We start from the raw sequence: 102,455 nt of genomic DNA on the forward strand, positions 1-102,455 counted from the left end.
AGGCGGCGCAGGCCTGCCGAGCAGACGCGGGTGGCGCGGACCTTGAGCGCGGAGCTTCGCGGCGGGACTCCGCCGGGCGCGGGTAGCGGTGCCGGGCGTGCTGCAGTTCGCTGCCCCTCTCCGCAGGGGCGCCGCCGCGCGCAGCCTGCGCCTCTCCCCACCTGCAGCTCCTCCTCCCGCCGCTGCCAGGCGGAGAGAACGCGCCTCCTTGCCCTTCCCCGGCCTCCTTGGGTCCTGCCGTCCCCAGGCCCCCAGCTCCCGTCCCCTCTCCCTCCTCCACCTCTTCCCCCTCGGCCTCCGCGCCTCTCCTCCCCCGACTCTCTGACCCCCCATTCATTCCGTCCGTTCCCTCCCATTTCCTCCTTTCTGCTTGGGCCCTCTCCCCAGAGCCTCCCCGCGCGGACCCCGCTGCAGTCTCGGGGTTCTTAACACATTTATGGAAGTTTAGGGCCTGGACAGTGGCCCCGAATCCGGCCTGAGAGCGCAGCCTGGGCTGCTGGCCGGGAAGAGGAAGATGTCTGTGCTCAGGCGGATGATGCGGGTTTCCAATCGCTCCCTCCTCGCCTTCATCTTCTTCTTCTCCCTCTCTTCGTCCTGTCTGTACTTCATCTATGTGGCCCCGGGCATCGGTAAGCACCGAGACACACCCTCGCTTCCCCTGGTCACACCACAGACAGCGCAGGCTGTTAAGGATGTTACTTCTGGGATTTGGAAGCTGTTTAAACAGGGGCCCGCAGGAAAGCGTTTTAAATATTGTTTCAGAAGTGTCAAACTGCTGCGGGGCACGGCTTTGGTATGTGAGTTTTGTTAATTCATGCATTTTGTTGATGCGTGTTTGTTAATAAAGTAAAAGACTGCATTAAATAGACATAGCAAAATTAGTGTGATGGCCCGGGATGCCCTGGTCGCTTTCTTGAGTGTTCATGACAGCTTTATCCATTTAATGTTAAGTCTTTAAGCCTAAACTCAGTGCTTAATCATGGTTTTATTCAAACACTCTCGGGTATAAGAACTGGTTGTAAAAATATGGAGGAGCCAACAGCAGGGAATGTGATTGAGTCCAACGATGTGTGTATTCTAGGGTCCTAGGTCGCTTTTTAGAAAGGGGTCAGTGGACATTTGTGCCATACTTGGGGAATTTTAAGGCGATGAGTTGTCTGTAAAAACAATGCTCCTTTATTTTAGTCTGCTTGGGTCTGATTTTCAAGGGTAGGTTGCCTTTGCTACCTGTTAGGATGACTTCTGAGAAAATAGTGATTAAAATAACCATTATCTAAGGGAACTTGTAGTTTAAAATGTTAACCTGCTTATCATTTTTTGGCCTTTGGTGCAAAATACACTTTTGTAAAACTACTTGAATTAACTGTATTACATATCCTAATTCCTTGTCCCCCTTTTGTTAAAAAGGAGCCAATGCAGCGTTAATTCTAGTGAATGAAAAATAGGAACTTCACATGCATATTAAAATAAGTCATATTTCCAAAATAAGTCATATTTCCATATTTCTGAGTTTTTCCTGGCTATTATGTATTTAATGTTCAATTACTTAGTAGCAGTGACCGTCTCCTCTCATTTCTCCTTACACACTGTGGTCGTTTGAGCCAGCGAGTTATCTAAAAATAAAATGCCCCTTACAGAGTGAAAACACCTGCAGAATTTTGAGATGGAATGATCAGGGTATTGTCTTGAGTGTAGTAGATTATTGTAATGAATTGCAGCCGGGAAGGAAGATGGAAACCTCACCCAGACTGCTTCATTTCTTAAAATTACTATGAGACTTTTCCTTTAATACATTTTTGGATTCAGTGAGATGTATAAAACTCAGATGATGATGTTTGAGAAGAAATGGATTGTGAAACGATGTATCCCAAAAGATAAGTTTTAGGGTAAAGTTTGAAGAATATTTTAACATTATTGCAGTTTTCCTTTAGGCCAGAAAAAAAAAACCTCACAAAAACCTACCCCTTGAAGCCTATGGTACAAATGACAGTGGTAACTTAGTGGCTTTGATAGTATCTAGATATTCAACAAGGGCTTGCTTTATTTTTTGCCCTTTTGGAGTCTTATAAATTAACTCTTCATTCTATAGCAATTTTTACTTTCTCATGTAACTCTTCAAAAGTTCGGACATCTTTGGGGTATGTTATTGTACTAGGGATTTAACTTTGAAAGATTTTGGAGAAAAAGTTTTTTTTCACAGTTACATAACAATTTTCCCACTTTCTTAGTATTATGAGTAACATGTTAAAGTTACATTACTCAAAAAGCTAACCAAAGGAAATCAAAATTCTAGTCATCCCTTTTTTTAAAGTTAGTGCACCAGCATATTATTTGTAGGTTCTTAATTCAATTTGTGTGAAATACTAATAAATTTTTCTTATTTGAATGTTTAATGTTTGCCATAGAACAGTCACTGATATAATGTAAAAATTTTGGCAGATGTCTTGTAGGCAATTAGATTGACATGGCTTAATCTACTCTGTTTTTGTAGGTCTTATAAATGATAATAAGTTATTAAAACCAGTTAGAAGAGTGTAAACCAAAAACTTATAAAATGCTGTGAACTTGTCAAGCTGAATCTGTTTCCAAAACCCTGAACCATTTAGCTAAAAAAAAGCCTCCTTTTTAATCTTTTGTATCTTTAAGTATTGGGAAGCAGTTTTCCAAAATTCAAAATTTTGCTTGAAAGTGTGAATTTTATAATTGGTAACAAATACCGTCAGTTTTTCTTGAAGTGTCCGGCTCACTTTGCTCATTTTCGAGAAAATGTAGGTCAGATACACAAGTTTAACCATAGTTTTTCAGTTGTTCTTTCAAGGAAAAATGATGTTCCATGAAAAATGTGGCTTGTTGAATTCATACTGCAGCAGTCAATCAATTGCACAAGTGCTTCAGATTTCTTATTTATGAGACATATCCGGAAGTAATTAGGTTCTTATAACTAGTTTTTATTCGATGTATGTAGATTTTTCTTGAAATAACAACTTCAAGAAAACAATTCGTATTTTAGCCTGAATTACATCTTGGGGCAAAATGTGTTTATGACTAAAATATGTGTTGTATGAGTACTTTTTATGTGCCCTAAGTAAATGTTTCAAATCTCCTCTGTTAAGAAATTACTATTAATCCTACCATATCAACCTGTTTGGTAGACTTTAATTCTATTTCCCTACTTCTTCTCTGTCCTGAGCCCTGTGTGTGTCATGGGCCTTCTTCCCAGGTACATCTTCTGTCATTTTAGTTCCTCCTCTTTGCCATTGTGAGCAGATACATCACAGTTGTAGACAGCATAATCTGTTTAGTTTCCAGTGTTTTCAGATGCTCCTCAGCATTTCTGGACTATTTGGGTTGTCAACTACAGTGAGTTCCGTGGAACTCAAAGCTCATTATTTTCAAGGAAACATTTTTCTTGAAGTGTCTGATGCATACAGGAAACACAGGGATTGTCGTTGTCATTGTATTATAAACCTTACTACTCAGGGAAACTGGATGGCAGACACCTGCCCCATCACCACACCATAGGACGTCCATGGACAAACTGCTCTAGTCCACCCAGTAGAGGCCAGAGCCATAAACTGTTTCTTATTCTGTGTCTACCTTTGTGCATGACTGCAAAGATGAGTGCAGTTTCTCTCCAAGGTTTTGACTTGGCTGGATTGAGAATAGAATTGCATTTAATAGGCAACCTTTATTAATATAACTTCCAATATAACATAGTCATTTTCTTGCTGTCATATCAAAGATGAGCTGACGTGTAAGTTCATTCAACAATAGGAGTGGTGCACCCAAGAGAGGCTGGACATTGTTTGAGGTATGGAAGATAGATGACTAAGACTTAGTTTCTTCCCTGAAGTACAATGGGATGAGCCCCGTAAAATGGCTGTAGTAAATCCTTGGAAGGCATGTGGTGGGGAGTGAGGGCTGGTTAAGGATTTCCAGAGGAGAAAGTGGTTGAAATGGAATGGATATGATTTATCTGGACTGAGCAAAGGGATCCTAGTCAGAGGGAACAGCATGAGCCAAGCTTCTAGAAGATGGGAGTAGCTCTATCCAGCTACTGCTTAGGGCTTGGAGTGGCACATGGGCCAGGTTATGAAAGGTCTCTAGGGCTCCAGTGCCCAGCCCTGGTGTTCAGATGCATGAGGTCTTTAAAATTCCTGGCAGAGAGAGACTGGTCTTTGTTCATACAACTTTATCAAAGCTGTCTGTGATTACAAAAACATTGATAGTGCCTGTAATCAGTGGGGCAATATAATGGGAGGAGATTACATAACTTCCCTGGGAGTGGGGATTTCACTGTCCATTTGACTCACCAGAAGCCCTGACCTTTCCTGGACACACTGATGGGCTGTTTTGCTCTCTGGGTAGAGTGAAATCTGGTGGGGCCACTTTGGTCTGACTTCTCTGGACCCTTGGAGGAATTATCTGGCTGAGTGCTTTGTTATTTGGGCCTCCCTGGGGTGTGTGCCCTGCTGGGAATGGTGGAGGTGATGACGACGGGTAGTCAAAGTGTGGGGTGTATGTGCAAGCATGTGTGTTGTGGGGGAGCTATCTTAGGTCCTTTGCTCAGAGTCCCGCTGGCATTGTGGCTGGGGTTCTTCCTGGGCTAGCACAGAAGGTAGCTAGTTACCTTGCAGCTTTGTTATAGCCCTTCAGCCTCTTGGCCTTGGCAAGTGGGCCTGGCTGTGTTCTTTGGAGCTGTTATAGTCTGCTTTGTTTCAAAGGTCTTTCAGTTTTATTCACCCAGTGCTCTGATCTGCATGACCCATTTCAGGAGTTCAGATTTGGGCCATGGTACTGGGCATGTCTTTTCTCTGGGCCTCCCTTATTGGCCACATGTCCCATGCTTTTTTGTCTTGTGAGTAGCGGGAAATGTCACAAGTTTTGAAAACGATGCAGTCTATTGGTTTAGAGTGACCTTTCTAGCATGAAGGATAGGTTATAGGGGGAAATGGACAATAGAAGATTAGAACCATTGAGGTTGGTAGTTCATCAGGGCAGAATTGAATGGATGGGAATAGTGGGTTTGAAGAAACAGGAATAGCTTTAAGATGAGGCTTGGATTCTAGCTTAGACATTCAGGTAGCTATTAGTAGGGAGTAAAGAAACGCACGTCTTCGGGGGGCTATTTTGATTGTAGAGAAAATGAGTTGGGATCCCTGTGTGATATCCAGGAAGAATTAGTAGGTAGGCAGATGGAAGTAAGGGCTTGCAGCCCAGGAGAGAGATTTAGTTGTCTTCCTCATGTAGGTGAATGGTATTTATCTATTTATCCTCCAACACACCTGAGTAATAAAACTCACTTCTGCAACTGGAAGTGACTCACTGTGTTACTTCCTCTGAAACATGGAATCACAGGGGTTAAATTGAAATACAGAGGAAGGCCAAGTATAGTCTCAGAGTGTCCGATGAGATTTGCTACCCTCCTTCTCACTCCCTAGCTTTGTTACAAGAGTCAGCGGGTCCATTTCACACTCAAGAGATGTGCTGGCTTTCTTAGAGATTGTTTGCGCAGTCAGATTGCCATTCCTGAGTAGCATATGTAACTCAGCTATATCTCTTCAGTGTAAACTAATCCAAATCTCATGGCCTTGTGGGAAATGAGGCAATATTGAATGAAAACTTGATTCATTGAAATCTGGCAATGCTAACTGCTATTTTCCACCTTAGCCTTTCTTTTACAAATACATTTGGTAGGTCTGTTAAACAATGTGGCAGAGTAAGGCAGTGATGTGTTTTTTTCTGCAGCAGTGCTTATCATTACTGCCTTTAATGTTTATTAGAGATAAAAATAGCCATGTCTGTGATTACTTTTAGAAGAGAAACTTCTAACCTAGGTTTGTAGTGTCTGTATGTAATAGGTATTCCAAATACTATTTGAATTTGCTTGGGAATAGAATGCATTTTCCTTTTGAGGCAGTGTGGTACACAGTAGTTAATTTGGTAACCCATCCTGTGGAAAGCCTGTTTCTTACAGGTTGTCCTGCAGGGCTTCTCAGGGCACTTGTCCTTCTGGGCCTCATCTCTGATGGTTCTAGCTGTGGCTTTTCCTCTCACCCTCAGAGCCCTTGCGTTTGCCCCTCTCTCCAAGGGCCCAAGGCCAGGGGAAACTTGGGCACAGAAGCATTGGTTTCTGGAGCCAGAGCTATGGGCAGAGCAGCCCCAGGAGTAAAATCCCAAAGATAGCCCACCGCCTTGTCCATATTTGGAGATCCACGTCTTCTCCGCCACACCCCGACCCCTTGCCAGTAGGGCTAGCCTTGTTTGTGAAATGAGAGAAGGAAGGACAGGCTCTGGAAGATGGCCACTTGCCTAGAGTGTCACACATCGTTGTTGGAAGAGCTGAAGTGTACACTTTAGGATTCCTGACTCATTCTACCGTGCCCTAGTTGAAGGAACTAATCATTTTTGCCCTGGAAAATGGAAGATTTTGGGGAAATACAAGCTCTTTCTTCTTCAGTTTGAAGGAATACTGTATAGACAAGTGATGAAATTTTTTGGATAGCCTAAGCAGTGAGGGTAATTACAATGAGGCAGAGTTGAGGCTTATTGAAAAGAGAGAGAAAAAAAGACCAACCTTCTAACTGACCTGCAATCAGTGAAATAAGTGGCCTTATAAGTGCTCCTTTCCTTACACATTATCAGGTGAGGGTAGATGACCGCCTCTTAAGGCTGTGATTACTCTGGAGAGGGGTGCTTTGTTTGGGAGACTGTACAGACCTCTAGGATTCCCTTAAACACTGGTGCTCAGTGCTGTGTTTATACTGTGTGCTTAGACTCTGCAGCACCCTCGCTTACCCTGCAAAAGGGCAGACCTCCTCCACCTGTCTCCCACCCACATTGTCTTTTGTGACTCCTTTTCCCTTTCAAGCCTGCCTTTCATGTTTGTCTTAGGTAGAAATGTGGAGGTGGGAGGGGAGGCTGAGGTGAGACATGTGGGAGGAGTGATTTTTCTAGAGCTTGGGTTTCCTGGGTCGCCCTTGGGAGTTCCTCAGGCCTGTGTGTTTGCAACATTCTTTTTCTAGTCCATTTTCTTGGCCGCCTTGGACCAAGCTGGCTTTTGTCACAACTGCCTGAGTCTGCGATTTGCCAGCCTAAGCAGAGCAGGTTGTCTCCACCTCTTTGCCTTTCTCTTTTCTCCTTTCCCCCTTGTCCCTCTGAATCTGTTTCGCGTTTTCTTAATTCCTGGAGGACACGGTGATTTAATATTTAAAAGGCGTTTTCATTCAAATTCTGCCTTTTATCAGGATAATAACAAAGAGAGTAATATACAAGTAATATAGTGATTCAAGTTGAAGATCGATTCAAGTGAAGATTCAGAGTAGGTTTTCTGAGGATACCCATAATGCTTTTAACATGCCTTTGGAAAATTAAGCATTTACTCCAGTTATAATGAGATATTTTTACCTTATATCTTGGGCCCACTGGAGACTTCCAGGTAGCACCCCGATTCTGTTTTTCTTGAGCATGTACATCCTGTATTGGGCCAGTTTGATTTGCTATGTTTCATGGTCAGACTGCCTGTGGACATAACTGTTTTTAGTCTTAGCAGAATTTAGCTGAGTTTGGTTTAAGATACAGCAATACCCCTCCTCAGTTGAAATAGGAGAGTTAGTGTAAAGGATGTTTATGTCAGTAATTATATTTTTGGCTGTATAGCACAGCAAAATGTTTAGGAAAATATACTTGGTAATTTCAATTCTTAATTTTTAATTTTTTTCCTCCAGAAATGTAGTATGACTTTTTGCTTGCGCCTTTGTTTTTATGTTTGATTACTTGAATTAGTGAAAATCTTTGGCTTCACCAAATTGTTGTGTTATATATTCATTGAGGATGAAACAGATACTCCTATGTCCAAATGAATTGTGGTATATTCAAAAGCTTTGTAAAAGAAGATACATTTAAGGCCGGGCACAGTGGCTCAAGCCTGTAATCCCAGCACTTTGGGAGGCCGAGACGAGCGGATCATGAGGTCAGGAGATCGAGACCATCCTGGCTAACACGGTGAAACCCTGTCTCTACTAAAAAATACAAAAAACTAGCCGGGCGAGGTGGCGGGCGCCTGTAGTTCCAGCTACTCGGGAGGCTGAGGCAGGAGAATGGCGTAAACCCGGGAGGCGGAACTTGCAGTGAGCTGAGATCCGGCCACTGCACTCCAGCTTGGGCCACAGAGTGAGACTCTGTCTCAAAAAAAAAAGAAGATACATTTAATATAAGTTAAACTGATTTGGAAGGAAGGGTCTACTGTTTTACTTGTTACAAATGTTATGTTTAGAGAATTACTACAAGAAATAGTTTTCAAATATGAATGTGCTTAAGGCTTATTTAAGGTGATATGCTTTAATAAGCTTATTTCCCAGGTCTTGAAGATTCTGATTCTGATTCATTTTTAACACATACCCAGATGATTCTGCACACTGGGAATGATATTTCTGAAAAATACCCCAAATGGTGGGGAAAAAATAGTGCTACCTACTTTTCTAAATTGATTACTTACATCATTTGATATTTCTTTTTTTTGTCATCTTTGGAGACGAGTCTCGCTCTGTTGCCCCAGGCTGGAGTGCAGTGGCTTGATCTCTGCTCACTGCAAGCTCCGCCTCCCGGGTTCATGCCATTCTCCTGCCTCAGCCTCCTGAGTAGCTGGGACTACAGGCGCCCACCACCACTCCTGGCTAAGTTTTTGTATTTTTAGTAGAGACGGAGTTTCACCATGTTAGCCAGGATGGTCTCGATCTCCTGACCTCGTGATCTGCCCACCTCGGCCTCCCAGAGTGCTGGGATTACAGGCGTGAGCCACCGCACCTGGCCGATTTGGTATTTCATAGGACTAATCTTACCTGTTGAATACCTAATAAACTTGTTTATAACATCGTGTTTTACTGGCAATAGAGATGGCTATCATGGTGAAGAATCTTTTCCTTCAGAAGAGGAATGGACAGATACATTATTTATGCCTGCCAGGATCATGTGTTCCTTTATGAGTCTGCAGTGACTAGGTGATTGGGTCCTGGGTTATCCTAAATTTGTTTAGTGTTTTTAATTGTTAGAAAGAGACATCGTAATTCACTTAAGAGCAATAAAACTTATTAAACTGTATAGCATTATAGGTTGTTCAGTGGAAGTAATTTCAAAACGTTTCCTAGCATTTGGCTAGAAAAGTCATTTTTATAATATCTTTACAGTAGTATATTTAGCTATATGAAGTTTGTTACTGTAACATGATATCTTGATTGAATACTATGGCCTGTTTTTATATATTTGAGGCAAATGTTAATATGATTTTACTGAAATCTTGTTACGTATATTGCCTTCCTGATAATTAAGTTAATTGCTCAGAAATTATGACTTCTAATTATAGTGCAATTTTCAGTTTGACTCATAGGAAGAGAAATTGGACATTATTTTCATTTGAATCAAGAGACCAAAGGTAGAGAATTAAAAGGTGCCTTGTTTACTGATTTGAAAATATGCTTTGAAAGTCTTTGAAATTCATTTCCTACCCAGTTCCCTTCCCTGATTCTTGTTTTAGGCTCATTTTCCTTTCATGAATACTAAGTTGGAATTCTGAAAGGTATTTTAATTGTGAAAACACAAGTAAATTGGAGATGATTATAAAACATATTCAAATAGTTCACATTTTACTTCATTTTGATAGACTTCTTATATATTCTACACTTACATATTCTGACATCACTAATTTTCAACAATTTTATAATGTTTCCTGGGCCTGCTTATTTATGGCTTGGTCTTTTAGTCTGTAATGTCATTAAGTGAGTTTCCTGATTAGATTTTTAAGATTTGTTTAATTGCCTGCATTCTTCCTTCCCTGATTTCCTCATTTCCTCCTGATTCCACTTTCCGCAGTGTGGTTCATAACTCTTAGGGTTCCTGTCATGCTTTAAAAAAGCTATATAGTTATTTTAAGTGAATTATACAGTGTGTTAGCAAATGACAGGGCTGATAGTTAGTTATCTTTTGTTAGATAGTGTTTTCATATCACTAGGTTCAGAGTCTACTTTTTGAATTATCAACTAGGGTTAAAGTAGGCTGAACTAATGATATGGTTGTTGCAAAAGTCCTTCTGATGTTTTAGACAGTTTGTGCCTTTGCAGGATCTTGGTTCTTTACAGAGGAAGCCAAATGGCCCCTTAATTTTTGGCATTGCTTGGTAAACGGTAGGCACTCAATAAACATGTGGATAAACATGTTTCCATCCTGAACATTTTTAGTAAGATCATTGGAAAAGTCAGTTTTTATTACAAATGTTTAACCTTGATCAGTATTCCAACACAAAGAATCTCCAGAAATAACTTAAGATTGTTAAACTGCAGAGTGGAAGTTGTAAAGACACCTGTTACAAAGATTTCTTGTCAGTTTTTATGTTTGCATCTGCAAAATCTACAAAGCTTGAGTTGTTAGCTAAGATCTGAAATAGATCTCCTGTATGTGATCATTGTATTTGTTGTTTGATAAAGTGGGGCTCGGAACACAGAATTCTTGCAGACTTTGTCAGCTCATAACTTGAAAAGTAGAGGTAAGGATATTATATGTTAGTAATAATTTGCACTGCAGATTTCCTTGAGTCCACACCTGGTTTTAAATTATTGTCACCATGGTCAGACAAATAGTACTTTGACATAAAAGTTTTTTTTTTTTTTTAAAAAAGCCTGGCACATCCTTGATGTTTGTTATTTTTTTCTTTTTAATCCAAGTAGTACCTACCTTCCTTAGTCCTAGCTGTAGTATGAATAATATTTCATGTATAGTCTGGCCTAACCTTGGGGTTTACACCATGGTTATTGAAGATAACATATTTTTCCTTTACCCACATGGATGAGTAATTCTTGGGGATTTATTGAATAAGAGGCTAGATGTGGAAAGAAGAAAATTTTTCAGCATCAGACACAGATATTTAGAAGATTATCGTAAATTGTTAGAAATTCTTAGAGATACCTGATTCACATATCTGTAGTTAATATTGAGTGGTGCATTCAGATTTTTACTTTTGTCTATGTTATCTCCTGTGTTCTGTAGATAATACGGGAAATCATTTTCTCTTCTGTAACTTTTAAGGATCCCTTCTGGCTTTCTCCTCCTCTTTGTATTAAAGGAAATCTGGTTAATCTCTCATATGTTCACTTCCCTTGTAACTTTTTACAATGAAGATTTCTTTTTCCTTATTTCTCCCTCTCCTCTGTGGCCTTGAACCAAGGTTTCTTCCAAATCCCTTCCCCTCAGAGTCACTCAGGCTTGTGCTTGAATCCTGAGTTGTTAATTCTACCTGTGTTAACTTTCTTTTGAGTTTGTTTTCTCATCTTCTAATGGACAAAGTTGTCCCTGTCGTGGGGTGGTGTGTTATTTTCCTAGGGCCACCGTAACACATTACCACATGTCGGCTTGAAACACCACGTTTATTTTCTCAGAATGATGGAGGCCAGAAGTCTGAAATTAAGGTCTTAGCAAGACAGTCCCTCTGGAGGCTCTGGAGAAAATCCTCCTTGCGATTTCCAGCTTCAGGTGCCTGGTGGCCACATCACTGCCTCTGTCTTCACATTGCCTGTGTGTGTGTGTGTGGTGTGTGTGTGTGTGAAATCTCTCTCTACCTTTCTCTTAGAAGAGTGCTTGCCATTAGATTTAGGGTCCACCTGGGTAATCCAGGATGATCTCGTCTCAAAATCCTTAGCTTAATTACATCTGGAAAGACCTCTTTCCAAGTGTCACATTCACAGGTCCTGGGAATTAGGGTGTGGGCATATCTTTTTGGGGATTTCCATTCAACAAACTCCAGGTGGTTGTAAGAATGAAAGGAAATATAATTGTGTATGTGTACTTAGGTATATTTATATGTGGACTTCAATTCAGTGCCTGACCAAACTCAGCACTTAGTAAATTCATCTACTGCTCTTCAGAAACCTGTGCCCGTCAAGCTTCTATATCCCTGGAAGATTTCAGCAGTCAGTGCTCAGTTCTGAATGTTCCTTTCCACTTTGTCCCCCACCTCCGTCCTCGTTGGTGAGCACCAGGATGTCTAGCTCTTGTCTTCTGCCCTCACTCCGCCTGGCCGTGCCCTGGGTGTCAGCATGGCTGTGGCTTGCTCTCCTTTGCACCTCTCCAGACTGCAGCCTTCTTAACCTTCCGCTTCTAGAGGTTTCTCACCTTTTTAAACAGTTATGTCTCATCCTCACAATGACTTCTTGTCCTCTCACTCTCCTTTGCTTTTTTTTTAAGCTCTCTATTCCACTTGGCCCTTCCTAACTTCCGTTACTACCCATCTCCACTCAAGGCAGATTGTCATTCCCGGGGTGTGCCCTGCTGCTGTGCACCTCAGAGCCTCTGCTTCAACTTTCCCACCGACAGAATGGTTTCCTCTCCTTCCTCTTGCTTCCTTTAGTGCCTGACATTATTCACCCTCTCTTCTAGTTTTTTCCACTCAGGCTGCAGACATGCTCAGGGCCCTCCTCTTGCAGAAAACCTTCCCTTGACCTTGCTAATCACTTGTGTGCCTTTTCTGAAACTTGCTTTCACTTTGTCAGTATGCACTGAAGTCTTTACTATTTTCCTTTTGTTTCCACTGCTTCCTGAAGCTGCTGTCTTGAAGGCTTACAGTGATCTCCTGTAGGGTTTTCACAGAGGCTAAATGGTATGATGGTCAAGGGCTAACTTGCTGGAGCCAGACTGCTGGGATTTGAATTCTGGCTCCACCACTTCCTAACAACGGTGTGACCTGTGGCAAGTCATTCAACTCCATGCTTCAATTTCTTTATCTGTAAAATGGAAATAATAATAGTACTTGCCCTCTAGAGTTGCTTGTGGGATTAAATAGGTTAGTGTATGTAAAGTATGCTTGACAAAGAGAGTATGCTGAATTTTTTTAAGCTGTTGTTTTTAAGTCCTCCTTAGCATCTGTAGCATTTGACATGGTTGACCTCACCCTCTTCTTTAGTCCATTAGCTTTTTCACTGTGTTCAAGCTGAGATTAATTCACTTTGGGATCTTTTATCTTTGTGCTGCCTATTTGTGGTCTGTCTTCACCTTTTTATCTCCCTTTTGGATAATTTTTCTTCTGGGAATTTATCATGATAGTTCCAGCTTTTACATTTATTGAATGTCTCTCCAAATGTTATTTCTAGCCCTCTTTTAGCTTCAGTCCTACATTTATAACTGCATCGCAGATTGCCTAACAAGCATCATCATCTCCCTCTCAAAATCATTTATTCACCTGACTTTTGTTAAGAGACCTGGGAACTGTGGCAGCATGTCATAGCAGCTAGGAACAGAGGTATCAGGATCACAGGGATGCTGCATTGGTGTCCTGCAAAGCCCAGGAAACAGTTCTGGATCCCTGCAGGCAGGCATGTTCTTTTTGTCTTGAATCCTTGCAGCACTGTTAGTGAGCAAAACTGGATGTGGAACGGGGCTGGGAGGCAGTTTTATAGCAGATGTGTCCCTTAATTTCCTTAAAGTGAAGAATTAGACAAGTTCATAAATCTCTTGCCTTGCAAACTCGGGATAGAATGCCTGGCCTAGAAGCTTTCATAAACTGTTGAAAATAGGTTTTATTATTTTTATTTTTTAAATTTTTTGAGATGTTGTTATCCCCTGGGAAGCAGAACTGGTAAATAAGTTAGATTTATATCTCACAATGCAGAGCCAAATAGAAAATGAATGAAATTAGAGAACAAACAGCATGGTTTTAATTAAGCAGTGGTAGGTTTCCTTGTTTGTTTTCCGAGATAAGGGTTCTTATAAATTGGAATAGAAATTTTAGACAAGGATTTTCTCTACCTAAAGACTTGCCAATATGACCTTACATTTTATTTTTTGCAATCTATCCATCGGACAAAGGGCTAATATCCAGAATCTACGAAGAACTTGAATTTACAGGAAAAAAACAACCCCATCAAAAAATGGGCAAAGGATATGAACAGACACTTCTCAAAAGAAGATATTTATGCAGGCAACAGACATGAAAAAATGCTCATCATCACTGGTCATTAGAGAAATGCAAATCAAAATCACAATGAGATACCATCTCACACTAGTTACAATGGTGATCATTAAAAAGTCAGGAAACAACAGAGGCTGGAGAGGTTGTGGAAAAATAGGAACGCTTTTACACTGTTGGTGGGACAGTAAATTAGTTCAACCATTGTGGAAGACAATGTGGTGACTCCTTGAGGATCTAGAATTGGAAATACCATGTGATCCAGCAATCCCATTATTGGGCATATACCCAAAGAATTATAAATAATACTGTGATAAAGACACATGCACACATATGTTTATTGTGACACTGTTCACAATAGCGAAGACTTGGAACCAACCCAAATGTCTATCAGTGATAGACTAGATAAAGAAAATGTGGCACATATACACCATGGAACTATGCAGTCGTAAAAAAGGATGAGTTCATGTCCTTTGCAGGGACATGGATGAAGCTGGAAACCATCATTCTCAGCAGAAAACTATCACAAGATCAGAAAACCAAACACTGCATATTCTCACTCTTAAGTGGGAGTTGAACAAGGAGAACACATGGACACAGGGACGGGAACATCACACACTGGGGCCTCTCGGGGGTGTGGGGGCTAGGGGAGGGATAACATTAGGAGAAATACCTAATGTAGGTGACGGGTTGATGGGTGCAGCAAACCACCATGGCATGTGTAAACCTATGTAACAAACCTGCACGTTCTGCACATGTACCCCAGAACTTACAATAAAAAAAAGACATTACATTTTATACTACTACTGATAAGCAAGTTTTGGGTTTGGGTTAACATAGTTTTATGTTTGGAAAGCGGACAATTGGAACCATTCTCATACTGGTTTAGTGTGTCTTGCAACCCTTTGACATAGCACTTTCTTCCTGTTAACGACCACTCTGTATTTAAACACAGCTTCATTCCCTAATGGGTTTTGATCTGTAGGGATTAAACCCATGAGGACCATTAACCTGAGGAATGTAACTCAGCTGTAAATGATTTGGAATAAATAAATAGATTTTCCATTTGGAGAAATTGATGTCTAGCTTAATTTTGGTCTTCATTTGTCTAATGAATAGTAAATGCACTGTTTTTCACCTTTGTTAGAGGTACCATAAAAAAATCATTTTTAAGGCCAGGTGCGGTGGCTCACGCCTGTAATCCCACCACTTTGAGAGGCTGAGGCGGGCGGATTGCCTGAGCTCAGGAGTTCAAGACCGGGCTGGGCAACATGGAGAAACCCTGTTTCTACAAAAAATTAAGTGGGTGTAATGGCAGGTAGCTGTAGTTCCAGCTACTTGCGACTGAGGTGGGGGGATCGCTTAAGCCCGGGAGGTGGAGGTTGCGAAGAGCTAAGGTCAAGCTACTGCACTCCAACCTGGATGACAGGGTGAGACCCTGTCTTAAAAAAAAAAAAAGAAACCATTTTTTTTAACGGTTTTGTTACCTACAAGTTAGATAATTTAAAAAGTTGTTTCCAGGAAACAATAATGCATATAATGCTCCTACTTAGCATCTCATTTCTTAGGCCAGGATCAGTCCTGGAAGTAGAACTTTTTTGCCTTAGGCTGAGTTCTAGTACTTTGTAGCAGGTTTTCTTTTCACAGTTTGGTGTAGCACAAATATAAGATGTTTATATTACTGACAACAAATTTCATATGTAACTTTAGGATTAAATAATCCAAGGTGTTGGAAACCAGGTGTCGTTAGTAATCTATGTGATGCTGCCCCAGCCACATCATTTCAGTTGAACTTTGGGTCTTCATTTAGGCCGAGTTGTTAATGTTAGCTTGTCTTTTATTGAACATTTTCCTGCATTTTTGTTGGCCATTCTTTTAGTTTTCTTTTTTCTCTTCGTGTCTTTTCTTCCAGTTTTTCATAGTTATCAAAGATGAATTTATTGTTGTAGATACTTCCATTATTAAAAATTAATGTGGTTAATTAAGAAATTAGAAAAAGTCTAAATATACAAGAATGAGATCAGGAACGAATACATTTAAAAATAGAGGAAAAGGCCGGGCGCGGTGGCTCAAGCCTGTAATCCCAGCACTTTGGGAGGCCGAGACGGGCGGATCACGAGGTCAGGAGATCGAGACCATCCTGGCTAACACGGTGAAACCCCGTCTCTACTAAAAAATACAAAAAAAACTAGCCGGGCGACATGGCGGCGCCTGTAGTCCCAGCTGCTCGGGAGGCTGAGGCAGGAGAATGGCGTAAACCCGGGAGGCGGAGCTTGCAGTGAGCTGAGACCGGCCACTGCACTCCAGCCTGGGCGGCAGAGCGAGACTCCGTCTCAAAAAAAAAAAAAAAAAAAAAAAAAAATAGAGGAAAATAGAATTGAGATAGTCAAGACAGATTATTTAAATATAAGCAATGGAATACAGAAATATGACAAGTCTTATAAAAGGGAGTGCTTGCTCTGGCAGCAAATATACAAAAATGGGAACAATACAGAGAATATTAGCATGGTCCCTGCATAAGGATGACATGTTTATTTTCAAATTTTACATAGAAAAGAAAAGGGAGAAAATAAGTAAAAATCAAAAGTAGAGATTCAAAAATTATATAAGATTATAGCTTTACCTAATTTGAATATCTCAATGAAATTGTTGAATCTCTGGGACGAAATACTCCAAATTGAATCAAGAATAAGTAGAAACTGAAATACATCTAATACAGTTTCTGGCAGAGGGCAGGCATTCAACAAATCTACAAATTGAATACATGAACAGACAGGAATTGGAACAGGTGTCTGATTACAGCTTTTTTTTTTTTTTGACAGAGAGTCTCGCTTTGTCACCCAGGCTGGAGTGCAGTGGCGCAATCCCGGCTCTGCTCACTGTAACCTCCGCGTCCTGGATTGAAGTGATTCTCCTGCCTCAGCCTCCCAAGTAGCTGGAGCTACAGGCATGTACCACCATGCCTGACTAGGTCTTTTTTTTTTTTTTTTTTTGGTATTTTTTTAGTAGAGATAGCATTTCACCATGTTGGCCAGGCTGGTCTCATACTCCTGACCTCAAGAGATCACCTGTGTTGGCCTTCCAAAATGCTGGGATTACAGGCATGAGCCACCACGCCTGGCCAGATGACATCTTCCTTTTATGAGAAGTCAGTTCAGACTTTTAAGGGCTTAATATCTGCCACACTGTATCAATTGTTTCAGAGTTCAGAAAATGACAGCAATGTGTACAGTCTATTTTATGAAACTAACATTAAGAACAAAGCATAGATGGCAAAAAACCCAAAAACCTTACTTATGAATATATATTTAAATTGTTATTAATAAGTTTTTCCCCCGTATGGTCTATTTATTTTAATTAATTTCAACTTTTATTTTAGATTCAGGGCATACATGCGCAGCTTTGCTACACGGGTATATTGCATGATGCAGAGGTTTGGAGTATGATTGATCCCTAGGTAGTGAGCATGGTACCCAATAAGTAGTTTTAAACTTCTGCCTTGCTTTGTCCCTCCCTCTTCTAGTAATCCCTCGTATCTGTTGTTATTATCTTTATGTTCATAAGTACCCAGTGTCTGGCTCCCACTTAGAAGTGAGAACATGTGGTATTTGGTTTTCTGTGCCTGTGTTAATTCGCTAGGATAATGGCCTCCAGCTGCATCCATGTTTCTGCAAAGCACATGATTTTATTCTTTTTTATGACTGTGTTCTTCATTCTTTTAAAGTCCACTTAAGTACAAAAATGTAGTCAAAATGTGCTGTATTTGTAAACTAGTATAGTAAATTCAGGTGTAAGCAAGTTAAATCTAATTACAGGACTACTCTCTAGAAAGCCTATAGACATGCTCTCAAAAACGGTATCTGTAAAGCTTATGTGAAACCTGGATTTCTGTTTCTCTCTTTTTTCTGGAGGTGAAAGAAAAGTTTCATTTTACTCTGCTTTTCTAGTAGTTTTATTTATGCTCTGCTCGTATGTACTTTGAGCAAGTTCACATTTACATAAAAAGTGGGAAAGACGGTAGTAAACATTAAATTTCTCTCATCCCTCTATTCGGTCTTGAGAAACTAGAGCAGGACTCAGAAAATTAATCAGCATTCTTAATTTTTTTCATTCAGCATTCATCTTTTGAGAGTGTCATTACTGTATTCAGAGACAGCTTATGTTAAAATTGAGTCATTAACTGAGACTTGCAGTTTCTTGGTTTTTGCCATGATAGTGAGCCTCTGCCTCTCATCTGAATGGAGTTTATGATTTTTAGCTTTGTGTTTAGAGACTTTAAAGAAGAATGCACCATTTGCACGAGTGCCTTGTGGAAACGAGGAAACTGAGATCCAAGGAGCTGTACAAAGTTATGCACAGCACTAACAGAATTGGGACCAGGAAAGGAGTTTCTCACTTAGTCCTGTGCCTCTGGGGAGTCTGGACATCTCAAAAGTTAGAGATTTTTGTGATGAAGCTTTATCAATTTACCAGTTTCTCCCAGCAGAAGAAATTTGGAGCCTATTTTTGAAGCACTTATTGTGAAGAATTAAATTGACCCGCTTTAAAAATACACATTGATTTTGATTTTACTTGCTTTTACCCTGCTGGTAGATAGATTTGTGATTGAAAGGGAGTGTAAAAGTTTAATTAACTCTTAGAAGTGACCCAGAGAGACACTTATCCTAGATCACCCCTCCCTACAAACACGTCAAGAATTTTCAGGACCGTTGCAAGATCTTTATTCATACATTATGGGATTTATAAGGAATCCTAGCTTTTGTGAAGTTTTTGGTAGGAGGAAATTAATATTATAATTAGAGAAACTGAATTATAACCAAGATTGAGTACTTGTAATAAAATGCCTTTTTGAAATTTCTAAGTCTATTTTATAGTAGAAAATCACTTATGGATGTGGGAGTTCATTATGATATTTTAGTTCAGTTAGTTTCATTTTATTTGATAGGTGGATATTTCAACTTTTTTTGTTTTTATTGTTTTTAAAAAATCAGTTTGTTTTGGTCAGTTTTTATAGTAGGCAATATTTTGTATTTCTCTTTTCCCTTTGGACGTGCTGATTGAGTCAGTTTATGTTTATTGGGCACTTCACCAATTCTGAATATTATTTTATTAAATAATAAAAGCTTACTGAGTTATGACATTTTTTCTCTATTTTTCTTTTATAGCCAACACATACCTCTTTATGGTACAAGCTCGAGGTATAATGTTGAGAGAAAATGTGAAAACAATAGGTCATATGATCAGGCTGTACACAAATAAAAACAGTACGCTCAACGGTACAGGTAAGACTACCTCCTGCTTAACCCCTTGTAGTCACAAAGCAGTAAATCAAATCTTCTACAGTCTGTTTTGCCTTCAGGTAACTTCCTGTTAAAGATGAAGGTATCTTCCCCTAAGCATCCTGGCAGATTATTTTACTGTGCAAATCAAGACTGTTACCTATTTTAGGACATATGAAGGTGTGGTCACAAAAGTGATGAGATTTTGTACAAACACTTAAGTTAATTCTTGCAAACAAAATATAGAAAGCAGCTTCTACTTTTTCAATTCACATATTGTATTAAAGAGAAATTAACCAGAGAATAATTTATTCATCTTAGTAAGCCATACTACCATCTCTCTTTATGTTCATTCTAGTTCCTAAGTTGTTCTCCCAACTAGGTCTAGAAAATAGTTGTTTTTAATTATAGAAGATTGTTAGTAGTTTTATGGCCTTTTTAAGGAGCTAAAGGAGAAATTTTATAAAATTGGAAATTGGTAACTACTCTTGTCTTTTTATTTTATTTATTTATTTTTTTGAGACGGAGTCTCACACTGTCGCCCAGGCTGGAGTGCGGTGGCGCAATCTCGACTCACTGCAAGCTCTGCCTCCCGGGTTCACACCATTCTCCTGCCTCAGCCTCCCGAGTAGCTGGGATTACAGGCACCTGCCACCATGTCTGGCTAATTTTTTTCATTTTTGATAGAGATGGGGTTTCACTGTGTTAGCCAAGATGGTCTCGATCTCCTGACCTCGTGATCTGTCCACTTCAGCCTCCTAAAGTGCTGGGATTACAGGTGTGAGCCACCGTGCCCGGCCTACGCTTGTCTTTAAAATGTCACCTGGAAGTAGAAGCTGCATTAGAATCCCAGGAGGTTAAAATCTAATAGGCCGAACCAGTGATATAATGATGGTAGAATTGATGTAAATAGATCTCACTATTGTGGAAGAATGTTAATGCTCTTTTATGGCAGCGTTGCCACAGTGTCTCCCAAAGTTATTAGGTGTTACTTTAAAGGATTCAGTGGGGTTGTCAGTTGTTGCACCCTTTATGGTCTTCATTTTGAAGAGTTAAAAATAAAGATTTAATTTGTGTTAGTAATTCTTCCTTATGTCACTGTAAACCTACACATTGTACTAAGAGAAAGTCTGTCTTCCAGCTGTAGGTGTTCTTTCTTAAATGTATGTCAAGGTGGGTGATAGTTTTAGACCCTTCTAAAAATTCAAGATTGTGACATATTGATCTCAATTTAATATCACATGTGCTTTTATAAAATCCAGTTTAGTCATTTGCCTAATATGTTTATGATGTCACAAATCAAAATACTCGTTTTAATTTTTTAACCTTGAAGGATTTTTTTTTTAGAAGGACTGTCTCAACATAGTTGATGTTTTAATACTACAGTAAAAGTCTCATTAACTGTTCTTTAGCATGAATGAGTCTTCTGAATAGTAGGTCAGTTTTAGAAATTGAAACATTTTAAAAGCTTCTGTAGGATTTGTGCTGGTTGAATAAGTTGATTGTAAAAATGTTCACTGAAAGTTTGTTCACCTGAAAGGAAATAGACATCTTTAAGTTGGTATATTTGTGGGAATGCTAAAAATGTGTGCATATCAGGTTGTTTTCCCTGGGGTATGAATAAGGTATATGTGTGGATGTTGAGCATGATTAGGAGGAATGATTACATGGACAAGACAATCTTTCCCCATAGTACCCTGCAACTGAAAAAAAAAACTTTGAAAACTTTTCATAGAGTTCCTTTACTGATGGTAAAACTGTTCTCAGGAAACAGTCATTGTATACATTAGGGATTATGTTTGGATGTAACAGAGACCTGTCTGTGTTGGTTTAAACACATGAGGCTTTCTGTTCTTATGTGAAAGAACTCTGCAAGTTGGATATCTGTGGCTGGTTGTAGAGTCTCCTTAAAGTAAGTCATCACACTTCATTTTCTGCTATCTGTCATGTAGCTCCATGGTTAACTCATAGTCTAAGATGGCTACTTGGGTGCCATCTTGGTGTTTGAACTTGGGTCAGTAGGAAGGAGGAAAGGGAGAACAAAGAAGAACAAATAAGGTACCCCTTTTTCTGGAGCCTTCCCAGAGGTCCCATACAGTATTTTTTCATACATTTAATTGGCTAGAACTTAATTGCCTGGCCACATGCGATAACACTGGGAAATATAGTCTTTGACCAGAGTGTGCTGGAACTCTAGTGAAACTGGCATTCTATTACCTAAGGGGAAAGGGAAAAATGGAGTTTGAGTCAGCAGTGAGGCTCTGCCATGTTCATTTAACCAACATTTACTGAATATAGTTAGTATATTTAACCAGATATTGGAAACACAGTATTAAGAAAAACAGTCTCCTTTAATATGAGGATCTCTAGGCCTCTGGGAGAGATGGAAACATAAATAATTATTTATAACGCAACTGGTTATTTCTGCATAGACTTCTATAGATATAATATCCAGAAAAGAAGATAATGGCTTATAAGGTATACAGAAAGCTAACTGAGCTTTAGAGGAGAATTGATTAATATACAGTGGCTCATTTACAGTTTAACGCTAAATAGTAAATAGATTGTGATGGTTATAAGCACATTTGATTTCCAAAAGGGGTTTTTAATCCTGTACCTGCCTTTCTGTGGCATCAAAATATAAATGTATACTATTTTTGTAAAGAAATTATATACTCTCATAATCAGATGGTGCCGTGTAGCCCACAGAGCCAGTCAAATTATGAAAACAAGATGTATTCAGTGAATTCATCTGATTACTGAAGAAGATAAGGGCCATGCAATGTTAGAGTGGATAGGTTTGTTGGAAATAACCCAGCATGCCTCCTCATTTGATGGATATATGAATTGAGGCCTCCAGACACTGCCAGACTGACAAGACAAGTTAGTGGGAAACAGACTAGAACTCTCATGGGTTTCTAACACCTGTTTTAAGCTGCTGTTTAGCAGGAAAATAAAGCCATTAAAAGGTGTTCTTGGGTCCTGTTCTCCTTTTCCTTTAGGTGATAAGGTCCAGTGAGAATTAATAGGGGATCCATCTGGCAGTTTTCATTCTTTGTTTCCCTTTTCTTTGGTTGTATTTCTGGAAGGGAGGAAGAAAGCAGGGGGCCCAGAGCTCATCTTATTTTTATCCATTCATTAAATGAAATAATGTCTATCTTTTATAGTAGTTGTGGTGGATCCCAAATGCATCTGTCATGCATAACCTTTTAAAATGGTTCCTGACTTTGAAAGCAGTGGTTATACATGATGGACATTGTTCACCTAACCACTTTTGTAGGAATAATGATTCTGTGGGTTTATTACAGTGCAATCTCTAGAAGCTTAAATCATTTGGCTGTATTATTATTTGTGAGGTGTTTATTTACGGTATGTTGCTACTGTGTTGTAGGTACTTTTATTAGGTGCTAGAAATCAAAGAATTTGATTTTAATTAAAAGAGATATTTAGAATAATAGATGGGTTGGTAGATAGACTATATACACATAATACATTGAGAAGACACAAATACCACTGAACAGAGTACTCCAGGAGTGTGGAGGTGTCTCTCTAAGTCTGGCAGTGAGTTGAGCTCCTTACGATGTGGCCAAGAATAGCACATGTTTAGTTCTAAAACTTTGTATTCAGTGAAGTGAATATAATGATATTGCGTAACTTGAAGGCACTTAAATGTGGTTCTTTAAAAACTAATAAAAGTGATAGAATGTTTACTTTGTGATTCAGTCATTCTAGCACTAAAATAAAAAGTAGAACAATTCTTTCTGGCCCTCCTGTTGCCATTTGACTTCCCAGAAGGAGTTAACAGTTTGTTTTGTGGAAATGTCTAGAGAGCAGAGCACTTCTGTGAATTAGATGCGGGTTTAGAGAATCATAGCATGTGGCTAAGAGAAGGAGCCCAAGCATTAATGATAAAATTAATAAATCCTGCAGAATAAGAAAATACTCTTAAAGTTAGTGTATGATATTAACAAAAGGATTGAATGAAAATGTAGATATTTTTCTGCCTCAGTTTTATAAGAAAATGGGCCTTGTAACATCTCAAGGCAGATGACCCCCAGGGACAAACTTACTCTTTTGTTTTTTTTTTGTAATTTTAAAATCTTGTTATATCATAGTTGTACATCCAAGGACAACCTTATTTATTGTCTCATTCTTGTGAATGTGTAGTCTATAGTATATCCTTAATAAAAATTGAAGAGATTCAGAAAAATTATCATCTCTCTATTGCTAGCCCATCTTTTCTTTCTGGTGGTATGTGCAACAAAAGCTATAATATGAACTCTGTGTGTGTGTGTCTGTGTGTGAGAGAGAGAGAGAGAGACAGAGAGAAAGTGAGCACACGCTAGCTAATTAGTGAAGAACTTGCCATTCACTATTTATTGTTTTAACTGCTCACTTATTCATATTGAAAAGCACACTAACTTTCTTGCATTTTTATTTTAAGTAGAACTTTTTATATTTTAAAAGTAGAAAAGGGTATAATAACAACAGTCTCCTAGCTTACTCCTCCCTGAGTCCCAATCCTCAGAGAACTAACAATTTATTCTTTATTTATCTTTATGTTTCTATCCTGCTGTCTCTTGATTTATCAATTTTAACTACTCCTGTTATGGAAGAAAGACATTTAGTATTATAGTCTCACCCCAATTTTACGTATCCTTATCCCCAATATAATTACATCACAATTTAAGTTCAATCGTATTGTTGATGTTGTTAAGAGAATGTAGATAATGGTTTGTTTTCCTGAGTCTAGTTGTAATTATGTTTGTTTTGTAGATCTGTTTATTTTTGTTGATGTTACTTGTTAACTCTTTTTTCCCTCCAGAAGTTCTTAATCTGTTACTGATTTTCCCTTAGGCACATGAGTTGACCACTCTAAGGGGGGTTTCCAAAATTCCTATGCCATTGTCTTCACTCTTCCAGTGCTGCTTTTGAGAAGTCTGTTGACTATCCTGATTGCAGTTACTGTTCATGGATCAGTTTTTTCTTTCTGGAGACTTTTGGGATCTTTTTGTATTGTTAAATTTCACAAAGAGCATCTTGGAGCTTTGTTTTTCTTCTCTTACTGGGAGCAGTCCTATCAATATGGAATATCTTACCCTTCAATTCCCCAAAATATTTTTGTATTATTTCTTTGATAATTTGTCTTCCTGCTATTTTCCTTTCTTTTTGGAAATCCTATTATGTATTATCATTTCTCTCGTTTTTCAATTATTTTTCTTTCTATCTTTCTGGGAGATTGCTCTGACTTTATTACAATGCTTTGATTTGATTTTTTAAATTTTGGCAAACTTATTTTTAAGAATTCTTTTTGTGTATTTTTCTTTTCTTACTGTCTCCCTCAAATAAGAATGCCTTATCTTCCTTTTCAGGAATATTGAAGATAAATAAATAACTCTAAGGTATAAATCAATGAACTTGACTAGACACTGTCACAAAACTCATAACAATAGTGATCTTAAGCAGTTTTGGTGGGAGTGACAGAAACCCAGTTCATGCTTATTGCACTCGCTCCTACCACTAGCAAAGTAGGAGTCCCCATGAAAAGAGAAGCCCTTTAAAAAAAAAACCTGAATTTTGGTGTATATCTATCTACATATATATATTTAAAGTATCTTAAGTAAAGAATCAGGCCAGGCATGGTGGCTCACACCTGTAATCCCATCACTTTAGGAGGTTGAGGCAGGAGGATTGCTAGAGCCGAGGAGCTGGAGACCAGCCTGGGCAACATGGCAAGACCCTGTCTCTGCAAAAAATACAAAATTATCTGGGTATGGTGGTGCGTGACTGTAGTTCCAGCTATTAGTAGTTGGGAGGCTGAGCTGGGAGGATCACTTGAGCCGAAGAAGTCAATGCTGCAGTGAGCTGTTATCATTCCACTGTACTCCAGCCTGTGTGACACAGCAAGATCCTGTCTCAAAAAAACAAAAGAATCAGAACTTTATTGGACTTCCTTCCACTTGCTTTTGCTTGGTATCTTTAAATCTTTCAGACACATGGGGAATACATTGAGCATGGGCTACCAGAGTAGTGTCTGTGGTCTTGGTGTGTCACTGGGCATACAAAACGATTAATATTCACTGAATTTCTCCTCCCCTTGTGATTTGAAAGATTTTCCTTGTCAGATGCTTGCCAGCACTCCTACAGGGAGAGACAGTGAGGAGGATTGTCTCATTGGGGCTTTCCCACTTCCTGGTAGAATAGGCCTTAGCAGTTGTACCATCATTGATCTCCCTCATGTTGAGGTTTTCTGGGAGTGCATTTACCTTAGCACCTTACTGATGCCCTGTGAAATTTGTAACTGAGGTTTCCATGCAGTTCTTTGGAATTGGACCTTCTCTTGTGGCTTCTGTTTCTTCCTTGGTGCCCGACCTGGAACCTTTGTCCATCCCACCACCCTCTGTTTAGCAGCTGTGGCAGGGCCTCTTTCATTCGACAGCCTTGCAGGTGGCGTGAGGCTCTGCCCTGAAGTACTGTCCTGACTCCCACGCTGCATCCTCACCAACTCCATTGTGACAATGACTGAATACTGATGTTAGGGAAAGGTGTACAGGGGAGGTGCTTAGTTTTCTTTGGCTCATCTCACATACTTCCTATCTAATTTGCAGGATTCTGTCATTAGCCTACGGTCAGAGGGTTTAGCTCCTACAGTGTCTCTCATTGGAGCAGATTACTCAAGATTCAAAGAATATCTTCACATTTTCGTAAAGTGTCTGCTTGAGTTTCACTTTCTGTGGTACATCGTTTGTGATCCAGGAGACAGACAATAGTTTAATGAGCTGTTTTCATCTCTCATTTCTTACTCATTGCACGTTGATGTCATTCTCTTAGACCAGCTTCCCTACATAGGAGGAAACCTGCGTGTCATGGTTTCTAGAGTTGCGTCTCAGAACTTTGCTCCAGAAAGTTACTGAAATGTGATCTCTCTGGTTCCACATTCAAAAATTCTAAGCCTGTGACTGTCTCATGGGTCAGGTGCTCATCGCTAATCGCTCATAGCTACAGTTACTATTTCTGTGGGCCAGGGATTGTTCTCAGCACCTTACACATTTTATCTTATTGAAGTTTAAAAATGACAGTATGAAGTAGGCATAGATGGTAAACTACATCATGTCCTGCCCTGTATCACACAGCTACAGTGTGTTGGAGCGAGGATTTGAACTCAGGCATTTGACTTTGGTGCCCTGTATGCAGTTTAACTTGCTAACTCTAAAGATAATGGATCTAATGTAATAATAGCTCCAGGACTCCCGCGAGGCTGCAGCCCACAGGCTGGGAATGACTAACTTAAACGTTTAGAATGAGCTGTATTACAAAAGTAAGTTGAGTGGGTAAATCTCAGTTTCTACAGTGTGAGGTGGTAAGAAAACATTACTCTCACCCCTCTGCTCTGTGGATGCTAGTAGCAAGCACGCAGCAGTTTGGAACACCCGTGGCTGTGCCATAGTGGAGGGGATTCCCTGTTACACTTTCACACTCCCTTTAGATCGGGCTCAGCCAGAGGAGGGATGGGAGCAGGTGTTCTCACAAGGTTGCAAATGGGACTGCTATGTCTGTGTGCAAGGATAAGGGTGTGCTGCTCTCTAAATGTCTCTTGGGAAATCATGCGGAAAGTTAGGTTCCCAGCAGCAGTGTGCTGTTCTCTAGTTCTTTAAAGATAATTGATTTTAAGTACTTCTGTAGATTGTGTACTGTAGTTTTCTCACAGTGACAGTGACGTATTTCATTCCAGGGACAAAGCAAAAGGCCTTTTTGTTTTTGTAACTCTTTTCTCTCTCTCCAAGATTATCCTGAAGGCAATAATTCAAGTGATTATCTTGTTCAAACAACAACGTATCTTCCGGAAAACTTCACATACTCACCATACCTCCCCTGTCCAGAAAAACTGCCTTATATGCGTAAGTCGTCATCTAATTTTGACTTAACTGTTTACTTGTGTTACAGTACGGTCATAAAAACCACATGATTTGAGTGCAGCAGGATCAGGTCATGTGCACCTGGGTGCACATGTTTATATTATGCAGCATGTTATTTGAACTTTTTTTTTTTTTTTTTTTGGCAAAGTGCTTTTTGAAGGGGGATGATTGAAAAACTGAAGAAAAATACAAAGGGAGAAAATGACAAATACCCATCTTGCTCCCACCCAGCTTTAAAAACGAATACTTTGGCTAACCTATGTCCAAGTTCTTTTAAAACGGTGTTTAAGAGAGTAATTAATGTGTAGTCTACTTTTGAATATGTTAAAATGTTCCTGGTTAAGCAATCCTTTTTGACCACCATCCCCAGCGCCGGCTCTGCATTCCTTCCTCAGCAGTAACCTTACCTCTACTGGGAGTTTGCTGAGTATTCTCACCGGTTATGAAAATTGTTTTTTACGTAGATAGATGTCTATATAGAAAATAGATATTGTTTCAAAGGAGAATTTATGTAAATTGGTCTTAAAAAGTGCATTTCAGTCTTATAACTTGCTTTTTTACATACTTTTTTGAGGACTACCCATGTTGTTACATATAGATCTAATTTTTTTCTCTTAACTATTACTGTGTAGTACGTCTTTGTATAAATGTATCACATCTCATTTATCTGTTTTCCCACTGATGGACATTTAGGTTGTTTCAACTTTTTTGCTATCACAAAATAGCAAAAAAAACAAATATATATGTATATATATATATATGTATGTATAAAGAATAACAGAGTGTGGGTTTTCCTGTGCACATATGCATCTGTACTTGAGGGTTGATGGCTAGTGGTGGACTTGCTGGGTAGATTGGCTCAGTTTTTCCAGGTTTTGTCAGTTGCTCTCAAAAGCAGCTATCCCAATTTATATCCATAACAGCAAAGCATGAATGTACCACTTTGATACAGATGGACTTTTAAATTCTTGCTAATCTGAAAGATTAACAAATGGTTTCTTATTGTTTCAATTTTCACTTCCCTTATTCCTGGTGGGTTTGAGTAGGTTTTCCCATGTTTGTGTTTTTAAATTTTCTCTCCTGTGACTTGCTGCATCATGGGCTTTATCAGTTCCTGGTTGGTTATTGTGTGTTGGTATTGATCTGTAAAAATTATTTATGTTCTCGCATGGCCTGTTATCTGCTATGTGTTTTGTAAGTATCTTTTCACATTCCCGGGCTTCTCATTTTATTTTGTCTTTTATTTTATGGAAGTTTAAAATTATAACATTTTCAAATGTTTTTTTATCACTTTACCTAGGGGTTTTGCTTTTTTTTTGGTCTTAAAGCTTTTCTTACCCTGAGGCCATACAAATAAATACCTTTATTTCCTTCTAATGATTTTACTATTTTGTTTTTAACCTTTGTGTGTAATACGTCATAGTGAGAAAGCTACTGTACTTTAAATATATATTTTTAAAATTATGAAGATAATACATTATCATTATTTTAAAAACACTATACTGTACTCTCAACATTCAGAAGCTACACAGCTATTATTTTGGCTTTTTTTTTTTTTTTTCCCTATGTCTTCTACCCCTGCCCCATGATTTTTAAGCATACTTTGTACGTGTAGGTTTATATCTTGGATTTGATATAATTAAAGATTTATATGAACATCTTTTTGAATTGTTATTTATCCATATTCTGATGTATTTGGTTTTTTATTCTTTACATGAGCATTTTAAATTGAGGAAATCAGCCTTTGCCTATCATATTTGTAGGATTTGTTTTAGTTTATTGTTGATAGATATTATATATCGATAATAAAAAGAAAGATTGACCTAATACCATCTAAGGCCATGGCTTTTAGTCTTGAGGGTACATCAGAATCACCCCGATCATCTTGTCAAGCCCTGTTGCTGGTTCTTGCCCTCAAGAGTTTCAGACTCAGCAGGTGTGGAGCGGGCCTGAGAATCTGCATTTCTAACAAGTCCTGCAAGGTGATGATGCTGTTGCCGCTGAGCCTTGGGCCACGTATTGAGACCCACTGATCTAGAGCAGTGGGCCTGGTCCCTGGTATTTAAGAAAAAAAAATTCTCAGGTGATTCTAATCTTGCTCTCTCTTTGCTATACCATAATAAAGAATGGAACTCAGTGATTTTTGTGGTTGTCATTACTTTGTTATCGCAGCCATGTTTTCCTAAAAATGAATACTTTTGTCTGTGTAATACTGAAACCGCTGGGTAATGCTCTGTTGAAATATTGATTACAATAATTTCATCTTCATAATTTTCATATTCAAGGTTTATAGTTTCAGGAAATCTTTCTGTTCTTGATTTAGTTGCCATTTTCTTTAATTAGTGCTTTATGAGTACTAATTAAACTCTATTTCAAAGCAACTGTCTGCCACTTCCTCATTCTGGTACTCCTCTCCTCCCGCCCCACAGCCCATTGTACCGTCTGTGTCATGGTGACTGAGAGATTGCGTCGTGCGTGGCTGCTGTGCACTACCTTTACACTGGGGGTGGGGAGGGGCCTCAGCACTGCTGCCCCTTCTCTCTGCTTCCCTGAGATCCTTGCATTCTTTTGTAAGAGAGGATCACACTGGTGTGGCCAGCCATCTTTCCACAGCAGGCCCTCTCATGGGCTGCCAACTTTGGGTCCTGTCCCAATTTTGTGCCCAGTTAGTGGTGACCGTGGTGGCCATGATGACAGGGTGATTTGGTAGAAAATACAGCCAGATACAGGTAAAGCTTTAGAAAGGAGCCATGGGTACAGCCAACATGACGAGGCTTCTGCCAAGAGAGCCTTGCACGAGCTGCCCAACAGAGCGCTTCACCAGTCCTGTGACCTCCGCAAAGTGGAAGCTTAGTTTACGTACCTGTAAAACCTGGGATTCTGATACCACCTGCAGAGTGTGGTAAGGATAGAATGAAGCACAGTGCCTGAAGTTTGATAGGCGTTCATTTGATTCTCCCTTTCTTCTCCCTCCTTCTTTGAATAATAGAGCCAGACTTTACAATGGTCAAGGGAATGAGACACTAGGAGAAATGTGTGGAGTTTAGAAATTTTATTCTTAGCTATGTATCCTTACATTTTTTTACTTAGAAAGATAGTTTTCATTGATAATAGAGAACAATGCAATAAAATACATAAGTATAAAATCTTACAATAGTCACACAAAATAATTGAATATGATTCTTTCCCAAATAATAGAAGGGATTTGTGTAAGAATTAGATCTACTTGGGTGAAAACCATTCAAGTACAAGTGATATTTACTTCTAGTCACTAAAAGTGAAGTTAAGGCTTAACATTGGTGTATTTGATTATCCTGTTGTAAACTTTGATTTTTACCTAGTATAGCAATGGAAACACTGGCACTGGATTTCTGTAAAGATAAAGTGAATTTTTCAAACTAGAATGCAGATAAAATGTGTTTCATACATTTCAGCAGTGTTTCATATTCAATAGTGGCCGATTACACTGTAAAATCTATTTTAATGTGTATTTTTATATGAAGAATATGAGTGAATACTTCTTTCTTGTTAGTATTTATAGATTCTCCAAACGGCAAATCCACATTCAGCTTTATTGCATTTATGTAAGATTCTTTGTGCTAACAAAGTAAAATAGAAGTTTCACCTTGTCTGAGGCTAAAAATTAATAAGTGCTTAGTGTGGATGTTTTGATTTTAATTTTTATGGGTGAGGTAGAAATGGAAAATGTCAATTGCATACTCTGCATTAGAGTGAAAATAGACTTACCTTTAGTTTTCCTATCTTTTAATTCTTATTCAAATAGAATACGTTTGCAGTGACCTTTATATATTCTGTTCTTACTGTTTGTGGAATAGTTCCCTTTATGGTTTAACCCTGATAGTTTCTGTAGTTGCTAACCTTATGAATGTAACAAAAGCTCCAAGGACTTTTTGAGATGAATTTAAATAATTCAAATGAAAATCAGCAAAGAAGGAAAAGATAAGCAAACTTCAGCAAAGCTCAAATAATGCTCATGTAACAAACCGTCATGCATATGTTTATTGTAAAAAAAAAAAATTGAGATGGGAGCCATTTGCCATTTTAGAGTCAACCAGTCATTGATGAACAGCTGCTGTACAGCGGTCCCTGTGTTGTTCATAGAAGCAGGCATGGGAGAGACAAAGCTGAACATGGTCATGTGTGTGGCAGCCCGGAGCAGGTAACACACTTGGAGAAAGGCATGCTATGAAAAGCTTATCAGGTTGGGCGTGGTGGCTCACGCCTGTTTCCTAGCACTTTGGGAGGCCGAGGCGGGTGCGTTACCTGAGGTCAGGAGTTCAAGACCAGCCTGGTCAACATGGTGAAACCCATCTCTACCAAAACACACACACACACAAATTAGCTGGGTGCAGTGGTGCGCGCCTGTAGTCCCAGCTACTTGGGAGGCTGAGGCAGAGAATTGCTTGGAACCTGGTAGGCGGAGGTTGCAGTGAGCTGAAGTCGCACCACTGCACTCCAGCCGGGCGACAGAGCGAGACTTTGTCTCAAAAAAAAAAAAAGTAAAAAGGTTATGAATGTGACAAAAGGGAGACAGCAGTTTATTCTGCAAGGGAAAGGACGATGTCAGAGAGAGGTGTCATTAGAACCGGGTCTTGCAAGATAACAGAGAGAACAGCATCACTATGAGGAGGCTCTGTGTATTCCGGGACTGGAGAGTGGTCGGCTTTGCCCAGAGAGGGTGTGTAAGTGGCGTGTATGGGAAAGGAAGCTGGCCAGAAGGGTCTTGTGTAAAGGACTGAGGAATCTGAGGGCCTTGTGGGTTCCATCATTCCTAGGCATCCATGAGGTGAGCTTCAGAGGGAGAAAAGCCTGTTAGCTTATATGCAGATGGTTGATTTATGAGCCTGTGTGCATTTCTCTCAGGCGAGAGTGCATGATTTTCAAAGGGTCTAGGGGCAAAACAAAAACAAACAAAAAACAAAACAAAAAACCAAAAGCAAAAATAAAAAACCCCACTGCTTTAGGGAAATGGAGAACCATCAAAGGCTTTAGGCAGATGAATGATGGACTAGGATTGTCTTTTAGGAAGATTATTCAGATGAGAAGCTGAAAAATGGGTGAGAATGGAGAAATACTGGGATCACCAGGAGACCAAAGAGGAGCTTGCTGCAGGGAGCCCACAGGCAACAACAAGGGCATGTGCCAAGGCTCTGGCGTTGGAGAGAGGAAGAGGCACAAAAAAGAACCTACAGGGTACCGTTGGCCAGATGTGGTGACCAATTGAGAGGTGAGGATTAATTTCTAGGTTTCAGACTTGGTGACCATGAACTGAAGTGATACAGAGTAACCATCACATTTGGAGGATGGGGAAGTTAGTGGTTTCTGTTTGGGCTGTTTTGTTTGAAGTTCAGGAGGTTAACTTGGGGTCTGACTTTCATAAGAGATCTGGACTGAAGATTAGAGGAAGTGAGGTGGGAAGAAGGCTGAGAGTGGGTCCCTGAGAAGATCCGTACTTGTGAGGTGAGTGGCAGTTAACAGAAGAAGGGGAGACAGGAACCTAGAGAAGCCAGAGGATGGTGTCTGGGGGGCCAGGGAGGAACACATCCCGGAAAGAGACTGCTGTGTCTTGTCACATACCTGCAGACAGCAGGGAGAATGAGGAACCGTGAAAGGGCCACTGAATTTGGTGCAAAAATGGATGGAGAATACAGCAAGCACGATTTCAGTAAAGTGGTTGGGAAAGAAGCAAAGTAGACTGTCTTGAGAAGTGAGTCAGATGTGTGTGAAGACTGTAGGTGAAATGAGAGAAATTTGGTGGCAAAGGGAAGGAGAATGGGGTAAAGGATCTAGAGGAGGTGGGGTTAAGGGAAGAGCTCTTTAGGAAGAGATGGACTTGAGCGTGTTGTAGGCATCATGGAAAGAAAGGATGGAGAGAAGAGGCCGGGCGCAGTGGCTCATGCCTGTAATCCCAGCACTTTGGTGGGCAGATAACCAGGTCAGGAGATCGAAACCATCCTGGCTAACACGGTGAAACCCTGTCACTACTAAAAATGCAAAAATTTAGGTGGGTGTGGTGGCAGATGCCTGTAGTCCCAGCCATTCGGGAGGCTGAGGTAGGAGAATGGTGTGAACCCGGGAGGTGGAGCTGGCAGTGAGCCGAGATCATGCCACTGCACTCCAGCCTGGGCAACAGAGGGAGACTCTGTCTCAGGGAAAAAAAAAAAAAAAGGAAGGATGGAGAGAAGAGAGCTGGGAAGGATGAGGGAGAAGCACAAGGGAGGTGTCCATAGAGCCAGGTTAGAAAGTGAAGGGAGATAATGCCTCAGGTTGAAAAGTGAGCATGGAAAGCCTCAGGAATGCCTCCTCCCCTGAGGAAGCCTGAGGTTTATTTGGAGATGAGGTGGAGAGCTAGGGTGCTCGTGCCTGCTGTGCCTGCTGTGTCGTTTTCCTGGTAAAGCAGGAGGCCACGTGTCCCTGAGGGCATGGCCAGGAAGGACTGAGCAGCTTGAAAGGGAGGAGTAAGTATTTAAAAAGTTATTGTAGGGAATGAAAAGTGGAGTCAACTAATCATAAATTAAAAGGTGACAGGTTAGCCTAGAGAGCCCTCCACCCCATCCTGGTGGGGTCACAATGCAAAAAGAAGTGACACTTGTTTTTGCTGAAAACTTACTATGCTTAAGGCAATATGTTAGGTATTGCCACCCAAATGATGGGATTAAGCCATATGCTTATGTGCTTTCTTTAGTTATGTTTGTTAGGTAGAGAATTGGAGCATGGATAAATTGTCGCCACAAGGATGGGACCTGTAGCCCAGGTGTGGCAGGTTGGGGCGGTTGTAGATAAGGTGTTTGTCAGTGTGTAGGTGCTGTGATCGGGTGAAGGTCATAGAGCTGCATTTCTCTAAGTGTGATTCAGATGACATACACTTGTTAAAAATGCAGCTGGGGGCCGGGCGCGGTGGCTCACGCCTGTAATCCCAGCACTTTGGGAGGCCGAGGTGGGTGGATCATGAGGTCAGGAGATCGAGACCATCCTGGCTAACATGGTGAAACCCCGTCTCTACTAAAAATATAGACAATTAGCCAGGCGTGGTGGCAGGCGCCTGTAGTCCCAGCTACTCAGGAGGCTGAGGCAGGAGAATCGCGTGAATCCGGGAGGTGGAGCTTGTAGTGAGCCGAGATGGCGCCACTGCATTCCAGCCTGGGTGACAGAGCAAGACTCCGTCTCAAAAAAAAAAAAAAAAGTTGTGACTGGGATACTTGTTAAAAATGCAGCGTCTGAGCTAAACCCTAGACTGTGAAAGTCAGGGCTCTTGGTTGCAAACCACAGAATATACTTTATCTGATTTAAGAGAAAAAAGAATTCATGAAAATATATTAAGAGAGCCCAGAGACAACCTGGGTGGCTAGAGAATTAGGTTGAGAAATTGAGCAGCCAGAACAAGGCTCAGACCACTTTGAAACATCCCCTGCTGCCACTTGTCAGGGCTTACACCTCCTACCAGCATTGCTCAGGTCTGGAGACCAGAAGTGCCACTTCTTGGTTCCTGTAAAGCTAGAAGCTTTTGCCACCACTTTTACTTGAAAGATAGTTTTGCAGAGTACCCTTGTCCTTATATTGTTTAATACTGCTTCCATTCTCCTGTGGGTGCATTTGGTCACAGGACCACTCCTACCTGCTAGAGGGGTTTGGAGAGTGGGTTCTAGCTTTTTCCTTTGAAAGGCAGGACTCAGTGGTGGGTAGTTCAAGCTGTTGAAATGTATTCAGTTAAAGCCAGTGGACAAAACCATGACCCATGAGCTTCAACTGACACAGAAACTTTGACAGGGTGGCTAGTCACCTGCATTTTAAACAAGCACAGCTGGTAATTCTTAGGCACACATCAAAATTAGCAAACCACTTTATACAGAGGCCAGATAGAGGAAAATGTGGATATAGCATAGAGAGGACTTCAAGTCTTCATGAAGTTGAAGAGGGACTTCATGGGAGGGGAGTGGTAGAAGGTGAAAGGGAAAGAGGCTTTAATGAGAGGGTGCAGTGTCAGAGGTGAAAGCCAGTCATTTCTAGGTGACTGTGATTCAGGGTCTGGACACAGAGTGTCCAGGGTGTCACTGTGAATTCACTATCGTGAATATTGCTGCAATGAACATAATAGTGCATGTGCCTTTTTGGTAGAATGATTTATTTTCTTTTGGATATTTACGCAGTAATAGGATTGCTGGATCAAATGGTAATTCTGTGTTTTTTGAGAAATTTCCAAACTGCTTTCCACAGTGGCTGAACTAACTTACATTCTCACCAACAGTGTATAAGCATCTCCTTTTCTTCCCAAGCCTAGCCAGCATCTGTTGTTTTTTGACATTTCAATAACGGCTTTTCCTATTGGTATTTGATGGTGTCTTATTGTGGTTTTAGTATGCATTTCTCTGATGATTAGTGGTTTGGAGCATTTTTTCATATGTTTGTTGGTACTTGAATGTTTCCTTTTAAGAAATTTGTATCTTTTGCTCATTTTTTAATGGGGTTATTTGTTTTTTGCTTGTTTAAATTCCTTATAGATTCTGGATATTAGGCCTTTGTTGGATGCACAGTTTTGCATAAATGTCTTAAAGAAATATTTTAGCACCTGATGGAGCCAGGGAGTAGAAATGCAGGTAGGTGGAAGCAGGGATGAGACAGAAATCTTCCTACTTATTCATTCATTCATTCATTCTGTGTCCAGGCATTGCCCTTGGCAGTGGGGATGTGTGACTAATGCTCTGTCTTATGTTTAGAATGCTCAGGTTTGGTTGCTTCAAGAAAACTTGAGTAAGAAATCATTTGTTAAGCAGCGGTTGTAAAATTTTAGAAGTCGAGAAGCTTAAGTAAAGCATTTGAAATAGGCAGTGTCTAGTGTTGGCTTCAGAAAGGACAGGAGATGACCGATGGCTGGGTGCCTCATAACCGTTCAGTCTCAGAGCTATGCTCAGGAGGCAGCACAGAGGCTGGGGGAGGGAATGTCCCATCTTATCATAAAAATGCTTTTCTAGCTTTGGAGAGGAATTTACCCTAAGGGACATTTCTAGGGGAAATTTAGGTCCTTCTCTGACACTGTCATCAGCTCTTTGAGCTGTGCACATTTAAAACCCTGAGGGTAAAAAAGATAAAACCAACATATCCAGAATTAGGTTTTAGAGACCAGAAAATAGATATAGGCTCCAAACAAAATGAAACAGTCATTTAAAACTATTGATTTATAGAGCAAACAACCCTCTGGAGATTATATGCCTTAAATTTTACTTGAAATGGTAGAAAAATATAAATGTAGGTAATTCATAGGTTTTGAATATTTGTTATTTTAAGAATTATATTTTAATAGAAAAATAAAATCCTAAATCATGTCATGTGATACATTATCATCCACAGCACAATAAGCCTGTTGTTTTGGCCCATGCACGCCTGGCTTTCCCAGATGGGCAGCATTGCTGCGTGTCTTGCAAACTCAGCATTAGGAAATTATAGTAAATGTCCTACATAACCAATGGTGCAACTAAGTTACCCTCACACATGACAGAAGCAGTTTGGCACACATGACTGGAAGGTAGCTTCCAGCTGACTTGAGTTCCCTGTCCTTGGCCTTGACCCTCTAGGTGCTTGGCAGCCCTCCACTCTTCAGACACTCAGTTCTCCTGGTCTTTCCTTTCTAACCCCAGCGCCACCTTCAAAATAGTGAAATTCAGTATTTGGTAAATTATATTATTGACATTTGCTGATTGTGATTACACTACTGGGTAAATGGATTTCAGTCAATGTATTTATTTTCTGATCTTTAAATCTCTAACTGGGAAAGAAACCACTTGTGCTAGTTAAAAATCTCAGATTTATATGATCACATCTGGGATTAAGAACAACAACAACAAATCTCAGATTCACCACAGAGGAGAGTGAAGATTGGCTGTCCATGGAGTTCAGTGGATCTCTTCAGTTGCTCTTGAAATCTCAGCAAGTGAAATAAAGGGGACTGGCCCAGTTGCTGGCGTCCTTTACAAGAAGGGACATTCCCTCTCTGGCTTCATTCATAGCAGTTGGTTTTCTGAAGCCTTTTGTTTTGTTTTTAAAGCAGTGGAAGGCTTTCTTGAGTGAAACCTAAAGGGGACAAAAGAGTACATGAAAGAGATGAAAGTGGCCGTGTTGGGGGAGCCTGAGTCCTTCCTCCTCCTACCACAGGATCCCCGAGAGAAGTCCTTCCTGAGGACGGTTTGGAAACCACACCATCATTAGTTTATCTGCAGTGTACTTCTTCCCGGCCACTCTTTTTATAACATGCCCTCTTCCCTTCCCTTCCTATGTACAGGATCTTCTCCCTAATACCACTCCCCACAGTGATGCGTGTTTGTTGTTCCTCTCTCTCTGATCATACTTTTGCTGTTCCCAGTGGTGGCAATACCTGTCCTGGGAGGCCTGCCCGGCACACTCCCCAGTATAGCGATGTTGCTGTTATCATGGGTAGCATGCCACCGGGTCAATCTTTAGCCTTCCATCAGCACATTATTAGGATTTCAGTGCAAAGGGCAACAAGCACATAGGAAAGCTCCTGGTGGACTCTGAGGGGTGTGGATGGGGTTGGGGTGGAGGGCGGCGCACAACCCCGAGGAGTATGAACTTCGGATACGTCAGGCATGGGGATAGTGATGGACAGAAAAAGCGCTCTCTATTGAGGGAAAGAAATAAAGCCTGTCTCTTGCCAGCACATATGCGTTGGAGATGGAAATTAAACTGCAAATGATGCTGGAGAAAACTGCTGACAATAATGATGATTACAGCTGTTGAAGCAATAAAGCTGGAAAAAAGACAAAAAATTTGGTTTAACGGTGCAGAAAGAATACCAGCTTCAGTTACTTATATGAACTGCTTATTATTTAGCCTAATTACTATCATTTTAGCAATCATGCATACTATTAAATGTATCAGATTTATTTGTGTAAATTTTATTTGATTACAGTGTTAGATTCCGTTCTTTGTCAGCTGAGTCATGATAGTCAATACTTATGTTGACCGATCAATCTTACATTTTACTTACTCTTTCTCTGTAAGTTCATAGGTTTCTCTTTCTTTTAGATGAATCTGACCTTTCTAAGATTAGCTCGTTTGCGCTTGTTGTCACACTGAAGGCTGAGTGTTTCGTTATAAAAGACTGCTTATGTTGTCAGTAGAACAGGCAGGCATTAGAAGATAGCAATTCTTTTTCTGACTTATTCTGGGAAACAGGTATTCCGATGTAAAATATTCTAGCATGCCTGCATGGAGGCTACTGACAGTGCTGCCTGGTTAGGATGAAGTGGGGACAGGAAGAGAGGCTATTGTGAAAACTCATAAAATATAGCAGGAGCAAAGAGGCTCTCTGGAGAGGAACTGAGTGTTTTTTATGTGAAATTGTGGCTACATGAAACTCAGAAGACTCGAAATGGGAAACCTCAACATTTGTTGGTTTGTATTTTATGAGATGAGGTCAGAAAGAAGAATTTGGCTGGAGGGCGCTCCAGAGCAATTTGTACCTATTTGGAAGTTAACAGATGACTTTAAAACTGCTAGAAGATGATCTGTAGTTTTGCTCCAATAGCCTTTTACATCCTGTTCTCTCTAACAGTGAAATCATTGAATATAGCATTGCTTTGAAGGGATGTTAGTGATCATGCAGCTATTTTAATTCAGGGGGAGATACAGAGACTTCCTGATTCTTAGTTCTGTTTTAGGGTTAATGCAAGTGGTTTTCTATTCAAGATTCGTTCCTGTTTCAATGGTATACATTAGAAAAGCTGCTAGTAAGAACACCTCCAGTAATGTCATATATTTGTTAATTTGGAGAATGAGTGTCTATTAGACCAGGAATATCTCAGAAGTAGTTTTTCAGTTTTGTATACCAAGGGGCCTGATATATGGTAAGTGCTCAGAATCAATGCTTTGAATTGTGTTTGTAAATTCCCTCTTAAGAAATGTCAGCAGGTAACAGTAATAGTAGCTAACATTTGTTGGTTGTATCTAATGCCTGACACTGCATATGATCCTTCACACAGGTGATTTCTTGGAATGGATACAACCACCTTGGGAGGCAGGCATTACTGTCCTTTTTACAGAGGTGGAAGCTTAGGCACAGAGAGGTTAAATAATTTTCCCAATAGACAGAAGCTAGGAATCAGTTCCCAGTCAATCTGTTTATTTCATTAAGCACTGTGCTATTGTGTCCCCTATGTTGAAAATGTTAAAATTAAAAATGATATTAAAATATTTGAATAGTTGTTAAATTGCAGTGTTAAGTTATAATGACATGCAAACATTTTCCAAAGCATATTAAATTATTCGATATGTTACCCAAAAGCAAAAAGGTTTTTAAAAATAATTTGATTTTCTTTGGCTGATTTACCAAACATAGTAGGGTGACCATATATATTATCATTGAGACTAAAAGTGAAAGGGGGCGCTATTCATCATTTTGTGGTGGTAATAGGAATAAACTGTTTTTTCCTGGCAACTAAGTTATGCCATCACCCTGCTGATTATTATTTGTTCTACTAGATCTTTGAGGCAAAAAATATTAAAACAATTCTTCACATTTTTAATTTGCAGGAGGATTCCTCAGTGTCAATGTAAGCGAAGTCAGTTTTGATGAAATTCATCAACTCTTCTCCAAGGATTTAGATATTGAGCCAGGGGGTCACTGGAGGCCAAAAGACTGTAAACCCAGGTGGAAGGTGAGGTAAATTCTTTTCATAAGCAATTTGACTGTTACTATGTGCTTGATTCAAAATACAGAGACAAATGTCTTTAAGTCTTGATAAATTTAAAACATCAGTATTTTTGTCTTTAATGTTTACTATTTATAATTCAAATGTGATTTAAGTGTTAACGTGTGAAGACTGTAAATGCACCTGTATAGATAAAAAATAGATGCTCGGTTCATTCTCTTTGAGTCCCTGGTAATAAATACGTGACTTGAGTTTGGCTTGGAAAATAGATTTTTTTCTGTTGTTCTGTTCTGTTTGGAAGAGAGGCTGTGAGTTCCCTGCCTCCTGCAGCTGTCCCTAATGATTACTGACACCTGCAAGCATAGCCTCACCAATTTCTGGAATCGTGAGAACTCACTTGGAGGATATTAATATCCTGATTTTCAGTTTGGTCTGGCGTTGGGGTCTTCAAGCTGTGTTTCTCAGAATCCAAGATTATAAAGAGGCTGCTCAGAGATCACTGTGGGACTTGAAAAGTTAGACTTTGGGCTCTTCTTGGCTTCAGAAGGCACAGCCCAAGCTTTCAGTCTTTTTGGTATGTCAGAATTCTATTCAATGTTTTGTTTGAAAAACTGTAAGGGGGTGGGTTTGCCTCTGCTGCTTTTGAAAAATTGAAAGCCATAATTTAAACCAGACTTGCCCTCAAAGCTGTGAAATTGGTTAATAAGTGCATATTCATCTAATGTTACTACGTTTGAGTAAGAAATAACATTTATGTAATTCCAATGAAAACTACAACTGATTAAATCAAATGTTATTTCCTAAAGAATTGTGATATAATCTTGATCTGGAGACAGTTTCAGTTTTCTCTTTTAAAACATTAGTATACTTCTAGAATATTTGTATGTTCACTTCCCCCTGACAAAAAAACCCCCACTAGTAGGAAGGAAAATCATATGCTGTTAAACTCATGAAAAAGACCCTCTGACTTCATCTACCATGAACTCTTTGTGTTTGAAGATGTGTATTATTTGTGTCTGTATTCCCAACACAGAGCACATTGTCTTGTGTGAGTTAAGCACTAAACACAGTTTTGTTGAATTAACTCTATAAGGCAAATAAAAGCCTTTTTGGCCTTGTTACAAATGATTCAATAAATGGTCAGCTTTCTTATGGCCTTGAACAAGTTGTGAAGCTGCTTAAATGGATTCTAGTACCAATTTTAGCAAAACATTTTATTTTATAATTACCTTACACTATTTCTCAGATCAGATTCATTTAACAAATGAATCTCTTCATATTTCTTGATTTTCCTCACATTTGTATCTATGTGAAATGCGGCCCAATTTATGTACATTCCATCGTTTAAAAATATCCTGGGCACGTAAATTATTTTTAACATTTGGGTATTGAGAGTGTATATTGAATGCTAATAGAAAAAGAAGCACACTCAGTCACCGAGGCTGTGGGATAGCACGGAGGTTGATACTCAGATAGTTGTTTGTACAGGATATGGCACACCCCTCAGGTGTGCTCTACTAGTAGCATGCTAGTAGAACAGTTTGGGATAGGAAAAATGAAGTATTCTTGTCCCGTTTCCAGTGATCTATACCAGATGGATTTTAGATTTTTTTGTTTTCTTCTCATTTTCCAGGAGACTGGTGTATCACACGAGTAGTTCCTACTTAGAGATATTAGTAGACTATAAACTACATATGACTCAGTAGGTAACAGTATTGAAAAGAGTTCCTGGAAAGAAACTAATTCAGGGATCTAAGGTTCATACCTGTAATCCCAGCACTTTGGGAGGCTGAGGTGGGCAGATCACTTGAGGCCAGGAGTTTGAGACCAGCCTGGCCAACATGGTGAAACCTCATCCCTACTAAAAATACAATGGTGGCACATCCCAGCTACTCAGGAGGCTGAGGTGTGAGATTTGCTTGAACCTGGAATGTGGAGGCTGCAGTGAGCCGAGATTGCACCACTGCGCTCTAGCCTGGGTGAAAGAGCAAGACTGTCTCAAAATAAATTAACTTATTTTATTTAGGAACTTTATGATAATGCTGCTTTTATTTCAACTTTTAGCAAACCCTTCTCAGAATATAGTCTGTAGTTCAGAATTACACAACTAAAGGTATGAAAGGAATTTTGGAGATTATTCAGAAGTGAGCTATATTCACATAAATATTATATAACTATCATCTCACTAAATATTTAGTTACACAGTTTCTCCCCCTACCCGTCCCTACCTGCTTACTGATAATGTTCCATTCTCATATTGGAACAGTGGAGAGAGAGGGAAGTAAGAAATGACTAGATTTATGTTAAACATCTGTCATCAACTTGATTCTTAGTATTTGAGGCCCCTTTTTTAAATGAGAAAAATACCAGTGCAGTTAGTTGATGGCAAATTAAATAGAATTGAGATCTTTCAAAACTAGTAATTTCAGCTGGCCAACCTGGTGAGACCCCCGTCTCTACTAAAAATACAAAAAATTATCTGGGCATGGTGGTGCAGGCCTGTAATCCCAGCTATTTGGGAGGCTGAGGCAGGAGAATTACTTGAACCCATGAGGCAGAGGTTGCAGTGAGCCGAGATTGTGCCACTGCACTCCAGCCTGGGCAACAGAGTGAGACTCCGTCTCAAAAAACAAACAAACAAACAAAACCAGTAGTAATTTCAGCAATTCCTAGATATTCCTGAATGCTGCGGGTTTGAGAAGAAGATTTCTGCACAGGTTGGACACCTTATGGGGCAAGCTTATATCTAAAGAACATGAGGATGCTTTGCAGGTCATTAAAAGTGAAGTGTTTACCTGTAACATTGACTTCCCATTCAGATTTCAGATGGAGGGCTTGATGAACAACTTTGGTCTGTAACTTCCAGGCTTAAAGAACCAGGCAGCTGCTTGATGCTCTTGTCTACCCAGAGGCCTGGAGTTTCGTTTGTAGTCCAGTGTACCTCAAAGATGGCTCTTGGCCTCCCTGTTTCAGAACTACTTAAGGCATATGGTAAAAATGCTGATTTTTGGCCAGGTGTGGTAGTTCAAACCTGTAATCCCAGTGCTTTGGGAGACTGAGGCAGAAGGATCATTTGAGCCCAGGAGTTTGGTGCAGCTGTGATCACACCACTGTACTCCAGCCTGGGCTATGGAATGAAACCCCATCTCTAAAAGAAAAAAAAAATGCAGATTCCTGAACTCAGTCCTCAAACATACTGTTTCTATTGGTGGGAAGGAACAAGAACTTGCATGTTTGACCAAGGGCTTCCAGTTTGAGAATTACTCCTGTAGGTACTGGAAATTGGGAGGAATAGGAAGATGGAACTAAAAACACTGAAGGAGAATGAGGTTTACCAGCTTCTGCTTACTCAGTGGCAGATAGCTAGATTTACCTTAAGGTTACCAAGCCTAAAGCTATGTCATTTAGGGACACCGTAGCTGGTGGTGTGCTGAAAATTTGGAAGTAGGACAGAAACTTGGTGGGAGAAATTGATGTGATACACATTTTTCTTGATGATCTCCTCATGGCGTATATAGGAGAAAATAAGCAAGAGAAAAAATGGTGCATATGTTCAGCAAGATTTGTGATTTTAAAGTAGGAGCAAAATGAATGGAATAATTTTACTTGATCAAGAGGTGGTGAGGAGAGATTCAGGAGGATGAAGTGTTGTTTTATCAGAAGATAATGACCAGATGTTCTCGGTCTCCACTGGAGGTGTATCAACAAGAGAGTGGCTCAAACAGCAAATTACGGCACATAGAAGAAAGAATGTCCCGAAACAGGCTATTAAGCCTTAAAATAAATGAGCACAGAACACTGAGATATTTTCTAGACAAAAAATTGTAAACTATGCAGGACATTCTTCCACAAACACAAGAACTGAAGTGCCAGATGAATTTTTAAGATTTTGTTTAGCTTTACTTCAATAAAAGCTTTGCTTTAGACTTCTCACATATTCACAATCTTTAATAACTCTCTCATTAAAATTTGGACATCTGTTTACTGTTAGCACATTAGATTAGCTTATTTGAATTTACCAAGACACTGGTTAATTTATTATTTTCATTACTGTCTCACTTTCCTTATAAGATTAAAAAGAAAAAACTCTTGATATTTAAATACTTCATTGAAGAGGTTATTGTATTGGGAACTAGAACTTTACCTTTTATTTATCCTTGTATGTTCAGCTCATCACTCAGTCTAATTGTCTTTAATTAATATTCACTGTCTTTAGTCGGGCCTCTGTAGCCATTTAATAATTTCTTCCCTCAAATATCTATAATTGGCGTTAACTGCTTTTATAGCTCATTGACATTATGTCATAGGTGGCCAACTCGTGGCCAACTTCCAAATCAAGAAGGGCAGGCTTGACTTACTAAGCTACATGTTATCACATGGATATGCTTTAGATAAGGTCAGTAGTGGGATATGTACTCACCATCTAACCCCTTTTATTCCTTTTACTTTTCATAGCACTTTCCTATCCTAAAAGCAAATCCCTGAGCTGGGTTGGCAGTTGTTTTGATTTGGGAATTCCTTGAATGTGCCAGCCATGGGCACTGAAGCCCAGCAGTAAGTCCCACCTCAGTATATAGTTCCAGTACAGTTGGCAGCCATTGTGCAGGGGCAGAAAGGAGGTCTTGGGTGTTGGGCGGGTGTTGCTGGGGTAGCCTCGTGGTCCTCAGGCTCCTGGGCCAAGAGAGACCTTTAAACGGGAGTGGAACCCAAAGTTGGGCTGGCAAGGGCACCAGACCTCTTTTGTTCATACCATTTGCCAGACAGATATGCCGTAATTAATATAATCATGAAAACGTCAGCCTCATAGCAGCCATTGTCTCTCTCTTTTTTTTTTTTTTTTGCTATCCCATCAGCGTTAGGGGAAAATGAATGGTGGAGTTTGTAGTTTAGACATCTTCAATTTTACTAAATCATTTTTTGTTCTCTTTATAAATGAAAATGTTTGAATAATTTAAGATGTCTGCCATCTATGATCCTGGTAATAATATAAAATATATGGTTAAGTATTATTTTTGTTTGACGATGTCTAATATCAGGTCCTGATTTTAAAAGGATTAGGTGCACAACGTATGCATTCTCAATTATTTGCATTTATTCATTTATTAATAAACTATTTGGTATAGATAAAATTTTAGTAAATCATAGATTTAATGTTCTTTCACAATATTCTGTTACAACCAGTTTAGATTGTATATTTTAAAAATCCAGATTATAGAGTAACACAGAGGTATTTTGGTTAGATATACTTTCACTGTTGTCTTTTTTTGAAAATCTAATGATTTGGAATTTATGATCTGTGGAAAACTTGCTTTAATTTCAGTTTTATTAGAAAATCCACAATAATAATAAAGCTAGCTCAGCTAGGAAGTTGCTGAGAAAAGTAATTTAGAAAACACTTTAGGTTTTTCAAAGGCAAAATCTAAATTGTAAGGAGATATAGATTGTATGACAAAGTTTGGATCCAAGAAATGGAGGATTTGAATTAGTGGTGATTGATGATTATTCCTTTATTCCTGTATTACATTAAAACATTTTATATAGATGGTGTTTTTAAGTGTTGGGTTTGAGAATTACATTAGGTTTTTTATTTCATATTAGAAGAAAGATTAACATACTAAAACTATTTTCATTTCTATGTACGTGTTTTTTCTTTTGCTTTTTGGATGAGAACAAATTTCTTTGATTGATAAAGGACAAATTTCTGTGCTGCTTACGTCTTTTCTTGTTATGGATTGTTGCCAACCTCATTTTAAACTGAATATTATCCTACCACTGAAATAACATTTTAAAAATGTATCAAAAAATTAATTCTGCATTTTGATTAAATGAAAAATATTATATTATCAAACTTCATGTGTATTTTGGGGCAATATCATGTATGAGTGAGGTTTTCTTGTATGCTATGGCTGGAACCCCATGTTTGAAGATTTTGGTTTCTATTATATTTCTGAAAATATCTCTAGGACAGAGAAACCATGTGTAAGATAGTAGATATTCAAGTGAAATGCCTTTTTAATTCAATTCAAAATCCAGAAAGTTATTATTTAGGATCTACTCTAAAACCAAGAAGTTACTCTTATGATACATTCCCCTCCCTTACTTTTCATGCCCAGTTGATACCCAAATCCTGCTAGCTTACCTCTTAGATGGGCTGAAAACCCATGTGCTTCTCTTCTCCTTTATCCTCCTCTTAGTTTAAGCTACCATGACCTCTTTTCTCAACAGCTGTATTAATTGCCTAACCAACTTTTTGGTCTTCTCCAATCTGCTCTCCGTACTGCCACCAAAGTAGTCTTTGCAGTCACCACATCTGATTTATCACTCTTTCAAAATCCTTGAACAATTTCTCGTGGTGTTCACAGGTTAAGGACCACAATCCTTAGAAAACCCTTCAGAGCCTCGTCTACCTCTCAGCTTTATAAGACGCATGCAGCAAGGGCTTTTTCCGTGTTTGCTTAATGCTGTAACTCTGATGAGAAAATTTATAAGGGCATGGCTTTAAAACCATGAGAAGTTTTCAAGGATTAATTTTTATACTGACCTCTAGGATGTGCTACTGTATTTATTTACTTACATGACTATTTTGTTTTAAAGGTGGCAGTTCTTATTCCGTTCCGTAATCGCCATGAACATCTTCCAATCTTTTTCTTACATTTGATTCCAATGCTCCAGAAGCAGCGGCTGGAATTTGCCTTTTATGTCATTGAACAGGTGAGAATACTTTTCACCGTGGTCACTAAGTATACTAGAATCTAAACTCTTAGATTTGGTTAGATTAAACATGTTAGTAGTTTAGGATTAATAAGGTAAGTCAAATTCTTTGTTTTCTACTTGGGTGAAATTACATTTTGGATTGGGCCTATATATTTCTTATATAGTAATTTGGTCAAATGAGTTAACTAGCAATCATGTTTCACTTTAGTATGATAGCCTCGTTATATTTTAATGACATTCTAAATATTGGATTGTCGATCTCTGGTTTTTAAAATAGCTATACAGCTGATACTTACCTTACAGGATTAAATGTGTCTCTGACGTGTAGTATTATTCCTTTTTATGTTTTCATTAGGCTTATGATCTTTGTTTAGTTTTGAAAACCTGTGTAAAGTTTCATTTAACTGAGAAACTGCTTATTTTCTAATTTAGGCTACTTGGCAGCATTTAGACTCATGTACAGACATCTGGACTCATAACTGGTGCGACTCAAAGTTCTTTTCTAAATTATACCAAAGCACCCCACAGTTACCTCAGCTATATTCGCAGTGTTTGATTTGAAAAAACATTTCAGTTTATGACCCATGAATTTACAGAAAAGGAAGGAAAGTTTTTTTTCTTTTTTTAACTCAATAGCAAAGCATAGGTTATTCTCGATTGAGGATATCTTTGTACTGTGGGGTAGTTGCTGGCTATCCCTGAAAATCAATATTGGATTAACTTTGTTAGGTAATCAGAGACACCTAAATGAGAGCCAGTTATTAAACCTAAAAACAAAAAGTAGTATACATTAAACATTTTCTGTCCTGTTTTCAGTTTTTCATTTTCAAAGTCATCTTTCTTGGTAAAGGAACCTTGACTGTTTCTGTTGTAGGATATAGACCCAACTCTACAGTTGGTAAGTAAATATGCATCCAGTGAGCTGACAGGTCAAAAAACAAACAAAAAAAAGCGTACATTACATGGAAGACTAAATGATGTGATGCCCAAGATCCCTTCCAAATTTGAGATTCTATGATTCTTTAAAAGAGATAACCAGGTAGAGAATGGAATTTTAAAATATTGTCAAAAAAAGCTGATTTCTTTTGTTTCTGAACAGAGGCTCTCAAAGCTGAATACATCATAATTATTTAACATAGTTAATTCAAATAGAATTGAAATGACCCTGACTTACTTTTTGTAGTCTTTGTTTAAAGGCTATAAAGTGCATATATAAAGAAAGAATTTGGCCTGGCATGGTGGCTTATGCCTATAATCCCAGCACTTTGGGAGGCCGAGGCAGGTGGATCACAAAGTCAGGAGTTCAAGAACAGCCTGGCCAAGATGGTGAAACCTCATCTCTACTAAAACTACGAAAATTAGCCAGGCATGATGACGGGCGCCTGTAATCTCAGCTACTTGGGAGACTGAGGCAGGAAATTGCTTGAACTGAGGAGGTGGAGGTGGCAGTGAGCCAAGATTGCACCACTGCACTTCAGCCTGGGCGGCAGAGCAAGACTCCGTCTCAAAAAATTAACAAAGAAAGAAAAAAAGGAAGAATGTAATTGTCTACATTATTTCTAAACATGGATAGAGTGGTGTTTTGGAAACCTAAAAAAGATCTGATAACACCTGAAGACCAGTTCTCCATGCCGGCTTGTATCACTTTGGTATTGTCACCTCATATTTCACATTTAACTGTATGTGATAGATGGTAATTTTCTGTTAATGTATACTGACCTTTCCAATTGCTTTACATCATTGCCAGCACTTGGTATGGTCAGTCTTTTTAATCGTAGCCATTTTAGTGGGTCTGTGGTAGTATCTTATTTCCCTGATTACTAATGTTGATCATCTCTTCATGTACTTATTTGCTACCCATAGGCCTTCTTCGGTGAAGTTTCTGTTCAGATCTTTTGCTCATTTTTCAATTGAGTTGTCTTTGTTTTACTGAGTTGTAAGAATTCTTTATATATTTTAAATACAAGTCTTTTGTAAGACATACGTTTTGCAAATATCTTATAGTCTATGGCTTGCCTTTTTATTTTTTTGACTTTTTTGGAAAGCAAGTTTTAAATTTTGATGAAGTCCAATTTATTGATTTTTGTTTTTATAGCTTGTGCTTTTTGTATTATATTTAAGAAATTGTTCTCTATGATTTTCTCATTCTTCCAGAAGCTTAATAGTTTTAGCTCTTACACTTAGGCTAATCATTGAGTTAATCTTTTTTTTTTTTGTTTTTTGAGACAGAGTCTCGCTCTGTTGCCCAGGCTGGATGCAGTGGCCGGATCTCAGCTCACTGCAAGCTCCGCCTCCCGGGTTTACGCCATTCTCCTGCCTCAGCCTCCCGAGTAGCTGGGACTACAGGCGCCCGCCACCTCGCCTGGCTAGTTTTTTTTTGTATTTTTTAGTAGAGACGGGGTTTCACCTTGTTAGCCAGGATGGTCTCGATCTCCTGACCTCGTGATCCGCCTGTCTCGACCTCCCAAAGTGCTGGGATTACAGGCTTGAGCCACCGCGCCCGGCCCATTGAGTTAATCTTTAGATATGATATGAGCTAAGAGTGAAGTTTCATTTAGTTGTTTCATCACCACTTGTTGAAAAGACTTTTTACCATTGAATTGCTTTAGCACCTTTGTTGAAAATCACTTAACATATACATGTCATATGTATGCAGGTCTGTTTCTGGTGTCTGCTTTCCAGTGACTCTGCTTGTCAGTTTCTACTAAAACGTCCGCTAGGCTTTATTTCCTTAGTTTTCAATAGATAAGTAACAGTATAAATGATAGACAAAGTTACCTGGCTTGTATTGTTAGATACTTTTATCTTCTCTTTTGGTAGAAAATACTCAGAAAAATTTTTGTTTTTAAGATGGAGTCTCTGTCTGTCACCCAGGCTGGAGTGCAATAGCACAGTCTGGGCTCACTGCAACCTCTGCCTCCCAGGTTCAAGCGATTCTCCTGCCTTAGCCTCCCGAGTAGCTGGGATTACAGGATCATGTTCGGCTAATTTTTGGAAAATACTCAAATTTTTATTCCTAAGATGGTTATAGTTTCTCCAGTTCCTTTATTCTAAATCTGCCTTTTTTTTTTTTTTTTTAAAGTTTCTCACTCTTAGCTTTTTACCTCTGCTTTTTCTCCATGGAAATGCTTGGTATTTAGTATAACATACCATACTTCTGTGTGTGTAAATTATCCTTTAAGTTTTGTGCCTTACGTACTTTTTAATGTAATAGTCCATATTGTGAAATGTGACTTTTTTTACCTAACAAGTAAAAATTTTTATCTGCTTTCATGGTAGCTGTAGTTGTAGATTTGTAGATCAGTAGGAAAGTGCTGGTTTCCTTTGTGTAAACTTCAATTCTGCATAATGTATTGAGAGGTGAGAGAGCTGTCTCTGTGGTTTGTTTGTTTGTTTGTTTTAAGACGGAGTCTCGCTCTGTTGCCAGACTGGAGTGCAGTGGCATGATCTCGGCTCACTGCAACCTCTACCTCCTGGGTTCAAGTGATTCTCATGCCTCAGCCTCCCAAGTAACTGGGACTACAGGCATGTGCCACCACACCCAGCTAATTTTTGTATTTTTAGTGGAGAGAGAGTTTCTCCATGTTGCCAGGGTGGTCTCGATCTCCTGACCTCATAATCCACCTGCCTCAGCCTCCCAAAGTGCTGGGACTACAGGCGTGAGTCACTGTGGCCTGTCTCTGTTTTTAAAGGCGTATTATTCTGAGAGTTGACCGGTTATTTGGTGTATGTGATGAAGCCATCTTTGCAAGGCAACTTCTGCATTTTTATTTTCAAACCTTTTAAGTCTGAATCTCAGGCTTGATCAATATGAATTCAGGACCGTGTATTTGATAGAGTGAGGTTTTGAACTAGAAACATCTTCACCATATTTGAAATAGAAAAGTAATTTTTCTGCCATACAGGTACCCAGGGAGTGCTAAGCAATTGAAGAGCAGCTCAGGAATTCTAGTGAAATGTGGAGGATGGACATGGTTCACGACTTCTTTCCAAACTCCTAAAATGAGAGTGAAAGAAAAAAAACTTTTGAAAAGTTATTAAACCTCAAGGACAGAAAGTCGTGGGTGAGAGATTTTCACACATTTCTGTTAAGTCAGGAAGCAGATGGAGTGCCGACGCCTAGCAGAACAGGGGATGTGCAAACCCACGTGCTTATAGAGGGTGATGTGACAAGACTAGAGTCAATTTGCTGGACACACCTCTGTCTCAGTGCTGTCACTGAAGGTAGGCTGAAGCACTGCGCTAAAGTAAGGAGATTGTTTAAAAGTTTGACTACAAAACAGCCACATTCCCAGTTGCTCATCTTTACTTGTACTGCCAGGTGATTACTCTGTTGTATCTTGTAGCAGCTTTTTCCAGTTGATCCTGTGGCAAAAGTGTAGCAGGAAGCTCCTGAGAGTGCTGATGCAGCTGCGTGGTAGGGCCTAAAACCAGGGGGACTGAGTACGTCTGCATGCTGATCTTAGGGACCCCAGGCCTTCCCTGTCTGGCCTTTTGAAGCCAACAGCCAGGTGTGAATCCCCCCACCCCTCAAGCTGTGGCAGGGCATAGTGGTGTCTTCGCTAGAGAAGTAAATTAACTCCAGGAAAAAGAGTCCAAATCTGATATTTGAAGGTCTCTAAAGGAAAAGGCCAGCCTGTCACTTTATCAGCTCCCTGCAGCCCAGTTTCCTTCATTCAACAAAAGGAATATGGCAGTGAACAAACCAGACAAGGCCCCTTCTTTTGCTGGCCCGGAAGGACAGGCAGTAGTAAATCATTGTGCAGTATCTCCATGGCGCTCAGGGCAGAGAGTGGTAAGGGCAGGTAGAGGTGCCCTTTTGTGCAGAGCATTTGGGGAAGGCCTCTCTGGGGAGGTGAGATCAGAGCATCCTGGAATGATATAAAGGAGAACGCCATGCTGATGTAGAGGCTGTGCACTCTGGAGAAGGCAGAAGAATACTTGGTGTGTTTGAGCAAAGAGGTCGGTTGTCGCCAGAGCATCAGCTGAGGAACATTCTGGGGAGGAAATCAGAGAAGCAAATAAGGAAGTGCAGGGTGAGGGCTTGGATTATCCTGTGTTAGGTAGATTAAGTCACTCCTCTATGTAAAACCTTCTGGATAAAGTGATGTTTTAGAAACCTAAAGAAAGTCTGGTAACACTTGAAGACCAGTTCTCCATGCCAGCTTGTACCACTTTTGGTATTGTTACCTCATATTTCACATTGAAATGTATGTGATAGGTGGTAATTTTGTATTAATGTGTACCGACCTAATGTAAGTCTCTCTTCCACTTAAAACCCTCCACTGCCTTCTGGAGGGTCTTAAGTAGAGGAGCAACTTAATCTAAGTTTACAAAATGACTCTGGCTACTGTGTTAAGAATAAGCTGTAGAGGGACATGGCTAACGCAGGGAGAGCATTAGACAGCTTTAGCAGTTGTCCGGGTAGGAGATGGTTACCATTTGGGCAGCTGTGGTCGTGGGGGAGGTGGTGAGCAGTGGTTGGGTTTCGGCCATCTTGGGTTTTAAAGTGGTATGAGTTGCCAATAAATTGGATATGTAGCCTGAGTGATGGAGAAAAGTCAAACATGATGCCAGGGTTTTTGTCCTGAATAAAGAAAGGCATTGCTGCTTCCTGAGCCGTGCCTACTTTTGTTTGTTGTTTCAGTTTGGTTCAGGGATGTGTGTGTGTCTGTGCTTGTATGAGTCAAGAGAGGTTTGCAGTAATACTTGCATATGTATTCCTCTTCATACGGGAGGTGGGTAGGGAAGTGCTTGGTAGAGAAGGGTGTGTCCCTGGTGAAGGCTTCACTGCCGGGCCTGTCCCATGGACCTAGGTGAGGACAAGCATTTCTGTTTTCATGCCCAATTGTTGCATTTCCCAAGACCACCCTGGCCTATCATGCCCCCATCCTGTGCCTATAACAGCCCCCGAGATCCTGGCAGGAAGAGACACAAGCAGGTGGATGTCGAGAGGAACACACCAGCGGAAGAGCATACCACACCGGCAGACGCCGGCAGGCCATCAACTGGTGGAACAACACCAAGTTGGACCAGGGCTGTTGGAGGAGAGCCCGGCCTCTGGGCAGCCCAACTCCAGGGGAAAACCACCTTCCCGCTCCATCTCCCTCTGGCTCCCCATTCATCTGCTGAGAGCTACTTCCACTCAATAAAACCTTGCACTCATTCTCCAAGCCCCCACGTGATCTGATTCTTCCAGTACACTAAGGCAAGATACGGGATACAGGAAGCCCTCTGTCCTTGTGATAAGGCAGAGAGTGTAACTGAGCTGATAAACACAAGCCACCTATGGACTGCTAAACTGAAAGAACATACTGGGTGGAACACAGGCCCACCGGGGCTTCAGCTGCAAACATTCACCCCTAGACACTGCTGTGGGCTCAGAGCCCCACAACCTGCCCATCTGCCTGTTTCCCCTAGAGGTTTGAGTAGCAGGGCACTGAAGAAGCAAGCCACACCCCCATCGTATACCCTGTGAGGGACATAAGGGAACTTTTCCCATTTCACCCTCACCTGTTGAGTGCCTTATTCTCCAACATGATTGGGCAAGTCAAGGATCCCCAGATAGCTGAAGAAATCCTCCACAGGAGGAGACAAATCTAGGCCAAAAAGGAAGTGTAGAAAATAGAGAATGGAGGAAGCAGAGGAAATCTTGAAAAAGAACAAAAACTCGGCCGGGTGCGGTGGCTCAAGCCTGTAATCCCAGCACTTTGGGAGGCCGAGACGGGCGGATCACGAGGTCAGGAGATCGAGACCATCCTGGCTAACAAGGTGAAACCCCGTCTCTACTAAAAAAAAAAAAAAAAAAACTAGCCGGGCGAGGTGGCGGGCGCCTGTAGTCCCAGCTACTCGGGAGGCTGAGGCAGGAGAATGACGTAAACCCGGGAGGCGGAGCTTGCAGTGAGCTGAGATCTGGCCACTGCACTCCAGCCTGGGCGACAGAGCGAGACTCCGTCTCAACAACAACAACAACAAAAAAACAAAAACAAAAACTCATCATCAGGATCTATAATGAGGGAAGGAAAGATAATCTATGGAACAGAAATAGTATATCATGAAGAATAATCAGAGAATAAGAAAGTTATCGAAAAAATGAAAATAACTAAAACAAAACTTTCAATAGAATGGCTGGAAGATAAAATAACTCCCCCAAATAGAACCAAAGCTAAGGAAATGAAAGAATCTATCTAAGAGTACCAGTATGTCATGGAAGTAACCACCCTCTAAGGTGGCCCCCAGGGGTCTTTGCCTCCTTGTAATCAGACCCGGTGTAGTCTCTTCCCACAGCGAATAAGGACTGCTTTGCATGGGGAGCCGCATACTGTGGGAGGGACAGTACATGGCTTTAGAGGCTAGGTCATAAAAAACGTTGCTGCTTCCGCCTTGATCTCTTGGATCAGTTGCTCTTGGGGAAGACTGCTGCCCTGTCATATGGATGCCCAAGCAGCCCTGTGGAGAAGAGCCGGCTTGCCAGCACCATCTCACAGCCATGCGAGTGAGTCACCTTGGAAGTGGATCCTTCTGCCCCTAGTCAAGCCTTCCAGCGTGTCCAGCTGCCCAGCCTTCAGTCTTCCAGCTGAGGCCCTGAACTTAATGGAGCAGAGTGGAGATGCCTCCACTCTGCTCCCAGAATTTCCTCTCCCCAGAAGCCATCAGCATGATAAATGATTATTTTATTCATTCATTCATTCATTCATTCATTCGAGAGGGTCTCTCTCTGTTGACCAGGCTAGAGTACAGTGATGCAATCTCAACTCACTACAGCCTCGACCTCCGGGGCTCAAGCTATCTTCCCACCTCAGCTTCCTGAGGAGCTGGGACTACAGGCACGTGCCACCATGCCTGGCTAATTTTTGTATTTTTTGTAGAGTTGGGGTTTCACCATGTTGCCCAGGCTGAGACTATTGCTTTTTTAAGCCACTAAATTTTGCTGTGATTTGTTACACATCAGTAGATAGTTAATAACATTCACTAATCAAGATACTGTAAAAAATACAGCAGAAAAAAATTTGAGGGGAGTGAGAGACAAATGACCACAGACCATGAGAAAATTTCCCCAAAGTGAAGGTGGGAATCTTTAGATTAAAGGGGCCCCACATGCACACATGTGTAAGATACAAATCTGCCTTGAAATGTATTATTTTAAAATTTTAGAATACAAATGGAAAACAGAAGATATTACAAAAGTTTTAGAATGCTGGGAATTCTAGGAAAAATGACAAATGAGTATGAATCAGAAACCTATGAACATTCTCAGCAATACTGGAAAATTTTTTTTTCCTGGAATTTTTTACCCAGTCAAAATGACAAACGTGAGAGTAGACTGATGGCATTTTCAGTCATCGATTGGCTAAAAACGTATTTTCCATGGGTCTTTACTTAGGAAGCTCCTGAAGAATGTGCCTCAGCAAATTGAGACAGCCAAGGAAAAGGTGTGGGTGATTTAGGGAGTGAAGACGACCCAGGTGATATTCACACATGGTCTGGAGAGGGCAAGGGAGAGTTGGGCTTGAGAGATGGAGAAGGAATTGATAGATGATTTGATGTGTTTGAATGATTACATCAATTATTAATAGGTATAGGGCGTATTTCTTGGGACTTTTGTACAAAGTAATAATACAGTAGTTACATAGAAAACTATAGTTACTCCCAGTTTGCAAAAGAAAACAGAATCTATTCATTACTGAAGAAATATTAAATATTTACATAGTCCTAATAATGTAAATTCTTGATTTAACCAAAAATTATGATAAAACTGTATTGGGAGATTAGAGGTAGGGGCAAGAGGTGTGGTGGTTTAACTCCTCCACTACCATGATAAGAAGTCAAGAGACAGTGTCTAAAGTGAAAGAAGCAAGAAATATCAGGACTCTAATTTCCTCAAAATATGTAGATAAATACCAGAATAAACGGGAAGAGTTGAAATGTATTGTTCTTGGGGGATGGAGATGGATTAGATATGGAACTTTTTTTTCTGTTATAAGCCTTTGAGTGTTATGTCCACGTTTAATAAAAACGATTTTTAAAACCTTAGAGGAAAGTAGTTTGTTAAAGCAGATGTTGATGTACTAGTCGTAACATCATAATTTAACTCCCTTTTCTCTTTATTCTATTTCACTGGTGAAAAAAGATGTTGTAAAAAATAGTGACTTCTATTACCTCAAGTTAGTGCAAGGCCTAGGACTGAAAATTAGTAAGTTTTCACTCTTGAGGCAGCTCTCTGATGATGACTACAATGTGTGTCTCATTCACTTCTGTAATAATCCTTTTTTTAATATATTTTAGAAATGGTTTTGGTAAGTGTTGCTAAGACATTGGTAAATGCTCTTTAATTTTCTTTAATTTTAATTGGTAAATGCTCTTTAATTTTCTCATGCAGAATGAAGGGTTTTTATTGCCTTCATATATGCAATAAATATTCATATATGCAAATAAATGCAGTGCACCTTAATATATGTTCACTGATAAATAAAGGAAAATGGTTATAATATAGGGAGTTGGGTTCTGTTTAATAAAATTCTATTTTTTGTCCTTTAAAATGCCCTTAATCTTATAAGCAATAATAGAAACTATTTATTGCCCATGTACTTTAATGTATTTTCTGTAATAATAAAGGAAAATGGTTGTAATAAAGGAAGTTGGGCTTTGTGTAATAAGTTCCAATTGTTTTTTCTCTAAAATGCTCTTGGTATTTATTATAAGCATTAATAATAGGAAGTTAGACCTCCCTGGTGTTGGTACTTTAGAGAAGGGTCACTGTTGAGTCATTTCCACTTTCCTCTTCTCTTAGTCTTGACAGCATATGGCAAGCTCCACTAAAAAAATAAAACCTATATTATTTTTAATGACTTTTTTTCTCGCCACACGTAATCTATATCCTGATGTATTTGAAGTAGAGCAGAAATATCAATTATATAAATGTGCTGATGTACCAATGGACCACTGTTTTCTTCTATGTTGTTAAATTATAAAATGATATAGTAAGTAAATTTAAACAGTATGTTTGAAAATCCTGAAGTATGTTTATTATTTGTCTGTTTCATTTGGGTCTAATTATTGTAATCATTTGACCATAATGCAACAAGTTTGAAAAATAATAGAAAAAAGTCAGATGGGGGCCCGGTGTGGTGGCTCACGCCTGTAATCCCAGCACTTTGGGAGGCCAAGGCGGGTGGATCACGAGGTCAGTAGTTGGAGACCAGACTGGCCAACGTGGCGAAACCCTGTCTCTAGTAAAAATACAAAAAAAGTCAGATGATGAAGTGTGAGTACATTTCTATTTTTTTCTCTCGGTCTGCTCCATGAAGACTGGCACACAACCTTTTAACCGTGCGATGCTCTTCAATGTGGGCTTCAAAGAGGCCATGAAAGACAGTGTCTGGGACTGTGTAATCTTCCACGATGTGGATCATCTACCTGAAAACGACCGAAACTATTACGGATGTGGAGAAATGCCACGTCATTTTGCTGCAAAGCTGGATAAATACATGTATATGTAAGTAGTGTGCACTGTTCCTGATATTGTACGATGTAATTGCACAGTCATAGCATTGAAATGGTAGCTGCATTATGTCCCTAAATCTGAGAGAACTCAGGAACCCCAAGAATATCATCTTTAACTCTAGCATGTCCTCCTGGGGAGCCAGGACACAGAGTGGCTTTTCGTTCCCGTGGGTGCTTCCTTAGACAGAAGTTTGAATGTGGTGTGGTGGGAAAGAGAACCTGGTTTCTGCAGTCAAACACACACAGATTTAAACTTGGGTTCTCACACTTACAATTCCAGGACTTATAGGTTAGTCACTTGCATCTCTGAAGGTGTATTCCTTGTTCACTGGGATGATAGATCCCATCCATATTGCTGCTGTGAGATCACATGTGCTCTGTGCCTGCTGTGTGGCAGGTGCATAACTCATCTTGACTCCTGTCTGCTCTCCCCCAGTGATGGTTTGGAGGGCCACAAAGTGCTGTTTGTCTTCTTCCTAAACTGCATTCTTGACCTGCCCCTTCACAATAAGAAAAGCAAATCTTTTCCTTCTCTAATTGGAGATAATTTAAAATGCGAATAGTTATCAGAGCTGAGATAGTAACTTAAAAGGACACGAAAGAATGCAGGTCTAACCTGGGGAAGGGATCACAGTTTTCATTGGCTAATGGGAGTGGAGAGAAAAGAAAGCTTTTTGTTGATTAGGGCAGGAAGATGTTGCCTGTGTCACAGTTTTGCCTGGTGCTAATCAACAGAGTAGAGAGAAGCAAAAAGTCCGACACAAGGAGGAAAATAATGCTTGCTTCTTTCTTCTTCTTCCTCTTCCTCCTCCCCACTCCCGCTCCCCTCCTTCCCCCTCCCTGCTTCTTGCTCTTTCTTTCTTCCTGCTCCTCCTCCTCCCTTTTTTTTTTTTTTTGCTAGTCATTGTTATCATTAGAAAACCTTTTTCTTTATTACCTCTGTATCTGAACTTTGAGTATGGGGTTACCTTGAAGAAGGCCATCAAGGTTCACAATCTGGTTCTTACCACTTCTGGAAACTTGATTTTGGTCAGTTTGCTAGAATCAAATTAGATACAGGGTAACCGATTTTCACACACACAAAAAAAATCATAAAGGTCATATAAACTAGGAATTCTAAATTAATTTGTTGTTAAATTCTAAATTAATTTGTTTTTTGTCTAAATAATTTGTTGTTAAGTTGTAAATGTCAATTTCTAATAAACAAAATACAGTTGACCCTTGAGTAATGCAGGGATTAGAGTGGTGACTGCCCCCCTCCCCCACCAGAATGCAGCTGAAAATCTAGTATAACTTTTTACTCCCCAAAAGCTTAACTACTAATAGCCTACTGTTAGCCAAAAGCCTTATCAATAATGTAAACAATTAAGTAACACATATTTTGTATGTTATGTGTATTGTATACCATATTCTTACCATAAAGTAAGCTAGAGAGAAGATGTTATTAAGAAAATCATAAGGAAAGGAAAATATATTTACTGTCCATTAGGTGGAAGTGGATCATCCTAAAGGTCTTCATCCTCATCGTCCTCACGTGGAGTAGGCTAAGGAAGAGGAGGGGTTGGTCTTGGGGTCTCAAGGGTGGTAAGCTAAAAGAGTTGAAGATGGAAAAGGAGGCAGGAGAGGCACATTCAATGTAACTTTTATTGAAAAAAAAATTGTGTATCAGTGGACTTGTGCAGCTCAAACCTGTATTGTTCAAGGGTCAACTGTATTCATATCTATCTAGACTAGTCCCTGGATTGGTTAGGCATCTTGGACGTTTGGATGGTAATTAGAATGTAGCTCAGGGAGAATGGCAGTAGATCAAGGCCTGGGCTGGACAGTGCATAGACTTCAGCTGTGGGATGAAGCCTGGTGAAGCGTCCCTGCCCCACAGTGGTGGCCACACTGCTGCTGACCAGAGAACTCAGACCCTCAGGTGTGGTGTCTCTCCCACTTTGGACAGTGTAAGATAAACACTGCAAGAGTTTGACTTGTTGGATTTTGTTTTCTCTTCTTTAGTTTATGTTATACCTTCATTGTACCTAATAACTTTCCATTCTTTGTATAGTACAATTGATTATTTCCACTTAGAGCAGTAAATGGAATTGATGGGCTTGCTGATTTATATATGTCAGTAAACACACAGACATATTTATTCATGTCTCCCTATCTGACAATCTCAGGTTTTTCCTAAACTACTAGCCTGGGCAAGAATAATCCATCTGATGTGGGAAGTACACGGTGCCAAGAAAGCTTATTGGCCCTGTGGAACCCCCACCTAGTCTTACTAAAATACCAGAACACTAAGCTCCCAAGAGTGAGCCTTGAGAGGTCTCAGGAGAGTATGGTTAGACAACCATACATACATCTCTATGGTTAGAGAGTATGGTTAGGATCAGTGTTGCTATTATCATCTTGGAGTACCTTTGACCTAGGGTGAGGGCAAGACTGCTTTCTCCTACAACCCTAGGCTTCCATGAAGGAACTACTCTTCCTTGGTCTGTGTGCCACACAAGACCTCAGCTGGCAAACAGCACGTCCTTCTCAGAATGTGAGGCGAGTCTCTCTAACGAAAAGCTCCCTCCTCTGAGACAGCTTTGCTGTGGTCGCAGTCAGGTTTCCCTCAGCTTGATTTTTGGGTGCTGTCCATGGTCACGTTTTCTCTGCTCTGACATCTGCTCCCCAGGGACATGTTTCACTCCACGGGAATGTATTCAGGATTGCAAGTCTAGGAACGATGCCTAAACATCAGAAAGCCAATCTATACCTAAACACACAGTTTAGCTAAGTAAAAATACAGTTTAGAAAAGTTTAAACACATTGCATCGTTTAACACATTCCTTGGAATATGAGTTAGGGAAGGGTAAGGAAAATAAAATCCAAATAAAAATATAGTTATTTCTGTAAATATCAATGCATTGAGAATGAATATATTTGTAACTATCCGTAAATATTTTGAGAGTATAATCCTGACAGATAAGATCATTATAAAAGTAGGCAACTAGAAAATTAAATGCTAGAGTTGTCTTTTGTAATTGATATTTATCCTGCTTTATATCATAAATAATGCATTTATATTCAGTTAATTTTTTAAGTGTTACTATTTAGGAACATCTGACATGCATTGACCATTATTAATATATTTAATCATGTTTACTTTTGTTGTCAAAATATACAATTTTGGGGGACTGGGTTTTGAGCCTTACAGGTTTTGTTTTGAGTCTTATTTGTATACTAAATATTAAATTTAGGTTTCTGTAAGTGCTTTACGTTTAACATTACATATTTACATGTACTTGTTTCACTAGAATATAAAGATGTTTTGTATCTTGCTGTACTTCACATTTTCTAACGTAATTGTCTATATAGAATATAAAAGCATATTTTGCAAAGCACACAAAAGACTGAAACTTTTATTTCACATGGGAAACTATTATGATTTTATTTTTAGAATACTGTATCTTTCTTTTCTAGTCTTCCATATAAGGAATTTTTTGGTGGTGTAAGTGGGCTGACAGTGGAACAATTTAGAAAGATCAATGGTTTTCCTAATGCCTTCTGGGGATGGGGAGGAGAAGATGATGACCTTTGGAACAGGTATGTTGAGGTACAAATTGTTCACTAATAGAATTTTTATAAATCTTACTTATATTAGGTAAATTGTAATACTTATCTATTCCAAGAAGATTCTCCGGGATGGGAAATGTTTGAGGTTTCTAAACCCTATTTTGTGTTTCTCCTTTTTTTCATTAAGACTGCTTTCTGAAATTACTGGCAACGTATAGATTAGAGCAGCAGTCCCCAACTTTTTTGGCACCAGGGACCAGTCTCCTGGAAGATAATTTTTCCATGGACCCAGGAGGATGGTTTCGGGAGAAAACTGTTCCACCTCAGATCATCAGGCATTAGATTCTCATAAGGAGCACGCAAACTAGATCCCTCACGTGTGCATTTACAATAGGGTTTTTGTTCCTCTGAAAATCTAATGCTGTTCGGTGATCTGACAGGAGGTGGAACTCAGGCAGTAATGATCACTCACCTCCTGCTGTGTGGCCCAGTTTTCAATAGGCCATAGACCTATACTGGTTTGTGGCCCAGGGGTTGGGGAACCCTGGATTAGAGCATTCTTTTGTGTTTTAAAATTGAACTCACATAACCCATTTTCATATTTTATTTCTCTATATTTTCATTTTCATATGTGGTATTGTAGAGTTCACTATGCTGGATATAATGTAACCAGACCAGAGGGAGACTTAGGAAAATACAAGTCAATTCCTCATCACCATAGAGGTGAAGTCCAGTTTTTAGGACGGTAAGTTGAATGTCATCTTCAGATACCAAGGTTTCCAAAGCTGCTGAATATATGAAAGGTGAATTAAAATGCATTGAACCCCAAAAAAGCTGCTGAAGGGAATTTTCATAATGGAAGGAAAGCATTTTTTGCTGAAGGGAATCTTTACAGAAGGAAGCATTTTTTGCTGAAGGGAATCTTTACAGAAGGAAGCATTTTTGGTGCTTGTTTTGAAGAGACATGTATGTATTAATAAATATACATATTTACGTTAAAGAGCCTGGTTAACTATGTAAAAGTATTTACGTAACAAAACATAACATTTCATTTACTAAAAATGTCTAATTGTAAAAGTGCAAAATAATGTTTTCGGGTGGCATTTTTTGAGTAGTAAAATTGCTAATTTAGAATAATGGTTTAGAGATTCTTAAATTATACACAAGAACCAGAAATTGTAAAGAGCATTAAGTGCTTTAATTATGAGATGACCTTGAACACAGTCCTTATCAGTTTTCCTTTTTGAACATGTTTTGTTCCTTTTTTTTTTTTCCTCTAAAACTATAGGTATAAATTACTAAGGTATTCCAAGGAGCGTCAGTACATCGATGGGTTGAACAATTTAATATATAGGCCAAAAATACTGGTTGATAGGTTGTATACAAACATATCTGTAAACCTCATGCCAGAGTTAGCTCCAATCGAAGACTATTAAAAGAAGTGGCTGTCGTGGCAAGATAGACCACAATGCTGGATCGTAAACTTGGAGCGCACTCTTAGTGGAGGTCAGCGATTGGCTGTGTCACAGTGCCCTTTTCCTTGAGAAGAGCCAGCAGTCCTCAGTGTTTACAGAGTGGGACTATATACAGTCACCCTTCTCTCACCCGTCCTCCCTGCTCTGAGACACACCCCTATGGCGAACATCGCAGAAACTGGAAGCCACTACTTAAGATTGGAAGTTAAGAGAGCTCCCTATGAAGAGAAAAATTTTTATACTAAAATCTATAATTTAATTCAAGAGAATGCTTTTATTTCTGTTTAAACATATTTTGTATATATGTGATATAAATTAATGTGTGCAAATTGTTGAAAAATTAGATGTGCTGCAGTTTTGCATGTAATCAGTTATACCTTTATTGGACTTTTATAGACATTTTTTATTTGCATGAAAAAAAAACTCACTAAATTTGTGTCACTAAACAAAGGTTAACCCTTGTGTGAAATGAAGGAACTGTCAATAATTGACAGCCAACTAATACAGTAAACTGTTATACTAGTTTTGAGCTTTAGACCTCAGCCTTTTGTGTGGAAGAAGTCACAGCTTTCTTAGGCTTTAAAGGGAAAGAAGAAAGGACTTAAACAGCTTTTCTTCCTACTGGGATTACCTGTTTTTCCTTGCTTGCAATCTCATCTGATTTTGCTAGAAATCACAACCATATTGTTTATGCATATTGCATGAGTATTACCAAGAAAATCTGAAAAGTTGTGATGTGACATGATATAAAGGACCTCTTTATGTTAAATGTCTTTCATGTATCTCTGGTGTGTCAGGGATTTTGTGCCTCAAAAAATGTTTCCAAGGTTGTGTGTTTATACTCCGTGTTTTTTTTTAATTCACAGTAAACAGCACTTTTATTATTTCCAGTTCAGAAGAGCCAAAAAAGTATCTTCATTTAAAAAGCAATCAAGTCAGTTTTTTTAAAAGAATGATCTATGGAAGAAAACCCAATAGTGCTTATAATATACAAATGAATTATACTATTAGATAAGAATTAAATACTCTATTTTTATGAAGATAAATACTTAGTAGATAAAAACAAATTTTAAGTTTAGTTCTCAGACAGAATTTCACTTTTGGAGGGGACCCTTGAAGGTTAGTTTCATTCAAATTATATTTTGTTTTTTTCACTTTTAAGAGATTATATCTCTGGTATTACTAAAATTTTCTTTCTGAAAGTATAATAGAATTATGAAATTACATCAGTTAATTTAAATAAAATACATCAGTTATTCAGTGCGCTGATGCTATTAAGTCTTCTATTTGTCGTATCTAAAAGTATAATTTAATAGAATTATCTTAAAATACATGATGAGTTATTCAGTGCACTGATGCTCTAATGTCTTCTATATGTAGTATCTTCTGTGTTTGCGTGATTGTCAGGGCTGTGTCCAGTTATCTTCGTGTGACTGTTCTCTGAAAAAAGGTCTTACTACCTGATATCAAGTACATATCTTAATATTGGATGAACTTTTCCACAGTAAAGCCAAACAGTATTTTTTTTTTTTTGAAAATTAGCAATTACAAAGATTCTTTAAAATATCTTGATATTTTCACAAATTTTAAACAAAAAATTAAATATCTATAAAATGAATCTTCAACAACAATGATGAACAATAGAAATCTATATATGAGAGGCGTTTGGATAATATTTGTTTGCCTCAAGGATTGTTTACCTAAAACAGAACTATGGTTATTTATCTCATATTGTAAGTTTTATTTTGAAGTGTCATTTTTATGGCAATATTGATAACACAAATGACCACAAACTAAATCATAAAATAATTGAATTCTTACACTTTGAGAAAATGGATAGCTTCTCTGTTATGATACCAAACAAAATATTTTCATATTTCTTAGAACTATTTCCAAAATATTTATATTTCAGTTTTTTTGTGGTACTCAAAATAATGAAAAATCAAACCTTCTGAAAATTACGATATTTGTACTTAATTTGTGTATCAGTTCATTTTCTGTTTCTATTACATAGTTTTTAAAGTCAATGAAAGATTGAGAATGTTACCATTTGTTGATCAGTGTGGAGCTGTCCACATTCGGTATCTTTTCATTTTTATATATATTTTGCAGTTTCAAGAAAACTTAGTACTACTAGTATCTGCCTTATTTTCTTAAGTCTGACGTTAATTTTTGTTTCAGGAGTGAGATATAAACACTTTTCTTTTTTTCCGTTTTGAATATGGTTTGTCATCCTGTGAAAACCACCTAATTAGTTTGCTTTTTGTTTGTTTGGTTTGCTTTGCTTTTTTAGTGTAGACCTAAAATTATTTCTGCCTATAAATGGTGACCTTAATGTGTTTCTCTAAGTGACAGAGCTGTGCTCATTTATCTTCATTGTATGACAATAAATTATTACATAAAGATTAACAAATATATTGCAAATGCAAATTATCTTCTTTGTAGTATGTTTGGAGGATTTATTAATGAGCATATATTGATTGCCTATTCCATATCCAGTGCAATGCTAGGTATGTCTATGGAAAGAGTATTATTACTTCATTTCTAAACAAGTGAAGTCAAGCAAATTGAGGTCTTTCTGAAATTATGAAGACATCCTCTGATAACTTATCTGTTGGATTTCCTAGTCTTTAAAGTCAAGAAACCCGTATATGTGGACTTAGGGCTACTAGGAGGTCCCTATGGCACTGACTGGGAAAATTACGTGGTGCTTTTCAACTGCAGAAGGAAGTAATGACTAATGGGCCTGTCTGTAGAGAAGAAGAGGAAAAGAGTACACATTTGCTGTAACGTGATATCTGATTCACAGTGGAGATAGTTAATTTTTTGCCAAAACTAGGGTTTTATGAGTATTTTTTAAATCTACATTTAAGTTTTTGTTTTTGTGAAAAGGTATTCAGTAAGAACACTTTATAATATTAAGTAGATACAGTTATGTATTAAAAACTTCCTTATATACCCTTTTGCCAGCCAAGATACTGATATCTGTTTTAAAACAAAGTGGAAAAATGTCCAATACAATATTCTCTTTCTGGAGGCTTCCTACAAGTAAAAGCAGATTTTGTCCTTTTATTTGACCTTTGCTTGTCTTTGATATATTTCTCTATGTGTTTTTCAAAGAAAAACTGTTCTAGATTCATTGTCTTGGATTTGCAAGTATGCCAGTGGAGAGAACTAAAATGGTCGTAGTACTGTTTATCAGAAGGAGGAAGTGTACTTAAGATTATTTTATTTATTTAGATGAAAGGCTTCTACATAAATGCACTGAAATACATGCTAGTAATTTCTTGTATCCCACTTTTCTTCTTTTTTTGCTTCTCATGGAAATGTTTGTACTTTTTTATCATTGTCTTTTATGAAATACAATGTTCTAAAGACTTTGTGTGAAGACGTAATTATTTTCCTTTCAGGAACTTTTTTGGGTTACCTGGGATTTTTGTTTGTTTGTTATCCTAAATTTTCAATGAATTATTGGTGAATATCTTGGTTGATACTAGGGTTGCAATATAAGCATAAGGTAACCACAGCTTAAATACATTTGAAGATCACTTTATTCCTTTATCTCAAAAGGTAGTATTTAAGTATTTTTCATTAGTGCAACAGTTAGTAATCTACTGTATCAAGATAAATATTTAAGAATTCATTTTAGCATAAATTTTCTTCTCCCTGCACAACTTCAATAAATTAAGTTGGTGTGTTATGCTCAGTTTACTACGTGTTTTTCAGGTATCGATGATTTTTAAGGCAAAGAGCCACATCAGAAATACCTAGGGACTAGATTTGTATTTGAGACTAAATTGTGAGATCATGAGTTTTATCAACTATTTGTGAAATGAATTGTAATTACTTTATGTATAATATGATCCTATAGGGATATTGTCACTGCATGTCACAACTAAAACCAGTCATTAAATCATAATCATTTAAAGCCATGAAATTTAGTCAGCTTAGTCTGCCCCACCTATGGTATTAATGTGTCCTCTGCTGAAAACATAGTAACTTCGTTTAATGATCGTGTGTGTGTCTGTGTGTGTGATTATTATATATTTTGTATATATGATCATTATATATACCTCCTTGATATCCTATATATGTACACACACACACTATACACACACACCTTTTGTGCTATCTTTAGACAAAGACTCAAGGTTGTTGGGTATATTCTGGACCAAAATATTATTTAGAGAAGTCTGTTTTTAAGGAGCATGTACTGTGTTGCTCTTGATTTAAATGACTTCAGAAAAGTGATTTGCCATTCAAGTATACAATGAAAAGAAAAAAAACAGTGTGAAAAATAAAACTTGCATCTTTCTCAACACATTCCCCTAACAGATTTTGGTTGCATGCCCTTGCTAATATAATTTTCCCAATTTTATCGGTTTAAGTGTGCTCTGAAGGATCTTGAGAGGTATCAGACATTACCTACCCTCAAGGAGTTGACGTCTTCTGTGTGTAAAACTGATGTAGCAGAAACACCTGAAGAACCATATGCCGTCAAATGAGGGGCTCATTTCTGTCCTTTGCAAACGTTGGTTGTCTGTTTCACTAATTGAGGATCTTTGTAGGAGCAGCTTTTCTCCAGCACATGTTTCTCAGCTATAAACATGTACTTCAGAAGGAGTTGTTGAGATAATTGTTCTTTTGCAGTAGACCTTAAAAATTTGCTTAAGGATTTTGCATAAGGTGGGCTCTGCAGAAGGTGGGGATTATAAGCAAATACTGTGGAATTTTTACTTATAACTTAGACTGATCTGAGTTTGAATCCAGGGGTCCTCTGCCATTATCTGTGAAACATTAACACATTTTCAAACGTCTGTTGTCCTCAGTTTCCTGTTCTCTCAATCAAGGATGATGTTCTGCCCGAGGATAATTCAAATGATTAAAAATAAGCTAACTGTAGTAGAGCACTCAGTGCCACTGTGTCAGTGTCTGATACAGGGAACAAAAACTTGGCTCATATTAAGTCAGTTTTTCAGCTTTAGGTTAGCAAGCTTTTCTTTGATGCACATTCTTGGCTTATATTTAAAGAATGATACTGCATTCTTTAATTCAACTAGAAAATGAAGTCAGTGATTACCCTATATGTGATCATGTATGTGAACAATTAGTAAAACTGGCAAAAGTGTACAATTGAAATTTGTCAGTAATAGTCATAAGAAGAAATGTAGCAAATAGGAATCAGGGTCCCTTTCCTCACTGGGTTGTGTGGTTTTAGATGGCATGGAGAGCGCACATTATAATATGTAGTTCAAGGAAGGCATTTGGTAACTCAGAGCTTCTCCCAGTATCATACCGGAAGAAGTCAAATATCCCTGATGTGCTGGAGTCCTTGCTCTCTCTCTCCAACCTTGGCTTTTGAATTTGACTTTTCATACATATCTGCAGTTTCCTTGGAAGGTCCTTCCTCTGCCTTCCACTCGCCCTCTCTCTTTGGATCAATACTCACTTTTAATAGTGTCCAATAGAATGTTTTGTGGTGATGAAGATGTTTTACGTCCATGCTGTCCAATGTAGTAGTCACTAGCCACATGGCTCTCAAGCACTTGAGATGTCAGTAGTAAGGGTAAGGAACTCAATTTTTGATATTGTTAAATTTTAATCAGTGAAATGCAGCAGGCAATCTCTTGTACTTCTAGAGCTTTAACTCCACGGACCCACTAAGTATATACAGGAAATTCCTAAGCCTTTATCTCCAGCTCGGAATTATTATTAGCATCTGACTCGTTATCAATTTATTGGTCATCCCCACCTGTTTGTTCACAGAAACTTAAAATTCACCAGGTCCTTAGGTAAATGTATCAAATTCCTCTGCAAAACCTAGTCTTTTCTTGTATTCCCATCCCCTTAGCAAGTCAAGGCATGAATCTCAGTCATCCTCCCTTTTTCTCCTCCCCATGGTTAACATTACCTTTTAATTCTCTCTTCAACCTGCCTGGGTCTTTTGTTTCTTCAACAGCTGCCCAAAACCTTCTCAATCTGTTTGTTTAAGATAGGGTCTCACCGTATTGCCCAAGCTGGACTCAAACTCCTGGACTCAAGTGATCCACCTGCCTCACTCCATCTTTTCTCACTGCAAGGATATATCTTCTTCTTTGACTCCGTTTTCCATATTGCCACATAAATTGTCTCTTTTGAAATGCCACCTTGCTGAAAATCTTCCTGGGGCTTCCCACCGCCTACGGATAAGGTCCAGGTGTTTCTGCTTCTCATACGAGGCCCTTCATGATCTAAATTCTTGCCTCTCCAGGACGGATAGCTCACCTCTCATTCCTGTTCCATTCTTTCCATTGCTTAGCTACCTATGGGCTGCTCCGAGTGGCCTCTTAACCATTGCCTTTGTACACAATCTTCTGTATCTTATCCACCAGAGAACCTACTACATAGCTTTATTTATTTTTATTTTTTTGAGACAGGATCTGGCTTTCTTGCCCAGGCTGCAGTGCAGTGGCACCATCTTGGCTTACTGCAACCTTCTCCCAGGTTCAAGCGATTCTCCCGCTTCAGCCTCCTAAGTAGCTGGAATTACAGGCACATGCCACGACACCCAGCTAATTTTTGTATTTTTTTTGTAGAGAAAGAGTTTCACTATGTTGCCCAGGCTGGTCTCAAACTCCTCAGCTCGAGTGATTGCCTGCCTCGGCCTCTCAAAGTGCTAGGATTACAGGTGTAAGCCACCAAGCTTGGCCTACACACCTCTTTGACTCAGTAAGCTCCTCTGGAACCCTTCCCTGGCCAACCAGTTTGCCACTCTCTCCTTTCACCTCTGCCCACAGTACCTAAACGCTATTAAAAGCATGGCTTACACTGTTGCATGTGTTTGATTAACAAATTTTCTTTTCTCCCAAAGACTGCTAACTATCTGAGAATAGCAGTGTCTTATTTATTTTTGTACTTCTAGCATCTGGCATAGTACTCAATGAATGAGTGAGTCTGTCAGGGGAACACTTTGCCCTCTAATTAGGGAAGAACTAAATGGCATTCTAAATTACTGTTCTATTAAAACATATACCTCATCAGGAGATCGAGACCATCTTGACTAACAACGGTGAAACCCCGTGTCTACTAAAAATACAAAAAGTTGGCCGAGCGTGGTGGCGGGCGCCTGTAGTCCCAGCTACTCGGGAGGCTGAGGTGGGAGAATGGCGTGAACCTGGGAGGCGGAGCTTGCAGTGAGCCGAGATCGCGCCGCTGTACTCCAGCCTGGGCGACAGGGCGAGACTCCGTCTCAAAAAAAAAAAAAAAAAGAAAGAAAGAAAACCGTATACCTCATAGTTGATTGTATTAGGTAGGATCAGTATCTTCATTAGGACTATGAAAGGCCATTGTCAACATGTGTGACACACCTGTGAATAAATCTGAGTAGAGAGCCCTGCTCTTTTATACTCAATATAGTTTTAAAATTAAAAGGTATCTTCTAAGTCAGTTGATAAGAGGTTAGTATGTAAGAGAAAAAATAGCAAAGAATTCATTGCCACGATCATTTTTATTGTTTTTTTAAAAAATCAAACATGAAAAGTGAAGTCGCCCTTCCCACAAAATATACAGTGTTATGTGACCCTAATATTTTGATGAAAGATTAAAGAATGATACTGCATTCTTTAATGCAACTAGAAAATGAAGTCAGTGATTACCCTATATGTGATTGTGTATGTGAACAATTAGTAAAACTGGCAAAAGTGTACAATTGAAATTTGTCAGTAATAGTCATAAGAAGAAATGCAGCAAATGGGAATCAGGGTCCCTTTCCTCACTGGGTTGTGTGTTTTAGATGGCATGGAAAGCACATGAGAGCAGATTGTGAAAACACCTATTTGGCTTATCAAAGAGAAAGTGTTTATCTCTGGAGTGTAATTTTCATCTGAGGTAGTTTTAGCAATGTATCCAGTTAATTTCCAAGGATTATTAGATGTTCTTCACACAGTTCTCCCTCCCCTTCCACCCCTCTGTTGTCTGCTTTTCCTTCTGCCTTCTCTTCCACCACCGTCCTTGTCAGAATCAGTAACAATCATGATGGCTGTTAATTCTTCGTTAAATCCTATTGAGTGTTTTTGTTTCAGCAGAACAGGGTCACTATGGTAACTAGATTCCCCTTTTATTATTCTTTTTCCCTTGCCCTTGGTATGAATGTCATTTTGCATAGGGTAATTATGCAGCCTTTTAGCCTATTTAGCAACTCGGGTAGCCTTGTCTTTATTCTAACACCAATAATTTTTTATCACTTATTAACACACTACGTCTCAGCATTGTGTTTAGTGTTGGGGGAATGGGGGTGAATGAGATACAGTTTTTTTCCAAGTAGCCCATAACCAAGAAAGGGAGATGCTTGCCATGGGCTTCTCAAAAGGGCCAACCCCCTTTTCTTCTAAATGTTTTACAGCCTACTTGTAAACCTGATGGAAAATTGGGCGAAAGTCTTGGACAGGTCCCATAAAAGAAGGAAAGCTTCCAGAGTTCTACCTTAGGCTGTGTAAGGGAGGGGCCTCGTCTGGTTACCGCAGAGAGGGTGTGAGTGAGGGTGGGAAACAGATCATCCACAGCACTGCGTGTTGGGGCAGAGGAGGGGCATAGCTTCTTTGCTGGTGCCGCTCTGTAGAGCAGACAGGTATGGATAAAAGGGATGCTCTTCACTATTTACAACAGCAAAGACTTGGAACCAACCCAGATGCCCATCAATGATAGACTGGATAAAGAAAATGTGGCACATATACACCATGGAATACTATGCAGCCATGAAACAGAATGAGTTCATGTCCTTTGCAGGGACATGGATGAAGCTGGAAACCATTCTCAGCAAACTAACACAGGAACAGAAAACTAAATGCCACATGGTCTCACTCATAAGTGGGAGTTGAACAATGAGAACACACGGACACAGGGAGGGGAACAACACACACACGGGCCTGTCAGGGGCGTTGCGGGGGAGGTAAGGAGAGGGTGGGAGAGCATTAGAACAAATACCTAATGCATGCGGGGCTTAAAACCTAGATGACGGGTTGATAAGTGCAGCACACCACCATGGCCTGGCTATACCTGTGTAACCTGCACATTCTGCACATGTATTCTGCAACTTAAATAAATATATTCTAAAAGGGGCAGCTCTTTTTTAAGTTCTTAGAGCATGTTTTAAGTCCTTATACTTAGAGCATGTTTTTCTTGGGGGATTTTTAAAAATCTGCCTTATTGCCATTTCTGGGGTGCGGATGTTCTATTAAGTGATAGATATCTCTAACACCCAGGCTGGGATGTTAAGGAGGCCTGAAGAAACCCAAGTTGCTCACAGCTGGGTTCCTCCAGTTCACATGTCCCTAGTCAGTGTGCTTTCTTCACTGCACCTTTCAGAGTCTTCTGGTAGGTTACTTACGCGTTTTGTATAGGGTGTAGGGTTTTTTTTGTTTTTTTGTTTTTGGTCATTACTGGGAAGAGTAAATGGAATTTACACCATCGTATTCAACTCACATAAAAATGTCATAAAAAGTAAGGTCAGGATCTATTCTATATCTTGACTGTATCAATGTCAATAGTGTGGCTGTGACATCCTGCTATAATTTGGCAAGGTGTTGCCAGCAGGAGGACTAGGTAAAGGGTATCCAGGATCTCGCTATTATTTCTTACAACTGAGTGTGAATCCACAATCATCTCAATTAAAAATTTATTTTAAAAAGAGGTTTATGGCCCTGTATGAAAGATGACCAGCTCCACTTAAAGTAAGAGAGATGCAGATTTGAATTACTCACAGGTATCAATTCTGACCTGTCAGATTGGCAAAAATCCAAATGTTTCATGAACACTGTTGACGAGGCTGTGGAGAGTCTGGGACTGTCATACATTGCTGGTCATATATTGCCTGCTATTGTCACCACCTCTGTGGAGGGAAAATGGGCAATATCCAACAGAATTACTAAAGCATTTACCTTTTGTCCCAGGAATCTTCTTTCAGGCATGTACCCTAAAGAAACATCTCTATTAGATATGAAACAACAGATGTTCAAGTTTATGGACACATTGTTTAGCAAAAGATTGGAAGCACTTGAATGTCTATCCAGAGAGGACTGATTGAATAAGCTCTGTTTACCCACACAGTGGAGCACTTTGAAGCCATGTAAAGAGGGCTGGGGGGTATTAAAGTTTTAAACACAAACACATTGACTTTTCTGTCCACAGCCTAAAGGACTTCATTGCTTCTAAGTGAAAAGAATATGGCATTAATTTTATAGTATATTTTTATAAGGAAATAAAAGCTATCCAAATGCATATTAGGACTCATTGGGGGAAATGATGGAGTATTTTTTTAATAATGGTTTTTAGTAGCTACTTATCTAAAAACTTCTTTTAGAAGTCTGACTTATTTCCTGGGAGTAAATGTAATTTTTTTCCTCCAGGCCCAGAAGCTAAAGTATTTTAATTACTAATCTCATTGGGGGAACAAATTGAGTAGAAATCATGAAATCACAGATCAGGAAGGGAACTTTAAAGTCATCTAGTTTATTTCCCTTACTTTTTATTAGATATTAATAATAACGAGAAGAAATACAAGGGAAATTTACCACCCTTTCACCGGGCGATTGTAACAGCCTTTCGGCTTCACTCATTCAGTCTCCCCCAGCCACAAGACTGCACTTGGGAAAGCATCAGTCAGATCGTCATTACCCTTCTTACCTTCACCAGCTTCCCCATGACACACAAGCTCTTTAATTTCTTAGCATAGCCCTTCAGTCTTCTGCCATTTCCTAGGAAATATCCGAGCCTCTAACTAAACCGAATTGGCTCGCCTTTCTCTGAATATTGCAGTTCTGTCTCAAATCTTAGTCCCTCTGCAGTTTCTTCGCTCCAGGAATGACTTTTTCCTAGTTATTTGCCTGGTACCTCCTACTTAGCTTTTAAGAACGAACACAAATGTCCCCGCCTCCTCCGTGAAGCCTCCAGGTCCCCAGGAATTAGAAAACATTTTTCTCTTGTGCTACCATAGTATTTGAAGTATTTCCATGACAATGCTTTCCTTCTCCCTCCCTCTTTTCCTCTCTCTCTCTCCCACTCTTCTTCCTTCCTTTCTCTTTCTTTCTCCCTTCTTTCTTTTTTCCCTCCCTCCCCCACGTTCCTCTTTCTCTTTTTCTTTAATCCCTCCCTCCCTCCCTTCCCTCCTTCCCTCCTCCCTCCCTTCCTCCTTCCCTCCCTCCCTCCCTTCCCTCCTTCCCTCCCTCCCTCCCTTCCTTCCTTCCCTCCCTCCCTCCCTTCCCTCCTTCCCTCCTTCCCTCCCTCCCTCCCTTCCCTCTTTCCCTCCCTCCCTCCCTTCCCTCCTTCCCCTCCCCTCCCCCTCCCTCCCTCCCTCCCTTCCTTTCTTCCTTCCTTCCTTCCTTCCTTTTTTTCCTTCTTTCCTTCCGTTCCTTCTTTCCATTGCTAAGAATGTTCCTTGCCAACAGGCCTTGTGTCTCCACACACCTTTATAGCTCCAGCACTTGGAACAGAGTAGGTGTTCAATTAATGTAGGTTGAATGACTGAATCCATCTATGCTGTTTTAGGCCGAATAATTGCCCCTCAGAGCTGTCCACATGCGAATTCTCAGGACCTGTGAATATGTTACCTGACATGATAAAAGGGATTTTGTATATGTGATTAAATTAAGGATCATGAACTGGGGAGATAATCTTGGATTTTTTAGGTGACCCAATATAATTACGAGGGTTCCTATAAGAAGGGGTCATAAACCAAGGAATGCAAGTTGCCTCTAGAAGCTGGAAAAGGCAGGGATATTGATTCTCTCCAAAGCATCCAGAATGAACACAGCCCTGCCAACACTAATTTTAGACTTCTGACCTCCAGAGGTGTAAGACGACCATTTTGTGTTGTTTTAAGCTACTGAATTTGTGGTAACTTGTTACGGTAACAGTAGGAAACTAATACACATGCCTATACAAATTAACAAGTCACAGTCCCTTTGGACTATTAGACATACTTTATAAAATCGTCTATTAAAGGACACAGACAATACACACAAAAAATAAAAGACATGGAGAAATGGCCACCTTCAGTAATTAAGTGAAAGTTAAGATAATTATGAGATATAATGGTATGTCTGTTAAAGTGACAAAATATTATCAATAAGCAGCACTGGTAAGGCCATAATGCCATAGAACTTATTATATTAATGTGTTCATACACTAATATGACTTCAAACAGTAATAGATACAGCTCTTGAGAATGTATTATGTACCATACATTGTTTTAAGTCCCTTGACATGTATTATGACAACTGGTTTCCAAAGTAACTCTCTGGAGTAGGTGCTATGATTACTCCCATTTTACAAATGGAAAAAAAAAACAAAAAACAACAAAAAAAGAAAGCTTATGTAATCTGTACAAGATAGTAACAAGAGAATACTATTTGCGAGAATGGAGCCAAGACTTCTTCCCAAGTAGTTTGATACCCAAGACCTTGTTTTGTCTAGGAGTTGTATACGCCTAGAAATGTTAGGTCATTCACTTAATAATTCAAATTCAACAAAAGGAAAGAGCTGTATGCTGCATAAATCTGTTAATTGCAGCACTACTTACAAATACAAAAAACTAAGTATGTATCACATTATGGGGGTTGTCTAATTACAGAATATAAACAAGATGGTAACTTTTTCAAAAAATGAAAATTATAAAGATTACAGAGAAACATGGGAAATTGGTTATGATAAAATCATTAAAGCATAAAAATAACAGTTATGATTGCAACTTTACATAAACATTTTTTATAATCTAGTGATAAAAAACATTCTACTGTGGTAAAACCATGGGTTACTATATTTTTAATTTCTTTTTTTTTTTTTTTTTTTTTTTTTTTTGAGACGGAGTCTCGCTCTGTCGCCCAGGCTGGAGTGCAGTGGCCGGATCTCAGCTCACTGCAAGCTCCGCCTCCCGGGTTTACGCCATTCTCCCGCCTCAGCCTCCCGAGTAGCTGGGACTACAGGCGCCCGCCACCTCGCCCGGCTGATTTTTTGTATTTTTTAGTAGAGACGAGGTTTCACCATGTTCGCCAGGATGGTCTCGATCTCCTGACCTCGTGATCCGCCCGTCTCGGCCTCCCAAAGTGCTGGGATTACAGGCTTGAGCCACCGCGCCCGGCCTAATTTCTTTAACATGATTAAATTCTTTTCAAGAGGAGTATAATAAAATAGTTACCTTTGAAAAAATTCTGACAATTTTGTTCTCAATAAATCATAGGATTGACTCTTTCAATTTAATGTTTTGTGTGAGGAGAAAGTCTCTTTCAGATCCATTACTGATTTCTTTGTACTTCCTTTTATCTTACTAAAGAGAAGATGATGAATATTTTTATAGCTGTATGGTTAAGACTTTCTTGGTCATAAGTAACGAAATAACTGAATCAAACTCACTTTAAAAAGGAAACTCTTTAGTTAATGCGGTGAACATTCCAGAAATAGTCAGTGCTTCAGCCACTCAGCAGTGTCATCAAGACTGGCTTTCTCTCTTCCTGGAACTGTCCCCTCTCCCGAGGATGGCTCCCCTCATAGTCCTAGGATTGCTGCCAGCACCTGCCAGGGCTGCCTTTGACCAGGGACGTACCACATTTTTATCTATTCATAAAAGAGAAGTCCTGGGTTTCCCTCTGATTGGGCCATTTTAGATCCCTGCCATCCCTAAACCAAGTGCATGGCAAAGATGATGAGACTTCCCTGATTTAGACCAATGAGTTCCTCACTCCCATTCCCCTCCTCCTGGAGCTATGGCTGAGATCATGTTCATTCCTACTCAGTGGAGAAGAATGAATGGGATGGACGCTGGTGTTACAGCTATAATGTCCCTTATGGAGCATTTGTGAATTTCCCTTTTTTTGTGTTTACCTTTTTACAGAGGACTCCCAGGCAAGGTGCTGACTCTCTGTGAGGCTCCCAAATCCCTATGTAGGACTCCCATTCCCCATGCAGGCCCAACTAGCCCAGCAGTGCCTGGGTCCAGGCAGTTCTCCCATCCCTTGCTGCTTCTCTGTGAAGAGGCCTAGAAGAGCAGAGGGTCTCTGCCGTTCAACTCCCTCAACCAACACCTTCTTAGCAGGTTTTGTTTGTTGTTTTGAGAGGCAACCCTTGTTGTTTTGATTCTGGCCCTAGTCAGGACACTTTAAATAGACTGGTTCTATTTTTACATATTCACAGTGATTAAGTTGTTGAAATCAATCCATGGATGCAGAACCTGCCAGTCGAAATTTGAACAAGGTTACCCACAAGAACTGGTAGTTTTCTAGTGTTTCCCAACAAAATGGTCAATCTCTCATATACTGGTGGGTCATGATGCCATTTCTTACATCTTAGCAAGAGGAAAAACAACAGCCTCATAAAACCCATGGGCTCGGGAAGGGTTCAGATGAGAGCTATTTGCCTACCTGGAGTCAAACCTCTCATTCCTTCCTTCCAAGAATGCTGCTCCATCCTGCTCAAATATTTATTGAGCATGGACTGTGTGCTAGGCACTGTTCTCCAGAGACTTGGAAATGGATTCCCATATCTTTTCTAATACACTTTCCTAATGAAGCCAAGAGTAGTGTTTCTTGAGCTCAGCACAAGTCCTTCTTCAGGCAGCGACCCAGGCTCTGAGTTCAGCCTCAGCATGTTCTCCTGAAGCCTGTTACTGCGCTTCCACACCATGCCTTATACCCAGTACCACCACCTTCCGTCTCCTGGGGAGTGAAATTAATGGCAGCAACGGCAGGTGGGTGACCGCTGAGCCTGGAGGGAAGCTCCACCCAAGTGTTGGTTTAAGAAAGCCTGCATGTGACCCATCTCTCCTTCAGCACTTGCATTGATTGCCAAAGATGAATTACCATCTGCCTTGGCTTTAAATTAACTGGGGCAGTTCTAACCCAGAGAGAATGGGGAGCCAGGAAAAAGGAATTGATTCTAAGCTTATTTCCATTTTGAAAGGCAGTAAGAAGATGTAATGGGGCTCAGGGAGGGGTGTGTTCTATGAAGTGTGAAGGCAGAGGAAGGAATTGGCTGTAAAACTAAGGGGTTGGGTGGGAAATAAACATTCTTAGGAAGTGCTGCCTGTGCTGTAGCTCTTGGTGGACAAAATGCAGTTAGAGGCATAAAGACTCTAAATTTTCTTGTTTGACGGGTGCTATCAAAATGTTTCAGGAGGTATTTGTGATTTGTGATTAGGCTTTGTGATTTTTGTTTTCAGAAGATATCTCAATATTAGTGTTTTTTGTTTTTGGGCTGTGTGTGTGTACACATAGTGCCAGCTTCGAAGCTATGAGATTGGAAACTGCCTGATTACCCCAGGCTCAGTGTAGCTAAAATTGGACTCATTATCTCTGACTGCAAATCTGTTCTTCTGCTCGTATCCCTGAACTCAGTTACTCTCTCATCCATTCACACGATTAGCCAGGACGGAAGCCCGAGGCTTCCTAGACTCCTCTCATTCTCTCACAGCCCACAACAAAGCTATCATCACTCATCTGCTGATTTTCTATTCAAATACCTCTATAGACATCGAGGAAAAGAAGGAAATACTTAAACATCCTGGTATCTGAGAAGTGGCCTCAATGTTATTACAAGCTAATCTGGCTCTCTCCTAGCTGAGCTGTGTTGATCCCTTGGATGTAATCTCACAGAACATCAACACCAAACAAGGTCGCTCTGAGGCCATGACAACATAAGACAAAAACAAAAATCACTGTGAAACCCACAAAAATACCAAATGTCACCCTCCCACTAAAATGAGTAACTGCTGCTGCTTTACAAATCACGCCTTTATCTCTACTCTGGTCTGCCCTTCCTGTAGAAGTGCTTGAGATACCCAATCATAGAATTATCCCCAGTTCCTTAGACTCTCTCCAAAGTCACCCAACCAAAGCCTGAGTCCTCTAATAGGTTTTTTTCTAACACCCTCTTAGTGAGATGCCACACGGTTTCCCATGGAATATGCTTTCTCTTGCTGGAAGGAGTAATAAACCCAACTGATTCAACCGCATAGATGTGTTCCTGGGGGATGTGGACTGTGTAGCGTATTGACAGCATTCTCTCCTTTCCATTTCTAGTTAAATCCTGTTTTTTATCATCACCAGCCTTTATTGTCATTAGCAACAACATCCTGTGTAGTTTTCCAGGTTCCATTGTTCTTCCCCTCTCAGCCTTTTTCACGCTACCATGAGATTACCTCACCCACCCCACCAGTGGATTGTGTGAAACTTTTTGTTTATCAAAAATGGGCCACGGCATATAATGTATTTACAACATAAACTCCTAGATATTATGCACTGAGAAGAACACAATATCATTTCTGTAATATTCTTGCCAAAAATGCATAATCCCATTTCAGTCATGAGAAAAACATCAGGCAAATCCAAATTAAAGGATACTCTCAAAATAACTGATCAGTACTCTTCAAAAATGTCAGTCATGAAAGACAAGTGTTGTAAGTTGAATTGTGATCCCCCAAAACAGATAAACACATTCTAACCCCTAGTAATTCAGTGTGTGACCTTATTTGGAAATAGAGCTGCTGCAGATGTAATTCACCAAGACAGAGTCATGCATGTCACAAAAAAACAGATACTACATGATTCTACTTATGTGCAACTGAAGTAGTCGAATTTATAGAAACAGAAAGGAAAACGGAGGTTACCAGGGGCTGAGGGGAGAGAGTAAAGACGAGTTGTTGTTTAATGAGTATAGAGTTTCAAATTTGCAAGATGACAAACTCCTGGAAATCTGTTTCACTACTATGTAAATATACTTAATGCTACTGAACTGCACACTGAAAAATTAAGACGGTAAATTTCTTGTTACATTTAAAAAATTAGATATATACATATACATGTGTATAAATGTATATTGATTTTAAAGGATGAGATCATGCTGTTTAGGGTGGCCTCTAGTCCAATATGGCTAGTGTCCTTATGAGAAGATAGCCATGTGAAGGCAAAGACACACAGGGAGACTGCCCTGTGACAACAGAGGCAGAGATTGGAGTGATGTAGCTGCAAGCCCAGGAAGCTTTGAAGAAGCAAGGAAGGATTATCCTCTACAGATTTCAGAGACAGCACAGCCCTACCAACATTTTGATTTTGGACTTCCGGCCTCTAGAACTGTGAGACAATACATTCTTGTTGTTTTAAGCCACCCTGTTTGTTACTTGTTATAGCAGCTCTAGAAAAATGCTGCAGCAAAGAAAGACTGAGAAGCTGTTATAGGTTGGATGAAACTAAAATGTATTTCTATCAGTGTTCTTTTCCTGGTTTTGATAATTGCACTATGGTCATGTAAGTGGTTAATATTAAGAGAAGTTTGGTAAAGAGCTCTATGTACTATTTTTCTAACTTCTTTGAAAGGCTAAAACTAGTTCAAAATGAAAAGTTAAATAAACATGGTATCTTAGGCTCTTTGTGCTGCTATAACAAAATACTTTAGACTGGGTAACTTATGAAGAACAGAAAGCTATTTTGTACAGTTCTGGGGACTTTGAAGTCCAAGATCAAGGTGCCAGCTGGTAAAGGCCCAGTCTCTGTTTCCACGATGGTACTTTGGTGCTGTGTCCTCCAAAAACGGAGAGATGCTGTGCCCTCACATTTTGGAAGGGGGAAGGGCAAGAGAGCTGAAGCCTATGTGAATTGTCTTATGTAAGGGCCTTAATCACATTCCTGAGGGAGGAGCCCTTATGGCCTAATCACTTCTTAAAAGTTCCACCTTTTAATACAGGCATCTGCAATCTGAAAATCTGAAATCTGAAACGCTCCAAAAGCCAAAACATTTTGAGCTCCAACAGAATGCTCAAAGGAAATGTTGAGTGGAGCACTTTGGACTTCGAATTTTCAGGTTAGGGATGTTCAACCAATATCATGCAAATACTCAAAAACTGGAAAAAAAATCTGAAGTCTGAAACACTTCTGGTCCCAAGTATTTCAAATTATTCAAATAGTACCATCACATTGGCAACACCTGAATTTTGGAGGGAATACAATCAAACCATAGCACATTGTATAGATTTTTTTAAAAGTAAGAAACACTGATTTGGAATACTAATCTAACCTGCAATTGATGTGGGAGAAACAACTCCTCTACGCTGCTTTCACTAACAGATTGCCTGGCCTGACATACAAGGGGCAAGGTTCACGAGCTACCCACATCCATCAAGCTGCCCTCTGCTCTCTGACCTGGGTTCTCCAGCCGTACTGACCACACGTGCTCCTTTCCATGCCTCGCCTGTTTCACATGACTCCATTCATCTATTATATAGTCTCCAGTAATTTCTCTTTTGTCCTTAGGCAGCACCACTCCACAGCTGCTGCTTATTTGGCTCCCAAAGCACAGCCCTGGGTTCTGGGAAGAAGGAGAAGATGGCTAGAGAGAGAGAGACAAACACATTTAAAGGTAGGGACTAAGTGTGCATCCTAGTTTTTTTTTTTTTTTTTTTGATGTTTACATCTAAAACAATAAGAAAAAATAGTCCCATCTTTGGCATTGCTTCCATCTCCAAAACTGCTGAATATCTGTTCTTATCTCAGAAATGATTTTCCAGGTTTTGGCAATCAAGCATCTTGAAATATCAGGATGGTTAATGGGAAAAAATCACCAGTCAACTTCTGTATGTGACCAGACCAATGATTTTTATCTGTAAAGTCTAGGTTCATAGTTTCAGGGCATCTACTGATTTCAATGGGGATCCCTGGTTCCCTAAAGATAGACTATGTGGCAAAGGAGAGCCTTTAGAAGAGGTAATTGTGAAATAGCCTCTCACATATAAGTGTCTCATTCAAATATTACGTTTATTTGAGTGTGCCTTATATAGACATCATATATAGCTTTTTCTTCTTGTTAAAAAGGGCAGGGACATTTTATGAGAATGAATACCCTTCTTTTAAATGACATTGTTGTTTAAACTCTCCCCCTCAATATTCACGCACAAACACACTCACACCGTTATAGAAAGGAGTTGTAACACAGAGGATATATGCAGTAGTGTGCTGGAATTAGCAACTAATGGCTTATTTTAAACTTTCAGAAATTTCGTGAGCTGGTTATTGAACATAGCATTAACTTACATTCAAACAAAGGTAATAAACAGTCAAATCTTACTGCTTCCTAACTACCCTACTGGTACTCTTGAGGCTATTTCTATCATTGTATCTGTATAGTGGAAATACTACACTAGACTTCTGTACAACTCTTCCCAGCTGTGCATTTAGTGACATCGTGGTGGTAGTTTGAAATTGCCATGGTGAGATTGTTTTTACCATGAAAATTGGCAAACATAACAAACCTGAGCTAGCTTTTTTTCTCCAAAGAGCCAGTTAAACATTTACCGTCCACCGTACCCACAGCACACACACCTTCTTTACAAAGACTGACTTTATTGGGATACAAGTGATTGATTCACAAGGTAGAAAGTTCACACAGGTAAATGGGATCAGAACCTCATCATTCATCCCCCTGTCAGGCATTGGTTACTTTTTAATCTACCTCATGATTTTTCCCTGAGGAATGCAAATCAGACCTCTTTCCATCACATACACATTTTAAGATCTGACGTGCATTCCTTTTCCTGCATTTCTATGTCTGCCTCCCTAATGCAATGTCACATCAACTCAAATCTTCATTGCTACAAATGTGTCAGTGTGATTCCTCTACCTTCTCCCAATCAGTCCTGTGACGTTCATTCTACAAATTTTGTTTTGCTTTTTAAATTCATCCCCTCAAGCATTTATCCTTTGAGTCGCAAATAATCCAATTACCTTCTTTAGTTCTAAAATATACTGTTAAGTTATTATTGACTATAGTCACCCTGTTATACTATCGAATAGTAGGTCTTATTCATTCTTTCTGTTTTTTGTACCCATTAACCATCCCTGCCTCCCCCCAGCCCCACACTGTCCTTCAGAGCTTCTGGTAACGATCCTTCTATTCTCTATGTTCATGAGTTCACTTGTTTTGATTTTCAGATCTTACAAATAAGTGAGAACATGCATTGTTTGTCTTTCTGTGCCTGGCTTATTTCACTTAACATAATAATCTCCAGTTCCATCCACTTGGTTGCAAATGGCTGGATCTTATGACTGAATAGTGATCCGTTGTGTATATGAACCTCATTTTCTTTATCTATTCATCTGTTGGTGGACACTTGGGTTGCTTCCAAATCTTAGATATTGTCCACAGCACTGCAACAAACATAGGAGTGAGTGCAGAGTTCTCTTTGATATACTGATTTCCTTTCTTTTGGGGATGTACCCAACAGTGGGATTGCTGGATCATGTGGTAGCTGAATGTTTAGCTTTTTGAGGAACCTCCAAACTGTCCTCTATAGTGGTTGTAATAATTTACATTACCACCAACAGTGTACAAGGCTTCCCTTTTCTCCACATTCATTATTATTTATTTTATTTTTATTTTTTATTTCCATAGGTTTTTGGGGAACAGGTGGTATTTGGTTAAACGATTAAGTTCTTTAGTGGCAATTTCTGAGATTTAGGCGCACCCATCACTAGAGCAGTATACACTGTATGCGATTTGTACTCTTATCCCTCACTCCGCTCCCACCCATTCCCCCTCCCTGAGTCCTCAAAGTCCATTGTATCATTGTTATGCCTTTGTATCCTCATTGCTTATCTCCCACTTCTGAGTGAGAACATATGCTGCTTGGTTTTCCATTCTTGAATTACTTCATTGAGAATAATGGTCTCCAATTCCATCCAGGTTGCTGCAAATGTCATTATTTGGTTCCTTTTATATCATACTACTCAGCCATAAAAAGTATATGTACATATATATAATGCAATACTACACAGCCATAAAAAGTAGCTTTATTAATAAATGAGTGGATAAAGAAATTGTGATATATATATATATATCTCCCCTCATTGATTGATGGGCATTTGGGCTGTTCCGTATTTTTGCAATTGTGAGTTGTGCTACTATAAACATGCATGTGCAAGTGTCTTGTTCATATAATTACTTCTTTTCCTCTGGGGGGATAGATACCCAATAGTGGGATTGCTGGATCAAATGGTAGTTCTATTCTTTTTCTCCACATTCTTGCCAGCATTTGTTATTGCCTGTCTTTTGTAATATAAACCATGTTAACTGGACTGAGATGATATCTTCTTGTAGTTTTGATTTGCATTTCTCTGATGATCAGTGATCAAACGCTGTTTTCTTAAACTCAGCTTCCATCATGTTGCTCCCCTGCTCCAGAACCTACAAGTCCTTGCCATTACCATACAAAGGGACCTTCAAAGGGTAGATGATAGTACGGTACCTGTATAAGTTCAGGGTTCTCCAGAGAAACAGAACAGTGTGTGAGTGTGTGTGTGTATGTATTGGAGAGAGAGGGAGAGTGATGCTATACATATATCTGAATTAAACTTAGTTTTCCTGTCCATAGTTCCTTTTGGTATCAGCATACTTAATCTTATCTGTTGGAACCAACTCAGTTTGACTTCCAGTTTAATGTTCAGCCTTCTTCATTTTTCCGTGAATTCCATCCATCTTTTGGAGCCTATGGAGCATCTTGGCATAAAGAGGAATGTGTTGTCTGGTCACTGACTGTCTTCTGTCCATGCTGCTTCCACTGAAATGGTTGTTTTCTCCCTTGGTCTGTAATTGCCTGATGCATTTTTCCTGCTGTGCATACAAAACCAATTCACTGAGACCATAGTATTGCAGTACAGCAAGAGTTTAATTAATGCAAAGCCAGCCATGTGGAAGAACTGGAGTTATTACTCAAATCAGTCTCCCCAAAGGCTTGGAGGTTAGGGGATTTTAAAGGAAAGTGTGGGCCAGGTGTGGTGGCTCACACTTGTAATCCCAGCACTTTGGGAGGCCAAGGCAGAGGACTGTTTGAGCCCAGGAGTTTGAGGCCAGCCAAGGCAACATAGTGAGAGCCTGTCTCTATAAAACATTTTTCAATTAGTCAGGTGTGATGGTACACACCTGGAGTCCCAGTTTCTCAGGAGACTGAGGCAGGAGGATTGCTGGATCTCAGAAGTTTGAGGCTGCAGCAAGCCGTGATGGTGCCAGTGCCCTCCAGCTTGGGCAACAGAACAAGACCCTGTCTCAAAACAACAACAACAAAAACAACAACAACAAAAAGAAGCATAGTTTGGTGGGCAGCGGGCTAGGGAGAGGGAATGTTGATTGGTTGGAGATGAAATCATAGGGATGTGGAAAAAAACAGTCCTTGTGCACTGAGTCAGCCTCTGGGTGAGGGCCACAGGACCAGTTGAGTCACAGTTGTGGGTTGAGGTGAAGTCCAAGTCAGTTGATTGTCAGAAGTGTAAAAGTCTGAAAAAACCTTTTAAAAGGCCAATCTTAGGTTTTATAACAGTGATGTTATTTACAGGAGTAATTGGGGAAGTTATAAATCTTGTGACCTCCAGAATAGTGAGTGGCTGGTTAGTGTTTAATTATGCCTGTATCTTAGCATAATTTAGGCACATCTCAAAATCCTAACCTTGTGCCCTTTTATTAGTTTTACAATGGTGGTTTAGTTTGGGAAGAGCTATTATGATTCTTGCTTTAAGGTTAAACTGTAAAATAAACTCATCTCAAAGTTAGCTTGGCCCATGCCCAGGAATGACTAAGGGACAGCTTGAAGGTTAGAAGCAAGATGGAGCCAACTATGTCAGATTTTTATTCAATGTCTTTTCCAGGGGACATAGTTTCACCCATAACAATGGCCACGAAAGGACATAAGCAGAAGATACTAATACAGAACAACAAAGACCTAAAAGTGCCTTTGCAAAAATTATGACCTGTGAATGTGACCTTATTTGGAAATAGTCTTTACAGATGTATTTAGTTAAGAGCAGGTAATTAGGGAAGACCCTAATCCAGCATGACTGGGGTCTTTAGAAGAGGAAAATTTGGAAAAAGACACAGGGAGAGCATCACGTGATGAAAGAGGCAGATCATGGAGTGATGTGGCTGCAAGCCAAAGAACTCCAAAGATCAAGTGTCACCAACAGAAGCTAGAAAGAGGCAAGGAAGGATTCTCCCCTGCAAGGTTTGGAGGAAGTATGGCCCCAAAATACCTTAATTTCAGACTTCGATCCTCCAGAGCTGTGAGACAGTACATTTCTGTTGTTTAAGCCATTCTGTTTTTGGTGCTTTGCTATCACAGCCCTAGGAAATGAATAAAGCCTCCTGCGGGGTTGTTCCAAATTTTGTCCTAGGTTTATATTCATCGAAATCCATGCCATTCTGAAAGTCAAAAATTACTCTTAATATTTAGCTCAACTTCTCTTTTTGCCTTGCAATATTGAACATATTGTCTCATGGTATTGGCCATTTGAACCTCTCCTGTGGACTGCGTGTCCACCCACATCTGCCATCTTATACAGATACAGGTGGCCCATTTATTTAATGTTGATTTACTAGAACTCTGTGTCTATTAAAGAGATATGAACTGTATTTCAAAGATGGGACATGTAGAGGAATAGTCGTCTAGGTTGTAGAAAACCACATCAGCTAAGATGTCTTGGTGGGAGTTAGTGTGATCATAGCAGAGAGGGAGACGAGAACTGGATTTTCAGAAGTAGAGAGTTGGAAACTCCTGATGGAAAAAGTTGGAGGGGTAGGTTAGATTCAGGTTAGAGAGCCACTGAATGCTAGGTTTGGAGGCTTGTTTTAGGATAAGGAAATAGATACATAAGGTCAAGCAATTTGCCCAAAGCCATCTGGGGAGCTTTGGAAAGCCCTGAAAAGCAGAGAAACTTAAATTTGCCAGAGTAGTTATTGAGTTCTCAATTAATTTGAATGGCGAGGAACTGCTCACCTAAAGCCTTGAAATGCCAATGAATGCTTATGAGAAAAGCCTGCCATTATCCTGCTTCTAACATATCAACTTTGGTGGCCTCCAGCCAGCCCTACACTTGATTCCCATAAGATACTCCAAAAGATAAATGAGTATGTTAATTAATTCCATTCATAACCTTCCCCACTAATCAGAAACACAGGCATCTCTTAATTCCCTAAAGCTGGAGGGATCTTCTTCATGGTATATCAGTTTTCCCCATGACCTCAAGAATAGGAATGTGGCCAAAGATTTCATTCGATGATGAACAAATTTGGGGAAGGGGACTGTGATGGTTAATTTTATTGTCAACTTGGTTAGGCCTGTCTTTGGTCAGACACCAGCCTAGATGCTGCTGTGAAAGTATGTTTTAGACATAATTGACATTTAAGCCCATAGACTTTGAGCAAAGTAGATGCCCCTTCATAATGTGGGTGAGCCCCTTCCAATCACTTGACAGCCTTAAAAGAATAGACTCAGGCTCCTCCTCCTGATCCATGAGGAAAAAGGAATTCTGCTTCCAGATGAGACTGCAACATCAACCCTTCCCTGGGTTTCCTGCCTGTGGGTCTGCCCTGTAGATTTTAAACCTGCCAGCTCCCATAATTGCATGAACCAGTTCCTTTAAAAATACATATATAGTTTATTTTCTTTCAGACAGAGTCTTGCTCTGTTGCCCAGGCTGGAGTACAGTGGCATGATCTCAGCTCACTGAAACCTACTTCCTGGGTTCAAGCAATTCTCCTGCCTCAGCCTTCTGAGTAGCTGGGACTACAGGTGCCCGCCAGCGTGCCCAGCTAATTTTTGTATTTTTAGTAGCGATGGAGTTTCACCATGTTAGCCAGGCTGGTCTTGAACGCCTGACCTCAAGTGATCTGCCCACCTCGGCCCCCCAAAGTGCTGGGATTACAAGCATGAGCCACCACACCTGGCCATATGTATATAGTTTTAAACTGATTCATATTTTCAACCTGTTTTGATTATGAAAATCCATAGCTATTTAACAACAGCCAAATGAATGTGTAGCATTCTCAAAATAGGCAGGTTAGTGACCAATACAATCATGGTAGTAATAGAGTGAATCTTATGAAATTGCCAATATTTGACCATTCGATCTATAAAAATGGCAATTTGCTATGGATTAACCAATATGCGTGGAACAAGGACTTGCTAACAACGTTCAACAGAATTGGAGACATTGATTTTGTTTAGTATTTTGGGAAACGTGCTTGTGAAAAGTCTAAACTTATACTGTATTCTCTTCAAGTTTCTTCCTCTCTCAACACAGCCAGTTAGAGGGTAGCAAGATTTGAGATTTGAATTTGGAGGAAAATAGAAAGACCACCCAGGTAGGTTTAGACCTAAACCATGTGTCTAACTCAGGTTCTACTGGAGAATCCTGGTTGGAAATTATGGGCAAGTGGTAACTATTCTTGTCCCAGCCACATGACTGATGTCAAGGTTCCCTTCAATGGAACCACGTTGCTTTTAAGACAAATTCACAGCTGTATTGGGTGGCAGATAAAACCAACTTTCACTCCAGCCTCATATCCCACCAGTTCCAACCCTACTGTGGTAGAGATGGTTGTTGGCCAACTCAGATTAGTGCTCCTCTTCTACAACATAGAGTTAGTTGTTCCGGGAAATGGCTCCCAGCCAGGGGCCACATTTCTCAGCACATCTAGATTGGGGCATGTAACTAGCTCTAGCCAGTGAGATGTCAGTGGGACTCACGTGTGACACTTCAGCACAGAGGGGTCTAATACCACACTATGTTCCCTCAGTCTGCCGGCTAAATGTCACCAGAGTGACCTTGAAGCCACAAGACTAAATCAAACTGTCTCAAACAGTCACCATTAGAAGGAAGGCCACCCTAAATAGTCTCTAGAACAAAGAGTTCTGCATTGGACCTGGCACAAGTGAGACATAAACTTTTACTTTGTTAAGGCTCCAAGATTTAAGGTCATTTGTGATAGCAGCACAACCCATCCCACCTCAATACCTTTGCCCTTCAACATTCTGAATCATCGTCTGCTCTCTCAACTTATCAAATTGTTTCACTTGGCTGGGCCTTGCAAACTGTGTTCTCTCTGCCTAGAATACCTTTTCCCTTGTCTATCTGACAAATTACCAACACTCAGATTAAGTGACACCTATTCAGAGTCATTTTCTGATTTCTCTAGGGTGTTGGTTTTTTCCTCCTTCTTACCTTTGCTGTGCCTTGTACCATAGCCCCCTGCCAAACCATGATGAAACAGTTATCTTCTCAAAAGATTGTGAGTTCTTTAAATAAATGCAGGTACTGGGTCCTATTCTTTATGTTCAGATCACCTAAAATAGTGCCTGGTGCATGTGAGTTCTCCATACATGGATTTTGGATCAGCCTAAGTAAATTGGGCGTGTGGGGTTCTTTGGTTTGTCCCTGACCTGGCTGATTGCAACGTGGATCTGGCCTGAACTGATTGGATGGCCTGAGTCTCTGCAGGTGTGTCTTGTTGGTGCTGCCCTTCTCTTAAATCAAATAAATGCCCAGAGTAGGGGCCGGGTGTAGTGGCTCATGCCTGTAATCCCAGCACTTTGGGAGGCTGAGGCAGGTGGATCCCCTGAGGTCAGGAGTTCATAGACCAGCCTGGCCAACATGGCAAAACCCCATCTCTACTAAAAGTAGAAAAATTAGCCAGGCGTGGTGGCCGGCGCCTGTCATCCCAGCTACTTGGGAGGCTGAGGCAGGAGAATCGCTTGAACCCAGGAAGCAGAGGTTGCAGTGAGCTGAGATCACACCACTGCATTCTAGCCTGGGCGGCAGAGTGAGACTTTGTCTCAAAAAAGGAAAAGAAAAGAAAAAAAAAAAAAGAAATGCCCACAGTAAAGAAGCGGGCCCTTAGAATGCGTCTTTTGCTAGTCACTGAAGGTTACAGGAAAACAAGGCTTTCTCATTTACAGAATGTGTCTTTTTAATGACTGCAGATCATATTTAATATGTGCTTTGCTTGCAAGAAATTGGAAATTTGGATCTTTCCTAGCATTCTGCCCAGATACGTTCTAGAATTCCTTTGCTTCTTTGTAGAATTTTGATTCTTGTTTTTTTGGAAGGGACAATAAGGGAATTAAAAAATCAAGTTAAAATGGAATGAAAAGTGCCTTTCACAGGAATGTTTTATTGTCTCTGCCTGGACTCCTAACATAGCTTATGAGGTGAAAACACTGCTTCAGTAAAAATGGAATACTCTTGGTTACATGAAATCCCATCCCTCGTCCTTCAGATCCTCTGGAGGAGAAGTCCCTCATTCCTTGGGATTGGTGACGACAGCCGTGGTGGAATAGGAGTAGGGGCTCAGCAGGGCGGCGATGGTGTAGCGGCGGGGGCCGGAGTCGTTGGCTGTGAATACCACCTATGAGAGAAGACAGACAGGATCCATTTCCACCAGAGCCCGAAAACCGTACAGATGACACACATGACTGACCACTGGAAATCCAGTGCCAGCTTAATTAATTTTATTCTTTTATATTTTGGAACAGTTTGAACAGAAGGAAAAAGCTCAAATACGGGGGCAAGCCAAGCCTTTGAAACCATGCACAGCCCTTAGAGCAGGAGTACAGAACCAGGTCTTGTTTTGCAAATTCACATCAAAAGTCAAGATGGCCCTAGCTTGACTAAGGGAAATCCCAGAGAGCCTAAAGGCTGTATCTCTTTTGTTGGTTTTAGAAAAAAAAAAAAGGTGGGGAGAATGCAAAAATGCACTGAGTCATTGAAAAGCTGCTGCAATAGTGGCTGCCAACCACAGACTTAGAGACTTAGCATTCTGGAGCTGGAAACATTCTTCCCGTTTTACAGATGAGCAAATCAGACTTGAATTATTGTATTGCCCCAGTCTACATACTGATGGAACCACAGTAGGAAGGTAAGTCTCCTGTCTCCAAGCCCAGAGATTCCCCCACCCCACTATTCTTTGCATTTTCTAACATGAAGAAGAAAAAGTATATTTTTATGTATAGCAAGCAATGAAATATGAACCAAAAGCATTTCAGGGCTCTATTTACAATACAGAGTGTGGAAGATCATGGTGGAATTTTGAAATATACATGCACGCACTAGACCTCATTTAAGCTTTGTAACTGGGCAAATTGTGGATCAAAATGCTGTTCCAGATAGTCACACAGTTCTGTCAAATTCAGTAGAGTATCTGCAACTTGTGTGCTGGGACAGGCTTAATTCTCAGAGTGAGGCAAGTTGGGATAAATTGAGGTCAGAAAAGAGGTAGCAGACAGTAAAGATGTGTTTAATTTGATTTATTTTGTATACGTGCCTTGGGTTGAGTTTTGGACACACTCTGCATAAATACATTTTGTTCCAAATATGGGGAAAAGAAACCCGGATTACTTAGGGATAGGAAGAAAAAAGGAGCTGAGTGAGCCATACCAAAAACAAAAATAATATCGGGGCAAGAGGAAGTGAGAATCACCTAAGAATCTCTTAAGAAGAAAGGGCTCCCCTTAAGGCCAACTCCCTAGAATCAACTAATAAAAATATCTTTTATCTTATGGTGACATTGACCTTCAGCCCACTTGATTCTTCTTAAATATTATAAGAGGCATAATCTGTGATCAAAAATCCATGAAGTAGCTGGGTGTACTGGCTCACACCTGTAATGCCAGCACTTTGGGAGGCTGAGGTGGGTGAATCACCTGAGCTCTGGAGTTCGAGACCAGCCTGGCCAACATGGCAAAACCCTGTCTCTATGAAAAATACAAAACTTAGCTGGGTTTGGTGGCGTGCACCTGTAGTCCCAGCTACTCGGGAGGCTGAGGCAGAAGAATTGCTTGAACCTGGGAAGTGGAGGTTGCAGTGAGCCGAGATTGCACCACTGCGTTCCAGCCTGGGTGACAAAGCAAAACTCCATCTCAAAAAAGAAGAAGAAAAAAAAAAATCCATGAAGTGAAGAGGCCTAAGAGCTCCTAATGAAAGTTTCCAATTTCCCTTGGTAAATCTAATATGACCACCTGGGTCACTGGCCAAGGTAGAGGTGACCAGTTCTGAAGGAGGCATTTATCAGAAGAAGCTGCATGAAACCCACCATGCACCAGTCACCAAAGTGAGACACTGGAACTCATCTCTCACTACTCACTCTCTCTTGTTCTCCATATTTATCTGGGCTTCAAGCTGGGCTGACGGTCCTGCCTAATCTGTCTTACTTCAGTCCTTTCCCCTCCATTCCAAGGGTAGGGATGTATTTTCATTTCTGAATCTCCAGCATCTAGCAGAGTGTTCCACACATAGAAGCTTTTATTTTTTAAATGTTTGTTGAATGAATACTGCAAGAGTGAGGAGCAGTCAAGGAAGCTGAGATCTAATGAAAGAGAACAACACGTGGGCAGTATGGCAATGAACTTTTTAGATGGCTCCCATCAGGCTGAGACCCAGGTCTTAGGCAAACAATGGTCTCAGGTAGGCAGTTCTACTACTCAAGGGTAGGGGCTGACACTCTAGGGGCAATGTCTTGTGCTGGGCACCACTGAAACCCTGCTGCTGCCCTGACTGGCGTCCGTGTCTTGCTGCCTGGCTGAGGGGTAGTCAGGGACATGCTTCTTGGTAGATGGGGCTCCCTTGGTGACTTGTGGGCCCCAGAAGTCAAACAAGCCTCTATTGTTTCCCCGGTAACATTGCCTAATGAAGGAACCACTGTATAGCGATTGAAAGTCTCATCCATGACTAAGCCAGAGAATAGTTCCCTTTCATGCTGAGCTATTTTTGATGGAATTAGTTGATCTTTAACTCTGACCAACATGTCTGGATTCTATTTCCATGACAGCCATCTGTTTCAAATGACTTAAGAAATTAAGACAAGGGGAAGACAGGGAGATGTATAACTCTTCGAAGATCCTCACCATAGGCAGGGGAACAGAGCACATTACAAATGTGGCTTTTCTTTTTTTAAGCTTGGCTTTTCACAGGGGAAAAATTTTCCTGGGTCACAATGCGAGGCAGAGCAGAACTGAGGGCAAACCCAGCCTCGGCCTTGTTTGTAAACATTTCTACTTGTGTGTTTCCTAGCCTTGTGACCTTTGACAAGTTATTTGACTTCCTGGTACCTTTGACAAGTTATTTGCTTCATCTATGAGATGGGGGTAATAATAGGACTGACCTCAGTGGCTTGTTCCTGAGGATTAAGTAGGTTAAATATGGAAAACACTTATAATTGTGTCTGCCACATGGTGTATGCTTAGTAAATGTTATCTACTGTGTTGCCATTTTTACTTTGATTTTATTGTCTCTCTATGTATGTGTTGCCAAGAATCACTTGTCCAAACCTCCGAGGAGCCAGATGTGTTTTGGAATGAAGAATGTTGCAGGTTTTAGAGAAATAAAATGGTGCATCTCTTGTTTCATACACTCTGCGTGGGGTCTGGAGGTCTGCCTCATAAACAGATTATTTCAACAGCAAATACGTCAATATTCATATAAAGTGGAATGAAGAGACTATGAATAGTGTCATGTAAGTTCAAGTCATGTTACTACATGGGTTTTCCTCAAAGTCAAAAAGAAATGTGCTTCTCAGAGTATTGTGAATTTGTTCTTGTATAATAGGGAACCTTTGGTCATTCATCACCTTCTTTGGGACATTTCTGTGGTATGCTAAGTAAAACTGTGCATTTCCTGGGATGCCAAAAGCAAAAACCAAAACCAAAACAACCCTTGAAGGTTTGTATACTCACCTCTGCATGCTCATGGAATGGGGAGATGCCAAGTGCCTTCCAGTAAGATTTGGTGTCTATTTCCACTTTGTATATCCCTTCTACAAATGCCTCCTCAGTTGTGAGCCCATGCAGCTCTCCAGACTCACTGGTTTTCCTATAAGGTGTGAAAGTCTGGGTTAAGTTAGGCATGGAGGAAACAAATGGCATGGCAAAGTAATACCCCCCACTCCACCAACACACATAAATGTGTTACATACATTTCCCCTCAACTAAGTCAGAAGTAGGGAAAACTCTTAACTGTCTGAAATTAAATGGCAAAACGTTTGTAAAAACTTTTTGAAAAGCTCACTGTAGATATTTTTCTCTGATAAGAAGAGAATGTAGGTATAATTTATAATTTTTTAAATTTTTTTTTTATTTTTGAGACAGAATTTTACTCTAGTCACCCAGGCTGGAGTGCAGTGGCATGATCTCAGCTCACTGCAACCTCTGCCTCCAGGTTCAAGGGATCCTCCAGTCTCAGCCTCCCAAGTAGCCGGGATTACAGGTGCCTGCCACCATGCCTGGCTAATTTTTGTATTTTTCATAGGACGGGGTTTTGCCATGTTGGCCAGGTTGGTCTTGAGCTCCTGACCTCAGATGATATGCCCACTTCAGCCTCCCAAAGCGCTGAGATTTACAGGTGTGAGCCATCGCGCCCGGCTGGGTATAATGTTTTCTTAAGAAAGAGTCCTTGTGATTCAAGACTGATGATTGGATGGGATGTTGTGACCATCCCTGGAAGTGGCCACTGCTGTTCTAACTCTGCACTTCTCCAGGACAGCAGGGTCTCGCTCCTCTCCCTTGTGGTGTGAGGATACCTTTCAGAGCATCTGCACACCACCAGGGAGTGTCATTTGCACACACAGTGGAAAACCTAAAGTAGGAAGAAGAACCTGTATCTGACTCTTCCCTTATATATATTTAACCTCTCTGATAACTCTTTGCCAGCAACAAACACTAGGCAACTTCTATTTCCATGTAAGTACAAGCTCCATAGTTGAATGTTGGAAATTGCTTCCCATTAGACTGCAACAGCTATGACAGATAAAAATAGCAGTTGTCTTTACTGACTCTGATTGTGCACCTCCTCCTTTCTTCTTTATATATATATATATATTTTTATCCTGACAAAAGGAGAAAGATTCACAAGAACATTAGAATGTTTTTGGTATCCATTTTCTCTCTCCCTTAGAATAGTCCCGTAACCACTCTTCATGTTATGCTTGGCATTTTATATAAACATAAATGAATTACCAAATAAAAAGTCAGTTAAAACCAGACCTAAGAAAGTGATCTTACCAATAATGGTTGAAGAATCATGTGGTTCTTGGAGTTCAATTAAATTACAACAGAAATTCTTCTCTGAGGAGGAGTAAGTACTTAATAGTTCCTCTTCTGCTGGGTGTGAAGGGTCTCCTGATTGCTCTGTCTTTTGGTCAATTCGCTTAGGTTTATTAATATATATTTTCCTTGGAGTTTTTGCTAGTGCAGGTAGAAAAACTCCATGAAAATTGTAAACTGGCTAATGAAGGTTAGAAGTCACTCTTGCACATGAAGTTGGGTGATCATGGGATTAGTCTGGGGCTGTACTTTGCCTCGTGGATCCATTTCTTCTGTCTCTTTTTACTTTTTTTTTAATTGAGCTTGACAGCCTCCAGCCTTGCACACAGTAGGTGCCCCAAAGTGTTCATTAGGCAAAAGCCCTGGCTTTTGGGTGATCCAAATGAACTACAGACAGATGCCTAGTCAATAATATTTCTGAATTCCTTTCCTTTCGTTAGTGGGTTAATACACATTGTACCTCTTTCCTAAAATTCTAAGACAAGGACTCTCACCTTTGGTGTTACCCAGGGACACCAGGGAATCTGTGAAACTCCTAAAATCACATATATGGTTTTGTGTGTGTGTATCTGTACATTTTTTCTGGGCATGGAAGCATAGAATCTTTAGTTTTTATCACCTACATAAAGTGGTCTGTGACCCAAAAGGGTTACACACCACAGCTGGAGGGGGGGAGTTCTGATTCCTTCTTTTCTCCACTGTCTACCCCTAAATGATGCTCAGGTTCCTGGTCACTTCCTAGCTAAGCAAAACAAAAAGAGGGCATCTTCAGAGGGCATACTTGACCTCTGCTCATGTTTTTCAATCTACTTGTAAATTCTTTAGCAGATGATGTGAGCCTCTCTCTACCAAGTGAGGGGCCAAAGGGAAGATAAAACCAAGTCCTGTGGGAGGGTTCTTTGGCAACTTACCCAGAGGCAAATGGCTCCCAGGTGTCATCAGCAGCCTTTTTGAACACATTCACAGCCACATTGATGGCAGGACTGCCTCGGACGGCATCTAGAACTTTGACCATCAGAGGACACTTGGATTCATCAACGCCCTGGGTGTAGAGAAGACAAGTGAGAAGTTAACAAAATTGATCAGAGTGAAAGGATTTATTCTTTATGGTGTTAGAAATCTGGAACAAAACAAGAATTACACACTGATTCCATTATCAGGAACATAAGTGTTGACAGTTAATGAGCTTCCCTACTCAGTAAAACACAGACATAATTGTTTCCAAAGCAAGAATGGTTTCTGCCTCCAGACATGCTGCTATCAACCAGGGATGTGTATAATGAATTTTAAGGGAGAGAACAGGCCCCCTGAGAACAGTTGCCTTGTTAAACTTCTCCATTTGAATGGAATTACTGAAAAGAGGTAATGTACCATACATAGGACCAAAACAGTTTTTCCTGAGATCATTTTAGTTGTTGCTCTAGTCACCCTCTCTTACCGGTTGTTTTAAAATTATGTCAGACTACATCCAGACCCACTTTATAGATTAGTTAATTCTTCTAGAGGATTTAAGAATTAGATATCTGACTAAAATATTGTTCACTAAGCCTTTTAAAGATTAATCAGTAAGTACATTTTGATTAGCTATAGGGCCAGAATATAATCTCACGCAGTTTGCCCCCCAAATACATTTTATAAAGGGATACTTTTCTGAAAATTCAGGATTAACAGTTTCCTTAATATCATATCTTTATCTCTATCATCGATCTGAGGAAGTGGAGATACCAGACATTACAAACCCAATGCACCAAAGCAGTGAGGCAGAATCCCCAGAGTTCAAGTCTCAGCTCAGTAAGCTCAGTGGAACTTCATTCTTTTTGAAGTTTGAATTAATGATATTAAAGATAGATGCTGAGTACCCTTGCCCTAGTAACAGAAGCTGGTTGGCAAAGCTGGAAGGAGTCACTCCTACTTCATTTAGCATGCATTTTAAATGTAGGAACGGGATGTCCCAGAAACACTCACCGTAGGACCAGCCTCAGACACAAATACCAGTCCAGCGAGGCAGAGGAGGAGCAGACGATGAGAAGCCATCCTGCCAAGAACGAGTGGACTTCTGTGATGGCTGCTCCTAGCCTGGGGCTTTTATACTCACTTCTCCTGAGCTAGGCTGCTTATCCCTGCCAATCTGACTCCAAACCTGCTGATTCTGATTATTGACTTAGTCAACAAAGAGAGAATAAGTAACCCATACAAATATGAACCTTGTCTAGAGAGATTAGAGCATCGGAACATTAGCTCTATGAAATATTCTTAATAGGTCATTTGACCAGAACAAAACAATCCAAACAAAACAAAAATAGTCTTCTCCCTGTGTGACTCCATGCAGTAACATTCTTGGGGATATTTTTTTCCTCCCTCACATATTTCTATGCATGTTTTCCATTTTTATACATTTTTGTCTTTCATTTTAGATGCAAGATTTTAGACAGATGCGAGTTGTAATAACATGTATTTCATGTTGAATGACATTTGGCTGCACAGGCTTAAATATAGTGCATTAGAAAATGTTTGCACTTGATGGATCTATGGGTCAACAAGGAAAAACCCTTGGCAGTGCTCACATTTTTAAAAGCCTACATTTTAGCCAAACTAAGTCATTTGGAAGCTTTGCTTAGTCAGCAATTTCTCCACAATGTGTGTGTGTGTGTGTGTGTGTGTGTGTGTTCTGCCCAGATAAGGTCCACTTCAATCTAAGACAGAATAGCATCTTCCCTCCCTCCTTCCCTCCCTCCCTCCCTCCCTCCCTTCCTTCCTTCTTTTTTTTTTTTTTTGACAGGGTCTTACTCCGACGCCCTGGCTCGAGTGCACTGACACGATCACAGCTCACTGCAGCCTTGACCTCCTGGCCTCAGGTCATCCTCCCACCTCAGCCTCTTGCCCAGGCTGGTCTCGAATTCCTGGGCTCAAGCGATCTGAGCCTTGGCCTTCCAAAATGCTGGGATTACACGTGTGAGCCACTGAGCTGGGCCAGAATGGCATATTTCAACCTGGCATTGATGACCCTGAAATACAGAGAACGAAATCTTCTTTACTGACTCTCCCGCATTGGGCATGCAGGAACAAGGCTGCCAGCTGGTTTTTGACAGAATCAAACTTGATGGAAGAAAGTAGAGATGACCGTGAAAACCAGAAGCCATGATTGACAACAGATTCTTTTCCTCCTGGCCGATGTATTAATACAAGTCCAGAAGTTATGATGATTTGATGATTCATTAATCACGTACAAAATCCTGTGTATGTGTGTGTGTGTGTGTGTGTGTGCGCGCGCACTAGCACGTGTGGCTTTGTTCATGGATAAATAAATCAAGTGTTTGTTCCTTATAAGATAAATATGTAGAAGACATAGAGCAGACAAATATTTTGGACAAATACATGCCAAGAGCGAGTCCAGTCTGGAGCACTAAGGGTTGAGGCAACATTCCCATAACTGATAGAGTCAGATTAGAAAAAAATCAACAAGAAATCCTGAAGCACAGGAGTTTTCAGGGAGTAGTGGAAGGGATGGAAGGGCCTTTCAGGAACAGGGGAATGTGCAGGAGAGGACTCCGGGAGGTAGGCTGACCCCTCACAGCAATGAGCAAATGTAGTTGAGACCATAACTAGGAATAGAGTCTTAGACCCTTAGAGTTTGACTAGGAAGCAGCAGCAGAAAGACTTTTGCATTTGGAGTTGGATGACCTGAGTCATTCGATCCCAGTTCTGCTGCCCCGTTTCCCGGATGACCTTCTACGAGTTATTTACTATCTCAGATACTTGGTTAACTCATTTGTAAAATAGAGATACCTACTTTTCTACTGCAAAGGACTGTTCTAGTAACCTTTAATATGAGATGATGTACAAGCCTTTTGTAAACTGTAAACCACTATCCTGGTGTAAAAGCGTAACTAATAGAATTTGGTTCAACACCTATGCCTCAGGGGAAAATCCTTTCTCAAATAACATCCTTAGATATTGTCATCCAATATCCTCTTGATAATTTCCTATTGCTCAGAACCTGGATAGAGAGCCTTGGCTCTGGCTATGAATCATAAATATGTGGAAGCATATTCATAACCCAAGCAAATCTACTATGCATGCATTTCAGCACTGTACCCTGTTGAAACTAAGAATCATCTCTTGTAGACCCTGTGAACTGGCAACCTTGGGCTGCCATCAGCCCATAGATATGTTATATTTGGGCTGCACAGTGTCTCTAAACATTTGTAATAGTTGCTAAAATTAAAAATTGAGACATGCTGCATAAAAATTTGGATTTCTGGCTTCTCTTAAGAAATCAAAAAAGTTGGCAGCATTAGGCCCACATTTACACATGACAGTGATCATCAGAAGGTCACTCTCAGACATCACGACTCCCCAGGTCTCGCTGCCAATGCTGAGGCTAGGTGATTTTCTAGTGGCATATCATGCTTGAGCTTTTATCTTTTCTTACACATGGCCCATTTCTCTCATCTGGGCTTCTGCCCAGCCTTTGGAAAACTGAGTTTGTGATGGCTGGTCTTCCAACAGCCATGTAAGTAGTGTTTTCTTCTTGCCAAATAGACATTCCCACTTGTGTGAATGAATCTTGCTTAGACATAGTTTCTAAGATCCTCAGCATCCTGAACTTCCTTCTCTGGCATACTCCCCTGGTCAGAGTTTCTCTTCGAATGTGATGCTCTGAACAAGACACAGTACCTGAAGTAGATCAGGCCAACCCACAGGATGTTGAGACTGTTGCCTCCCTTGGCAAAGGCACTTTAGTGCAAATGTTATACCCAGAATCCATCTGTAACTGTAGTAACTGTGACCCTCCCTTCATCAGAATACTACCTACTGTGATCTGTTGGTTACAATAATCTAAAATGACCTATATTATCTGTCATCCTGTGTTTTGATCATTTATGAATTTTAACCCAAATATGGGACCCTGTGTTTGTATCTGACATATCTCATCCCGTTAGTTTCAACCCACCACTTGATCCTTGATATGGTTAGGCTTTGTGTCCCCACCCAGATCTCATCTTGAATTATAGTCCCCATGTGTCAAGGGAAAGATCAGGTGGAGGTAATTGAATCATGAATCATGAGGGGCGGTTCTCTCAAGCTGTTCTTGTGATAGTGGGTGAGTTCTCACAGGTTCTGGTGGTTTTACAAGGGGCTTTTCCCCCTTTGCTTGGCACTTCTTCCTGCTGCCTTGTGAGGAAGGTGCTTTGCTTCCCCTTCACCTTCTACCATGATTGTAAGTTTCCTGAGGCCTCCTAAGTTATGCTGAACTGTGAGTCAATTAAACCTCTTTCCTTTATAAATTACCCAGTCTCAGGCAGTTCTTTATAGCAGTATGAAAACATACTAATACAATCCTACTGACATCATTTAATAGTTGTTCTGTAAATTCCTCCCTTAGAACACTTTCAGGCCATGCCCTTGGTCACTTTGACTCGTTTGCTTTCTGAACTATCATTGATCTGGAAATCATTAATGAAATTTGCATTTGAATAAGACAAGGAAGTGGGGAGAAAGTAAGGCAATTTAGGGTACAGAGAAGATCCTAAATTTCATTGGAAAATCATTGATAAAGTTTACAGAGACAAAGATTATTTTTTAACATAAAAAGACGAGAGGGTACAAAAAATAGAAAGAATAAGATCTACTATTTGATAGCACAAGAGTGACTATAATTAATAATTGTATATTTTAAAATAAAGAATGTAATTGGATTGTTTGTAACTGAAAAGATAAATGCTTGAGGAGATGGATACCCCATTCTCCATGATGTCCTTATTTCGCATTGCATGCCTGTATTAAAACATTGCATGTGCCCCCAAAATATATACACCTACTATGTATCCACAAATATTAAAATTAAAAAAAAATAAAAATAAGAGAAAATTTTGGTAGAGAATTAAAGATTAAATGTAGGTAGTCTGGAGTCAAAGTGAGAGCGCTGGGAGAAGCAGCTTGCAGAGTTTTAGGTGAGAGAAAACCAAGGCTAAAGCATGAAGGAAAAAGCAAAAAACAGAGATGGAATGTATTATTTGTTAAATGAATGCTTGAATGGAACCAATAGCAAAGACAAATACAAGAAAAATCCAATGTTTCTTGCCTAAGAAGCAATTTATGATAAGAGAGGGTTATAGGGGTAAACATATGCTCTCAAAGATAAGAAGGTCTTCCTTTCCTGTGTTTATTTGAGTTTGCAAAAGCTCTTTCCGACGGATGGTTACAAAGGATCCACAAAGGGGAATGAATTAGGGTCAATGGTCACCACATTCCTGGAGGCCTAAGTGGTTGCTGCAGATACTGTGTGCTTAGGCACGATCAGTGGCTATGAAGATCCAACGCCTTAAAACAAAAGGAGCTCCAGTGAAGCATTTCAGCTACAAGTTTATGTCTTTTCTTAGCCATGTACTGTTTTTCCTCTCAATCTGACTGTGGGGCTGTAGCGTAGATGTTTAATTGAGGTGAAAAAGATGAATTTGATGACAACATTTCTCCTCCTCCTACAGAATATGCTGTGATTAATGAACAAGTTGCCTGGCTCTTAGTTTAGGGTTCTTCTGCCCTCTTCCTTATAATGGGCAGGTTTAGCTATGAAAATTTTTGATATTATAGATAAACTCTTTCTTCTTGGTTTATTTTCTGAGGGTGCATGTCAGCTGCCAGACAGTGATCTGTTGACACTGAAATGCCCACTAAATGTGTCTAAGCTGATTACCCGGAGTGGGGCATAGATTAAATGTAGGTAGTCTGGAGTCAAAGTGCTGGGACTCCGAGTGCTGAGACTGGGCCTCATGGTGGGGTTAGGGGAGAGTGGAAATGATGGTATTTGGGGGCCCTGGATCTTTGCAGGTTGAATAATTCAATTTTGTCAGCTCCCCTTGAGGTGAATAAGCCTCAGGGGTTTGATTAATGGTAAGCAAATCATAAAAGATTCATGTTAAAACCATAATACCAATTTAATTAATAGTTAGATGGTTGCTAGGTAAGCGAGAAATTGGAGCAAAGGGCCCGGGCTAATTTTTTGAGAGTATTTCATCTGGACGGCAGGAGAGCCTAGGGAAGTTATCTGACTTCTCTGTAGCACATACTTTTCTTGTGTTGGGAATGCCTGTGTCTGCCTTATCTGGCATGCCTCTCCTCTGCCAGTGTTGAATAAACACACAAAAAGCCTTTTCCCTTATCTTCCCTTCTTCCCTTGTCCATGTAGATAATCATCCAAGTAAAGGCAAACATTATCTAGGATGTATTAATTAGACCATATTTTATATTTGTTAATTGTAGTTTGAGTTTCTTGGTTGAATTTTGGGGGCCAACCTAGTTGGGAACAACCATTGAGAACTCCCTTGTGTAAGATTCTTCCACAACCCTTAGCCTGCAAGTTGCCATGCCCCATATTTGTGGACTGTATAACCAAGAGTGGCAACTTCAGTCCCACCCATGGCTTGAGAACACACCTGTCACTGTCTGAGGGATTTTGCTGTGTATCAGTAGCTCTGATGATTCAGGCAGGACACCCATGTCTTGGTCCAGGTTCATATCTGTCTTAGTGATCACACACGTGTTAGAAGATCTTATCCATAAACAGTTACTTGACACAGTTAGAGTTTTGGCTTCTAGAGTTACTCAAAGCTCACCCACCCCTACCTACGAGGTGTATATGCAGACAAAAGAGGAAGTTTAAAATGTTAAGATATTTTTTTGAAAGAATCTAGTTGGCAGGTTTCCTTTGGGCTTCTTTTTTTTTGCCCCTGCAACTCTCATGCAGCTAGTGTAGCAAAACAAGCTTGAGGTTGGAGGCTACCATGATCTGTGAAGGAAGGAGGAAGTGGGATGTGGCCTTCTGGATACGTGATATGATATATACCATTTTCTCTCCAAACACATCCTTGTGATGTGGAATAACTTACCCCATTTACCAGGAGACTGCACTAGGGTATGGGTCAATTGCACTAGCCAGAATTAAAGAGGATTTATTTGGTTGATTCTGTGTCTGTACTTACATATCCCTTAGATCAGCTATACTGATTCTGTGGCCATAATCCACCGTGCATGGTTTAGGATATAGATTTTAGCTACTTATATTTTCTTTCAACCTTGGAACTGAGAGAGATATTTTAAATTCAGCAACTAATTTAAAATAAGCAACTATTAAGCATCTTCCTCATGTGAGTCAGTGTGCTAGCCATCACTGTGGGAGCTATCAAGAGAGGCGTGTGCCTTCAAATTGCTTATAATTTAATTATTAAGAAGATACACATATGAAAAAATGCTCAACATCACTGGTCCTTAGAGAAATGCAAATCAAAACTACACTGAGATAGCATCTCACACACGTCAGAATGGCTACTATTAAAAAGTCAAAGAACAACAGATGCTGGTGAGGTTGCAGAGAAAAATTAATGCTTTTACACTGTTGGTGGGAGTGTAAATTAGTTCAACAATTGTGGAAGACAGTGTGGCAACTCCTCAAAGACCTAGAGGCAGAAATACCATTTGACCCAGGAATCCCATTACTGGGTATATACTCAAAGGA

General features: G+C 39.9%; 2 protein-coding genes and 1 pseudogene across 2 annotated transcripts; 2 read left to right on the top strand and 1 right to left on the bottom strand.

The window, feature by feature from the left end:
* Window positions 1–218: 218 nt before the first annotated feature.
* Window positions 219–65,447, top strand: B4GALT6 (beta-1,4-galactosyltransferase 6). The gene is made up of 9 exons (XM_033178057.1): window positions 219–629; window positions 19,114–19,230; window positions 27,012–27,125; window positions 39,708–39,832; window positions 46,421–46,537; window positions 56,848–57,035; window positions 60,503–60,625; window positions 61,239–61,340; window positions 61,884–65,447. Exons 1-9 carry the CDS (start codon window positions 515–517, stop codon window positions 62,029–62,031), a joined length of 1,149 nt encoding a protein of 382 aa, XP_033033948.1. The 5' UTR covers window positions 219–514; the 3' UTR covers window positions 62,032–65,447.
* Window positions 16,403–16,495, top strand: LOC117064324 (annotated as a pseudogene).
* Window positions 65,448–88,998: 23,551 nt separating the features above from the next.
* TTR (transthyretin) lies at window positions 88,999–96,125 on the bottom strand. Its single transcript, XM_033178058.1, has 4 exons — window positions 95,906–96,125; window positions 94,852–94,982; window positions 92,576–92,711; window positions 88,999–89,253 (listed from the first exon to the last, which is right to left on the bottom strand). The coding sequence occupies exons 1-4, from the start codon at window positions 95,972–95,974 to the stop codon at window positions 89,146–89,148; spliced, it is 444 nt and encodes a 147-aa protein (XP_033033949.1). The 5' UTR covers window positions 95,975–96,125; the 3' UTR covers window positions 88,999–89,145.
* Window positions 96,126–102,455: the final 6,330 nt, after the last annotated feature.

Source organism: Trachypithecus francoisi, unplaced genomic scaffold (assembly GCF_009764315.1).
Source record: "Trachypithecus francoisi isolate TF-2019V2 unplaced genomic scaffold, Tfra_2.0 Lachesis_group19, whole genome shotgun sequence".
NCBI classification, from domain to species: Eukaryota; Metazoa; Chordata; class Mammalia; order Primates; family Cercopithecidae; genus Trachypithecus; species Trachypithecus francoisi.

What these genes read in the sequence shown, in the direction of transcription:
- B4GALT6 (XM_033178057.1), top strand. Translation starts at nt 515, where the DNA reads ATGTCTGTGCTCAGGCGGATGATGCGGGTTTCCAATCGCTCCCTCCTC. An exon ending in AGAAAAACTGCCTTATATGC is followed by an intron (nt 27,126 to 39,707) that starts GTAAGTCGTCAT and finishes TTTAATTTGCAG; the next exon opens with GAGGATTCCTCAGTGTCAAT. An exon ending in GAAGTCCAGTTTTTAGGACG is followed by an intron (nt 61,341 to 61,883) that starts GTAAGTTGAATG and finishes CTAAAACTATAG; the next exon opens with GTATAAATTACTAAGGTATT.
- TTR (XM_033178058.1), bottom strand. Translation starts at nt 95,974, where the DNA reads ATGGCTTCTCATCGTCTGCTCCTCCTCTGCCTCGCTGGACTGGTATTT. An exon ending in TGTCTGAGGCTGGTCCTACG is followed by an intron (nt 94,983 to 95,905) that starts GTGAGTGTTTCT and finishes CTCTACACCCAG; the next exon opens with GGCGTTGATGAATCCAAGTG. An exon ending in TGGGAGCCATTTGCCTCTGG is followed by an intron (nt 92,712 to 94,851) that starts GTAAGTTGCCAA and finishes CACACCTTATAG; the next exon opens with GAAAACCAGTGAGTCTGGAG.